General features: G+C 38.4%; 3 protein-coding genes across 5 annotated transcripts; 2 read left to right on the top strand and 1 right to left on the bottom strand.

The window, feature by feature from the left end:
* Positions 1-11696: 11696 nt before the first annotated feature.
* On the top strand, positions 11697-36646 carry RBPJ (recombination signal binding protein for immunoglobulin kappa J region). 2 transcript variants are annotated; one of them, XM_081999236.1, is made up of 9 exons: positions 11697-11792; positions 23895-24060; positions 25131-25305; positions 26794-26931; positions 27051-27163; positions 29420-29560; positions 34432-34587; positions 35314-35417; positions 36166-36646. In XM_081999236.1, exons 1-9 carry the CDS (start codon positions 11704-11706, stop codon positions 36479-36481), a joined length of 1398 nt encoding a protein of 465 aa, XP_081855362.1. In that variant the 5' UTR covers positions 11697-11703; the 3' UTR covers positions 36482-36646. The 2 variants fall into 2 exon arrangements, with proteins under 2 accessions (XP_081855362.1, XP_081855363.1); XM_081999237.1 differs by lacking the exon at positions 34432-34587.
* A 19318-nt stretch (positions 36647-55964) lies between these two features.
* On the bottom strand, positions 55965-62413 carry CCKAR (cholecystokinin A receptor; the record flags this gene model as incomplete). The annotated part of the gene is made up of 5 exons (XM_081999381.1): positions 55965-56491; positions 57115-57242; positions 58595-58856; positions 61282-61533; positions 62293-62413. The coding sequence occupies 5 exons, from the start codon at positions 62411-62413 to the stop codon at positions 55965-55967; spliced, it is 1290 nt and encodes a 429-aa protein (XP_081855507.1).
* A 22279-nt stretch (positions 62414-84692) lies between these two features.
* Positions 84693-143550, top strand: TBC1D19 (TBC1 domain family member 19; the record flags this gene model as incomplete). Of its 2 annotated transcripts, XM_081998970.1 has the most annotated exons (21): positions 84693-84851; positions 95581-95653; positions 96447-96492; positions 98296-98371; positions 104535-104609; positions 105543-105606; positions 106301-106347; positions 108368-108478; positions 109818-109890; positions 110680-110718; positions 113219-113331; positions 121598-121672; positions 122153-122215; positions 132993-133077; positions 135429-135473; positions 136690-136722; positions 139114-139223; positions 140469-140560; positions 141303-141418; positions 142419-142489; positions 143476-143550. In XM_081998970.1, exons 1-21 carry the CDS (start codon positions 84753-84755, stop codon positions 143548-143550), a joined length of 1581 nt encoding a protein of 526 aa, XP_081855096.1. In that variant the 5' UTR covers positions 84693-84752. The 2 variants fall into 2 exon arrangements, with proteins under 2 accessions (XP_081855096.1, XP_081855097.1); XM_081998971.1 differs by lacking the exons at positions 95581-95653; positions 96447-96492; positions 98296-98371.
* Between the last annotated feature and the right edge of the window lie 629 nt (positions 143551-144179).

Below are 144179 nucleotides of genomic sequence, written 5' to 3'. Positions count from 1 at the left end.
TCGCGTACTGGTGAGCTTGTAGTACACCTTGTTTAATATGTTTGTTGTAACTGATCCCATAGCAACTTGAAATGAATTCTTTGAAAAGTATTTTTGTTTCTTATGGTAGAAGCAGTTGGCCCTGATATGATGAGGGTTGTCTTGTGCTAAAGGCTGAATGTACATTTGGAAGACTTTGTAGCTTTCCAGATAGGTAGTTTTAAAGTTGAGGGAGAATGATAAAAAAATACCTGTAAATGACTTGTCTTATTTTAATATTTTTCTTTAAAAGGCTTGTGTCCAACCCCAAACTCTTCACATTCTTTCACGAGTTTCATGACTGCATAAGAGGTCTAGGAGAAGGTTGCATCTGACAGTTGACTGTGGTTTTAGAACTAGGATTAAGCAAAGTACAGAGATTGCTTTTGCTACACTCCTAACTACAATATACCTATAGTATTGAAATGGCAGTATTTCTTCCTCCCCAATCCTGTCACACTTAATGGTTTTTGGGATACCAGCTATTTGGTAGAAATTAGAAATGTTGGAACTTAACTTCAACCTCTCAGCAAACTTCATTGTCACTTCATATTGTTAGAGAGCAGAGGCTGGAATTTCTGATGTTCTTTCTGAATTGCACAGTGTATTCTGCAACTTCTCTAGAGATTATATAAAAATATGAAGTTCTTTTCATTGGACTCCTCCCGTTTCAAGCATTTTTTTCCTTCAGGCCTCCTCTGAGGAAGTAAAAGCTTTCTTTAGCCACTCTATTCTGTATTAGTATTCTTAATCATCTCTATCCCTTAGTAAGCCTATGTGAAGCACACTGTATTTGTCTCAAAACCCATTTATTTGACAGCTTTATTTAAGGCAAGTGGGACTTGCCACTTAATCAGTCTCTGGGTCTTATACTACCCTGGATTACTGATTACCATATCTTATTTCTGACAATGTTGAGAGGTTTGTGCTTCAGCAGAAGGAGCTGGAACAATTGCACTAACCATTTACAGATAACTTCCTTCCAGGGAAGTTTCCTTCGGAGCACTTGTCTGGGGATTGTTTCCAGAATCCATACTGAGGTACTACAGTCATCTCTTGTAGCTTATTAAAGAGTTCCTCCAATGTGTTCTACAGCAAGTACTGTAATGCATGCCATCATGTAACTCAACTAATAAAGAACTGATTTCACTATTCAGGAAAAATGTTAGGCCCTAGCTAGATCAGTCAAAAGGGCTGTTTCGGTCCAGTTGGAAATGATTTGACAGTTGGACGTTTGGGAGTGAAACTGTTCCAATGAACAGGCACTCTGTGCCTTTTCAAAATCTGGCACTTGTTTCCCATGTGGAAAGCATGCATTTTTCTTCAGTTTTCTCATCGTACTGGGTCTGGCTGGGATGGAGTTAATTTTCTTCATAGCAGCTGGTATGGTGCTGTGTTCTTTGTGACCAAAACAGTGTTGATAACACACTAATGTTTTAGCTCTTGCTGAACACTGTTTGCACAGCGTCAAGGCCTTCTCTGTTTTTCACTTTGTCCTGTGTCTGTCCCCCCACAGTGACTGGGGTGTGCACAAGGTTCTGGGAGAAGACACAACCAGACAGGTGACACAAACTAACCACAGAGCTATTCCATGCCATATAATGTCATGCTCAGCAATAAAATGGAGAGGGGGGGGCTTTGGAGAGGTTATCCAGTTTTTGCTTGGGAGCTGGCTGGGCATCAGTCTACCCACGGGAGGTGGTGAGTGATTGGCTTGTGTTGTTTTGTTTCTCTTTTCCACTTCTCCTTTGTTTGTTTAATTTTATCTCAACCTACAAGTTTCTTTGCTTTCTGCTCTTGCTTTTCTCTTCACCTATCCCATGGCAGGGGGCACTAAGTGGCTGTGTGGTGCTTAGCTGCCTACTGGGCTTAGCCCCCAACACCCATGATGATCTCTTCATGCTTGTGTAAGGCAAAAAGAAAATAGAGAGATCTCAACACATGGATATCTGCTATAATATGTTTTTGGTTTCTTCGGGGTAAGGCAAGTATTTTGCTTTTATTTTCAGTGTTGAAATTTTTAAGATATCATGAAAACTTTTGTCACAAAAGATGTCAACAGAGAAGACAGTAACTGTGGTGTATTTTTACTAGTCTTTGTATACGCTGGAGTTAAATCTGAATGTTTTGCCTTGCCACAGGCTTTTCTGGTGCCTCATCTCCCATAAAGTTCTCGGGCCCATTCTTCTCACTTAGAAAGTCTTAGTTTGCCACTCATGTCTTCCCATTCTCAGTCATCACTCTTCTTGCTATTCCCCCCCATGTTGACCTCTCCAACATGCTTGCTTTCTGCTTAGCTGTTAATTCCTACTGTAGTAAAATTTGACAGCTACCTTTTGTTTTTTTTCCTCTTTGGAGAGCATTATTTACAGAAAGTTCCATGCTATTCCTACTAGATTCATAGATTGTGTCAGTCTGTAGGCCAAGTAGAATTCTTAAGGCAGACTGATAAAGTTTGCCTCTATTCGAATGTTGTGGAAATATTTTTTTTAAGGCTTCTGTGCTCGGCAAATAAAGGTGAATGGACTTTCTCAGGGACTGTAAAAAGGATGTTCTTGGCTGAAGGCCAGTACCGGAGCAATTTGAATTTCATATTCCAGGCAGGAGAATGCTAGAACGCATTAGTGACCACAGATTTTTCAGTCCAAGTTGAGGGTGGGACAGCATGTGTGGGTTTTTGGGGGTTTTTTTGTTTGATTTTTTTTTTTTTACTTTTTTTAAAAAATAATTTTGTTGTTGCAAATGGCAAAACTGTCTTGGTTAATTTTAATTTATTTATTTTTCCTTCCGAAGTTGACTTGATACATAGAACCATTGGAAAAAAATTCATTTACCTCCAGAAAGTAAGACTGTATAAAAGAGAAAAAGTTTGGTACTTTTTAATACCAAAATTCGTAGAGGCATATAAGAACTGTTAGGTTTTTCTTTTTTCTGTGTGCTCCTTTGTAGATGCTGGAAACAGTGCAAATTCATACACCTGCAGCCACAGGAAACTATAGTATAATACATATTCTACTTGAGCTAGGAATTCCAAATGGGATTTGACATTCCAATATTTTCTGAAAACATTTGAAACTTAACCTATATGTTGTGTCATGTTTTTACCTAACCTGAGAATATTAAAAGTTTGAGCAAAACTAGTTACTGTACTTCTAAGATTAGTGTTAGTGCACTTATTTATTTCCATAGTTACTTGAGGGGCAGTAAAGGGTAAAAAGAAAAAGAGTAAGTTCACTTCCCATTGTGACATTTCAGAGAAGTTTGAATGAAAGTTTGAATGGGAAACTGGGACTTGCTAAATGAAAAGGATGGACTTGAAATGAAGAATTATTTGGGACATGATATGGGAGAAAAGTTATTATAAGTGCAAAATGTGGAAGTGAAATTAATTTATGCAAAGCATCAGAAGACAAATAAAATACATGAAATAATAGAATACAAACTAGTGGTTGGAGAAAATATAGGACTGGGAAACGAATTATTGGAACAAGTATAACTTGCTGCAAAAGCAAGTGGTTCTGGTGTGACTAATGCTCGCATTCATGTTTGCTGTGCAGTATGTTAGGGAAATACTAATAAAATACAGTTTGCCCTGAATTAGTTTTGTGAATTGAAACAACAACTTGACTGTATGTCCAGAATTCCAGTACAGTACACCTAAAACAGCGCTTAGTCTTGGACAGTAAAATAAAAAAACAGGGAAGGCAAGGAACTTGGTGAGCATTCAGATATAATGATATATGTTATAATTAGGATTTCAAATTATATGTATTTAGCTTGTTTAATATCCAATATAGGAATAGAACTGAGACTCATTTTTGCTTTCCTCTCTTGTATATTTTTGTTATCCATCAATCTGCCTATTTTCAAGATGTAAACAAAGAGGAGGAATAGAAATACTGAATATAAAAAGAAATTCCAGAACAGTGAAATCCAGGGAAAACATACGCAAGAAAAATGTCACAGTCTCTCATAATCTCTGACGAGTAACCTTGAAATGTCTGAACTAGCTCATTTTTCAACATGCCAGTCAAATACAGAAGTTTGAAATAACAGCAATCGTGGCTTGTACAATGTACATTTAGTACAAAACCGTAGATAATGTGGGGTTTGCACTTTGAAATGGACTATCAAAATCAGAAAAATTAAAAAGCCTCTTTTCTTTTCTTCTATATGGTAGTTACTGATACTTTTTGTACTTTAGGTTGCGTTATCAATACAGGTATCCACATCAAGTTGCAAACAAATGGAAAGAGTAAACCAGATGAACCATTAAATAAAATACATGTAATACTTTTTTTTTTTAATTTTCATGTTTTGTTTGTATATCTTGAGTTTTGCAATGTGAATGAAAATCTGGCATCCTGGATGCAATTGCTGCTGTGGAATATATCTGGTTCATAGAAGTATACGTACTGGACTGTGCCTGCTAGTCATCAGTAATGGATGATTAAGGAAAGAATATGAAAGACAGGTTAAATGTAGGCTGTTTTTTTTTTTTCCCTCCTGGTAACTTCTTTGCTGCTGGTAGAACATGGCTTAGGTTTTCCTAAGAACAGGGTTGTAAAAAATCAGGTCATTATGCTTAATAGAAGCTAATGGTGTTCAGTACCAGAGTTCTGTTTAATCTTTTGAGCCCGTTTGTTCTTTCAACCTCTACAATATCCTCTAGCAATATGTTTCACAACTTAGTTATAACAGTGTTTGTAGAGCAAGGAAAATTTTTTTGTTGTAAAATTAAATTTTCAGATATTAGATATATTTACTAATGCCTGTATTTGTGAGATATCGAGAATAACCATCTCCTTTTCACATTTTGCATATCTTTCATTAGTCTCATAGGTCTTTGCCTCCATTTGTCACTTTTCATTCATGCTCTTACTCTCACTAAAGGCTAAAGAGTTTTAGCCAATGACATATGAAAACTATTGATCAACCGTATTGACTTTTGTGGTATCTTTTATTACTCTGAGGCAACTTTTTTCCACTACGTTTTCAGTGAACTTCAGTCAGTTTTCAGAATTGTGGGTGTGTAGCAGAATAAAGCTATGACATGGTAACGTTTCTGTTTCCTACTCCATTCTTAATCATTCTTAAATTCTAACTTCTTAGACTATTGTTATTGAGCTACGAAGGTTTTTTACTGGATGTCGGAGAACGCAATGTCAGTCAACCTTATTCATGTACATATTGGTCACTTATTTAAATAATTTGATCTACAGCATTCCTGTAAAAGTCACATTAATTTTTCCTAAAACATATTTATCCCTGTGAAAATATCTACTATTCTAAGTGTTTTGAGGGTCAAATCTTAGAGTTCTTAGTTCTGAAGAATATTAATGGGATGTTTGAAATGATTTTGAGATGGTACGGGAACGTGCTGTTCATTGGTACCAAGGCTAGGTGTGTCAATTTGTCCGTTAAGATGATGTTATTGAGGAAAAAGTATGTGAATTTGAGACAGTAAAAAATTGGACTTTAAGTATGAATATGTAATTTCTTCCTATTCTACCTCTCCCTCTAATGTACGTTGAAGGAATAATAAAAGATCTACCAAATGTAATTTGCATCGTCTCTCTGGAAGGTATGTGCTTGCTAAGGCTAGCATTTATATGTGCTTACAAGTTGATTACAGTGATGTCATTATTTTGGATGGAGGAGGCTAGGGAAAACTGGCATGTGATTTATAAAGGTACTGCACTGAGCATCAGAAGATCAGAGTTTACCCTGTGCATCTCTAGAATGACTCAGTACTTTAGCTCTGCCTCTGAAGAACAGGGATTTTGGCACTTTTTCCTGTGCTACATATTCAAGATTTGACTAAAGGAAAAAGATGGGGTTTATTTCTTTAATTGCAACTCTTTTGTGTAGACACAAATAAAGCTTGTTGATAAAGCTCTTTTTAGGCAGCAAACGTGCAAGGGGAACGTATCTGCTGTGCACAAGAGTTCTGCATGGGTAGATACTGCCTTAGGGAAGTGTAAAATTTTGTCTGGGAGGTTGTTTTGTGTTAATGCAGTTTCTGATGTACTCATGTCTTCATCTTGGATTGGATCTGTTGGCCACAGTACAAGCAAGTGTGGTGTGCGTAATACCTCCTTTGCTCCAAATTAGGCACATCTTAATTTTTTTCGCGGTGAATTAAAATGTGCAGAGGGATTGAAACAAAGACTGTAGTTTTACTGAAAATCAGGGAGCTAATCTGTAGGGATGTTATTTGTCTGTAGAGTATTGCTTAAAGGTAATCTCTTGTCTAGTCAGTGAGTCACAGACAGGTGAATCCTCTGCCAAGATACAATGATCCTACGTCTTCAGGGGAGAACAGTAACTACATAGATAGTGGGGGTGAGATGGGGTGTGTGTTGTGGGATATGCACACCTACTCACGCTGTTATCCAGGGAAAATCAGAAGCACAGGGTGTGCTCAGGTGATGAAGCTAGGCAGATTCTGAAAAGATAAGTGGTAGAAGCAGAAAGGCTTTGGGATATAACTTTCCTGCTGCCAAACTGCAAAGCTGTTTGGCTTTTCTAATTACCTTTCTGCATTACAAATACAACAATGCAGTGATACATACCACAGAGAAAAATTATAAATGCCATATGTGTCCAAAAGACTTTGAAATTTAAAATATATAAAAACAAATCTTGCAGCAAGAGTTTTAGCTTCATTGTTTCATTTAAAGTTAAAATAAAGCCAAACAAATGAATAGTATACTAACAACAACAAAGCAAAATGTGAAAGGAACTTCTGTTTGGTCAGAAAAATAAATTTTAATTTCTTTGTTTAAACCGAAAAAAAAGTACTTTGGCTTCATCTTGTTTATTCAGTTCCCCTATGTAGAGTGCTACCAGTGCTATATAAAACTAGTTTCTGAAGTCTTGAAAAATAACTTCAAAATTTGCTGAATGTTCTTGTCACTGACTTTTTAGGAGAGTGCTATTCTGCTCAACTGTATAAATGGCAATAGCTATGTATTTTTACTTTGTACATTTCTAGAATTACTCAAATGGAATGAGAATGTACCTAGTCATTTCACCACCAGTTGCTGTAGAGTTCAGGACAGATCCACTTGCACAAACAGGGGAATTTCTTGTCATATCATTTAATGATCAAGTTCTTGTTGTCCTAGGGAGCCTCCAATACTCTTGCAGGGCAGTATTAGAAGAGGGTTTTTTCACTGTCTGGGAGGCATAAAGGGAAAGATATGCCCACTTATCAAACTCTGGCAAGTCACAGAGGTATTTATGAACAGTGACAGCAGAAGCACAGTCTCTTAAGCCTCAGTTTTATTTTTAGATAGAAAGGTGTTAAGCCTACCTTTTTTTTTTTTTTTTTTGTCCTCATTTTAGCTTGTGGTTATACTTCATTACCAGGTTGAGCAGATGTACATTGCTGGGTACGGCCTTTCTTTTTTCAGGTCTTTTACCTGAGCATTTTGCTTTAATCTGAGAATGTTTTTATGACTGAAAATGTATCTGTCCTGTGTAAATTCAGTGTTTAACGTAAATAAAGACTTCTGTGGAAAGTCTTAACCTAGTTTAAAGAGTATACTCTCTCTCAAGAACAGTGTTAAAGCACTGAAAGAAATACAGCTGTCTCAATACATTTTATGGCTAAAAACCATTAAGCGTGTAGCAGGATATTTCTGGATCATGCTTGGCTTACATTCCACAAGTGAGATTTTTCTTAGAATTCTTCTACCAGCATGTATGAAATACGTTGTCATCCTTTTTGTGAGAAGTCATTAAGGAAAACAGATTTCTGAAAAATTGTCCTGATGGGAAGCGTTCACCGTGAGCTCTCAATTTGGAGAGAAGTCTGTTAATTTCTGTATGTTGAAAACTATTTTTTGTTGGTACATCTGGTCAATGATACGGCAAAGATCTCCTGGTTATTTACATACTTGTGATATCTGAACTTTTCAAAAGTGATTCAGAGAGAAAGTAAATGTGACTTTAGCACTGAAAGTTATCTAGTGTTCCAAATTAAAAAAGCCTCTGCTGTGGGAAAAACTGTTGGAAGGAGGTGGTTGATATTTTAATAGTAGGAAATTACAAAGACAAGACATCAAACTCCAGTGCATTTTCAAAAATAGTGAAATTGGGATAGTGTTTCACTGTAAAATGATGACTAAACACTTTTGTTTTAAATTAGCAACTTCTTCTTTTTTCAGGAAATTTGGAGAGCGACCTCAACCGAAACGGCTCACCAGGTAAGCATTAAAGAAATCCTGTTTTTCAACAGTTTTCTCAAGTTACCCATTTCATTCTCAGAGAGATTTCTAAATTTAAAAATTGTGGCTTGCTAATACTAGAATTTTAAATTTCAAAGCTTTTCAATTATTGTATGCTTATCAGCAGCCAGAAGTAAAATTTTGAACAGTGAGTGGCCTGTTCTTAATATGGTAACTTAAAATGCCTTTTTAAAAATGGTATTGACTTCACATATCAGTTATTGTAGATTATTCAGTAGGATGTGAATCTGCATAGTTTTAAATCACCGGGAAGGAGCCAGATTTCTTTTCTTGAGTAAAAGTGTCTTGTGAGGTCATGTAAAATAACACTTTATACTGCCAATATTCAGCTATTACATTACTGGTGTCATGCAGCAGGTAAGAGCAAAATGAACACTGTGTCAGGGAGTGTTCTTAACCAATTTTTGGTGAAACCTAAACAGTCAGAGATAGCATCAAATAGGACCATCAAGTCAGTCAATTCTTAAAAGTGTTTAGAGGGACTAGAGAACAGTGCCTGATGTGCTCCTGGTCTACCTGGGAAGTATTTATCCTAGAAGCTGTTAAGTAGTCACCATTTTTTCAAACTGTTGCAACACAGTCTATGCAGATATTTATTCTGTGCCACAAACTGTGCTGATCATAAGTAGCTACTGAGTTTAAAACCCACTGTTTGCTTGAAGTACAGAAGATGTGCAATTTTTTTATAGTTTTGTGTAGTAATAGTGCCGTATAAAGACATGGAAACCACTTGTCACTCTGGCCTACTTCTCTTTTAAATTAATTTATGATGCCTCATGTAAAGCATGGGATGGGGGAGAGCATTTACGTGTTGTGTTGGGGATATCTCATTGCATTTGTGGATAAGCTTCAGGGTATCTTGTGTCAATGTTAAACATCATTTCAATGCAGAATTGATCTATACTGATTTGTAAGTAATTGAACAAACATTTCTGTTTTTTCATAGCTTACCTATATTTTTCATAGCTTACCTATATTTTTTTTCATAGCTTACGTATTTTCTGGGATATTTAAAGTAATGAACTGTTTTCCATCTTGAGCGGTAACACCTGTTAGTATCACCAAGAAGCTACTGATAGAATTTATCTTCTATGATTTAAAAAGAACAACAAAAATAATGACTGTTCAGCGTAAGGTCTTTTAACTAAATTGTCTATTAACTATAGTGACTCTAAATTTAATGTGCAGGATTTTAGCTACTAGATGTGCCAGGTACTCTTTCCTGTGAGTACAGGGTAGGCATCTGGGAACTGCTAGCCATCTTTCAAAGCAGTAGCTTGTAAACCTTTTCTATACTGATAGAAGCTGGAAACAAGCAACCTAACTTTTTTCCTCTGAAGAGAAAAATGCTGAAACTGAAAAACAGGCACACATATTTTTAGAGGTTTGATTTGTTTATGTAATGTTAAAAAATGTATATGTAAACACTTAAAGGCATTTAGTTCAATTATTGGAAAATTATTCTGGTTTTTTTTGTAAAGGCACTCCTGTTTGTCTAATAATCTATTCAGCATTGTAAAAGCTCCAGCAGAACAACACTACTTTGTTCATACTGTGCTAGTTGCTTTTAGATGTAAACTACAATAGTACTACCTTTGTGGAGAGCTTTAAGATTTAATAATGAAAAATGTTGTGTGTAAGAATAGCAATGGTTATATGTTTTCTTTATCAGTGGGAGGGTTTGGAGGGGAACATTCCTAGTTCTGCTAGGAGCTTGGATTGTAGGAGCCCGTTGTAGCAACAGACTAGTAGTAGAAAAGGCAGAATTTCTTCCTCCTACAATGCTAAATAAACATTAGATAGCACCTAGCATTTTTGTGCATGGGTTCCTGGTTTTGAGTGTTTTTTTTAACAGTAGTCAAGTCAAAAGGTTTTTGTACAACAGATGTTCTTAATTTAGTATGACAGTACTCTTAATAGAGTATTTCAAATTGTCAGATAAAAAGTGTTTAAACCACGTAAATGCAGCTAATATATATCATAATGAAATGTACAATAATAATTTCGCAGTGAATTATGTTTGTGGTTTAAAATATATTCTTAAACAATGGTTGTAAATGAAGTAAGTCTGTATGCTTTGAGACAGTTCTTCCATCTGTGCTTTCATGGATAAACATCAGTTTTATCAATGACAAATGTAAACAGATCAAGTTAGTCCAGACTTAAAACAGTAATTCAAGTCTTTGCTCTCATATCCTGCTGTTCACACAGAAAATCCAGCACAGTGGTCACTGTCTTATGCAGACATGACAAATGCAAGAATTTACAAAACATCATTAGCAAAGCTGGAATGTTGTTGTCTAACACTACCTGCCGCTCCCCCCCTCCCCCCCAATCTACTTGGTTTCCTCTGTGAAGCTATATGTGGAGATTTCTTTTGGAAAAAGGTCATGTTAACAAAATACTGCTTTTCAGTGGAAGTATTTGGTTTTCTAGATCTGTCCAGAGAGAATTCAGCAGTTGGGTGCTGTTAAAAAAAACCAAAAAACAACCCAAAACAAATTCTCTTCTGTAGGGTTTCATCTCTTCATACAACTTCCTGTTAAACTCATAATTTGTTTCTCTGATTGATGACTTTGAAGATGAGTGCATTGGTGGGTATTCAACCTGTAAAAACTCCTCCAGGGACTTGAAAGTGTTCCTGTCAGCACTCTGACACAGCGAAACCCTAGGGTGTTGAATTTGGCATGCTGCTTAATGAACAGTTAGATTATTATATGGAAGAATGATAGGGTGTATTGTTCTCTTGCTTCTCTCAAGGAATTGCTGTTAGTGTGTTTGAGGTAATTATAGCTTTTATATGACGTCTGTCATTACAGTGATGAAGAACGATAGAAAATCTAATTTATTTTTTTACCTGATTGTATGCAGGAAGTAGAGGCTTTCTCTAGAAAACTAGATGAAGCAATAAGGTCAAGAATTTAACTTTTCCTTAGTATCTTCACAACCAAAAGAAAAATTTTATATAAACATTGCATTGATTTAGTTAATAGCTTAAACAAAATTTCAGAACAATTTGTCATTATCATGAGAGTCTAAATTGGTTAGGGAGACAATATTGAATTTATGAAGTGTGTTCTAATCAAATATTTCTGGCATGGTACTTGCTAAAACTGGGATTTGAACATGGTGTAGTGATTGGCATTGGTATGATTTTATATCACAAGCATCTTTTTTTCTGGAAAATGTAGTAATTGTCAATGACCACAGACGCCTACTGCTAGCTTCATGGGAGGTAGTTGCTACTTTGTGCTGTGTAATTGTCTTAAAAACCAAAACAAACTCATCTTGACACTGGTAATGGTTGCCTTTTTTGAATTTCAGGTGTTTGGGGTTTTGTGTCCTAAAGCTGTCTTTGGATTGTTATAATTACAAACAAAACCAGAAGGACTTTCAAAGCTTATTTTGTCTTTTAATTTTTAGGGAAGCAATGCGAAATTACCTTAAGGAGCGAGGTGATCAAACAGTCCTAATACTCCATGCGAAAGTTGCGCAGAAATCATACGGAAATGAAAAAAGGTAAACCTCTGTTCTTTCCTGGCTTCCCTCTACGGCTCCCAGCTAGGGAAACTATAGTGTGTAGTCTGGTGTGTAGCACATTAATTCCTCATTGTACTATAGTCTGAAGAAATGTAAAACAAAATGTGTCTTCGTAAGTGATTTAATTATGTAACAAATGATGCAAACCTGCGGCATTCAATATGGTGATGCCTATTTCTACCAACAGGTTCTCTATTCATCGGTGAAGTTTTTCTTCCATTGAACTAAAATGGCTCCAATTTTAAACCTTCTATTTTAAGTCTAGAGTAAACAAGGTTATGGACGGTGTCTATTTGTAGAGGAGGTTTTTTTCCTCAGTAATTTCAAATTAATATGAAAGGGAAATTGCTAGCCTCAGTAAGATACTTTTCTGAAGCAGATCTATAATAGCTTTAAAAAGAATGACAGGTCAATCTTAACTGTATTTATGATAAATGTTCTCTCGTAAAAAGCAATACAGTACAAGTTACAATAATAGGTAGTTTTTGAAGGGACAGAATCTACAGGAAGACATGACGATGAAAGGTCTTCAGGCAAAGGTGAATTTTCCACAGTCTTAGCTATGTGATTTTTTTTATTACGTGACTAGTAGAAGCAAATAGGATGGTCCTTCATATGCAGATTTCTAGTCCTGTCATGATGAAATAGAATTTTCTTTAATGATAGTTTTCTACCTTAAATTTCACTAAAATAGCGTAGTATTTGGTTAGTTTTCAGATACTTTGTATTATTAATATTTGTTTACCACAAAAGACCACATATGCAGCACATTAATGGTTTTGAAGTTCTAACCTTTCTTTTGCCACTGTTGTGTAAAGCCATAGAATCATGGAATAGTTTGGATTGGAAGGGACTTTCTAAGGTCATCTAGTCCAACGCCCCTGCAGTGAGCAGGGACAGCTTCAACTAGATCAGGTTGCTCAGAGCCCCGTCCAACCTGACATTGAATGTTGCCAGGGATGGGGCATCTACCACCTCTCTGGGCAACCTGTGCCAGTGGTTCACCACCCTCATCATACAAAATGTCTTCCTTATACCTAGTCTAAATCTACCTTCTTTTAGTTTAAAACCATTATTCCTTTCCTTGTCCTGTTGCTACAGGCCCTGCTAAAAAGTTTGTCCCCACCTTTCTTGCAGTAAGGTCTCCCTGGAGCCTCTCAGTCTGTACCCATAGGAGAGGTGTTCCATCCCTCTGATCAGTTCTGTGGCCCTCCTCTGGACCCGCTCCAACGGGTCCATGTCTTTCCTGTGCTGAGGGCTCCAGAGCTGGACGCAGGACTCCAGGTGGGGTCTCACCAGAGTGGAGCAGATGGGCAGAATCCCCTCCCTCGACCTGCTGGCCATGCTGCTTTGGATGCAGCCCAGGATACGGTTGGCCTTCTGGGCTGCGAGCTCACATTGCTGGCTCATGTCCAACTTTTCATCCACCAGTACCCCCAAGTCCTTCTCGGCACGTCTGCTTTCAATCCCTTCATTCCCCAGCCTATATGGATAGTGGGGGTGGCCCTGACCCAGGTGCAGGGTCTAGGGGTGCAAGGTCTAGGCCTACACTTGGACTTGTTGAACCTCGTGAGGTTCAACACACGGACCCATTCCTCAAGCTTGTCCAGGTCCCTCTGGATGGCATTCCGTCCCTTAGGCATGTCAACTGCACCACTCTGTTTGGTGTTGTCTGCAACCTTGCTGAGGGTGCACTTGCTCCCACTATGTTATTGATGAAGATACAGACCCCTGAGGGACACCAGTTACCACCGATCTTCATCTGGGCATTGAGCTGTTGACCACCACTACCCTCTGGATGTTACCATCCAACCAATTCCTCATCCACTGAACAGCCCACCCATCAAATCCATATCTCTCCAATTCAGAGTAGCTTGTTGTGAGGGACTGTGTCAAAGACCTTACAGAAGTCCGGATAGACGGCACCGGTAGCTCTTCCCTTGTCCACTGATGTGGTCACTCCATTGTAGAAGGCCACTAGGTTGGTCAGGCAAGACTGACCCTTGGTGAAGCCATGCTGGCTTTCTCAAATTGTCTCTCTGTCCTCCATGTGCCTTAGCAAAGCTTCTAGGAGGATTTCTTCCATGATCTTTCCAGGCACAGGGGTAAGGCTTACAAGTCTGTAGTTCCCAGGGTCCTCCTTGCTACCCTTTTTAAAGATGGGTTCAACTTTTCCCTTTTTGCAGTCTCCAGGGACAGCACCTGACTGCCAGGACTTTTAAATTCCATGGAGACTAGCTTGGCAACTACATCAGCCAACTCCCTCAGAACTCTGGGATGCATCTTGTCCAGCCCCATAGACCTGTGCATGTTCAGGTTCCTCAGGTGGTGTTGAAGCTGATCTTCTCTTACAGTGGGAGGGACTTTGCTTATCCAGTCCCCTGTCTTGCAGTCCATCCCCTCGAGAGGTGTGGGAAGAGACTCTGCCAGTGAAGACTGAGGCAAAGAAGTTGTTGAGTACCTCAGCCTTCTCCTCACCCATTGTTACCAGTTTGCCAGTCTTGCTCTTGGAGGGGGATACACTTTCTTTGACCTTCCTTTTCTGTCTGATGTACTTGTGGAAGCCCTTCTTGCTATTCTTTGCATCCCTTGCCAAGTTCAGCTCCAGCTGCACGTTGGCCTTCCTGACCCCATCCCTACACAGTGTCCCTGTACTCTTCCGAGGGTACTTCTCCCTGCTTTCACTGCCTGTACATTTTCTTCTTGCCCTTTAGTTTGACCAGTGGGTCTCGATTCAACCATGCTGGTCTCTTGCCTCCCTTTCCTGATTTCTTACACATGGGGATTGAGAGCTCTTGTGCTCTATGGAAAATGTCCTTGAAGATCTACCAGCTCTGTTCTGTTCCCTTGTCCCTGAGGGCAGTTTCCCAGGGCGTCCTATTGACCAACTCCCTGAAGAGCTGGAAGTTTGCTGTCCTAAAATTCATGGTCCTGACTTTACTCTTTGCCTGCCCCATATCCCTCAGGACTGCAAACTCTACTAGTGCATGATCACTGCAGCCCAGGCTGCCTGCAGTCTTGCCCCACCTTAATCGGGCAGCCTGTAATAGACACCAACTACAATGTTCCCTTTGTTGCCTCAGTCTCTGATTCTTACACATAAGCTTTCAACCTGCTCATGGCTGTTCTTCAGAGACAGTTCTTCACGCTCTATCAATTTCTTGACATAGAGGGCAACCCCTCTATCACTCCTTCCTCACCTGTCCCTTCTGAACAACCTGTAGCCTTCAGTAGCCACACTCCAGTCATGGGATTTGTCCCACCAAGTTTCAGTAATGGTGACCAGGTCATAGCTTTCTAGCAGCATGGTGGCTTTCTAGCTCCTCCTGTTTGTTGCCCATGCTGTCTGCATGTTACATCATTGTTTTTCACAGTTTTCTGAGATTTGAGATTTTAACATATTTAAGTATGAAAGTGTTGGAAAACAGGAATGTTAGAATTAAGCCTGCAAAGTTCTTGGTTCATTGCTGTCAATCTAAATCACACCCCATGATGTCTGTGAATTGCAGAGATGCAGACTATATTTTCAACTGTTCTTCAATATCCTGTGCCTGAGTACTTGTTTTTCAATATGTGTCGTCTTTTCTGTTAGCCAGTGTCTCAAGTCCTTTCCTTTGGGCAGTGTCAAGGTTCTGCGGCTCTGTGGAATGGTTTACTCAAAGTGCTTTTTAGATCTTTCTGAAATTCTTGGTGAGAATCAAATGGGAAGTCAGTGAGAGAGGAAGGAGGAAGGGCACCCAAGCAAACAAGTGTGCTGTGTATCTGCTATATAAATACACAGCTCTCTTAGTCACTGCCACGCTTAAATGCAAAAGGGTTGCAGTGCAAGGCCTTATTAGCAGTAAATGATGACTTTAACCCTTTGCAGCAAGCTCAGCAGCAGAAAAGATTTCTCATGACAATATAGGGACCTCTGTTATATTCTCAGATTTTTTTGTCATTCAAGAGTTACATCGTCATTGCAGATGAGTTAAGCCTATTACTCCCAAAAAATAAGGGGTGTGCCTGCAGATAAGAAAGTGACTTTCTAAACAGTGTATCTGTAACTTCAGTGAGTTTGTTCTCCTGGGGCCAGAGCAGTTCATGAGGGCAGGAACATTTTGCAAAGCTGTCCTGTGTATCATTATTTTGGAGAACAAATTGCATCAAAAGAAGGGAAAAAATAAAAAGATAATGTAATTTTGATTATTAAAATTTCCATTACTGTTTGGAAAACTTACATAATTGTTCTGAAGAATACAGGGCAAAGCTTCAAATTGTTTTTTGCTAACAGTTTCTGAAAGCTCCTGTGTGCATTTCATAGCATAGCCGTAAATTCCTGTTGCTTTGAATATATGTGTATACTTCACTTGATGCTGTAAAAGTCACTGTGGTACATACATTACCGAAGTACTGGTAAAGTTCGGTAAACTAGTCATTGGTTTCTCACTGCTTGAAATGATTGCTAACTGGAATTAGGCATTCCTTTACCACCTAGGATTTTGTGAGGTGCAGTTCAGTTGCCTATCTCAGCATGACCTCATTTGTTTACAAAAGGTATCTCAGATTCACCTCTTTAAAAATGGAAGCATGTCAAATGAGTGTAGAGAATTTCACAGCTTTGCAAAAGACAACTAGGAATGAAAATGGTTGGATGTTTGTTATAATACGATGGTGAAATGATTGCCATTCTGGTGTGGGTATGAAGTGAAAGTTTGGAGTACATACTAAGGTTTCATTTTTCAGTTTAAATATTTTAGTTTTTCTTGTGTTTTACCACACCATTTAGACTGTCTCTGGTACTGTTCTGCTGATTCACAGACTGTTAGCTTAGTAATGATGTCCTGTTGTTACAGTGTAAAGAAAAATGCCAGTTATTAAATCCTTGGATCCATGTGTGCCCTGAAGTACTTAGTGAAACAGAAAGACGCTAATTCATAATTCTTTTTTTATTTTGATTTATTTTAATTGCTTCTGTTTTATTCGTAGCAGAACGTGTTCTTTGGTTCTTCATATTGCTGGACTGAGCAAAATTAGTAAAGGTTTAAGGCTTCTTTATGTGACTGGTCAGTCAAGTTTTCACCATTTTTACATTAAATACCATTTCTGAAGTGAGTTGTCTTGCATAAATCTGCTTTATAGACAGAAAGCGATTTCAAATCTGTTTTTATGGAGAAATTCCATGTTTTCCATGGGACTTCATTATGGCATGGGTATAATCTGGTTAATTTTTGAACCATAAGGAATCAGTTAACTTGAATTCTTAGTTAGTAATATAGTGCAATTTATAAAATGAATTATTTCTTCAATTTGACATGTCTTTTAAGTAAATATAGAACTTAAGAAAACCCTAAACAAAATTCCACCTTCTGTTCAGTGTTTAAACCTTGTTTGTTGTGAAGTCATGGAAAATATTTATCATTGATAAACATTAATTATGCATGGCATAATTAAAAGGTTAGCACAATAACTACCTTTCAGTGTTGATGAGGCTTAGTAGATGGCGAAATACTCTTTAGAAAACTCACTGTAGACGGCACAGATCTCACGTAGTGCGGTCTGGTTTAAATATGCCTCACAGAAACACAATTCTGGGTTGTCGCCACATGGATGGAGACTTTTTGGGTTGTAAGTGTTCTTGATACCTGTCCCTAAATATCAGTAATGAAAGGAAGCTTCTTTCTTTTTTGAGTTGGCTCTTGTTATTAGCCTCACTCTTCCCAAACTTAAGGTTGTTCAGTTTAACAAAGAAGCCCAGGGATGGACTTTAGTTGAATTTAAAACTTTTTGCTTAATGCTTCCTATTAGATGGTTGTCATCTTTCAAAGGCATTCAGCTGATAGAGACTTGGGTGATGTTTAGTCCTGATGAATGTGGGTGTTTGGCTTGTGCTTCTTGTATTTTCTCAATATTTACGATTTGCTGAGACTTCTCTCTTCAGCGTCTGAACAGTGTGAACATTCAACAGTTTCAAGGACTGAAGTGTTTTGGATTCCAAGACATAGTTCCTCAAAGACTGTGAACCAGATTGGTGTTTGTGGATTACGTGCTGTTCTGAGTTTAAACATTATCACTACTGATTAGCCTGAGAATGGTCGAGCTGCATCTTGTTTTACAGCGTTAGTGAAGGAGCTCCTGTAATTTCTGCTTATATATTTCCCTTCACTGAACTGAGTGTGCCTCTGGTTAATGCTCTTGTTGAGAGCATAGCCTTTTCCAGGGCTTATCCATGGCTTCATCCTTAGGACTCTAGCACCTGATGATTTTTCATTTGTTGTGTTGAATTCTTTAGTGGATGTTGTTAGTTCTTTCAGCTCCTAAGAAGGAAAGGGAACTTCTGAGTAGTTTCATGCTCAGAACAATGTGGGTCACTGACAAACACACCTCTTTCCTCCACTCACTCGGAATTGTCCAGCAGGTACAAAGGAAAAACTTCCCTGCTAATGTCACCCTGAACCTAAAGAAAACCAGCTTGTAGACACCTCTCAATCCTCCTGAAGGCAAAGACTTTGGGAGGATGAACACAGGATGACTTGGATGATTTGGAAAAGCAAACCTTTGTGAACAGAAGCCTGTGTTTTGAAAAGAGCATTGAGTGCATCAGAACTAGGTAGCAATGACTTAAGATCTTATTTTACTTTCTACCCTTTACTTCTTGGCAAGTTCAGTTAAGGTGGCTTCTTTACTTGAAGTGCCATATTTTCTCTCTATTGATTGGCCGGAATTGACTGAAGGAATATTGTTTTCTCCTTTGGTGATTGTCTGATTTAAAACAATTTACCAGGTGGTGCCAAAGACTCAACCTATTCTACTTTCTATTGTTGCAGTTGAGACTCAGAAAACATTAGAAATTATCTTGTTCTTTCCTTCAAGTCATTTGGAATAAAGGCGAGCATCCTTAAACAAATCTCAGCTTGATTTTCTTGCCATGGAAAAATGTTCAGTTTCCAGTTGGTCTGGTGGAACAGATCTGTTGGAACAGATGAGTAACAGCTTGCTTCTGTTTGCTGTACTGAGTTACTGAGCCTGGGGATGTTGGTATCACAGAATCATTAAGGTTGGAAAAGACCTTCAAGATCATCAAGTCCAACCATCAACCCAACACCACCATGGCCGCTAAAACATGTCCTGAAGTGCCACGTCCACACTTTTTTTGAATACTTCCAGGGATGGTGACTCCACCACCTCCCTGGGCAGCCTGTTCCAATGTTTGACCACTGTAATACAAGTCTTTCCAAACTTGAATGGCCTGTGAAATACAGTGCAAGAAGGCACTATGGAGACACCGTTTACTTTTTGGAGATTGATCCTCCGACCTTTCATGGCTAATATCAGTCCCAATGTTAGCTTCATTTAAGATTAGCCATTGTTTTAATTACACTGATCACAAATTCTTGGAAGATGCATAGGAGGAGCATTGCAGAGAGCCTCTTCTGAGAAACTAGGGGTCTATGAAAAATGGTGTAAAGATATGACAAATACATTCAGTATTTGCAGAGACCTGGTATCCCAAAATGTTACACTGGTTCAGTCACTGTGCTTTATATCAACAAGTGGGAAGCACTGAATCTGCATCTCATCATGCAGCTCTAACAAGTGTGGAATAGGTTTTGTCCAGGAAAGACATTCCTGTTTGTTATACTTCCCATAATGAACGAGCTCAGAGTTGATCCCTAACAGATCTCACGTGTTTTTTAGATCAAGTTGTTAGGCATTTACTGCATAGGAGAATGTCCTCTGGTGTTTTACTGCTCATTCAGCAAGGAATTGCTGGTCTGGTCATGGTATAGGGAAGAGCTATTAAGAGAAAATGTTACAAATCCAGTGAGGAAATTACATCCTACATGATTTTCCACCATTACTTCTTGTACTGAAAATTCTGAACAAGCGCAGAAGAACCAGACGCATCTGCCTTTCCCTCCGACATAATGTTCTTTTCACTATAGGTCAGATTAATACTTCAGAACAATTTTTACCTCCTACTTAGTCTTACTTTAGTCTTGTGGTTAAAAAAAAGAGGTAGGCCCTGTAAATCAAAGGGTGAAGGAAGAGTATTTTCATTTGTTCCACCAAACATTGTCCTACCTTACTTTCCATCAGTAATACTGGAAATTACTTCACCTAAATTACTTCACTTATTTTGGGGAGGTGATTTTTTTTTTCTCTTTTCCTTTTTATAGTTATCTGAAAGCCAGCCTCTCACGTAAAAATTTACATTCCTATTTACATCAGAAATGTTTTATTAATGAGGGAACCTGTTCCCAGCAGTTATTTTATACATATCAAAGACATTTTCTTTTATCCCCTGTGGAAATTAGATATATGAGGATACTCATGTTTTACTTGCACTATATTGGATAGAAAATTTATAATTAATCTCTTCTATACATTAGTTTCTGCAATTGTAAATAAGAAGTAAGAAGCCCCCAGACTGTACTTGTCCATACTGAAGGGTGAGGAAGAGGCTGTAAGAAAACCCATTGAAATTGTGAATGTCCAGACTCTTTCTTCTTGCTTGGTAGTTTTAACCAAACTTACAATTTTCTCAGCTTCAAAAGTTTCTTTATTTGTTCAGTAAGTCATAGTTTTCCAAGGTTTTTCTCTGTGCTCTAATTTAAACAGGGCGCATTAATTGTTGTGGCTTGTTTTGTCTTGTCTATTGGTTAAAACTTGTTTCTTACAGGTCTTCATTGCCATCTAGTGGCCATAGTTATTCAGAGGACTTGGTTTAGAATAAAGCTGAAATGAAAAAGGATATGAAAAAACCGATTTTTTTTCAGTAAGACAAATACAAAAGAGTACATGAGGAAGAAAGGTAAATGTGTGATGTTTGCTTTATGGTGCTATACCTACTTGTAATACAAGGGGTTGGTTTCTTTTTTTGCAAAGCTTTGCTTCAGTAACAAAGGCTGATACTAATTTTTAGTCTGTTTATAATTTCTTTATTGGAAGGATCTTGTACTGTCACTCAAGTTAGAGAGTTCAGAAGCTGACTAGCTATGTGGTGTGCTTTTTCTGGCAATGTGAGTTTGTTTCCAAAAGATCAACTCTTGTATAAATGTATCTGTTACTTGAAGTTTCTTCCCCACCCCTCCCCCCAAATTGCATTTCCTAACTTTGGAATTAGTTCATAACCCCCATTTGAAAAGTATTGTTCATAAGCCACTGTCATGTTTCCTCTGTCTCGGATAGCAAAGTACTGTAGGCCTCCTGAATTGTACTGGGGCATGATCATTGCCCTTGCCTGACCCCTGGTCAGTCCTATAAAAACGTGACTCTTTCTTCTGCTCTTGCTTCTTTCCCACCCCATGTATATGTGTGTATATCTATTATATTTCTTTAAAATGTGATCACAGTTGTCTACAGTAGAAGTTTTCTTAGTGTAATGCTAAAGCTGTTATTTCTTGCTTTGTTTTGATTTTCTGTTTTCTTAAAACAAGCTGAAAGTTGCCATAACCAGTAGATGAGCCTCAGAATAGATTTTTAACAACAATTGTGGTATTTACTCCAGATGTGGGGTGATATAGGGTGTACAAATTAGATTGATCATGTAGAAAGGAAATATACACCTTGTACTTCAATAGGAATTTTATGATCTTGACCATTGTCATTGAACTGTCTCCCTCACAAACAAAAGTCCTTTTAAGATCATTTTTCCTTTAAGGTAGAGAAGCGTTTGAGGGAAATTAGGTCATGCTATCTGTGCTGTTTGAAATAAATGCAATTGAAAAGTAGGAAATGCATTCCTGGTTTTGAGGTAAAAAAAATGTAGTAGGAAGGTGAGGATTTAATTATCATGCAACAGAAACTCATGATGTTCTTAAACATACTCCTACTGCATCATTCAGCATCTTCATGAAGAAAGCTGGAACAGAGGTCAGGTAGCAGAAGGTAAGAAGTAAAAAGGGGATACACAGTGTTTGCTGTTTGATACATTTATTACTGCCTACTCTTTCTATTCATGGCGATTTTCAAATTTCAGAACTTCTATTCTTATAGCAATAAAGTTTCAATAACCCATTCTAATGTCAGACAACTATACATTTCAACTTTATGATTCATGGTTGGGCTAGTGGAAGTATTCTCTTGTGCTGCCACTGCAAAAGTGTTAAATTTTATTTTTGAGGTAGTTTATTGTGTAGTTTCTCAAGTTGACAGTTCCATCAGGAAACATCTGCCTCGTGAATTGACAAGTTTCTACTTGCTGCCTTGGTTCTCTGTGTTTTGCATTTTCAAATTGGAAGACAAAAAAAATCCAGAGCCTTCATATGACCCATAATTACCCCAAAGAATAAAATACAAATAGTTAAAACTGATGTAATAAGCACATGAAAAAATGTTAGTTGTGAAACTTTGAATAGGTTGCTTCTACAAGTGGCTTTCTGTTAATTCATAATTCCATCTTTATCAAAATTTCTATGCTGCAGAACAGTATGAAGGCAGTAAAAGGAGCAAATAATTGGTATAAGTCTTTGCTGAAACGGATTATCATAATGGAGAAAATACAGCATTTGTTTCTATTTGTTTAGAATTATTAAGTTTAAAAGCAATCTGTAGGAGCAGTTTCAGAAACTAATGGGATTCTCGAACATGCAGATCTTTTGATGTCACATAGCAAGGTGCTTTCTACAAATTCTCTTTTGTAGGCCGTCTTTTTTCAAACCACAGCATGATACTTTTGAAAGATGTTCATGGATATTTGAGCTGTATGCATACTGGTATATAATCAGTTTTGTTGTGTGTTAAAAAGAGAAAAATTAAGTGAAAAATTTTCTCGGTGGATTTATTGGCAAGATAGAAAGGTTGTGGGTTGTTGGGGTTTTTTTCACCTGCAGGGGGTAATTTTTGCTCGTTATCATAACCACCGAGACATTTTGTATTGCAGTAAAAATTAAAATTTTATTGTTTGTTTCTCTAACAAAGAATGTGCATTAACTGAAATGGTTACAAATCTTTGCATTTATTTATATGGATTCTTAGTATTTGCATTTTATTATTATGTGATTAACTCATGACTTTGTTTTCATCTGTTAAGAATTCTGTTACTTAGAAAAGCATTTTATATCTGTTAAAGATATTTTTGCTGAATAGGTGTGATAAAGAAGTGTATTAGACTTGATTTTTGTACTAAAGCTGACTTCCACTAGTCAGGGTTTATATAGTGCTTAATAGAAATAATCCATGAATTCAGTTGTCCCAAGCCAAATTAAAAAAAAAAAACCCTACCTACCTCTATATTTCAGAAGTGCCAAGTTAAGCATTACTCTGACAAATGGAAATAAATGCAGTAATTAAAAGCTCTTTCAGTTATGCTCTCCCTTCATGCCTCTTTAGCTACCTGACAACTGGAGGTACTCATTCTGCTTTAACTTTGATCTTAACTAGAAACACTGCAGCTGTTGGCTAAACTAAAACCAAAAGTGATTACAATTTGCATTTTAACAATTTGCAGATACTTCAACCAATACATTGTGTGCTAATGCTGCATTTAACTTTGAACATGTTGCTGTTAGTAGCATGTAGACTGATTTCAGTCAGTGCTGCTAAAGACTAAATCGTATCTTTTGCAGTTACTGATGAAGATGTGAAATCATCTATTCCTTTTCAAAACTGAAAAGAGGTTGAACAGAACAGACTCCCTCCTTACTAATGATGAAACACTACATGTTTAGGAACTGTAGTCAGCAATTGTCTGTTAAATTAGTTTGTGGAACTGTTCTGTGTGTATTAATCGCTGCATCATGTTTGGCACCTACAAAGCAAAATGCTCGTTACTTTCCAGGCTTCTTTACTTTCTTTGAGAATCTCTTCTTTGTAAGTGTAGAGAGCGTTTTCATTTTACAGAGATGCAGACTGTTACCTGTCGTATATTGAACTGGAAAGATACTCAGTGACAGTGCATCTAATGCTGATTTTTTTTTTGCTTTTTCTCTTTTTTTGATTTGCATTTTAGAAAATCTTCAAGGCAAATGAAAGGCGTGGATGTATAAAATCGAATGCAAAGTGTGAACGGGCTGAGAAATTTTTGGGTACACAACAGTTTCAGTCTCAGGATTTTCTTGAAAGCAGTGTGTAATCTCATAATGCGTTTTTCATTTTCAGGTTCTTTTGTCCTCCTCCATGTGTGTATCTTATGGGCAGTGGGTGGAAGAAAAAAAAAGAGCAAATGGAACGGGATGGTTGCACTGAGCAAGAGTCGCAGCCTTGCGCCTTCATTGGAATAGGAAACAGCGACCAAGAAATGCAGCAGCTGAACTTGGAAGGAAAGGTAGTAGAATTGTAATAAACCACTCAGATTACTGCAAAGGATATTATAGCTACATGGTGCATATTTCAAGGAATACCTTTGCTTATTTTGCTAACTTTTGTTACACTGTAACAGATATTACGTAAGTGGTTTTAAAAAATCCCTCAGAAATATCTAGGACAATTTAACAGGTAGATTTGGTTCATGGGATCATAGCAGGGTACTAACCTTTTGTTTGTAAGTTGTTGATTCAGAGTCAGTAAACTGTTAGTTTATTTGGTAAGCATCAATCATTAACTGAAGTAAGGTTTCTGGCTTGAACTCCATGTCCCTCTTCCTGCCTTGAGTGAATGGATAATCCCATCAAGGAAGTATCTGAACAACATCTGCTGCTGGAAGTGGTCTTTATGTCCTTCTGCATAAAAATACAGTTAAAATAACATCTTAATAAATATAGTGGAATAGAACTGGCAGCACGTGAGTGCTCATTTTAGCTGGTTGTTTTATTAAGCAATATTTTATAGCTACCTAGTATTTCCAGTACAGTCTACTTAGAAATGCTTCATATATTGCTGAATAGGAAAATAATAATAAAAGTTATCTTTGAGATTCTTTTTTTTAAGCTCCTGTTGTCACCTACTGTAAACACTTAGCAGAAAGTAACTTTCTGATGTTTCAAAACCCAATCATCTCCTGTCCTTTCAGGAAAACTTTGGCTCAATGTGTTTTCTGCACAGGCAGTGTCTTGTGCATGCCCAACTTACTGCCTGTATAGCTCTACTAAACTGTAATTTTTAGTAGTGCTAACTACTCAGAGATGGCTTTGACACAGCTGTAGTCTTAATCATCTGTTTTCCAGTACTGGTAAGGGTCTTTAAGAAAGACGCTAAGGCACAGAAGTTGGGTGCTAAACTTCACAAAGCTAAACAGTAGTCATAAAAGATCCATATGGAAGAGATGGAAAAAGCAGTTTCTGATCTGTTTTAGAAACTATTGCATCAGTTTTCCTATTTTGTTCATGATTAAATATACATCATTTCTTGAACTGGGTTGACTTGAAAGAAGAAACAACAGCATGTTTTCACCTACAGAATTATTGCACTGCCAAAACATTATACATATCAGACTCAGACAAGAGAAAGCACTTCATGTTATCGGTAAAAATGTTCTATGGCAATAGTGACGACATCGGTGTGTTCCTCAGTAAACGGATCAAAGTCATCTCCAAACCTTCTAAAAAGAAACAGTCACTGAAAAATGCAGACTGTAAGTATTTTACAGTTCTTTATGTAGCAATTCATTTTGCCTCCTATGAATTTTATCTTATTTATTCTAAGGTCTGACTACAAACTAAATGCAATGAAATTTTCAATTTCTGTTTTTTCTAATGTATTTCAGAACTGTACACGTCAGTGTATTTTAAGGTATTCCAATATAGATGGGTTACACTGAATTTTATGCACAGTTAATTATTCAGTAAATATAAAAGGTCCACCAAAAAACCTTTATTCTGAGGAATGAATCTTTGTAGACAAATGCATAAAGAATGCTCTACCTCAGCTTTCTAGGCTGTTGGATCTCTTAAGCTGCCATGATCTGATCAGTATTAAAGAGAAAGCTTTCAGATTGTGATAAATGAGTAGCATCATGTTATCCAAACTGCACTTTGTCACATCACAGCCACCTTCTTACTGTCTCATGCCATTTTCATGTTGTTTTTATTTTTAATATCTTTTGCATGGTTACTTTTAAGTAATTGGTTAAGAAATCTGTATGGTGATATTTCACCCAGATTTATTTGCTTACCGTGTTTTTCAACTAAAGATATCTCTGGTGCTGATGTATAATTGGGAGCATTTTTGCTTTTCCTCCAAACTTTTTTGCCTGTGTACCACTGGAGCACCTCAAGAGATACCCTTTTTTGTTTGTTTGTTTTTCTCTCTCTCTTCACTAGTGCTTTAAAAGGCTCTTCCATCTGTGTTGGGCTGGAACCCATTCACCTATGGAATGTGGATCTCGGGGCCGCTAGCTTGCCACATGACTAAAGGCAATCTGTTGCTGTGCAGTTCACGCCCGTGGGCTCAGAGTATGCACTGTTGACTTTGTATTCAGACAGATAGTTTTGATGGACAGTGAATATGAACCAAGCATTCTTTGATAGTAAATATGAACCGAGTACAAGAAACATGCCTGTTTTGATGGCAAAACGCTAGTTGCTGATTTATTTTTTTTAGGGGAGCAGACTTAACATTTCTCTCTCGTGAATGATAAGTAAGTTCAGATCTGAGAAAATTTCAAGTTTGCATGGTTACAGTTTTACATAGTTGTGTCTGTCTTCCTTTCAGCTGATCATGATTTGTAAGAATAATTTTTCTTTATATTTCAAATATACTCCAAATGACCACTGAAAGTTGTCTAAGTACTTCACAAGGGCAAGCTAAAGATCAGTTGTTGGAGAACTATGAACAGAAGGAATTTTCAGCTGGCATGCACTGGCCCATTTGGCTAAGTGGCAAAATTCTGTGAACTAGCATGCCTTTGGAGAACAGACACTGTATGTTATCCCACTTGTAATTTTGTGATTTTGTGGTCTGTCACAAATATAAATATTTTCTGAATTAACCAATAGTTGAGAAATATGTCTTGATTTCCAGTATTCATCAGTTTATTTTACTGTATTTGTGACTTTTTGCTACTTTTCTATGTAATAATGAGGTAGTTTTATAATCTTAAGTCTGTATGTGTTCCTTGCAGTATGTATTGCGTCAGGGACAAAAGTGGCACTATTTAATAGACTTCGATCCCAAACAGTTAGCACCAGATATTTGCACGTAGAAGGTGGTAATTTCCATGCCAGTTCACAACAGTGGGGAGCATTTTACATTCACCTCTGTAAGTAAAAATGAAGCAGTATATTTTGTTTCTCTCCATCCCCACAAAAAAGTCCTGCATTTTTTCAGGATTTAAAACAAATTTTTTCCATGATTAAAACAAATTCCTGTTTTATGCAGTGGATGATGATGAATCAGAAGGAGAAGAATTCACAGTGAGAGATGGCTACATTCATTATGGGCAGACTGTCAAACTTGTATGCTCAGTTACTGGCATGGCACTCCCAAGACTGGTACAGTTTAATTTCTCCAATGCTGTAATTAATTTGTAGATGGCTACTTAATGTGATTGCATAATTGGGTATGCATTGTTTACAATTTTTGGCTTTGTATGTTTCCTTTTGGTAATACTTGTTTTATATGGAAAATGGCATTCATTTTAATAAAAGTGTATTTTTATATCTGCAGATTAATTCTGTAAGCAAAGAACAGCTTGTAAAATAAGCATAGGGAAATTTTCAGCATTCAAACCTGCCAAAGTAGGTTAATCTGCAAGCTGTCCTTAAGAAAATGTCTATTTTTAAAACAGTAATGTAGGTCCCAGTGTAGCAAAATACTTTGAATATTGATTCTGAATAGTTGAGTAAAGTCTTCGCAGCCAGTAGGACTATTCCATTTGTTGACTTAAGCACATCTTTAAAAATGCTCTGCTGATTTGAATCTAAAAGCACTTCTGTGTACTTCTAAGGATACATAATTATACCGATATCAGCTTGCAAAAGCATTTTGGACACTTACTAATACTGTCCATTTATAATACGGAACATTGGAAATGCCTTTAGAATAACTTTTTTTTTATAAAGAGACAATTTCAGCCTTTGTCTTTGTCAAAGATACAAAATTGATTATAACCAGTTAAGGTTTGTGAACCAAGCAAACTATTGCTGGATACACAGTAATGGTTTTTATAAATAAGTTTAAGTATGATTCTAAATTTTTCTTTTTCCTCCTGTTTTATGCACTTAATGCCAGCCTAAGTAGAATTTTATGTGACTGATAATAAACAATGCTTCATATGAGATCTTCTGTGAAATTGTGGTTTGTCAGCCCATTATGAATTTCATACAAGGCTTTGCTAATTCCACTTTTAACCAGAAGCAATTTTTAAAATGCATCAATGTAAAACCAACCTTCCCTGCAGGCAGGTTTTCATTCCCCTTCCCAGACTTATTTTACTAGGATTTAAATGAGAAATTCCCTCCCAATATCAAATTTATCTAAGGAAGAAGATAGCCTGCTCAGAGTAAATGGTATAAAACGATAATTTCAGTAGGTTTTTTGTGGTTTTTTTTTTAAAATCATGGTATTTGACAGAAAAATCCAGACCTGATTACTACTGATCTGGTTCAGTGCACATGGAGTTCAGTAAGAGGATCTCAATTTATTTGTGGGCTTCATGTTAATATTTTCTGATTGCCGAAAGGAGATGCCATAAGTTATGATTCCAGAAACCTTATTTGTAGGTAGAAATAGATGAAAACAAATTAGGCTAAAGGTTCCTGTTTTGTTTGTTATTGGGAACATTTGTCATGCTGCCTTACAAGATTGATTGAAGGTGATGCTATTAAAAGGTAACTTGCAGACATTTTATAAGTTAATGCAAAGAACTTTAAAGAAACAAGTTAACCTTGAAACTTATATTGCTAATAACGCCATTTATTATCATTAGAAATGATCTTTTATCATTTTATTATTAGAAATGATTTATTATCGTTAGAATTGCTTTCTGATTGTCGGCTTAGAAATCTTCAAGCGCTTTGGCTGCTGCTTCTGCTGATGTTGCATAAAATGAAGTATTAAACTTTTTTCTAGAAGTTGAGTTAAAATTCCAAGCTACAGGTTTCCACTGTCTGTAAGGGAATTAATTTTTTAATTTTTAAAAATAAATTAGTATAACAGATCTGAATTAAATCAGCAGATATTTTTTCACTGAACTGCCAGACATAAGGAACAATTGTTATTTGCAGTTGTCTTTAAGTAATATTTAATGACCAAGTATTGTTAAGATACACTATGATTGTTGTGCTTGCAAAACTGTACTTAAGGACATCTCAATACCTTTAAAGTAAATCCTTATTTTTAACTGTTCTCGTTCATCAACCAGTCTGCCACAGAATGTTGTTGATGCTGTCAACAGTGGAAGCTTCTGTAGAAGTTTATTAATGCTTGATTTACTGCTCTTTTGTACAAGGAAATGGAACAAGAGTAGATTTTGCTGAAGCTTAAAGTTTTTTTTCCCCCACTTTTATAGCAAAGAAGATAGAATATACATATGCATGCAGCACATTGAAGCTGTAGTGCTGAGTGTCACTTCAGTGTTGTGTTCTTGTTTCAAAACCATTGAGAATTATGAACCTAATGTTGGTATTAAAACAGGAGGCATGGAAAAAAAGACCTTTCACTTCCTTTACTAACAGTACATATGTAATCTCCAATGTAATGAAGTACAGAAATTGTCCTAAATATATATGTACAATTTTCATTCACAGATAATTCGAAAAGTAGATAAACAAACAGCGTTATTGGATGCAGATGATCCAGTATCGCAGCTCCATAAATGTGCATTTTACCTTAAAGACACTGAGAGAATGTATTTGTGCCTTTCCCAGGAGAGAATTATCCAATTTCAAGTGAGTTGTTTAAAACTATTTCAAGAGATGACTAGCGTGGTTGCAAAGTTTTCCCAAATATTCCCAAAATATGTATGAATGCCAGTTTTGCATTTGGTTTTGAATGTGAGTCTAAGATTTTGTCTTGGAAAAAAACCAGAGGATGGAAAGCAACAAACTTTGTCTCCCTTTCCAAATCTGTTTTTTCTTTCCTCATACCCTTCGTCCATGTCTCTCTAGACAATGAACTGTATTTTCTTCAATGGAAGAAATGGAAACACATTACGAACTTGTGCATGCAATCATGATACTGTGGCTTAACATGTTGACATATGCCAGTGGAGTTGCACCACTTATTTGTGTCCATTTCTAGATTACAGCAAATAGGAAATGATAGAGTTCATGATAGTCTTATTTCATGGTGAACTTTAGCAGAGTTGCGCTGTCTTGCTCTTGGCTAAGAGCATAAACTGCTATGGCAGTTGACCACAGTAATTTGTAAAGCCACAGAAATTTGATTTGTCTGTAAAGAATGTAACTGTCTCTGTCTTCAAGTATTTGTTTCTACAGCAGGTGGAGGAAAATGTCCCTAGCAAGTTACTGTAACAGGAATGAACCCCTAGGGAGAGCTGTAAAAAAAAAAAACCAAAAACAAACAAAAAAAAAACCCCACCACAAACCACACAGTGTACAATTTTTCTGACAACTGGTACAATATGCTAACAAATTGTGGGTTTAGTCTCATATATGTTAGCGTGCTTTTAGCAGACTTTCAGCTTGTTAACTCTCATCAGAGTAACAAGGCTGTGGCCAAGTTCAGACCTACCTACGTATTGCAGCTTTCTTTAAGCATCCAGGGCAGCTCAAATAGCAAAGAGTATTGAGAGAGAATGGTGTGCTCCAGGAAGACGACCACACTCGGGAAAGACTTGGGACTTCCTTAGGAGAACAATTGTGGCTTCCTGGGTAAGAAAGGTAGAGGTAGGAAAGGGGGAAGCTAACTTTCTGAAAATTTCCCTTTGAAGGGTCAAGATGGATTGGTAAAGGCTCGATTGACTTCTATCTTGAATTGAGACAATGGAAAGACAATATGAGAAGCTTTGTTCATACTTCAGAAAACACTTTCATGACTTGTGGCTCAGAAGGGACTAGATTATTGGTTCTATCTGCAGCACATAGCAGAAATATATCTATCAATATATTTTCTTGTGAAGGAGAATGGACCTTTGTCAAGAAGAGGAGAAAGCTATGAAATGGGGATTGCAATAACTCAGGATCAGCCTTACTATTTTATCTTTCTCAAACTACTTTATGAGAACAACTGAATGAAGAAGCAACTGCTGCTTTTCTGACAGCTGCCTTAGTTCAACATCCTGGAATTGCCTGTGGGACTACCAGGACATCCTACCACTCTTTGTTTCTGCAGCACTCATGGAGCCTAATCTGATAAGAGCTCTGAACTTTCCACATGGGTAGGGTTTAGATAAAAGGACAACCCACTATTCTGAATTCCTTTAGTGGAATAGGTACCTGCTGCTTCCACTTGTTGAATGAAATCTGTTAACTTGCACATCGGATGGTTATCACTCTTTGGTAGGTGAAATCACTATGGAAGATAAACTGTTTCTGCCAGTGGCAGGAGAGAAGTCCCTCTTCATGTGTGTTTTCCTTTGGACCAGAAGACCAAGACCAGAGAAACAGGCATGTTGGCATCATTCACCTGCCTGCTTTTAAGCATTTACTGTTGAATACAGTTCCTATAGTAGGAGTCTAGACAAACTGTGGTCACTGTAAAAAAAAAAAAAAAGAACAAAACCAAAAACAAAAACAAAAAAACACACACACCAAAAAAACCCCAAAGTTCACTTTAGGTTGACAAGTCTCTCCTGCGTGAATGGAAGTAGCCCAGTATAGAGACCTTAGAGGCTTAAAGCAGAAAGGCTGTAAAAAGTCAGCAGATCAGCATGAGCCTACAAAACTCCTGAAATTCTGTTGCTGAGGTACCAGCCAGATCTTTTTAAAGATGTCCCTGTATTCTGGAGAATACAGAAGGAACAGAAGTAATGCCTTACTGGATCAGAGCATAGTGCCTATCTATATCTAACAGCAGCAACTGGAGGTGGTGCTTACAGGAAGCAGATCTGGCTGCTTTATGTGGTCCAATGCACTTATACTCTGCCAGCATCCACACTTTTTGTATTGAGGGCTGTTAAAGGCTGTATCCCTGACCCTGTCTTTTAGTGTCATTTTTGTAGATGTGTAGTCCACCAGTTTGATTCCTTTTGAATGTGCTGATGCTCTCTTTTTCTGCAGTGTTCTGTGGCAGAAATTTCAAGAGGTTTCCTGTCTTCTGTGTAGTAAACTTTTGCTATATTTGTTTTGAATGATCTAATAGTTTCTTTGAGTGATTCCTACTTCCAGTTTTGTAAATTTAGTGAGCAACAGTTCTGCATTCACTTTACCCATCAACAACTTAATTTCTTCTCTCCAGTTGGAGAGTCACAGTCTTTTCAGTTTCTTCTCATAAGGTCAGCAGCTGCTTGGTGATTTTTAGTTGCCTCTTTTGTACCTTCTCTTTTTTCACTGCACACAGTATTCTAGAATTAGGTGAACAGAGTATTTACACTGGCAAAATAATACCTGATACGTTGTTACCAATTTCTTTTTCTGATGGTGTCCAACACTGTGTTGCCTCTTGCAGCTGCCACTGCATGTTGGGCTGGTGATTTCAGAAGACTTTCAGTGGTGACTCCAGGGTCCTGCCTTGTAACTATCAGTTCTCAGTTCAGTATTTTATGGGCACCATTTATAGAATTTTTCTTTAGAAATATCACTTTTATCTAAATTGAAGCTCATTACCACCTTTTTTGCCCTCTATGTTAATTTTGATGTCCTTCTGGACATAAAATCCTTGCAATTGTAACAGCATTTAACTACCTGAAAAACTTAGGATCATGCAGAAGTTTGAAGATTTGACTTTACCAGCACACTGGGGAGGACATGGAATAAAACTGACTGCAACAGCAGTCTCAGGGAGGGGACTGCACTGTTGACTGTTGTGCATTTTGAAAGGAGAATGACTGTTAAGTTCTACCTTTTGCTTTCCTTTAATTAGCATTCTATTAAAAAAAACCAAAACAAAACAAAAAACCACCCACAACAAAACAAACCAAAACAAAACTTTTTCTAATCCATTCTAATTTAATTTCTTTAATATCCTTTAATACAGAGCTTTCTTGAGGGTTGGGGGGGAGGTGTTATTGGTGTTTGGGGTTTTTTAATCCAAATATATTATATTCCTTGGATTCCTTTTGTCTGTGTTCGTGTTGTGTTTACCAGTTCTTGGGGAATTCTGTCCTTTGTCCGTTAGTGTTATGCAATTGTTTGTTTCCTATCCTGTCTCCATGTGAAGCCAGTCAATACATGAGATACTAACCATGGTGTTAAGGCATTTCAATCTTCCAGTGCCTCCTGCTGAGAAAGTGTAATTATAAAAGGAAAGAGAGGGGGGGAAAAGTGCCTAAAGGTAAACTGCTATATTGAGAAGTGACAAGGAAGAATGCTGCTCTAGAAGAAGAGGAATCATAATCTTTCAAGGTTTTCTATGACAGAAGGAGTAATGTGTTCCTGAAATGATTTTTGACATAGCAGAACTTTCAGAACAAATTCTGTGGCATTTGCCTTCGACTTTGTGGCAGGGGTTTAGCAGATCTGAAGAAGCCAGTCAAGGATCTTGTACAGGGTCATTAATTTTTGATATCCCTGGTTTTATTTGTCATGAGTTAAGTATGTCAGTCTATGGCAACAGGAATTGCAGTCAACCTGTAGGACAAATGTCATGCATCGAAATAGTATGTAACAGTTCCTCTTTTGAAGTTGGACTAGTAATTTAGAAGCTCCATATGTTTCTAAGAAAAATATTAGTTGGGTCTTAAGCTTGGAAAGATCTATAGTTACTGTCCTTGTTGCACACTTACCTTGCAAGCTGTTTTCAGTGGTTTCTTACATGATCATATCAGAATGAAGAGTCCACATGAGAATGCAGCTTTGATCTTAGCTTCCTTTCATCTGAACTGGTAAATTCGCGCTAACTGAAGTTTATCTAACAGTTTTGAAGAGTGAAGGTTATGGTTACGTACATAGATATCCTTAAAGCTTAATGGAACAAGGCAGAATTTAGGTATTAGAAGTAGAATTTTTGAGTCCACTTTTTTCTGTGTATGTGTTTAACTTATACACAATTTCCTTACTGGTTGCTAGATGATGGTATTGTTCAGAGAAGCTTTTGTTGCCATGAAAAATAGTTGTCAGTGTATTTTCTGTCTATATATATATGTATGTATACTAATTTAGTAATATTTACAAGGAGACTGAAAGTTTCTGACCAATGTGTGAGGTTGTCATTTCAGCTTCTCTCCCATATCTTTGCACAAACACTGCAATACAAGCTTGCATTTTCCATCATTTTGTGGATGGTGAAGAACTCTCTAAAAAGAAAAAAAATCTAGCCAGATGTAAATCATAACTAATGAAAAGTATTCCATTTCAGTCTATAGATCTATTTTAAAGTAGCTACTTCCAGTTGCTCTAGTTTGTTTGTTAATGGCTGTCAAATAATGTTAAAACTTTGAAAGCTGAACTAAAACAAAACCCAATAATAAACAGAAGCTTGGAGAGGTGACAGTATCATAGGTAAGAGTTACAGTGTTCTCACAAGTTTTAGTTTTCTGCTAGTTCTGCTGAAATGTATGTGATTTTCTCTAGGTCATTTTGTTAGAGGAAAAACATATTTTTGAAATAATAGACATTGTTACTGGCTGAGTTGTTTTTTAGCTCTGTGACTTGGCAAATGAGTCTACAGGTCAGGTTTAAAGCTTTTCTTTCTTTCTAAGGCCACTCCATGCCCAAAAGAACCAAATAAAGAAATGATTAATGATGGAGCTTCTTGGACAATCATTAGCACAGATAAAGCAGAATACACATTTTATGAGGGGATGGGACCGGTCCATGCTCCAGTGACACCTGTGCCTGTTGTAGAAAGTCTTCAGGTAAGTTTGTTTGTTTTTTTTTTAATAAACTCTTGTGTGTGAGATTATTTTTGTAATACTGATTTAACCTTCATGGTACCTTTGTGGAATACTGTAGGAAAACATTCTTACTAGCTTTATAAATATGAAAATTACTTTATGTTGCAATAATTTTTCTTACCTACATTTCAGAATACATGAGCCTGTCCATCACAGGAGTAATATTAATATTGTTCTATACAAATTAAGAATTTTATTTCTTAAAATACTATGGTAGTGATATCCTTAGGATTTTTACTTCTATTTGATGATTTAGAAATTGATTTTGGCTCTTAAAACAGCCAATTAAAGATCAAAGAGAGCCACTGAAACCTTATTAAGAAAATCAGCATTCTGCTGTGGAAAAACTTGAAGCTGTCCTAACACATTCCCTGAAAGATTCTTTGTTCTTTGTTTTCAAAGCCTTGTTGACTTCTGTTCTAAGTGGCCACTATCAAAACTTAGAAGTTCTGTCAGGATATTGAATTAATTGGCAATATCTTTTACATGTGTTACTTCTTTACAGTTCAGTCGTGTAGGTGTGTTTCAGTTTGATCCAACTGATAGAAACAGCACTGTTTACCATTCTTGTATGCATGTGAAGAATTTTTTTCTTTTTTTTTTTTTTTTCCTGAGGGGGGTGTTTGTTTTTATTAATACATGTGTTTTTGTAGATTTGCTTCTTATTTCTATTCACTCCCTTTCCAGTTGAATGGTGGCGGGGATGTAGCAATGTTGGAACTTACAGGACAGAACTTCACTCCAAATTTACGTGTCTGGTTTGGGGATGTGGAAGCTGAAACCATGTACAGGTACAGTATTTCCTACTACTTCTATGGCAATTAAGTTTTAGTGGATGCTTTGAAGAGTGTATGCTCATGTGTATACACTCAAGTGTATGCTTTCTGCCCTGCAGAAAGGGATCCAGGAGTGCTGGTTGACAGCAGGCTCAGTATGAGTCAGCAGTGTGCCCTGGCAGCCAAGAGGGCAAACCACATCCAGCTGGTCAAAAGAGGTGATTGTCCCACCGTATGTAGCATTAGTGTGGCCTCACCTTGAACACTGTGTGCAGTTCTGGGCCCCACAATTTAAGAAGGGTGTGAAGGGACTCAAATGTGTCCAGAGCAGGGCAAAAAAGCTGGTGAAAGGGCTGGAAGTAATGTCCTATGAAGGGCGAACTCTCTGCTCCTAAGGTTTCCTGAGAAGTGGCAGTGGGGAGGGAGGTGCTGATCTCTTTTCCCTGGTTCATGTGCCATGACACATGGGAATGGTTCAAAGCCTCATCTGGGTAGGCTCAAACTTGACATTGGGAAACGTTTCTTTACCAAGAGGGTGGTCAAACACTGGAACAGGCTTCCTGTAGAGGTGGTTGATGCCCCAAGCCTGTTGCTGTTTAAGAGGCATTTGCATGATGCCCTTAATAATTTTCTTTAACTTTTGATCAGCCCTGAAGTGGTCAGGCAGTTGGACTACATAATCATTGTAGGTCCCTTCCAATTGTTCTGTTCTATTCTTTAGGCTTAAATTTTATTATGCTGAGTTGACTCTCCTGTTTTTCAGATGCGCAGAGAGCATGCTATGTGTTGTTCCAGACATTTCTGCATTTCGAGAGGGTTGGAGGTGGGTCCGTCAGCCAGTCCAGGTTCCAGTAACTTTGGTCCGTAATGATGGCATAATTTACTCCACCAGCCTTACCTTTACATACACACCGGAACCAGGGCCACGACCACACTGCAGTGCTGCTGGAGCAATCCTCAGAGCCAACTCAAGCCTCATGGCTTCCAGTGAAACAAATACAAACAGCGAGGGAAGTTACACAAACGTCAGCACAAATCCAACCAATGTCACATCATCTACAGCAACTGTAGTTTCCTAACTACTGTTGTTTGTCTAGACTTTAACTGACTTTTAAGTGCTACATTCAAGAGAACTGAACAATTTTTGTGGTTTCATGGGAAAACACCTTTCCATTTTAGGTGATATTATTTGAACCTTGTTACCTGCAAGTGCTGATCTTAAATATAGAAGCCACAATAAAAAAAAAAAACATCCGAATCATAAGAACTTTATTGAAAATCTATTTTTCAGCTGTTTTTTTAATGGGCAAGAAACAAAAAATGTGGCTGGGATACATGTTGAGCAAACTAGAAAACATGAACACAACATAGTTTTTATGGACCAAGGAACTTGTATAAGCTTTAGTATAAAAGGTACATTTTCACCATACCTTTTTTGTATCACAACATATAGTACACTTTTGTTACCAAATAGTTTATATTTTTTTTTCCTCTGAGCTTTTGCTCTGAAGTATATTCAGGTTCCAAGCCTGACCATGCTTGTATAATCTAATTACCATACTCTTCCAGTTTTAAAAAAATATATATATTTTTGGTCTGTGGCTGGAACTGTTCCTTTTTTTAAACTGAAGTCTTGTGACTTTTTATGAACTGAAATTGTTTTTATTTCAGCAAGTAGAACCTTGTAAAGGCCAGCATATTTTTTTTAAGATTATATGAAGTCTGTGCAAAAGCTTTAAAAAATGCCTCTGCCTTGCCTGCAATACATGCAATGTATGTTAACTTTAGTGCTCTGTTTTCAGTCATTGTTAATAGTTATTTCTATTTTCCTTTTTAAAATATGTATTTATAGTGATAATTCATGAGGTTCTAACATTACATGAGTTTTTTTTTAAAGTGGCATCTCAAGCAGTCATATTAATGATTGTTCATGTCACAGGCATACGTTGGTGTTTTTGAAGGGTTGCTACTGGGTTACTCCCCCTCTTCCTTGCTCAGTCATATTGCATCTGAAAATGTTTCAGGATCTGTTCAGGTTTTCCTAATCTTGTACATAATTTGTATTAAGTGTAAGTTAAATGTTTTTATTTCGAAAGTGGAATGTTCCAAATAACTTCATTTGGCAGCATGTCTTCTGTCTTGTTGGCATGTAACTAAAATACCATGAGAAGTATGTGCTACAAATGGGATTGGTAGGTGATGCCCTTCATCACTCGAGAATCACAACAAGCATGTTTTTCTTCATACTGTTCAGTAAATTAGGCCAAACTTTGGTGTAACACTTGTATTGAGAACGTGCTTTCATTGTGAAGTGATCATACTGTAATAACTAGAAGTAAATTTTATTACTTAGAAATGGGCAAATAGAAAATCATAAAAGCACTATGAAGATGTCAACTCTTCCCATCCTTATTTCCTGTGGGTTTCTCTTTCCCTGCCAACAGCTTGTGCAACATTCAAGTCTTCTCTCCATCATAAATTCAAGGCTCATTTGCACTTTGACTTTGTTGGTTGTTGCATTTGTTTTTCATTTTGACTTTGCCTCCTTATAGACCTGCCTGCTTCATTTGTATTTGAAAGTATACCCCAGTAGTTCGTTTGTAGTCACAGAACTAGGCATAGACTCATAGGACAAGTTCTGATAGTGTGATCTTCCTCTTTAAAAGCCAAAATACAAATTTTGTGGTGTGTTCAGCCTTTTCTATACCCTAAAGTAAGAGCCACAACTGCTGTGTAAATGTGAACCTGTGGCTTCCTGCAGTGCATTGCTTACAAGCTTTATCTGTTGATCATTTTCATAGGGTTTTTATTTCTGACCACTTATTCCAATTTCAACACCCACCACCATTTTACAGCATTGTCTCTGCACCATATTTGTGTACTCTGACGCTCCATTCTACTTGTTTGCTTTAGTGCTCCGTTGTATGTGTGAAAACAATGTGGTTAAAGGAAGAAATCAGTTATAAAGCATATTTAGCTAATAGTAAAATCAGTGCCACTGTCCTTTTAAAATGTGCTTGTATTCTACCACAGGCCTTCATATTTGCTATTCTGTATTATGAAACTTATTCCCATGACATAGTCACAATGCTGGTTCTTAGCACTAGTGAATACTGCCTCACCTCATCTCCGTTTCAGTGACCAAGGGCAGAATTCATTGTGGCCTTATCTCTGGTTTAAACTGTTTACTGGCATTTACTTGCAAATCTGTTTACCTTTGTATGTGGTATAAAATTTTGTTTTGATTGTGTTGTGGCAGGAATCATTTCACAGTGTTTTTGTTAGGAGCATGTAAGTATCTTACAGTACGGCTTAATTCAAGAGCCACAGATTTTCATTACTAATTAGACTGAGAATTTACATAAGTGACATATATATCAGATTTAGAGGGTATTAAAGAACAAACCATGATAGACATACAGTAGGCAAACCATAACAAGCCTTGTAACCTTCAAAGACTATTTAAAATAGCTTTTCAGAACTTGACACCTGCTTTTATACTCATTATTTTAAAATTTTTACATATAAATGCAATACTTTTTATATTCAGTTTCTTTACTTGCAATAATTTTGCCCAATAGATACAATATTCCTTGACTTGTAAAGAACCTAATGACTTAGCCTAATTTCTGCTGTTCTACACACTACAGCCAAGTGGGTGAAAAAAAGAGACGATTAAGTTCTGCTTACAAGACTATGTTAAACCCCATTTTTCCCTTGGGCTTGTGGCTCCATTGTTGCCAGTAGTTATTCTGTAGTACAGAAATGGTCTTCCAGGTCCTTACTGTTGTTAAGTTGTCCAGTTGTTCAGATATATTCCTGAACGTTTTCCTGTGGGGTGATACTGTTACATTTATTGGCCTTGTGAGCTGTTAATTAATTTTCATGATATTAACAATTTCTCAAGATTTTGATAAAACTACTTTTAGAATGTTTCAGTATGAAACTATTATAACTGTTCAAGTCTAGCTGTTAAGTCTACTGTTAATTCTATATACATAGAAATTGAGTCTCTGTTCAGAATGTTGTTATAGTTCCAACTATAGGGAGAAAAAGCAAATTAAGTGCTCAAATTTAGCTATGCATTGTTTTCTTTTATTTGGAACTGCATTTCAGAATTCAACACTAGTGTGGTCTTTAATAATCTGCTGCTGATGTTTTTCCTAATTATTTGCCTTGAGGGCATCCCACAACTGTGTTAATAATGGTATTCTGTACTACTTTTAATTGCACAGACTTATAAGATCAGAATGGTTACCTGAAAAGACATGAACTCGAGACATAAATCAGTGAATTCCCCTTATACAAAATATTACTGCCAAGTGAAACAAATTATCTGTCGGAAGTAAGCTACCCACTTGTAGATTATATGATTCCATAGACATGTCCCTCTTGAAACTAAGATGCTCTTCAATAATTAACCATATTATTTACTTTCTTTCAAAAGCAGCTGTGTTTATGAGTACTGAACAAATGTGTATACTTTCCTGTGCCAGACTTTTGACTTTGTTTTCAAGCACTGTACTGTGGGATTGAGTGGCAGCTTTGTTAGAAAAAGAAGTATATTAGGGTTTCTACTTAACCCTTTTAGGACTGAACAATTTATTCCCTTTAAAAGCTGTAAAATAAATGAGCGGTTCTAACTCTGTAAACATTCTGTGTTCAGCACTGCAGTTGCCCCATCTGGAGGTGCTATGCTAATATAATTTTTTAAAAATTCTGTAGCATGTGTATACATTCAGTCTTAAAAGGGTTATTTTTACAAACTGTGCACCTGTAAAGTTTCTTAGCAATAAGGTAGAAAAATGAGCAAGTTTTTACCATAATTTTGTAGAATTAATTGCTCAGTTCCATATTTCATCAAAAAAACCCTGCAATATGGGCAGTTTTGAGGATTAAATAAAAGTGAAATGTAAACCACATAAAAGTGTTTTTGTCAAGTGTACTCTGTGTGTGTATGTGCATATACTATTGGGTTTCACTTTTTTCCTACAAGGCTAAAGATAAAATGCCATGTTACTGTTGATGTGACAAACATAATTGAACATCTGTATGATGATATCGTACAAGTAGTTATGATTTGATCAGGTGTTGAAACTTGCCACGTTTTTGTGGATTTTTTTCAATGCTAACCAAGGAATATGATTTTTTTTTTTTTCCCCTGCGAATGAACAGTGAGGTCATCTATGGAACCAGAACAACACAAAAGACAACCAACCCCAGGAGTGGAAAAGTCATCAGTAGTTATGAGGCTATGCACACTGGACTCCACTTAAACGGGATCTGGAATGCCCACCCAAAAATCTAAATCGGTTTCATTATTGCTTGTATTATTGCTGGAGTTAGATAAGAAACTGTTTTTTCCAATAATGTAAAAAAAAAAAAAGGTTCACTTTTTTATATTATTTATTAAATAAGAAAAAATGAACTGTGTTTAATTGTTTAACTTTAGCAGCTTTATTATTGCAACTAGTATACCTGACTTGTTTTCATCGTTTTTTTAGTTGCAGACTGTCTAATATTTCTTTCAGTTGGCTAATAATTAGAACTAGAAATTTAGCAAGTTAGCTTATTTCTTGCTTTGACAGAATATTCTAGTAGGGCCATAAGGACCAACTAGAAATTACACATATTTGCAAGCACAAGTGACACAATCACTTGAAAAAATTTTCCGAGATGGGAAGTGGACGCAGCAGAGAGAGAGTTTGGAACGGCAGAAACCTACCAGTACTAGTTTTGATTAAACTAACAGAAGAACTACTGGTTTATCCGTAAGACTGCGAAGGGGGCAGAAGTGGCTGTTAAGAAGGTGCGGCAAGAGAGAGAGAAGCATTACAGATTTTTATTGAAACAGCTGCAAAGGTGAATGCTGTTGTTACTAAGGCACATAAAATAGCCGGATACTTCAACACTGGTGGAGCTTCTGCTGTTTGAAACAGAGACAGCATGGGCAGACTGCATTTCAACATTATTTTAAAGACTCCTGGAGTCTGTTTCTGGAATGATAAATTGATTCTTCAATAGCAAAATAGAAATTGTCTTTGAGGTTTTGGCAAAGAGAGTGGTCACTTGCTAAACTTCAGTGTTGGTATAGTTGGAAGAAACTGCATGGGATGGTGCTGGTCTTAGATGCAGAACTACAGATATAAAAAAATCTCTTAATCTAAACCTTGGCAATTAGCTATATAGGTAGTCTCAATAATAAATCCTGTTAAAATCCAGATTAGAAGATTAAAAGGAGAATGGTGTGAAATTATTTGGCTAAAGGAAAGGGTTCACTTGGAGGATTATACGCAATATATGCCACTTAAGAACATTCAGAATTACAGAACTGGGACAGGTAGTTTACCTTTCACAGTGCCCTATTTGGATTGGAGTTGCATGCTTCTGAGAAGGGTAGAAAAAAACTTGTAAGCGCTCAATTAGCGTGTCTGTAAAGGGTATTTATTTCTGATACCCAGTAGCACATCCTTAGTGTGAGGCCAAAAGCATGAAGAGTTACAGCCCATATTTATTTTGTATTTAATTTTGTATTTAATATCAACAATAATTATGTATGCTAAAGGGAAACAAGTCGAAGTATTGATTCTCTGTAGAAGCAAACTTGCAAGCTAACTGCTGTCTGGAAAAGATCTGATAAAGCCTTCTGAATTTGACATCTTTCAGGTTCTGCATCTCCCTCAACTATGGAGAGGGATAGTTAAAAGTTTGCTGTCAGCTTTTCCATGTGCTATTGCCTTTGTATTCTAGTCTCAGTTCCCTTCCTTTTCATGTGTACTTTTCCAGATCCTCAATTAGTTTGCAGTTTTTCTCAGAACGTGTAAATTTTGCTGCATAATTTAGGGGAGGGGAGCCAGTGCTAAGTAAGGTGAACTATAACTTTTGAAACTATGTGCTATCATCTCTGTGCTGTTTCTACTGTTCTGCTGTGGCATGGGGGAGAAAGAAATATTAGTTGTTTGGTTTTTAAGCTGCTTGTAGGTACATTGAATACAAGTTTCTGCAGACCTGGCCTTTCTGCAGACCTGCAGGCCTTTATCTACAGGTGACACACATAATTTGGAACCATATAAAGGTGCCTGTGAATCTTTACCAGAATTTAGAAATTCTTTGTTTATTATTCATCTTTTCATTATATTTCCTGTAATGTTGCCCCCTTATCTATGTTCATTAAAACCTCAGATCATCTCTGCTTTTAACTAAAATACCTTTGTTCTATTTGCCGATTTGTTCACTGGGAAATTTGTCCATTGCCACCTCTGCGAAACCCCACGGATGTGTTTCACAGGCAAGATGGGACCTTGTGCCATTCGAGCACCTTCTGTGCTCTACCTCCATCTCTTACTTTCTACTGCAGCTTCTCCCGAGTGACTTGACTTCGAGGCCTTTGACGTATGATTAATTTGTTCATTGCTATACCATACATTAAGACACAATAAATTACTATCCGTTGGCCATCCTTTACAGAAGGAAAGATTTTGTTGCAGAAACCGCAGCCTTACAGACCATATAATCAGAATCTTTTTAAGAACTTCATAGTTCTGCTTGAAGAATAACTTCAACAACTGTATAAAAGATAGACGTAAATATCTATCTGTACTATGTTTTCTGTCTTGAAACGGTCTGGTTTAATAGCCAACTGGTCACGAACATATAATGAGTTCTTAAAATCTCTGAGTGCGTTTAGTTCAGTTTCAACCCCAGTGACTATTTTTTTTGAGTGAGACAGTTTTTTCTACTGTTTCTTCTTGATTTTGACAATTCTGATAGAATTGTACATGATCTGTTCAGAGCTAATCCAGCCAAAGTATGTGTGCTGTGAAATGGGTTGTGATCCAGAGGTCACACATTGGTGTGTTCATTACACATGGCAAACGTGACAGCAGTGACTTCAAACTTGGTTTTTTGGTCTCTATGCAAGACCACTTTGCATGGTACTGCTGTATGTGCATGTAGTTGCTGAGTTTAGTTCAGTGTGAACTCTAAATGTTTAATTTCTTCACCTGCATAAACATGTCTCATGCAGCACTGTATAGATACAGAGACACACGGAAAAACCCCAAAATCAAAGACACCAATGGTTGGTTTGTATCTTGTTGGCTTCCATTGTTCCCTTTCATCCCCAGTAATCTATTACTAGAATGTCTTAAATTATGTCTTTTTCCTATTCTTGTACTTTTTTCTGTTTGTTCTCAGTTAGGTGTGCTTCAAATTCCATTTCAGTTCTCTCACTGCCAACATTTTTACATTGCGGAAATTGGGAAAGAGCAGATAGAGGGTTCATGGTGATTGAATTCACTGCCTTAAAAAACATAACAGAATTCCCAAAAAATGCGTGAGAGAGATTCAGCAACATTATTAGATTTTAACATGAAAGAAATAATTAGGATAGGAAATGGTATATCTGATTTTTTTTAATGTATTCTCATGGTGGTCTTAATGAAATATATTTCTATGCTTTGCCTTTGAAAGCAAGAATTTTCAATTTCTCACACTCTTTAACATAGTTCTGTGGAATTCTTTATTTGCAAGATTGAGAAAACAAGCACCTCAACATACAGACAAGGCAAGTGCAGATTTGCCTCTTGATGTCAATGCGGTTTCTAATACAGCATCTACTGCCTTCTCTTCAGGGAAGAAAGCAAGCCGTCCCGTAGTTCCTTTGTCCTGCTCAGATTTTAGAGGTGTTGCAGGCTGATTTGTATAAGTCATTTCAAGCACTGTAATTAAGTACAGTTGCTAAGGTGGCACAGTCTGGCAATCAGCAATTAACACAAAGCAGAATGCCATATAAAACCATTTAAAAAAAAAAAAGTGTTAAATCTTGTATTGACGAAGCAGGCAACTAACACAAAATTCTCGGTGAAGTAGGAGTTTGGTTTATTTTTTTCAAATGAAAATGTCTTGGGGCAGCGCGGTGCAGATTGCTGATTAGTTACTACAAATTTCAGAATAGAGTTCCAAGCAAATTAAATTATTTCTGAAGGGCCTGATGTGGATTAACCTTTGTGCGGGCATATGCATCTGTTTTGACGATCCTTTTGCCGCTCCATACTGCTTTTTACAGCATGCCTGGGTTTGAGGAGCCGTCTGGGTTTTGGACTCCGCTTGATGTGATGACCCCATGCTCATGTCATCTTCAGGGTTTCACACATTCAGGTTTTGAACTTCTAAATCAATTTTTGGTAAACAGTTTTACCTTGGTGATTTAATAGACATACAAACCAAATAATGGTCTGAAAAATTTGTTTATTCTTTACTTAATTTACAAGTAATGTTGATAAGGAAAATTCTTTTCCTTATTTTGTGAGGATAAATGCAGTCGGTGAGTGTTTAAGCTTTCAAATACATCTGCACTTTCAACCAGGTGGCTCATTTTTCAAGTTAATAATTGTATGCTATTCATTCAAAGAAAAAAGGTGATGTGATTTTTATTGTTGTTTTGTATTTCTGCCTTCAGATACCTTGTTCTTTGTCTGAGCTGTCATGAGCCAAGTGTGTTTCATTCTAAAAGTTATGATCTGGCTGTCTTCATATCCTGGACTTCTTCAAAATTCAGAGCTTGAAATGATAAATTTTGATAAAATTCTACTTTTGCACAACTTTTTACTGTCAGATTACAGAAAAACTTAGAGAAAACAGATAGCAGCTACCAATGTAAATGTGTTAAATTAGAAAGCAACAAAAAAAATCCATTTCCTCTCGCTGGACATTAGGATGGTGAAACAATAAATTGGGCTTACTACCTGCATGAGACGATCTTCACAGCAAGGAGAAAATTTAAATATGTCATGCAGTCATAGGTATTAAAAATTATATGTGAATCTCTTGTTTGCAGCTTGTTCCTCCAACTACCTTGAAGAATACAGCTATGAAATATGGGTAGAGTTTTGCCATTCATCTGCCGGGATCTGAGAAAAGTTTATTAACCAATTTCACATTATATTACAATCTAACTTCTCTTTCGCTCGCCTGTACTTTCATCCTGTTTTAACAAGTAAATTCTTTGCAGCTGGCCATATTACAGTGAACACTAACAATATTGATGTTTTATCTTGTTTTTCAGTTCATTCAGTATTTACGTGCCTATGAAAATGTTCCTTTCTTTTAAAAAGCATGTCTAAATGCTCGTCAGCTTGTGAAGTGTTCTCTGCAAAAGCACTACGGTGTGCAAACTGAACCGTTTTCATTACTCCGGTGCCGGAAATTCACTGTCCCAATAGAGTAATGTCCTGATGCAAAGGGCGTTTGTCCCGGTCTCAGGTGGGGGTGGAAACAATGAGTTTAGACCTTAAGTTAAACGTAAGTGCCGCCAAATTGTTACCTAAGATGGAGGGGGAGAGGCAATGGCAAAGCTGAATGCTAGTTTTTAAGCCGGACTGCTGGAAGTTTCAGGGCTGGTGGGCGTTACGAATCGTGGAATGGGTGCAGTCATTAAAGTCTGAGTGGTGCTTGTCATGGAGGCCAAGAAGATACGCTGCTGTTTGGGGCTTTTTTCCCACTGGCCAGCAGTGATGTTGGCTCAGGAGGAGGAATGATCACACGTGAAGCCCCTCTGTCGAGTGCTGGTTAAGGTGTCCCCTTGATGGCCAGAACTTATGAATCATTTTATTGTAAAACCTAACAATGTAAAATGGGAAAAACCAAATAACAGGTGAATAATAACAATTTGATAAGCTGTTGTGGTCTAGCAGAACTGAGTCGCAATCTGCTGTTCTCTAGTATTTCATTAATTTTCGTGGAGGAACAGTCAAGAAGCTCAGCTATAAAATATAAAATCATATCCAAGATATCTACTAGGAAAACTCAGGCATGTGTGTCATCCAAGTTGAAGTCATCTTGAATTTACCTAATCTTAACCGATTTGATGTATTTTACAGGGCCACATAGAGCAAGTTAAAAAAAAAAGTCACCTAGTTAAGATGCTTACTTTGGATGCGAAGTTGGGACATGAGTAGCTCTGTTGCATCCCACTGAAGTACAGTAATTGTTTCTCTAGGGATTTATAATCTATTTTCCCGGTTTCTCCTATTAAGAATAATTTATAGGCATTGATAAAACCCCAGACCGGAGAGGCTGTAAAGCCTGTCTTCCAGGTAACCGTTTAGTGGGTCCATTGGACCCACTGGAATGAGCAAACTGAGGTTTAAATCCTTATTCTGAAACACGAAGAACTAAAACCTGATTCTCTCTCATCCGAAATCAGAAATTTGTCTTGGACCAGAGGAGCTTTCTCCCTGCCAAAAGGGGTTCACTCTGGCTCACCTCCATCAAAAAGGTTCTGATTAGACAGTTTAATAGGAAAGCTCCTGACGAACTCTCACTTCACCTAACTTCCCAGTTGAAGCTGAACTGTAAAGTTCTTCATGGAGTGAATTAGATCCCTGAGATGGAGAAATACGGATGGTTTGGTGCGCACCAATGAAAAGCCAAGTCACGTTAAGCGAGGATGCTGAAGAACCGTCGCCTTCAGCGCTTTTGGGTCCTTGATGAGGATCTGGGCACAGCAGACCACAGGCAAAAATGCAAGGGATAAGTATGGGTTTGTGTGTAAGTGAAACTGGGGGCTACTGGACTTCAAACTGTAGCCACCACCCAGAAACCCCCCGCTGGTGGCTGTTGGATCAGGAATACGCCAATAATGTGCTGGCTTTCTACTTGCTAAGTCACCCTGGAAATCGGCTGAGCTTTTGAGTGGAGAGATGCCGGAATCTCAGCTTAGAGGCAGAGCTAAAATTTCAATTCATTAGGAAGGTGGAAGAAGAATTGTTTTCCTGTAAATGATTCAAACCCTCCAGCACCTTACTACAACACGAAACCTATTCTAAATGCTCTAAATAACCTGGGGGCGGGGGGGAAAGCCTGCACTTCAGTGGCCCCATAGAGCCCCTCTGCTTCAGTGGCCTCCCAAGCCCCAGCCCCACACCGCGCTCTATATGTGGGTGTTGCAGCAGCTGCTGTTTGGGAACAAACAGGGTTAGCTGGGACTGACCCCAGGCTGGGTTTGAAGCAGAAGTAGCTAATGAAGCACACGATGTTTCCAAGTCCTCAGCAGCACCTCAGGTATTCTGCTCCTTCATTTAGACCATTTCTTGCAAGGTTTATCCCTTTCTGAAGATTTCGGTTGTGGGTGTAAACGACCTCATCCACTCACCCAGGCCAAAAGACATTTAAACGTCTATGTTTTAAATGAACTTCTTATTTCAACAGTCACAATCTACATACTCATTCAGCGGCCCAAAAATGCTGCTCCTTCTTCACCACGTACCAAAAATTCTGATCTACTCTCACCCTGCTGCCCAAACCTCCACCTCCCTTAACAGTACGTATATATGTGCTGTCAGTCCTTAAAATGTATTGCAATGAGTTAGATCTAGAAAGCCCATCTGTGTCTCCCCTTGTTGGTAGGCCACGCCGTACGAGGTAGATTAGTCGTCACACCTCGCTTCACGCCGTGGAAAGAGCTGAAGGGCCCAAATGCAAGAAACCAAATTGTTCAAAACGGTCCATCATTTTTGAAAAGCAATTTGTCATCGGAATCCTGAAATATTAGTAGAAGTAACCTTGGGGTTTGATGAAGCTAACCAAAATGCATCAGGAGGAACAATGAAAAATTGCTTTTATTTTCCGGATACAAAGCAACGATGGTTTTCTTGGTGGCCTGTGTGTGAGAGCGTTAGATCTGACATACTCCACGTGGAAAAGGGGAGTCGCCAGAATTGGAGATCAAGTCATAGGAGTTGAAAGGGAAAGATTCGTATTAAAGCTATGAAACAAAGTAAAGGGAACTGAAGGCAGATACAAAATTTTGCTGTGGAGGGGGAAAAAAATAAGTGGATGTAAAGTTGCTTGATCGTGTAACTAAAAAGCAGGTGTTCCCGAGTGTCGCTTCTTCAAAAGCCCTTCCAGCCGCTATCTACGATAACTGATCACACAGGTGGAGAGAGTCTCACAGACACAGGGAGGTACTCAAAAGCACTTGCACAAATATGTTCCTCCAGGGAGGACCAAGGACAAATGTAAGTAAATAACAATTCTTGGCTCAGCAGCAGAGCCTGAGGTTGCACAGATGGCTACGTTGGAGCCCAGAGGCGCATGGAAATAATATCAAAGTTCTTCAGTTTGTTTTATGTAGTAGTAGATTAGAAAACATTATTCAAACTAAATTTGGAGGGAGTGCAGATGCAACATGAATCAGTTATAAAATAGCATTTTGCTAAGTTTATATTAATTTGGAAACATGTTGCTCTTGGAGTTAGGAGCATAATTGAATGTACAAGGCATTGTAGTCCAAGCAGACACGCAGATTTGGAAATTGCTAACTAGCGAAGCCAACTGGTAGCACCGAGACGCGTAGCAGACTGCTGCTGTCGGTCGTCAGAACGACGACACGGAAGCCCCGCGGTGAAAAAGAGCGTTAGCAAACGTGAGCCGGAGGTGGGGCAGGAGAGGCAAGATGTGTTTCCTCCTAGCAGAGAGTACCACTCTCTTAAAAGTTCCTTCACAGGATGCTAGCGAAGAGCAGACTGTTTCAATTAAGTGTCAAGGCAAGCCCGGCATGTTGGGGTTAGAGGAGGGCGTTGGTTGCGGGGGGGGGGGGGGGGTTTCTTTTTGAGATAATCCCTTGATCTGTCGGGTTTTTTTTCTCCTTACATGGCTGCAACTGGTTTTTATGGTTTCTGAAACCGCTGTCACTTCTAGCTCTGTCTGATGGAGCTTAGGGTCCCCGGCCGCCTCCTGCCACGCCGGCGGCAGCAGAGACGAGGTCTGTGTTGGCTGGTGGACGAGACCTGGGGGTGCAGCTCTCAACAGGTCCCATGGATGTGCAGTGTTCTGGGGGTCTGGGGTGTTGGGCTTTGAAGACAGAGGAACGTAGTGTTAATATTCTCTTAACCCGTCTAGAACGTAATAATATTGTGGCATTGCAGCGAGGGATGCCTGACTCTTACAGAGGGCACAGCTGCCTTTTCTCTTGCTCTCAAGGGGGTCTTGACAATCCAAAACCAAAAGGTGTTTGCGACGATTTTCCCTCTCCACAGATCAGATCACATTCTCCTTTCCGCCTTATTACAATGTTTTTCCCCACTCTACAAAGCTGAAATGTTTCCCGCTCACCTTCCCCTCCATTCCTCCCCCAGCCCTATCTTTGGGCTCTGCAGAACGACGTTTCCAGCTGCAAGTGCATCAGATTCAGCTTTGTCTTCAGCCCCTGTCTTTCTAAATATTCCCTCTTCTACCAGTCTCATTAATCTCTTACAAGTCTCACACAAGAAATGTAGGACAAAGCTGTACCTCTGCAGCTTGCTTTCTCTCCTCTGTCTCTTCTTCTCCCTCTCTACGCAGCCTCTGTAGTTGGAGGCTCCTCAGTCCTGGCTTCCACGTGCCACAAAGAAAGTCTATCCTGCTTTTAACAAATATTTGATGAATTAGTGCAGCGGAGGAGTCACGTCAGGTGTTAATAAACATTTGATGTCTTGCGGAAAACCCTGCCTCTCAATAAACGTTCTTTGAATTTCCACCAGCTTTTACTTTTGGCTGCTTGAAAAAAGGAAGGCAATAAATGCATAAGGAAAAAAATGCTTGAAAAATACCAGGGAACACACAGCTATGCCTGACAGTCTCTCCTGCACTGTATTGTTTTGCTTCAGTCAGTTGACACTATTTAAACAGGTTTCCTATTTAATAAACACAAGGGCGCTGAGATATGTTTTCTGGATCCTCTTCCTAGATCCGCAAATCCAGTGAAGCGAAGACTTTGAAATCAGCAGAACTTTCTTCTGGTTAAAAAACCACTGTAAGAACCTGTCTTATAGCCGAAAATTCGCTTTAGTCGCTACTGATTTTCTTGTAACTCAGTTGAAGGCTGACCACGTCCGGGCTGCAAATAAACAGCCCTTTGTCTTCAAGACAGCGCGGCCACCTCGTCCTGCCATGACCTCTGTCCTGCCCCGTCAGACGATCGGAGGCGCGTTCAATCGGTCCTAGCTCCCTGGGAAGCTAGAAGGGACGTGAGGTTGGGTTTTCAGCAGAAGCAGCAGCTGCCCCCCCTCTGATACAACGCACTGAAACACCATTTTAGTGTTATTTTTCCTGCTTGCATGTGGGCTGTGGCAGGACCATCTTTTGGGAAGCCACCAGAAGAAGTCACTCCAAAGACAGGGTGCCTTGGATGACATTACTGTCCTTATATTCCTTTACAGTAATAGCAAGCTGGTCACAGCAACGCTGACAGATGCCACCACAGGGATGTGGACTGAGTTTTGAGCCAGTTTCAGAGCAAGGAAGCAGTTCTGGTCACTCTGCATCTACCATCAGTTGAGGTATGAAATCCTGAAGATCTCGGGTGTTGAAAGGCCCCGGGGCAGGTTCGTAAGAGTCAGTGCGGCATTCCCAGCTGGCTGCCCAGTTCGCTCTTGGGTGTCGTCATCTGTTTATTAGTTATCCCTGAGGTTCCATGTCTGTGTGTCATTCTTCACTTGGTCATGAATGAGGCCTCATCAGTTGCTAAATATTCTCAGGACAAGGCCCTGAGCCACTGTCCATTTAATTAAAAAAAAACCCAAACAAACAGGCTCTAATGGCAAGGCGAGAGCATGAGCAGCCCCTCATCTTTCCTATGGATTTAGGTTCTGTACGTGTGACTGTTCTTCACCCTTGTTTTGTAACACCGGCGTTTGTGCAGCGTTCACAGGAGCGCTGCAGTGATTTGTCCACTGTTTTAAATCAAACTTGGCCTATAAGTTGCATTTCTTCATTCTATCAGGAGATATTTTTAAGAATTTTAATAACTGCCAAAATAGCAGGAAATCAGTTAAATGGTGTTTGCCCCGTAGGGGATGATTCGTACTTGACGTTTGCTACCTGCTGATGCTAATGAAGATGTTTTGTTGTTTTGTTCTCGTCTCACAGTGCAGTGGACAACTGACATCTCACTAGCTCCAGATTAGTGCTTTTTGGATGCAACTGGGAGCGGAAGCCAAAGAAGACTCTTGATGCCATAATTATCTGTGGAGATGCAGACAAATAACTCCCAGCAGGGGTGATTTGCCATCAGGCAAGCAAAGCAGGAGCTTTACAATTCATGAACATTTCCTTTGCATTTTTTTTTTCTTGGGTAGGTACCCACGGCAGCCTAACGAGCGTTGCAGGAGGGAAAAATAAAAAGGTAGTGCCAGAAATGGGTCTTTTTATAAAGCACTTAGAAATTCCGGCATCTTTAAGGCACGCTTTACTGTGATGTGGAGGTAACTGGTGAGGTGAGGGCCAAGGACGGATCGTACATAAAAAGGTGGAGCTGTTTAACAGAAATGAATAATGCGTACGGATAAATGGGTAGGACAGCTATGATCGGAGGGTGAGCGAACTGCTGGCCTACAAACACACCGGAGTGAAGTGTGATATGATTGGCCTGTGTCATATTTTAAATGGAAGAGCAGGACATTTTGTAAGAAAAAAACCCCAAAACATATACTCTTTACCACCTCGTCTCTGATGCTGTAATAAAAAGTTTACAGCCTCTCCCTTCATATAATCCTTACTCAAAGCTATTAAGTTTCATCTCATCCTTCTTCACTTTCCTTTTGAGAATAGGCATCTTTTGCCACTAGGGTCCCTAAGTTTCTCTCAACATCCGATCAACTTAGACCGAGGAAAAAAAAAAGAGCCGTGTTTACCAAAGTCCTGAGAAACAGAAGAGGAAGCAAGTACCATCCTTGAATTTGAAGAAACTCTTAGTTTGTGTATCTTGATTTATACAAAAAAGCATCACCTATGGAAAAATGGGTATATGAGAAAATAAAGGAGACTGGTAGCTATTAAAGTCCTCTCAGCACCTAAATGAATACTTCCAAGATTATTGCTTCGTGGGGGAAAAAAAAAAAATTTTAAAAATCGCCTTCATCATTGCCATCGTAAGATCACAAGATGGCCCGACTGCGGCCAGTAAGCGCCTGCCGCGTCCCGGTCCGTGTGCAGTGCAAGCGCATCTGGCCGTGGATTAGCTTGGGTTGAGCAGCAGGAGCCGTGTTACACCCTGCTCCGGGCTCGGCCGGATTTTCCTGGCAGCCTCCGTCTGTGCGGCCCCGGGGAGGGCAGCGGTCCTCGGCCCAGCACGCTGCCCCGGCACGGCCCTGCGCGTCCTCCGAGCAAGCGCCGGCTTTTAAGGAGAATCCCGCTAAAATGCTGTTGGGAACCGTGTGAGCGTGCGCTTGGTTGCTACGCCCTGGCTGCGATATTTCTGCGCTGTATGATTTCGGTATAGCCCCGTCCCGAAACCAGCTGTTCCGAGCCAGAAGAGCCTCGTGATGCCACGTGAGCCTGTCAAGCTGAAATGATGGGGGGAATGGAGAGGAGGCTGCTTTCTGGGAAAGTAAGTCAGGGAAGGAAAATAAACCTGACAAAGGGGGAAAAAAAAAAGAAAAACCTAGCAGTTGTTGGTGGGGGGAAAGTAACCTGGAGGCTGGGAAGGGTACAGAAGGAAAAAAGATGGTGACATGCAGCCGAAAGAGGTAAGAGAAAGGCAAAGAGAGAAAAAACACCCGGGAGTCGGGGGAGAAAGGGGAAGAAGAGAGAGACTTCAGAGATTTATGGGCATTATACAACAGAAATTTATTGTTTTGCCATTTGTCTGCTACATCTGGGAAACAGTTTCCCTTTAATCACTGCCCATTGCAGAAGCAGACTTTTAGGATAGGATTTCTCCCCCCAAGCCCTATAAACCAATGTTAAAATCAGGAGACCTCCTGAGCTCTTCTATTTTGGTAGGTCCCACCCGCGTTTATTGCCGAAGGTTCATTGCCGCTAGTGGCAGCAGCTGAATTACGGGTGCTGGGAGGGCTCCATGGCTCCCGCGCAAAGAAAGGGCAACCTCTGGAGCCAGGAGCAACTCCACAGCGCACCGCGCGGGGCCAACGGCGGCAAGATGCGCGCGAGCTGCGGCGGGGCCGGAGCATCCTCTGCTAGGAGACCAGGGCGGGAGGCGACGAAACGACGGCATTGCAATGTCGCGCCTTAAAAACGTACTTCCTACCCCTTGCTGGAATTTGGCTTAAGGCTCTGGCTTCGGGGGCTTGGTCAAAGAGCTGATGTCTTGGTTTTAAAGGGAAAAAGGTGCGTAGGGGGGCAATGGAGGGGAAGAACGGCACCTGCACAGAAGGAGCCCCGGGCAAACAGAATCGTGTCCGTTCGGGCACATTTCTAACCCTTCCCTGGTTGTCAGCTGACCGCCACTCCATCGGGATCTTCTTCTCCTGCCTCCCTCACGTCATCACCTCCAAATTGTGCTCCCTGGTAGTTACGAGCGGGGAATCAATCAGGGGCTCCGCTCTTGTCAGCCACAGGTACCGGGGGCCGCGGGGGCTGTGATCCGACTAAGGCGTTGTTGAAAATAGCTGTTGCCTTTCATCTGAAACCACCGTCCTCGGGCTGAATCGGTGGGAGCAGGCGAGTGGCGCGGGTACCGCTACGCGGGCTCTACGGGTACCAGCGCATCGACACCTACACAAAGGGGATTTGCCTTCGACGGTGCACGCAGAGCTGTGAAGCAGGCAGTCTCAGCAATATTCACATCAGGTTTACTATTAAAATGCATTTTTTTTTTTCACTTAAACAACAATTTTTAAACTACGTCCTATAATAAAGCCAGGCTTTCAAATGGTATCAAATACTTCAGCCTATTTTTTCTGCTCTCACTGTTGCACATAAATCCAAAAGCAGCTAAGTTTGTTCCTTCAGTTTCAACACACAGGACAGGTTTGCAGAGGGTCTCATCCTGCAGCCTTAACTGAAGTAAAATTTTCATTTCATTGTTATCAATTAAATCCCATAATTTAATTTGGTGGGTATTTGCAAAAGGTCAGATCGATGTCAGCAGTTGCAGCACCCTTACAGGAACACTGCCACCTTATTAACGTGGCCGGCAAAACATTGTTTCTAGGGGTTGTGCATAAACAGAGTTCAGAGGGGTTTTTTTAATTTCCTGTCTGTAGACAAGCTGGATGCCAAAAAAAAAAAAAATAAATAGACAAAGTTGTGTGCTAAATTGTATGGGTAAACTGTTTCAGGCAATAACTGAGTGCAGAACACGGATCTGAGTGCCTGGAACTCAAGCTATATTTCCAATTTAAAATCATTTTGTAAAGAGATCAGATTTTCCTGATTAAAACCCTTGAGAGGGGTTATATTTAATATCCACATCTACATTCCGCGCTGTGCTCAAATTTAATCTCTGTCTAATAACAAGTTTTTAAAATTATATTGACTCAGCTAGGAGATAGAAGCATCTCCAACGGGGTATTTTCACAAAACAAAATAAATGATATAACTTCTCCGGCCGAGCCCCACAGAGCGAAGGGCATGACCTGAACACCCACACTCACCTGTGTGCTGCACAGGAAAGAGCCCGGATTCCTTGCTCAATAAAACACCAGTAACTACGTAATTCAAAGATTTTTTTTTTCTATGTTGAGTCTGTTTACAAATACATGTAGCTGGAGAAAATAGTTATTCCAAAGTTTAGAAAAATTAGGAGGAGGACTTCCAGCCTTTGCTCGTTGTGTGTCCTCTTTCTGCCTTTCTACACCCAGTGGCTTCTCCCTTCATGTCGGCAGTACCACGCCAGGAGGGACTGTGAATATATTTGTGAAACGTTACTACGACCGTAGGCATCGTCCTACGTCTTCAGTCCTGTGTCATTTGTAAAATCACCTCATTGCCTGTATCCCAAGCTTTTATCCCTGTGCTTCCCACTGCGACAATTTCCACGCGAGCCTTCGGGGCTCACCTAAGACCCTGCCACTTGCACATGTGGGTGCTTGCAGCTGAGTGGAAGAAAGCCATTTCTCTGTGCTTGTTCCACGGGTTTTATTTAGACCAAAAATACATGAAATGATGTTAACTTAGGTTATTGCCTAAATGAAGAATGCATTCCATCAACAAAGTCACCAATATTTATTTTCACTTTATTTTAAAAAAGGAATTATTTTACTTAAAAGTGTTATTTTCACGTGGACAAACCCATTAATGCCACCCCAAAATTTTTCTTTTAATTGACTGTGACACCAAAATGATCTCAACATGTATTAGCTCAGCAAAAATAATGTGAAAAAATACTACAAATGTAACTGAAACGTTTTGATTACGAGGAATAGATATTGAAGTGAAGACTGCAATACATGTATTGATGTTTGAGGAGAGTCTATCGGCATCTTGGAAATTTTAAGAGATACTGAGAACTGCAGCGGAAAACTGAGCTAAACTGTTGAGGTAAAGGACACCAATTTTTACAGGAGAATTTTTGACAACTAGAGCGTCTTCTAAGGCTCTTTCTAAAGTCCCTTATCTTCAAAGAGCCCTCTTTCTTTGTACTTTTGAAGGGAAAGTGATACAAAGCTCAGACAGTGATAGCATCCATTTCCCATAAAATTCTCACTGCATTCACTGCCAGCTGAAGTGTTTCATTACCTCAGAACTAAATCATGTTCAGCTGATGCCACAGTCGCTTTCCAACACCGGGTGATAAACACTTCAATCTCTGTAGGCCCCTGTGGCCACTCCTGACGCGGCTCAGGGGGGTGCAGGTGCGTTCATGTGTGTGTAAGAACATTTGGAGAGTGAAGCCCCTGTGGTCTTCCCGTCCTCGTCATCGCCAACCTCCCCCCGTATTGCAGGGGCCCTTTGCTTAGTGCAGCAGGCGAAAGTGGCCAGAAAACCCATGCGGAAGCGCTTGTTCATAAAGCAGTATATGATAGGGTTCACACAGGCCGAGGTGTAGGATAACAAGTGGATGAAGGAGATGGGAGCTCCTGAGAGCCGCCGGTCAGCCGAAGTGGTGTCAAATGCGCGCCAGGCATTGACACTGAAGATGGGAGTCCAGCAAAGGAAAAACAAAATCACTATCACCATCAGCATGCGGATGACGAGTTTCTTGGCCATTAAGTTGGCAGAAGAGCTGCTGCTTCTCACCCTGTCTATTTTGCTATGGCCAGTAGCAGAGAGCTGTTGCAATGGCATTTTCCTTTTTCTTTTGGTTTTGTTGAGGTAGCATCCATCTCCATCCTCGTATTTGGCACTGCAGGTGCTTACTTTTCTTTCTGTACATATGAATTTGTGCTTAAATAGTTGGCAAAATATCTCCGAACAGTGATTCAAAATAACAAATTAAGAACGGAGTCTAGGTCTAAATACATAACATAACTCATGGCTGAACAACTGCTGCAAAGAAAGCACTGGACTACTTCTGAGGCAGTCGTATATCAGCCGCTCTGCATCCGCTATCCCAATATTCTCACGTCTAAACTCTATACAAATTGACGCAAAAGGTGTAAGAACACTGTTTGCTCAAGTATTCACTGAAGATAGTTTTCAAAATTATATGCTGCTATCTTAATTTGACAATTTTTATCATGAAGTTTATTGACAGAAATGGTCCTTATCCATGGCCAGAAAAGAAATTTTGGTATTTCTATAACAAGCAAATTAGAAATTTAATGTGTCCTGCCCAGAGTCTTTGCAAACAAGCCATAGGTAAGGAATTATTTGCTAGTGAATAATGGAATAACTTCAATCAACAAATGCATCTGGCAGGTTTACGACCGTAACTGGCCATAATGATCATTTTTGCAAATAGAACATTTTGCTTTTAGTAGCCTCAAGATAACTGCTCATATCTTCAACTCTAACTTAAAAAAAACCCCAAACCTAAATGTAGTGTTACCTCGTGAAGATTTTCTCTGGCTGGCGTCAAATCTTATTCCTCTGTAGAGTTCCAAAGAAATGAGGCCATATGCAACCATCATTATAATCCCAGGTACAAGAAAGAGTATGAGTAGCAGGAAAGTGTACCTAAAGAATCAAAAGACAAACTGTGACCAGGCAACAGCACAAAACCAGAAAAACTCCTTTTTCTCCAGGTGAGAATTCCGGGGGGCAGGATTTCAAGATTTTTCTAAAATTTTTTCATGCTAATACGAAGCATCATTTCGACAGCTCTGGAAACTAGAAGCTTCCCAGCTCTTCTCCTCCTTCTTCCCGCAGAAAAGTATAGCAGGAACAAGGCTGTTGTGGCTGCAAAACATCCGTCACCCAAACCCCTGCGGGCCCAGAGGAGATGGGCACTCCCGTAGAGGTTAGAGGGGGAGGAAGGTCTCCCTGGGGCTCCCTGCGGTAACCGGGTGAGCGCCGGGTGCCCCGCGGTTTTGAGTGATGTAAAAAGTGTCCCGCAGCAGCCAGACGAGCAGCTGCTGATTCTCAAAGGAGCCGCTGGTACCGGCAGCCGCCACTTCAGGGAGGTCTGACTCGGCGAGGGTCGCGGCGCTCGCGGGCAGGGACAGAGCCCCGGGGCCTCGCAGAGCCCCCGGGAGGGGTCCCAGGGCTGGCAACCCCTCCGCGAAAGGAAGCGGCTCCTACTTGGCTGCACACCTGTGACTCTCCGGGGCAGCTTCTCTAACGCCGTCAGCAGCTGGGGACACCGCTGCCTTTAGGTGCGCGGACGAGCCTCTGCCTCTCCCGCTCCCCGGCACTTCGCTGCGAACTCACTGAGGCGCCCGGGAACCTGCCGCCACGCCGCAGGGAATTTCGCCCCGCAGCCTCCCTCCTCCTCTGTACCGACTGCCGAATACCTGCGACGACCCCCCCCTTAGTGCCGACCTTCTCTGCTCCTGGATACACCCTCCCGAAGTGGTGCGTACGTTACGCGTGCTCCGGCTGGCCTTCAGCACCCGAAAAGCCTTACGGCTTCCCCGTGTTTAGCCGTCGTGCAAGGACACGGCGCCCGAATGACACTGCTGCTTGTCAGTGCTGCACGCAGGCGGACGCTTGCACGTGTCCGGGTTTTTCAAAGATTAATGGGGGATTTCTCTGAAGTTATTTAGGTATAAATGAGTGAAAGCCGCGTTCCTACTCAAAGAGTAACAGACGCTTTCTTTACAGCGACAGCAGGGGCTTAGCAGACCACAGCGTGAGAGTCATTGCCATGCTGGGTATCATTCCTATGACAAGGGAAAAGCCACGCAAGTGTCAAAATGTAAGCAGCTTAAAAATATGGTGGTTTTTTTTTTTACTTCTCAGATAAGCATGATGGGAGTGTAAATGTTTGCTGAAGGTTAATGCTTGATTTTCAATAGGCTTAATGCTAGCATGAAATCCTGTTTTCCACCAGATAATTATGCATTTGCTAACAGTCAGCTATGTCTTACCAAGACTGCTGAATGACATCACTTGGCCACAGGAGCCGACACATATTTGCTGTGGTGTTGTTATACTTGGTAAAAGGTACCAGTTTGCTGTAAATTGGGTATGGTGACATGATAGTAAAGGAAACACACCAGGTAGCAGCAATCACTTTCAGGGCATGAGATTTTGTCTGCCAGACCCTGGACTGCAGAGGTTTGCAAATGGCACTGTATCTCTCCAGAGAGATGGCAACCAGGTTGAATGTGGATACACTTACAGAGACACCTGTATGCACAAAATAAAGAAAAAGGTTATTCTCTTCTTTTAAATGTTATCATTTTCAAATAGTCTCGCTAACTTTCTGTATGCATATATAAAATTAAAAATACAGCAAACTATTTATAAGCTAAAATATTTATAAATCTCAGACTGATTAAGGCAGCGAAGAGTGTGTGAGCAATGGATCTAAGTCTCTAGACTGATGTTCCTGCTCTGTGCTTCTCTAACTCCAGAAGTCCAAGAGAAAAGATTCATTCTGTCAAGCCACAAAATTCTGATAACACAGAAAGACGACACTTTTCCTCCTAATTCTTCTCTTTGCTGCTGTGGTTTATACACTCCAGTAATTGCACTGAAATTCAAAGCAGCATTTTAAATCCGTGGGATTTCACTGTTAATTACAGTTTTAACATATAAATTTGTAGTCACTCTTCCACTGTTTTAATTTTTGTAAGTGTCCTGCTTGACTGGTGATCTGATTTTCTCATTCAAGAGAATTAAATGTGTTAACAATTTTTTAATTAGTTGCTAATGGAGTTACAAAGCAGGAGAAATTCAGTCATGAAGCAGAATTTTTGTTCTTCAAGTGCCCTTAATTTCTCCTGTTCATATGTTATAAAATATAAGGCAGTGGTCTGTATTTCTGTCACTGAGTTACCCCATTTTATCGCTGCAAATTTATAAATATTTCTTCTTACCTTTACCACAAACGTTTCTTTCAGCTTTCATTTAACAGTCTTTGTGAATGTTCTAATGTGGGTCAAAATATAAACTGCCAATATCTTTACAGCTCGCTTTACAAATATTATCCATAATTTAAAATCAGCCTGCCTACATCTTAAAATGAGAGATTAAGAGCATAGGTGATACAATGGATGTCAGCACCTGTCTGTCAATAGAAGCCTCTGTTATCCTGAATTGCTAATGGAAAATATCCACGTTCTGGTTCTTAAAATAAACCACCTTCATAATGAAAAATTTCAGGTTTGAAAGTATTTCACTGGATTTTTTTAATAAAGTAAGTTACACAGCGTGAAATAAGAGAAAGATGACAACGCTTCAGTAATTTTTATGGCAGCAATTCATTATAATTGTTTAAACATGGCCTTTAGTTGTATTGGTTTTATCTACAAAAAGATGTTGATTTCCCACTCGCGCACTTGAAGTGTGTACTTTCGCATTACATCAGAGTTCTCAAGGACACGAGCTGAAAGGGGACCTAAGGTTTCTGTCATTAACCGAGGGTCTCCCAAGGTAGCAAAAACTTTACATAATGTTCTCTTTTTTTTTTTTTTTTTTTTTTTAAGAAAGAAGCAAACGCACAGGAAGTGCTGGAAGTGAGACAAAATTGCTTACACAGCTATACATAATCCAGGCATTTTGAAACTCCTGGCTCCTGGCTCCACAGCCAAATGGGGTACAGCAAGGCATATAAAAGTGGTGCTTCTTAAAGTCAGCCTCTAAAACCTGTGTCTGTATTTTGTGGTCTCCTAGTGCGCTCTGATCACACTTGGTCTGGTCTCAAAAAGTGCTTGCTCTAACTTCCAACTCTGCAAAGGACACCTACTTGGGCCTATTTTTTTTTTCATGTATCGCTGCTACCAAAAATCTGTGGGCAAAAACTGCCCTTAGTGAGGACTGCACAACCCCGTCATTTGTGATGGGTGATCCGAACACTGCTAATGACTCAGTCAGTGACGGGTAAGCAAACGCATGTGCTGGGTCTCTCATTAAAGCTTGATCGTGTGACTTCTCACTTAACCTGACCCAGCAAAGCTCTGCTGCGTGTCTACTTAAAATTAAGTGGTGCCTCTGTGTTTTGCTGGTTCAGACTGAGGAAACCAGAACTGTGAAGATTTGCACTACAAAGTTGGTTTTTCATGGTTTTGGTAATTGTTCAATGGCAGATGGAAACAATCAGCTTTTTACTTTAATCACCTTCTCCCTTATCTCTACATGCACCTCTCTTATGAGGACAGGCTGAGAGAGTTGGGGTTGTTCAGCCTGGAGAAGAGAAGGCTCTGGGGACACCTTACCGCAGCCTTCCAGTACCTGAAGGGGGCTTACAAGAAAGCTGGAGAGGGACTTCTTACAAGGGCGTGTGGTCATAGGACAAGGAGTAATGGCTTTAAACTAAAAGAGGGTAGATTTAGCTTAGATATAAGGAAGAAATTCTTCACTATGAGGGTGGTGAGGCGCTGGAACAGGTTGCCCAGAGCAGCTGTGGATGCCCCATCCCTGGAAGTGTTCAAGGCCAGGTTGGATGGGGCTTTGAGCAACCTGGTCGAGTGGAAGGTGTCCCTGCCCCTGGCAGGTGCATGGGAACTCGATGATCTTTAAGGTCCCTTCCAACCCAAACCATTCCATGACTCTATGATTCTATGATCTCAGTAGTCAGTCTTCAAAATAAGTATAAACTTCCAAGACTTACCCATGAAATAAGTGGCAGTTTTGCAAACAGTGCTACCAAAAATAAAATCTTTCAGCAGGTTGGGAATGAGGGTGAATGGCATGCAGAAAAGGCAGAGCATCAGGTCGCTGACTGCTAGTGACAGCAGAAAGGTATTGGTGACTGTTCTCATCCGTTTGTTTCTTATCAGCACTGTAATTACCAGAATGTTCCCCAAAATGCTGAGCAGAAATATCAAACAATACAGCAGAATCCGAATTATCTGATGCAAATCTGAAAATTGTCACAGGGAAAAATCAGTTATGCAGTATACAGCTCATAGACTAGTATTATATGTTTCATCCTTTAATCAAAAGGCAAAAGCCTTTCTGTATTCAGTTTTACTAAGGTTTATGTCTTTACACCAATGCAAAATCACCGGAAATTCTGAAATTCGTAAACTTATATATTCTGGTCTACCTGAATTGCATAACATTAAAATACAATACATGCAATACAATGTACATTGGAGAGCCAAATACAACTTCTTAAAAGCACCTTCTGCTCACACTACTTGGTGTGCACCACTCAGTCACCGTGGGAGTTCCTCCTTTATGCAGAATTAAGAAATGATACAGCAATCAAAAGTATTTTAACACATGGATGATTTTTCTCAGCCTCAGAGTGCTATAATTTCATATTTAACCACTTTCATAGATGGTATCAGATTAGATAACTCCACTGTTATTCAGTTGCTCAAAGAAAAAAAACATGCTTCTCCAAGTCCTTAGCAGAGCTGTTTACATTTTGTGCCCAATAATGCAACTGTTTTTGTTTTCCATTACATGCAAATTTTGTTCTAGTTGAATTTTTAACTTGGAAAACCAGCACATACTAAATTCTTGCCTGCCTGTTTCTCATCCTAACTTATCAGCAAGCAGTTGATTTTGCACTCCCCCTCAGAAAAAGCCTTGTGTAGCTGTTTCTTTCCATAGTATCTCTACTTCTAGCTAGCAATAAAGCTGCCTGAAAAAATCTGGGTTTTATACATACCTTTAGAAGGATAAGGTGGATCCTCCACACAGAAAAAAGTATCATTTTCCAAGATGATATCGCACAGGAAAGCAGTAATATTGGTCCCGTTCCCGAGGAAGCTAGCATCAGCTATTTCCATTCTTCAGTATCCACAGGTTAGCTCCGATGAAGAAGAGGGTGGGTTTGTAACTATCTGCCCATTCCTTCAGTAAACAAGTACATTTCTGAATGAAATCTTCGGGAGAAATACGAGAGAGGCAGTTGTGCAAGGGAGCTCTTCTAACTCTCCGTCAGGAACACCCGGCACGCAGAGTCCTGTTCACGCTGAGCGAGATTTATTCCCAGGGCACACAAGGCAGTTCAGAAAAGCACAGCGTGTGTGCACACACCCGCTCACACGCACGCACCCGCATCCCCACGCACACACATCCCCTCCGGTACTTTTTCAGACCCACCCTCCTCTGTTACTGGCCTACTGCTGGGATTACAAACAGGCGAGAAACAGGTTCCAGCATTAACCCCTTGCAAGGTTGCTTCACCTCTGCGATATTTCTCAAAAGGAGTCTGTGTTGCCACGGCCAGTAAATCACAACCAGTGCGTGATGAGAGTGATAAATCAGTCTCTCAGCTGACGACATTTAAAATGGTTAAGAGTAGATGAATAAAAGGGCGCAGAAGGGAAAAACATAGTCAAGGTTTTGCATGCCTTACGTGAAAACGATTCTTATCTCCACATTTTTTGGAGCAAACTGAAGACCGGGTATGCTGCGAAGAACAAGAGCTGTTACATTTCTCTCATTCGGTGAGCTGCTAACTTCATACGAAAGTGCTGTGTGTGCCTGAGCCAAAGCCCAGCAAGTCAATAGAAAGACTCATTAATTTCAACGTTCTCGGATCAAACCTTACGAAAGCCTGATATGAGAACTGACGGTTAGTATAAGCAAAAGCCCACACATTTTCTCAGTGCAAGGACTTGTATATGACTTGAATACAAACCTGATGAACTGATAAACTGTGGCACATTAGTTATGCATTAGTGTAACACGCAACAATCTCGATTGTTTAAAAGAAACCCTTTCTCCTGAGTTCTGCTCTTTGAATGCATAAACATCATCCTCTCTAGTGTTGCCACGAAGACATGGGCTTTTAACCCCCAGGACACAGCTTGTTTATGGCGAAAAATGTAAATTAATATTATAAATGAATCCTTGCTAAAACTCAGTTGAAAACAATTTCACTATTACACTATTAAAATCTCTTATTGATAAATAGGCAGAGCAATAACAGGTTCCTAAGAACAGGTTCGGACCCCTTAAAGTTGATATACACAGACTGGAAGGCCTGGATTTCTTTTCCAGTCTCCCTAGCCTTGCTTTATAGTGCCATTAACGGGAATGGGCATGTAGGAGAGTACACTGAAAAGTTACATCTAAAGTTCTAATTTCTAAATTATCTTTTTCTTTAACAGATTAATTGCATTGTTTCAATTTCTTTTACAGATTCTTGAAGTTCTTAAAAATCTGAGCTAAAACGACTGAAGCTGGCAATCAGCCTGTACAACCTGTAGCTGTCTCAGCTGAAAGAAACATTCAATCTAGCAGGACTCAATTCCAGTTTCAAAGGTGTAACATAGTGGTAGGAAATTAATCCAGAATTACATGTTCTGGTTTATTTTCCCACTGGTGAATCTCAAAATGGGAGAAAATCATATTGAAGAAAGAAAAGTTAAAATACGTTTCCATTTTTGCGTTGATTGAACATTAGGCACCAATGTCTCTGAAAACCCAATTTTCTCTTAGCTGTCTACTTCAGCTTTAATTTTCTTATATGTTTTCTATGATTAAATTGATGGGTTACTAATAAACCTCTATTAAATGACAAACGTTGCCCATTCAACTAAACGTAGATTTTTTTGTTGTTGTTATTTTAATTTGGAATTTTATTTGTAATTATTCCAGTATTTCCTGAACATTTTCTCTGACAGTTTCAAACTACTATAGTACCCCAAACAGCTGAAATGGCAGCCAAGACAGGTTCTGCTTTAGTAGTGGTAATGCACCAGAAAAGTAACAGATGCTTTTCGGAAAGGACTGCTGAACTCGGGTTGCTTTTTTGCCCTTCTTCATAGACAACAGCAAGACGCAGACTAGGCTAAGCTGCCAAAACTTCTGGTTAACAACTTCTCTTTTCTTGGAAAATTACCTTCTACCAAAGAAGAATCGGCAACAAACCAATGCAGACAAAATTTTGTAGCCTTTGTCTGCCTTTCTGAGGTGTCCTTTATACTTGAGATACTGATCCTGCTTTCCATATTCGTATGCGACTCACTCACTTCAATGAAGTCTTTAAATCTTAGAACATTTTTTTCTGTCATAAAGTACCATTCAATCTGGATGATTTTGAGCTTTAAAAGACCTTTCTGTATCAAAAGAAGCTATCATGATTATTTATAATTATTATAATGGTCTGACCTGCTGCAAAACACAGGCTGGGTAATTGTGTTTAGCAATTCCTTTACTGAATTAAATAGCCTGTAATGGAGTTTGAGTCCTTCTGTAAGCAAGATGTCAAATTGTTGTTCTGGGCTTATTCTTGATGTGGAAAAGATCTTCCTGGATTCCTGGCACCTTCTATTAGATCTGCATTATAGAAATCATTTTCAGTTGTGTTGAATGGCTGATATTAGCAGTATTTCCTCTATTACGTCTTACCATAGATGTGCTGCTATTTGGGGTTGGATTCTCTCTCAATTCATTCTTCATCTACCATTTTTATACTGGTTATTCCACTGTACTTTTGGGGTGAGGGGAAAATTGCTGGTGTTCTGATGAGTTCTAGCTTGGTTATTCCTGTACCATAAAGAAGCAACCGTGCTACACTGTGCTATGCTATGCTGTGCTATGCTATGCTATGCTACACTAAACTATACTCATAGTATATTTATGTGTGTGTATATATAACTATACTTTAGTTACAGGGAGAGATTAATTTTTATTTATGTTGCCAGATACCGACTGAGACTATGCACTTATCATCTGCTGGGCTTCCAGACTTGCTAAATTGGATTACGTAGTCTTCCATGAGGTCTCCAGTACTTGGTTAAAAAAAAGAGAAGAAACAGAATGAATGAAGGTCTTGGGGAGACACAGTTAGTGATCAGGAGGGAAGAGAGGATTAGGGGGACCATTGCAATCAAAGAGATTACACTGGTCCTATTGTACTGTATCCTGTATCATGACAGAGAGCAGATTATCACTCTGAAGTCAACTTCTCTGTACCTGCCATGAATTTGTCATATCTAGAGAAGATCAGGTTGGTTATTCATTCCTTGTAAACAAGCGGTTTCATACCTTCCACGAGCATTGTGGCCCCAAACTAAAATCTTTTCTAGTTATTCTACAGTCTTTCACAGATGCTAACACATAAAGATGAAGCAAGGATTTAAATAATGGCATATAGAATTTTTGTGTTGTTTTTTCCTCTGTTCCTTTCCTAATAATTCCTATAACCCTATTTGCCTTTTTTATGACTACTATGAGAATTGAACTGATGTTTTCATGGGGTAAGTTCAGTAGTCTCTTTCCTGCATAGTAATATCTGGTACAGAACCCTACATGGTTCATGAAAAATTACAATTGTTTTCTACTTTACAGTGATTTTTATTCTTCCATTTGTTCAGAAAAAGCTTTCTGCAATTCTTCAAAGTCAGTTTTTTCCTCCTCCTCTCCTTGAATGACTTAGCATCAGCACAAAACTCTTTTACCTTACCCCTCTTCCAATTTTCTGGAGCATTTAGGAAAGTGATGAACAGCTCAAGCAAAGCTTCCTGTGGGGCTCCATTCATAACTGCCTTTCACTCCTACTTTTCATTCTTACTTTTTACTTCAAATTTTTTAATCGTGCTGTTCCCTATTTCACTCCAGACCAATGGTCTCCTACTTGTCCATGATTTTAAATTGATCCTGAACTCCTGCTTCCATGATCCTCCTAGTTCTTTCTGGCACGCAGATCCATGCCAGCTTCTCTCCCTCAGCCCAGGTAAGTTTTCCAGGACTGTTTGTGAACGTTGATTGCCATGCGTTGAATCATGCCAGGCCTTGGGAAGCTCCTCCTTAGAGAAGCAATGAAGCAACAAACCAAGACGTGTACAGCAGCTGCATGATGTGGGCTGTGCCCATAGCACGAGTGAATAATGTTTTAAGTTACAGAAGCAAAACACGAAGCCTGAAGCACACACGTAAGTCATTGAAAAACTCAGCATGTATTCCACTGAGTTATTAACATCTTTAGCAGCAAGGCCACCACTGAATTACCAGTTACTCGTGGCCCACTGGCTCTGTGTCCACATGATGTTCATGAATGCCAGAAACTTGGCTTCCAATTAATTGCCTCTGATTGCCAGCCTAAAGAGAAAATGCCTTTTTGACTTTTTTTTTTTTTTCCTGGGGGAGAAGGAAATCAGACCTTTCCATTCCAATTTTGCAAAGGTAGCTCAGACACATGTTTGCATTGCAGCCCACTTTTTCTGGATGTACAAATTCAGCTTACATTTGTCAGGCTTATTGTCCTGTGTGTGAGCAGGTGGCTTCATCCCTCACCATTCATGCCTTCCTAATGCAAGCCCACTGGTGATGGCAGTGGCAGTGCCAGGCTGTGCATGAAAAAGCCTGCCATGACCATGCCACAGAAAAGGCTGGACTGTCAGAGAGCAGTGGGCTCTTGTGGAGGACTTGGCGTAATGTTCTTCACCTCTGGAAGCCCTGGACACAGCTGGTCATCAGTGGTACATACCACTGCATGGTCCCACTAACCCCTTGCTCTAAGGGGCTGAGAGGCTGGCCAGGGCTTCGGGTAAGTACAACACAGTATAAAGCCATTGCATGTCTCTCACATTGGTCTCAACTGTATGTGGGAAGGTCTGTGAAGGACCAGCTTCCCCAGGACAGTGGGAGGCCCTCACCTAGCCCCATCCCAAGGGATGGGCCCGCTACAGTGTCAGGACATGCTTCCTAAGCACATGTAGAAGGACTGAAGCCAATGAGGCCAGCAGCCATGGCCAGAGGCTTCATGTAGTCACCAGAAATGAAAAATGGACTGAAGTGCCTCGGACGCAGTCTGCTTTGTGAAGCCTCTCGGCGTAGTCGCATGCTGTGCAGACAGCAAGTGAGAGGAGAGCACAGTGGTGGGAGGCAGCATGTAGAACAGCAAAGGGTTGAGGGGTGAGTACCGAGCCATGATTGACTCCAGGAGGTACTAATTTCAACCAAAAGCAAGCGCGGAACAACTGAGGGAATGCTATCTCATGCAAATCCCAACAACTGTGTAGCTACTGTTCAAAACAAACTGGATCATCTTGTTCACATGCTCAGATCTCTAAATCTGCAAGGTATGACTTTCCTCTACAAAATTTGTGCAGATCCTGTGTCCAGAGATTTTTATCTGTTATTACCATCCCCACCAGTTTTCCTTCTGTGGGTGCCAGGCTTACAGACTGGCTCGTAATGCCAAGGGCTTAGTTCCCCTGGAGCCCCTGTTAAACATTGGCATCATATTTGCACAATTCTTTTTCTCTGGCAGCAACGTAGTTCTAAATAAGAGGTTACACATCATGTTTCATAATTCTACTATTTCCTTTAGAAGTTCTGGATGAATACCATCTGGTCCTGGTCTGAGCTGGATTCAGTGTCTGCTGGTTAAATTGCCAGACTAAATGAGTAAGAATTTGCTATGAACTCTTGACTCCCCTTTTGGAGTGGATTTCTGCATGAAATGTATGAAGATCAAAGAGTTTTGTTTTTCTAGGCATTTTTTTCATAGATTTACTCAAATGTACAGCCAATAATCTTAATGTTTGGACAGTTCTGAGTTGCCTTTTTAACATCATTTCTCCTTCCACTACATTTAGCTAATTGCATGATAGATCACCCTCCTCTCCATGCAGATCAGTATTATCTCATCATCTCCCTGCAAGCTTTAAGAGAGAGAAAAAAAAGGAAGCTGTTTTAATTAAATGCTTGCTAATCACAGATGTAATTTTATTATTTAGGAGAAACAAAAACCTGAATATCTGTCCCACTTGAACTTAATCATGCATTATTTGGGACGTTGGAAGTTTTAGGCAAGAACTTCCTTTGATTTGGCCACTTTATTAGCAACCAAATTTATTAATAAAATTGGCTTTGTTAATTAAGAAATAGTTTAGTTACCATAGAGTACCTGTGTAGATAGTTGAGAGACAAGTATACAAAAATATTTTTTCTCTGTATTCAAACAGGGAGAGGGCTGCTAATCCACGATAACAAAAGAATCTGCCTTTTTTTTTTTTTAATTTTAGTCTTAATCTTTTTTTTTCCTCCCGTAATATCAAATACTGAATACACTGGCTTTGCAGCCAAAACAGTTGCTGTGTTCTGTCATTTTGTGCTATGAGTACAATGCTTTTCTCATCCAAAACCAAACCACATCAATTTACAGTTGCCTTAGTCTTTTTCCTGAAGAATAAGCATCTGTTCTGCTTTTGCATTAATTTGACAAAGATCTTTACTTAAATTTAAATAGAAACTCCACTTGTAAAATGATGAATTTGGAAAAGCTTATCTTTATCTTGTGTCGAACCTACAAATAATTTCGGGTTTGTTGCCACATCTTTTTTGTCCTGAATGTAAATGAATTTGTCCTAAATGAATTAGTAGAAAGTTATATGGAAAGTCATGGTCTACTTCTGTTCTTGCTTGCCAGGGCTATGCTGGCATAAGGCCACTGACTCAGTGGAGTTACTCACACAAATAACAAACTACAGGGAGAGCTGAATTAGGCCATGCTTTTGGAGAACACACAAAATTCTCAGGAACACTTCTATTTTAAGCTTCATCAAGGTGATCTGAGCTATCAGTGCCTCACAGTAACTGCAATTAAGACCAGTTTATATCATACTCATCTGAACTCAATAACATAGGGATGAAATTTACTCCAGAGCACCGTGTTGTACCATCGATGATTTCTGAAATAGCGTTCGCCAGCTGCAGAGGGGATCGAGGACAAACAAGCTGCTCCTGCGGCCCCTGCAGTGCATCTCCAGTGGCCGTGTAGGACAGTGCCATGGCATGTAAGCTTAATAAATGCCTGGAAGACTCCGGAGGTCTTGCTAGGTGATACTCTACCTGGACACGTTTCCAGGTATCCTTTAAACGATTTTGGGGGTGACCACTTTCCTTTCTTTTGAAATGCCAATTCATAGTATTTGAACTTCTTCGATGTTTACAGTATCATCCACCTGACGTACCCGTGAGGCACACTACAGCTGGCCTTGATGGGCATCCAGTCTGCCTGTCATACTGTCTTCCTCAGAAGAGAGGAAATGAGGCCTCCCAAGTGATGGCTGTGAACGTGTACAACATTCAAGTCTCACTGATGAACAGGAGCATATTGTCTCTGTAGATCTTCGGGTCCAATTACATAATCATGTTAAAGCTTCTGTAGGCCTTCTGGGTGAAAGAACATCCAGAAGTTTCGTTTCTCTCCAGAGATTGCTATGCAAGTGTTGTAGCAAGTTTAGAGAAAACTGCTTCAAAGAGAGATGTGTAAATGGCCTGTCCAGCGTAACATAAGATCACATAACAATCCCTCTGACACCCCGTGACAGCCAATGAGACAGATACCGTTGGCGAGGTCTGGGCTGAATTGTCATCCACTCACTCCTCCTGCATGGTTTAAGGTGCACGTTGTGACTCACGTTGGCACTTCTCAGCCAACGCTTTTTATTATCTTAACACCATCAGGTGTTGGTACCATTAATGGACTCCTTTGCGCATATTTTTGCATACTAGCCCAGCATCAGTCAAAGTAAAAATCCATCACATTTTCTAAGGTACCACCTGAGACCTTTTTCCGAGGTACAGTCACGAAGCAGTTTGTAACAAAGAGATAAAAGATCAGGGGCTGCCACCAGAAACAGCCCCTATAGGCTATAATGTCAGCAACAAAATGGTATAACTGTTCTTGACAGTACTCAACTCCTTAATAAATGTTCAAACTGGAACAGACTGCTAAATAAACCCCCACCTGTAACGATCGAGAACTGTAGTCTTTTTGAGATTCCAGTTAAGCACACAACAAAGGGTCACTACGATTTTACCACTAGAGATTTTGGTAGATCTCACAGAAGTATATGAAAGAAGCTTGTTAACGTTAACGGCAGTTGCTATGAGTTTTAATTTAAAGATGAAAAAAATTAAGCATGGGAAAGTGAAATATTTGGCACAGGCCACTCAATAAGCTGTGGAAGAGTCAGGAAAAGGAAAGCAGTCTCTTCAGGCTTGGTCCGGTGCTATATTTGTCAGACAGCTCTGCTCTCAAAAGAAGCCATGACGTTAAGATCAAATAGATTTCCACATTTCCGCAAAATTAGATAAAGAGATGTTAGTTTCATAACGCCAACTAAGTCATTAAGGGACTGACTGTAAAGTTAGTAGGGAGAAAATGGAGAAAATCAGCTGATGTATTATTGAGTGAATTGGTACCAGCATGTCTGAAGCCAGCGCTTTAATTTAATATTCCAAAGTTTATGTGTCTTACTACGTACGGCGGGAAGTTACTTTGTGTTTCATGACATCTCATCTGGCATCTACATTTTTGGAGGAGTATCAGTTTCTTTAACAGATGTTAAATACCTGTAAGGTAATGCTATTGAAATTTGTTTGTTGACATCTGTGTTCCCAAGAATCATATAATCCCTGGCTTAAAGGTACCTAAGCTATGGGGTAGCAAGAGAAGTATTGTCTCTATCAGAAAGATACTGAAAATTACACTTACATAAGAAGAATACATTTAATCAACAACAGTATTTCTTGAAAGCTTCAGTTTTTATAGGAATCATAAACATTCTATGAACAGCAGTCCTCTGATTTGACATAAATTTGCACAAGTCTGCACAAGAAATCGAACACACAATTTGCTTATATTTTGATGAATTCACTATTACTCAGTAGCTAAAGAGGGGCACATAGCTTCACTTTTTTCAAAGTAACTAAATGGCTAAGTCTCTTATCAACAACTGGATTCTGGGTATGAATTTTAGTTGAGAAAATTCAGACCATGTAGTGAGGGTAAAGAATAAGAAAAAGAGAACAGGAAATAAAGTATTTGCAGTAAGGGTATCTGGGTATGAAAGAGCTATCCAGAGGTACTTCTAAATCCAGAGCTGCATCTAAAAATTTTAGGAGATATTGCAAAATGTCTCTGCTTTAGAAGACTTTTCTACCGTTACTACTGGTTACAACACAGGCAGCTACGATTGTCTATAAATGCCTACCAGCAATTCGCACAAAGAAACAATACCCTCTCCTTGAAAGTACTTAACCCAGGTAGGATTTTGATCTAATAAAAAACAGAGCAAATGATTTTGCTGGTTTTCCGTGATCCTGATTTTGCGTGGAAGGGTTCTCAGACAGTGAGATGCTGGGCTGTCCCCTTCAAGTTCAGGGACTCCTAGAACGAAAGTAAGATTTTAAACTAGGGTCACGGCTATGCACTTTGTTGTACACAATTAAGTATTTTATTGTTTGACTCTTGTTCTTTTACCGTGACAATGTCCAGGCTAGTGTGGGGTTTTTTTGTTTTGTTAACTGGAACTCTGCTAGCTGACAGTTTGGACTAATTACTGAACTGAGTAAGATGAGATACAGGAAGATCTTCAGGATTTACCCCAGCTGAAGTTCTGCTCTAGGTCTTCATTTCTGGAATGTTTATCTTTATTTGTAAATTAGCCAAATTATCTCTGCTTTTTGGACATCTTTGATAGGTATCATACTGTCCAATAACTGGATGTCAGTTATAATTTTGTGAGAAACTGAGAGAGGCAGGCCAAGTCCATAGTGATAACAAATAACCTGATTTATTTCAACTATTGTGCTAAGCTGTCTTGGGAGTATTTGACAGTATTTCCATGCAGAGTCATATCAAAACATTATTCAAACACTGAAACACTGAATGTATTAATTTCCAGAGTTTGATCACAGATGGGCTGTTAAAAAATAGTATTATTGGCCTAACTTGCCATGCTTTTGTCTACATAATTCTTAAGAAAACACACTCTGAGGAACAATTGCCTGAGTTAGTTTGGTCTATTTGCCCACGTTTATATAATATTACATTGTGCAGGGAGTTAATGTGACTGAAAACATGTAAGTTTTAAATGCATTTTCATTGTTTAGTCTTTGCTTACATTACAAAACTGTTTTAAAGCTGGCAAGGAGAACACTCAACTCTGAGAAGAAGGGAGAAAGAAAAGTCCAAGGACAAATTCTGCTCTGAATTCTCTACACTCACTTTTTGTTACAGCCAGCTGCAGTTAGGATGCTATGGCATCCCCAAATACCCAGGGGCTTATAAATCAAACATATCAGGAGTTGGATCTTTGGGATGTAATCCTTGTCCACGGAAAAGTTATATGATGCACCATCATTTTCGCTTCAACAAACATTTGAAAATTTGCAGCTAACGTGGATGATTTCTTTTAATAATTTTTTGTGTGCCTGAAGTCATTACCTTAATATTTGCAATTTCATACTGGTTTGGTCCTTCGTCTAATCAACTGCACTGGTGCTAAGTGCAAAACAGTCACAGATGATATGAATTACAGCCACTGTGTCACTTCTTGGATACCATGTTTCTTCCCAGTGTTTCCCTTTTATTGTAATGCATTCATTTTGCAACTCTGCAACACGGGGAAAATTAATAAATGAAATGGGAAAAGTATTTCTGATGAGACCATGATAAAAGATCAGTGACAATGAGTATTTTATTTTCACAAGCTTTACTTATTGAAGTTGCTGGAAGCAAGTAAAGTTTTTTTAAATATTCTAAGTGACATGCTAGTGAAATGCTCCCAGATTCTACTTTCACTCACTCTGGTTTTAAACACAGCAGTACCAGAAGTATAATCTTGCTCAAACCATAAGCTTACAGTGACCTTATCTCTTTAAATTTCATTTCCATTTCAGTTAAGAAAGCCAGAAGTGTCAGCTGCAATTTTATACTTCGTAAAGACAGACCTCCCCAAAGTCTTCACTTAATTCTTAATGACTGCTCATTAAAGTTGTTATTAGAAGTCAAATGGGAATGCTCTGGCAAAATAAAGAGGAAAGCATTATTTATTTCATTAGCTGTTAAACTGAGTCATTTCATATGGGAGTATCTTGCTCACAAGACCTTATATAGAGAATGCTGGCAAGTTAAAATTTGATTCTGTGAGAAATATTCAAATAAATTCTAAACAATCAGATCGTGAGATAAATTGCTAAATTAATTTTGATTTTCTCTTTTAAGTAGGAGTAGGTGGTAGGTCATACACAATATTATCCAAATTAAAATGCTTAGAAACTTTTGTTCTTCTGGTCTGAAGTGTTACTAAATATCCAAAGCCTTCCAGACTTAATGCTGTTTGAGAAGAAACTAGCAGTACAAATTGATATTCCTTTGATGAAGTACAGCTTACTTATCAAGAAGGCAGCAAATTTCACGTCCCTGAATTGTATGGGGGAATGAGAAACAAATCAGGATTTTTCCTCGCTTCCACTTTTCCTGTCGCCCTGTCCATTACATGGTGGCTCGTTCAGTTGGTCTCAGGATAACAACTTCTTTTCCTCTGTTCCTTCTTTGATGCATCCTCATGAGTGTTTCTTTAGCTCTTGCCCTTCCTATCTCTGTGCATTTCCTCCTGCTTTAACCCAACTTGACCAAAACTGTGAATTTGCCAGCAGCACCTTAAGTCCGGAGTGTTTGTCCTTTAGGCCACGCAACTGAGCCGTGTTCGGTGTCTTCAACAGGGAATTATTTCCAGTTCTGAGGAGTAAATGAATGGTTAGGCCTCAGAGACTTATGCCCCCCGGATAAAAGGATGAAAGCTAGTAGTACCTTACAGCGTAAGGATATTTTTAAAAAATAAAAGCATATCAACTCATGTCACAGTTAAAATCACTGAAAACCATTAAACCATTAACTCACTTAAAACCATTCCATGGCTAGGGATATTTGGGGGTTTTGGTATCCTAAACAACTGTATAATGATGCCAAAGCAAAGTGGTTTTCAAAGTGAATATTTGATTATGAAATCACTATACGCACATACATACATTTTCTCCTCCAAATCCCTTACCAAACCTGCTCTACAGGCCATTTTAAGTCTTTTCTCCATTCATATTCTTGTTGCAAACCTTCAGAGGTATATTTGGGGAAAATAAATTATCTACGTTTTCAAAGTAGCTGCCTTCAAAGAGTCAGCGTCATCTCCTGCTATTACTTCCCTGTATGTCAGAAGATGGCGGGGACAGGGAGGGAGACGAGGCATACGTGTCACCTCCTTGATCTATATCTTTATTATGCTGCCTTTGCTATTAATCTAATTTTACTCAAATGAAAAGCCTCAAAGGTGAGAGCGGGTCCTTCCTCTGTCGAAAAACTCCAATGAGGTATTTTAAAAGTGCGACATTTTAGGTTGATGCCACACACTCTATCCAGCAGAAATTCATCTCGCTGCTGCTCTTGGCAGGTGCAAGCCTGAATGCAGTTTCAGGCAAAGACCAGAAAACTTTTGTTCCCGATGGCCACTAGCATGTATCCAGATATTTATTTAAGCTGGGGAGTACTTTTTATCCCATCTGTCCTGGAAAATATGCCCTTTGGTAAAGAGCGGGTAGGAATGTTGGCTGCAGGGGTCCTTCCTATGAAGAGCAAAAGTGATGAATGACAAAGTCACTAGGGAGGGTAGGGAGGCACCCCACGGGGCGGGTGGGCTATGGCAAGCTCTTGATGGTCTTCAGCTCAGGGATGTGGACTCCTGGAGCTGGATCGGGGAAAATCTGGCTTTAAAATATTCCGCACCTTAGCTGTCTAATGTCTCACAGTTATCCTTCTGACATTACATATGCCTCCAGTTACATTGCTCTATGACTGCTTACTCGTATTTATGACTGACAGCCTCAGCTAGGGCAAATCTGTACAGTTTTGCTAAATTGTTTTACCAGCTTCATAACTTGTCTCTTCACTTTCTTTTTTGCAATGAATACAAAGAATTCCAGCCATTCTTCAGCCCTTTAGCACTTTTGTGAAAGTTTCCTAGTTTTCCTTCCTGCTCTTTCTGGGAACATACTGCAATATAGATTGTAAAATTCAATCCTGTATCGTGTTAATTAAGGAAATAATAAAATGTTTTACGTAGTACCTCTGTCTCTTTTTTGATTTAGCAAATTTGTTGCGCACTGGAAAGATTTCTTTAAAGAGCTCTAAACAGTGATGCAAAACAGAAAACCTAACTGCATTTGTATATTTTTTTTTTTTTCCTTTCAATTCATCTGCAATCAGGTTATCTGGGTTGGTTTGTGCCCCCTGAGCTGAGTACAATATTTCGGTGCCATTTTTCCTTTAAGCAGATGTGTATACTAATTTATATTTTTTGTTAGTGGGATCAGGGCAGCCTGCTATTCAATGGCCCTAAATCCAGTCTTCAGAGCTATGCTTTACATATGTTTTCTCTTCCACTGTTCCACTCTTTTCAGGTGGTTGTTTTGAATTCTTGTGCATGTTCTCATTATGAACCTATTTCCACAGTAAAAACTGATGATTTAGTTGCGTTTCATATACGCACAATAATTCTTGTAACAGGCAGCATTAGTACTCAACCTTTTCAGATCATTTTCTGTGATAATATATTCCTGTATACAAACAGAAACTGTTTAGAAATTAGAGCTCAGTTTTACATTTTGACTTAATCTCTTTTGAACTAATACAGGACAATTGCAAGTATTTCCATACAGAATTCTTTAGGCCCCTGCCATGGCCTGAAATCTATCAGAGGAGACTCTGTTCCATAGTTGGTGAAGATATTTATTCAGTGCCCGGTGCTCCCTTTCGATGGTACGAAGCATTTGTCCGTACAAGGAAAGAAAAGCACCATCAGTGGAGACAAAACTATGAGAAACTTAGGAAAGTTCTGCTTGCTCTCCTCAGTTTATTCAGCATTTCCATTTTGTAGATGATCTTACAAGCACTTCTAGCTGCCTTTTATCAGGGCACACATAAAGTTAAGGATGCAGAAGTCAAGGTAAAGGATATCTGAAAAACCCTAGTAATGGAAGCGAGGATCCCTGCAACTCGAACTAGAGTGCTCCTTTTCCCAGTTCGAGTGTCTGGTTACCTCACAACTACATAACCACCAGGAAGGAATTACAAAAACCCTACAAGAGCGTCTAGATCCATTTTTTTATTCTTCGCTTTGGAATCTTGTGTTTGAAAATGTAACAAACAAGGAAACTAAACCTTCATATTAAAAACAAGTAGAAAAACGATAAATCCATTTTAATTGTTACCAAATCTTAATCAGAAGAGTAGAAAGTGCCTAGAACTGGCACCTAAGGAGAGATTCTTGTTCTGCCACTGAAGTTTATAGTTCTACTTCATAATGATTAAGAAGAGAATGGATATGATTTAGACACTGAATAATGTATCCAAGGCGGCCTACTGGTTGTTGAAGACTTGCAACACACACTGACATGACTCTGTAATAAACTGTATATATTCCAGGCAGTGAACAAAAGTACAACAGACTACCTTAAAGCATTTACCGCATTTTCCACAGAAGACAAATTCCCGTCCTGCAATAAGTAGGATATGGTATCAAGAAGCTATTTCAGTGGAGTAATGCTCAATACTGTATAATAAATACATAGAAAATCAGATGTTTTTATATAGCATATATAAAAATTCACCATATATATTATTTTTAGGTATTTTGGAAAAGGGAATACTTCCTGCCACAGACAAAACCAAAGTTCTGCTTGTATTTACTTCACATAGCCTCACTGAAATCAATAGGTTTGAAAAGAACACAGAATCTCACCCGAGCATACCTATATACTAATAAACTCTAACCTGAAGATATTAATCTCCTGAAAGAACTCTTTTTAGTGCACTTCTTGTTTACAGACCAATTGGTTAACGTTTGTAAAAGAACCTTAAAAGAAGTGGCTAAAGTAAGCTGTTACCTGTGTCCTAGGAAAATATGTGCTTTTAATGATGAAGTATGTCTTTTAAATGGTTTGGATACGTACAATAATTGTGTATATTTCCTGACGGGTGAATATGCAATTTAAAATTAAAATATAAAATATATATCATGTATGAAGCGCATATACTACTCAGTATATACACCGTATTTGTGATTCAGCATGTGTTTTTCTTCAAAATGGATCTAGACTGATAGACTCCATTTCTTTTTTAAGCCCAAGAAATCCTACATCTGCATAATTATATCTTAATACACGGCAAATGTGCACATGGGGTTTTACGAACCAGAAGATGTTGAACCACAAGAATGTTATTGCAAAAGCCCATGTCACCTGGTTGATAATAAAACCCATGAAAAATGGTCTAAAACTGATACTACTAGAAAAATTAGGGACTTGGTGCATGTTATTTGTTTCATATGCCTGATAACTCACAGTTGCTCCTATGACACAGCAATGCTATTAAAAAAGTACCAGTAACAGATACGATGACCTGAAATCCTCTCTAAGGAGGCTTATACCTATCTAAAGCCAAGGCCTGGTAGGAAATTACCTAAAATCAAAAACTGAAGCAATGTGAAACTCTTCAAACTAGACTGATAATCTTTGACGTCCTTGGTAGTCAAGTCTAGTTCTCAAGTTCAGCCACATATTAGATAAAATATATTACTTCTCACGAACAATAGTCTGCAATAAGAGATGTTTTCTGCCCTGATAGTAAAGATACATCACTTAAACTTCCTACATTCTTCAGATTGCATCAGTGGTATTTGGGAAAAAAATCTCATTACTCCACAGGAGCTGATTATTTTAAATACAGTATTGAAACTTATCAAAACATACACTGTCAGCTTTTGGGCAGTAATTTAAACAAAGCTTAAAATTGATGAGGGTGACTCACTGACAGAAATTTCCTTTTCTTGCATTTCTAGTTTTTGCTACATCTCTCTGTTATCAGCCACAACCAATATATTGGGGTTCTGATTGCACAGATGTTATAAAGGTAAGCTTGCAGGATTGGCCCATAAGTGAGATTAAAGTTTAATATACATTAGTCTAATATAAAGAGTAAGCACACTGAACAAAGGACTAAATGTGTTCTTCTCTGAAAGAATCTGCTTGGACGAGAAATCCAGAGAGCAGCTGTTTGAACCTGATGCTTTAGTTCACAGGTGAAGTTCTGTTAACAGCTTGAGATGGAGAACCTGAGTTATGGATTTTAAACCCTCACAACTTAAAATGGTTCCACGTGGAGAAAGAAGAAATGAAGGTCAGGACAAGAGTAGCTTTCTAGATGGAAAAATAACTCCCCCCCCCCATCCAATTTACCTAAGAAGAGATGAAAATGCCATGCTCTCCTGTCTGAAGGAAGGCAAATTTCACAGAATCACAGAATCACAGAATCACTAGGTTGGAAAGGACCTTCAAGATCATCAAGTCCAACCATTAACTCAATGCCACCATGTCCCCTAAACCATGTCCTGAAGCGCCACATCCACACGTTTTTTGAACACTTCCAGGGATGGCGACTCCACCACTTCCCTGGGCAGCCTGTTCCAATGCTTGACCACCCTCTCAGTGAAGACATTTTGCCTAATATCCAATCTAAACCTCCCCTGGTGCAACTTGAGGCCATTTCCTCTCGTCCTATCACTAGTTACCTGGGAGAAGAGACCAACACCCACCTCACCACAACCCCCTTTGAGGTAGTTGTAGAGAGTGATAAGGTCTCCCCTCAGCCTCCTCTTCTCCAGACTGAACAACCCCAGTTCCCTCAGCCGCTCCTCATGTGCTCCAGACCCCTCACCAGCTTTGCTGCCCTTCTCTGGACACGCTCCAGCACCTCAGCATCCTTCTTGTAGTGAGGGACCCAAAACTGAACACAGGATTCGAGCTGCAGCCTCACCAGTGCCGAGTACAGGGGCACGATCACTTCCCTACTCCTGCTGGCCACACTATTTCTGATACAGGCTAGGACGCTGTTGGCCTTCTTGGCCACCTGGGCACACTGCCAGCTCATGGTCAGCCGGCTGTCAACCAGCACCCCCAGGTCCTTTTCCACCGGGCAGGTCTCCAGCCACTCCTCCCCAAGCCTGTAGCGTTGCATGGGGTTGTTGTGACCCAAGTGCAGGACCCGGCACTTGGCCTTATTAAACCTCATACAGTTGGCCTCTGCCCATCACTCCAGCCTGTCCAGATCTCTCTGCAGAGCCCTCCTACCCTCCAGCAGATCAACACTCCCACCCAACTTGGTGTCAGCTGCCAACTGACTGAGGGAGCACTCAATCCCTTCATCCAGGTCATCAATAAAGATATTGAACAAGATCGGCCCCAGAACCGAGCCTTGGGAACACCGCTTGTGACCGGCCGCCAGCCGGATTTAACGCCGTTCACCACAACTCTCTGGGCTCGGCCATCCAGCCAGTTCTTTACCCAGTTAAGAGTACACCTGTCTAAGCCATGAGCCGCCAGTTTCTCCAGGAGAATGCTGTGGGAGATGCTGTCAAAGGCTTTACTGAAGTCCAGGTAGACAACATCCACAGCCTTTCCCTCATCCACTAGGCGGGTCACCTGGTCATAGAAGATCAGGTTGGTCAAGCATTTGGAGTGTTTGTGGGGGGAATAAGGGTATATGTGGTTTGGGGGTTTGTCTTTTTTTTTTCTTTAATGTCTTATTCTTTTGTTTTGGCAGGAAAAAAGTCTTGTTGCTTTACTTTTTATTTTTTAAACCTGGGTTTCTGTGGCACTTGTTGGCTGGGACACAGTCATCCTTGCATGTGACCCAGTCTGCCATTAGGGATGGCACATGCTGTCATTCTCTTGGCAGTGCCTCATGTAGCACAAAAAAGGGAACAACTTGGAGATCTACACAACATTTGTGGTACGTTATCAGGGTGCATGCAGTGCATAGCTCCCCCTCAGAAACATTAACCCCTATTACTCAGGCTGTCAAGGAAAGGTGAGTGGCTTATGTACAGTAATAAGTGACAATGATTGCACGCTTAGCCTTATTCTGCAGCATACCTCACGCCCTTACCCTGCCAGTACTGACTGCATGAATGCACCCACCCTCAGCACAGGTGAAGGGGCAGTGTTCCCCCTCCAGTCCCTCCCCATCCCAGCAGATAATGCAGCCCAAAGAGGAGACTGGATGACTTGGCATTTCTAGCAGCAGGAGAATGAAAGATGAAGGCGGGATCAGGGCAGCATGAATGTTGTGAATTGTTTAGGGGAAGAGTGTTTTGGGAGCAGCTGACTGAAAGTGCTGGGATTTTGTTGACTGCTGGGATTTTGGGATGGGGACTGCTGGGATTTTATTGACACTGCTGGGATTTTGTTGACTTCCTCACTCATCGCTCTGTCATACAAGGCAACTGCCTCCTTTGGTGATACCTCCAGGCAGCCCTGGTTTTTACTAAGTCAACTAACATCGTTCTATGGAAAAAGCCAAGCTTCCAGACACTCAGTGCATCCTTTGGATGTTTTTTCTTTTTACAGACTACATTTACACTCCAGGAAATAAACTGGTCTTCGGAATCATTTGGAAGCATTAAAATATATTTTGTCTCATGTGGCCTTAAATATGACAGTATGATGTATCTACCGCTTCATATCCTGTCCTCTTCTCATTCGAAAACCCAGCAGGGGAAAGAGGGAGACAATATGGGTGAAATATTTCAGATACTGACTATGTAATTTTTACTTTCCCTTGCCAGATTCTTGATGCTTTCCAGACCTGTAGTGGCAGATAAATAGAAGACACGTGGGATACCAGTATCAGTTGTAACCAACCAACTAAATGAAGAAACTTGACACAAAACACGGTAAGGATAGGTATAACATTGTAGAGCACTGCAGCTGTAAATGGAGGTGGGACATGATGGGGAAAAGAGTTGGTGTTCAAGGGCACAGGGCAGAGACGAAGAGAGGGAAAGACCACAAAAAAAAACCCCAACCCAGAAAAACAATGACACCTACACCAGACCTTCTGATAAAACCAGCAAGCTACCTTTGGTATGTGGTACTGGACATCATAAAACCACTCTACACTGTCTGTACTGCAGTTGTTTATTTGCAATTTAAAAGTAAATCACAATGGAAAAGCAGTAGTTGTCAAACACTTATCACATGAACCAAGTTAAACCAGTCATGTGACAACAAGGGGACAGGCTAAAGAGTTGGTTGGGGTTTCTGCCAACGCCTGTTATTTAGTCGATGTTTTTTAACAATGAGCCTGTATTTCTCAAGCTGCTATGCAGTAAGCTCCTTGCAAGGAAACAAAAGAGAAGCACGCACTTAAGCATGAGATTTCTTAACTGGATATGGTAAGGACACACAAGAAGCAGTTAACAGCCTGGGTGAGATGCTGTGAAGATTATCTCTTTATATTGCCTTGCTTTTTAGCTTTGATCGGCACTTACAAGAAGTAAGTTTTCCTGCCCATATTGGAGACATAACTGACTGGAGAGAAACCCAGTCCATAGGAGGAAGGAAACCAGACTGGAAATAGCATGGAAAAACAGGGAATGAAGAGTGACAGATGTACATGGGCAGAGGGTAACAAACAAAAGCAGATTTGGAGTGGAGGTAGTTAGCTGCAGGAAATTACTCATCTGCAGCTGACATTAGCTTTTTCTCCTGTTTTCTTGACCTATAGAGGTAAGGATGGCTTTTGCAGACCTGCAAAGTCTTATGCACTGCACATGACACTCACCTGTTGTTTCCCCAACGTTCCCCAGTAGTAGGGGAACTCACACTTCTAACCAGCAAGGTGCAGTGGCTTCTGTCCCGCTCCATGACCTGCCATCTGACCTGCCATGACCCAGATCACAGCCTGGAATACAGCCAGACACAATGTTGTGCTACCAGTAGGAACATATTCAACCTTGGAGTCCCCGTATATCAAGCAGTCCTGATAAATAACACATTCACCAAAAGCAATGTAAGATTGCCATCCCTGTGGCAGTCCCTAAGTTCTCCCCAAAACTGGAAAAGAAAATGCTGCTGAGGACTGTACCAGGCAAGAGGGAAGGGCTTCTTCTCACACCTGCACCTTCAGTGTAAGCACCTGGACTTACAGGCACTGACCTGTGGAACTTTGTGGCACGCCATGGTTTTCTGCCTATTCCTGTCTTAGCAGGTGAAGTTCCTACAGAAACAAATGATCCTCCTCAACAACAACAACAAAACCCAAGGAGATGTACTGCCTCCATGTGAACTCTTTGCAGAACTTTAATATGAATTAGCACACAAAGCTATTACACTTTGTATGCTTGTTCAGCTGGGAACGTAGGCAACTATTTGGTTAACTCCCAATACACAGGGGAAAGAAAATGTTCTCACTGTTGCCCCGACTTCATATATGCATGTAAGTGCAGAACTGACAGACAACTTTACGTAAATAGAATAGATATTCAAGGCATTGGTAGACAACTACGCAATTGATTTCCCCATGCTCTCCGTGAACTGAGGAGCAAGCTCTCCTCAGTGTTTTGATCTAGCGTAAGTGACTTTTTCAGGTTTCTCTACAGTTGGTTAAAGAACTTTTCTGTCTGATCTTCTGTTACTATTCTCCTTTGAACTTAAATCTATGTAGGAATGCTCACAGATAAGTCAAAAGAGGCTGCAGAGATATGAGCTCAAGTGCATTTTTGTACCTATATATATACCTAGTTGTTTTATAGATAGATCTAGCTGTTTTTAAGATATATTTAGTTGTTTTTTCTAGGTAAGGTAACTGATGATATCTATGTTCATTTCCTCCCATCTGTGTCACCCACCCACAGAGCTTACAGAAGTGAAAAAGTTACAACCTCATGTTTCAGAGTCTTGAAACATTCTTCTATTTACAGAGGTATGGCCATCCTCAGAGCTGAAGATGGGCATTAATGCTTGGTTTTGCAGGTCAATGATCAGCTTTTCCATGTTACCACCTTGAACTCTCGAAGCTTACTTATTAATTATTCTGGGATTTTAAAAATTAGTATTTTTGCTTAGTAAATTAGTTCATTAAGCAAGAATTTGATTACATGGTCCTGTTACTGATGCACATAGGAATAGATTTTCCCAGAACTAAGTGGATTGAAGCTCCTTGCATTTACATCACCCAACGAGATGTACATAGTGCCACACAGATGCTCTGCTTAAATGAAGGCTGTGTCAGCTCCCGGTACTGAGCCTGAATTAATGCCTCACCGTGCTGAGCAGACAGGGGTAAAAAATTTAAGATAAATAAAACTTCACCAAAGTACAGGTCAACTAGTATTCCTCAGGAAGCGAACAGAAAGGAGCCTTGGGGATGAATTTGCTGTTGACACCATCTGGACGTGATATCCCAGGCCTTAAAAATCAGCTTTTTTTTAACTGTCTCTCAAGCTTTAATGATATGAATCCTGCTACCTCATACTAGTGCAAATCCACTTACACCGCAGTTAAACACGTTTTTAGGCTAATCTTTCTGACTGCACTGAAATGGGTTTGAAGCCCTTTTGGTGTCGGCTCCAGCTGAGCAGCAAGTCAAGAAGATGCTGCCTTGTAGCTATTGTTTGCAGCAGCTCAGCCAAGGTGCAACAGCTGAGTGTGAGAGAAAGCTTAGTCCTTTCCAAGGGCCAGACAGGTTACTTGAGACAGAAGTAACGATGATACATTACTTAACTCGTTATCGAGGCAGCCCTGGCATGCCCATAGCCAGCTACAGTACACCCAGCCTAGTGACTAGCAAGTGACAGCCGCTACTACCGCCTCAGTGGGCTGCTGTCACGACCCTGCCCCCGCGAGGTGAGCGGCTGGAGGCACACGTAAGGCTGACGCAGTCACGCAGATGGCGCGGACGAGGACACGTTTCCCTGCACGCTCTGCAGAAGCGAAGGGCAGAGCCAGCAGACCGGGCACATCTGGGTGTCTCCAACACCAGCGTGGCCCAAAGCCCAAAACCCACACGCAGGCGTTCCTTACACTTATTTCTGACTTCCTTTCTAGCAATGATACATTATAAACGTTTATTTAGGAAACAGAAGCAGCACGTGAGATTTTCACCAGAGCTTTAGGCAACCATTATCCAGCCCAAAGTGCGTGTGGCCCGCGGGCTGGAGGAAGCCTGCCAGGTGCCTGGGGAGAGGCGGCAGCTGAAGGCACCACTGGCGGAAGGTCCGTCCGGCTCTGGGGACAGCGCGGGGCCTCCTGGGCTGAGCCGCGAGGGGGCTGCGGGGGTCGGCGCCACACCGGGCAGCGGAGGGCACACTCAGGTCAGGATGGGCGGCGGGGAACTCTTCTGGGAGGCGTCGCTTTCCACCCGGACGCCGGCGTGGAGGACCGCCCCCGCTCCCGCAGTTGCCTGGTAACGCCGGTTAATGAGACGGGGTGCCGCGGCGAAAGCGGTCCGGTGCAGCAGCGCGCCGGCGGGCGGGGTGCCGCGCCGCAATGCTGGATCCGGACAGCGGGCTCTCTCTCACCATAGCGCGGATCGTGCAGCGGCTGAAGGGCTCCAGCCTCCACTCCCAGCTGGAGCGACAGGCCCGGGTGAGCCCCGACCTGGCGCTGTGCCCCCAGGCCCGCCTCCCTTTCCCGCTCCCCCTCCCCGGCGCTTTGTTCCTGGCCGGCGGCCCCGGCCCAGCCCGGCCCGTGCGGCCTCCGCCGGGGGCAGGGGACCCCGGGGCCTCCCCTCGACGGGGCCGGAGAGCGGTCTGGTTGGTGTCTAGAGCTGTATTTATAGTTTCTCCCCATGGGACTGAAGGATTTCCCAGTGAATACGAAGGCTATCCGCTTGAAATCTCACTGCTTCAAATAGTTCCTAAAATTAATCACTTTGTCTTTTAATTTCTAATTTGGAAAGCTTTAAATACCACCACCTGCACCCCCACTTGCTCCAGAGTTCTCCCGAGAAAATTTGGTGAAAGGAAGTGAAAATAGATGAAAAACGTGCATGAAAGTACATTTTTGTAGCTGGGAAAACAGTTGGTTTTTTATATTTAGTAACTTAACTGCACTTGATATAACATTTTCATATTTCAGCTGAACTTCATTTAGGAAGTTTCAGATTAAAATTGCGTCAATTTTCATGACCATAATAACACAGTAGTGGTGCTATAAAGATTATTGTGCATTACTGAAATATTTTGGGTTGGGTTTTATAAAATCTTGGGTTGTTTGGGGTTTTTTTCCAAACAGTGCTTAAAAATGTACAGATTTTTTTTTTTCAGGATAGAATGAATGTCTATTATCTGCCTTAGTTTTGTTGTGTTTTTAAATGAAACATGATTTTCCTCTCTGAAAGTCCCTAAAGCTTTCCATAGCAAGTGACATCACTGTGTGCCTTCTCTGTTTTTTTGTTTTGTTTTGGTTTGGTTTTAAATTTGCTGATTTGGTCTCAATGCTTTTTAAAATGTATCTCTGCTTTCCTCCTGTTGACTGACTGCTCTCTAAGTATGTGAGTAAGCAGATGTGCATAACTTGAAGGGGGCTGGAATTATAAAAGAGTATAGACATGGGGTTCTGCTAAGTGTTGGGGAATTCAGCATCCCAAATAGATAGCCTGACATGAGGTGTGGCGAGTCAAGTTCTTGTCCTCAAAAAGGCAGTGAACAGGACTCTCTTTTAACAACTCTGTTACTGATTATAATAAAACCTGTATGTACTCGCTTCTGCATTCATTCTTTTGTCTCTGTCTCTCGTGAGGCCTGATTTCACAGTCATTTGATACTTTTCGTGTTGACAGGGTCTTTAAAGGCTGCTGGTGGATGTCTGTTTTGTACAGCCATTTTGTACACATGGACACTCTGAGGATCTTAGCAGTACCATTCCACGGTGATGTTTGATGTCTGAAAGGGCAGTTAAATGCCTAAATCCCTCCCTGACTCTATAGCATATCAATTTACTCGATATGAGCAGAAACTCTGCATAATCAAAACGTAAAGGTAACCTATAAAATAAATAAAACATAGTGTAATGACCATAGCCGAATCTGTCATGATATCTTTGCAGAATACTGTTTCACAAATTTCTTGGAGGAAAAAAAAAAAAAAGTCATATGTATATATAGGTCAGAAGATTATTCTAGTCATATGAAGTGCTAAGGGAAAAGAAATTAAACAGGGCAACAAATGGTCAGGTTGATTCTTATAGTAGATGTTTGAAAAGTTTGTAATAGAAAATTAAATCAGAGCTATAGTTCAGTGTAGTGACCTGAAAGACTGGAAAGTTTTTAGATACATCAACTAAAAGATTTCCTAATGTAAAGTATCATCTATTGGAGCTTGCAGTTTAAATTAATAGGGCCAAATATACACCCTCTTTGTCAGGAATCTGTATGTTCTCCTTCATCTTGAATTTTTTTAATTGATCTTGCATGCATTTATGTTCTGTCATGTTAAGTATAGACATGTTTTATTTGTAATGCTTGTATAGTCGTATTATTGCTATACTTTGCAGTTGCAAAGGCCCTATCACTGAGTTGCTTATCTTTGTCCATCCCTTAGTTGCTGTACAGAATTCCCAAGGTTTCTGAATTTTGCTGCTCTCCATATTAAATTAATGCTTGATTTCTCTCCCGTTGCATGGTGTATTTCTGAAGTTGCATTATCAAATATGAAATCTTTGCTATTGCGATGCATGATAGCTGAACTCCAGTTTATTGATAGGACACGGTGGGTTTTTTGTCTGCTGGTTAACAGTCTGTTTCTGGACAATGCTTAGCCTGCACTGGTTGCAATAATGATCTGTAAGTGGTCCCTTTTTATGCGATTTTTAAGCTATTTTTGGGAAGCATTCTGTATTTTGAGAAATTCATTGAGGCAATGCATCAGAGTAAAACTTATTTTTTTTATATTTATACTGCAGTTATATTTTACCTTTTCAAAGATTGCTGTTTATCTGTCAGTGTAGAAATTGACATTGCTGATAATCCTTCCTCAAAAATATTTACAGTCTCTGAAAACATGAGGGTCAGAATCAATCTTAAGGTCTATTATAATACTGCTTGAAGTTTTTGAGAGGTCATGTAGTCTCACACACAGTATTGTAACAACTGTTTTGTAAGTTTATCTCTTCTTTTAATGTCTATGAAGGAGAGCTCAAAATTAACAGTTTCTTTCACCAGTTAATAGAATATTGGGGAAAACACAATATCCTGACATTATTTGTGAGAGTTGATAGAGTAGCCCTGTGGTTGTGAACTGATCACACCAGTGCTATGCTTGGCTGTCACTAACAGCCTGAGCTAGTGTCAAGGACTGTGATACACAATCTTTTTGAAATAAGTTTGGAGTGGGCACCAAATGATTTGCTGTCACAGCTTTAGCTCTTTGTGGATACCAAGATAATGACATTTTTGGCCATAGGGCTGAAGTAGACATAGGGTCATGTACTTATTAATGACAATTTGGAAAATAAATGTTAGGTTGATTTTGTAGGTTGAGTTTTGGTATTATGGCAATGTGCCTGGAGTTAATACAAAGAGATTAATGCAAGAAAGAGTGTAAATGTGCCTGTCATTTGCTTTGGAATTTCTTCTGAACATATTTTGTAGTGTGTTTGAAAGGAAAGTGTAACAGTTAACAAGAGCCAAAATATTACATAGTAGCTTTTCAACAGGTAAAATTGCTGCTAGGGTTATTGGTGTGTGGAGGAGAAATACCATCTCAGTTTCTCAGGCACAAATTCCACTGTGTGAGTTTGTAACCAAATTTGTTTGCTTTTGTCTTAATTTTTTTCTCTTCCCTTTCTGAAATGTAAATGTTTCTAAAGTAAGAATTAGAGATGGTTAGAAAACCTGAGACACAGGCTTTGTGATCTTCAATCACAAAATGCAGTTTTAAAACTGTGGGGTTTTTTTTTGTGAAATCTTGCTAAAATTTTGTTTTAGGGAAAATCTTTGTCAGTGAACTGACAATAAAAATGGAACAGTTCAGAGACATGAAAAAACTCCTGCTTTTTTAACACATTTTCATCATGTTTGAAGGAAGCCAGGTTTTATTAATGATTTAAGATTAATCAATCTCAATTTTTGTCCTCTCAAAACCTCTAACAGAAATCAGTCTGAGTTGCCTGGAACCTCTAGTGGCTAGGGGAAAATAACAAGCAAGGTAACCCCCCCCCCCCAAACCAAACAAAAGCTTCAGTAGTTTATTCCTAAAGAACTTTTCTAAAACAGGACGTTGGGATATGTAACTATTTTAAATTGAACAAGAAAGACCCACAATATAAGGATCCCTGTGGGCATTTTCTGTGTAGATGTTCTCGGGTTTGTTTCTTGTAGGTATGTCTCTAGATGTTCTCAGATTTGTTTCTCGTAGGTACAGCTGTAGCGGGACAACTTGAAGGAGAACTTGTAGGAAAACAGGGTAACGGATGTCGAAGTAGGCTAAAAATGGTAACTTGAGAGTAAGAATCAACCCTGACTCCCTCCCACCCAACTAACTATTAAGTTTGGGAGCTAGAAAAAAATTTAGGAGACACTTGAAGGTATGAACAGGGTGTGGAGAGGGGATATGCTAGGATATGTCATGGTCAGAATGATTGTCCAGAGGAGAGGACTCTGACATCACTCTTTGAACTGACCTATGACTAGTACCAGAAAGGTTTAAAGAAAATGTTAGTCAAAGTGAGAGTAAGGTCTTCACAGACTTCACACAGGGCAAAGAAGGAGAGGAGTTTGCTTTGGGAGCACTAAGGGCATTGCAGCTGGGGTATTGCCCGATTGTGTGCTTCTGAAGGGAGTACGGGTAAACATCTTGGAATAATTTATGTGAGGTGAATGGCTTGCAAGATATCTGAGGATATTGTTTTAATGACATTTTTCCCCAACAGTTAAAAAAAGAAATTGATACTGATCCCTACTTAAGTAAAAGATCAAATTAAGAAGGAGAATGTTTCTGTGAAATGTAGCATTTATTTAATAAAACTTAGCAAATAAGCGTAGGCTCGTGAGTCATCATAGATAATTAATGATTCCTTTTCATGCATTATATTTAACAAAGGGCTTACTATCCCCTCCTGATAGAGCTTGTACTTTGGTTTAAATGGTTCAGCAGTAACATTTGCAGTACAATGAATTTTAAATTGAATGCAGTTGTGAATATGTTGAACAGATTATGGAGTTCAGAAGCAATGCAAGCTTGATTCACAGATTATTTTTTTTTAGTAATGTGGATTATATGTTTTACCTTGTGTGTGTGTATTTTATTTGCAGCACTAATTTGATATTCAAATAAAACCCAGAAAACTTATTGAAACATCAAAATTATTTTATTACAAATGTTCTTCCACAAGATATGCAGGATACATAACATTTTTGTTATGTATGATACATAACAAAGCTGTTTATTCCTGTATGAGGCTAATTGAAGCTCTCTGTTTCAACTACTAGATTATTTTTACTTGTGTAAGAAAGTTCACAGTACTTTTTCCCTGAGTGTAATTAGTGTAGAAATGTAGAAGTGTTGAAAAATTGCCAGTGTAATCAGGGTTTTATACTTACTTAAATTTGTTTAGTTATACTTGGAATGATTCCTCTTTCTGTTACAGAAACATGTAGACCAAAACAAAAATCACTTCCTTAAATTTGTAGGATTTTAAGTGTTTAGAGACTGTTCATGTTGAAATTCTTGTGGTTGTACTTGAAGTGGTTTTTAACAGGTCTGCTTGATCCTGATAAAATCTAGTTATGGCAGAATGCAACATGTGAGAAAAGGTAAGTATTTATTAGTTTTCATTGAATTTACTATGCTAAAGTTGGACTATATTTGGGGTAGTGTGCTTTATTATAATTTGGGAAATAATAAAAATAAAAGCTAAAAACATTGTGCTCTTGTAGAAAATCATAATGAACTTTAATAAATGCTCTGAGAGTGTACATACTTGTCTAGAGCAAAAAGGCTTTGAAGAGAAATTATGGTTGATAACCCTGTAAAAATATTTAGATTGTGTAAAGTTATTTGCAGAACTGTTTGCAGCAGGATAAACATATGTGTTCACCTGATGCAGTTCCACATTTCAGTATAGTTGGATCACTTCTCCGCAGTGTTTATTCTTGTTGAGAAAAGAAATAGTTTAACACTGGAGTTATGCTGGAACACTTTGTTCTGTCAAGCCTCCTCTTCGTAGTGTGTTGCTGGTCCTCTAGCTATTTTCCTATTCTTGAGTGCTGTGCCCTGATGGCTCGCTCCTCTGTCCGTGATCAGTGCTGCTCCAGTCACGATGACTGAATGCCATTTCCAAATTTAGATCACAGAATCACTAGGTTGGAAAGGACCTTCAAGATCATCAAGTCCAACCATTAACCCAACGCCACCGTGTCCCCTAAACCATGTCCTGAAGCACCACATCCACACGTTTTTTGAACACTTCCAGAGATGGCGACTCCACCACTTCCCTGGGCAGCCTGTTCCAATGCCTGACCACCCTCTCAGTGAAGCAATTTTTCCTAATATCCAATCTAAGCCTCCCCTGGTGCAACTTGAGGCCATTTCTTCTCATCCTATCGCTGGTTACTTGGGGGAAGAGGCCAACACCCTCGTCGCCACAACCCCCTTTGAGGTAGTTGTAGAGAGTGATAAGGTCTCCCCTCAGCCTCCTCTTCTCCAGACTGAACAACCCCAGTTCCCTCAGCCGCTCCTCGTAAGACTTGTGCTCCAGCCCCCTCACCAGCTTCGTTGCCCTTCTCTGGACACACTCCAGCACCTCAGCATCCTTCTTGTAGTGAGGGGCCCCAAACTGAACACAGTATTCAAGGTGCGGCCTCACCAGTGCCGAGTACAGGGGCACGATCACTTCCCTACTCCTGCTGGCCACACTATTTCTGATACAGGCCAGGACGCTGTTGGCCTTCTTGGCCACCCGGGCACACTGCTGGCTCATGTTCAGCCGGCTGTCAACCAGCACCCCCAGGTCCCTTTCTGCCGGGCAGCTCTCCAGCCACTCCTCCCCAAGCCTGTAGCGTTGCATGGGGTTGTTGTGGCTGAAGTGCAGGACCCTGCTAGATGCTAATTTGCAAATAGATTTGTTTCTCTGTGTTCACTTGCTCTACAAGTCAATTTACTGCACCCATCAACTTTTTCCAACTAGCTCTGTGCTATCCTTTTGCTTGCTTTCAGCCAGATTGGCGTTGAATGTCTCAATTTTCTTCCTTCTTGGCATCCAAGTACAGAAAGTGTAATCTGTTTAGAGTATCACTTTCGATGGTGACTGCCCAGATCTCAGTAGGATACTTTACCAAAGTCAAAGGCAAAGGAGATGTGCACAGAACATAAATACAAAGGATTGCCTTTCAGAAGGTTTGGCAAAATTTTGAAAGGCCCCAAACTATCCTTCTCTTCTGTACAGCTGAAGGACAAGAGGGTGCCAACAAATGCTGTAATGGTAGCTTGTTTATGAAGGAATGTCTAACAGCTGGTTGCTTCTTGATTTGTAAGAAGCTGACCAAGACTGTAGGCAAACGTGGACACCCAACACCTGAACCCCAGCAGTCTATCCATATGAATATGCATGCTGCCAGTTATACTGGAAGATAAACTGGTAGGCATTAATTTTTAATAAAAAGCATTTGTTATTGCTTGCTGAATTATGTTGCATTCATCCCAGTCTCCTTTCAGGACTCTGTCTTGGCCTGGCTGAGCCTCTGAATAGTGTGACTTCTTCCCTGGTCTGGCTGTCACTCTTTGCTTTCACGGGTTGTTCCCTTATATTGCTCTCCTTTACCCTGCTTGTGGTAGCCTCCTGACAGTACCAGATTTTTTTTAAAAAAAGGAAGATACTTATTCATCAAGATGTGTGTATTAAAAATGGAGAATCTATAGTTCTATCTGGGTATATGCAGCATTTTGGTCATGCAGGAAATTAATTCACTTCATCGGTTCAAAATTCATCAAGGTGTTTTTTCCCAGTAGACCTTAGCCAGGCATCTTTATTGGCGTAAATCATAGTAATTCTTTTTATATACGTAAAATATTGTCAACATGTTTTTCATTCTATCAAAAAAACATAGTGGATGAAAATGCAAATGGTACTTAGGCAGTACATTGTATCAAGCAGTTTACAACAAACAAACCCTACCAAAATACCAACATATTGCAACACAGAAATAAGTTAGACCAGGTAGTCCACAGGGAAAATAAAAGTACGTAGGAGACCCAGTCTAGTAATTTTGGAACATCAGCTCTGCTAAGTCTCCTTGACTCCTCAACTTAGTTCCCACAAACACCCATATAAATTCCAAAGAGGTACCATTCCGTTAAGTTTTGGCAAAGCAATTCTGAAGGGATTTCCTTTCACCTACCAAAATAAGTATTTTTGTCTTTGGTTGTGTTATGCAGAGCTAGAGTGTGTTCTTTTGTGTTAGAACTGGCTGCAGCTGCTCGCTGGAGTGTCTGCCAGATTCTTCCCTTTCAGGTATCTAATTTCTGATTTGAAAACTGATCAGCAATCCAGTATGCAATGAGTCTGTAACAGTTTCTGTAGCTCTGTGTAGCATTTTAGGAATCTATTGATCCTAATCCAGAAATAAATAAAAGGAAAAGTGGAAATGGGAGAAGGCTTTGGCAATTACATCCTGAAATTACAAGAGTGGGGATGGAAGTGCCCCCATAATTTGAGGGGGAATTTTCATGTTTCTTATATGAAAATTTATCTCAGTATGGCATTTTGCAGTCAAGAGAAGGAAAAAGACAGAGGAAACAGGCTAAAAATAATAGTTTTGATAAATTAAAGATTAGCATAGGAATATTTGCTGCAGCAGCACTAGAAATAATGAAATAGGACTTGACTAAATAAATGGGCAGGATAGAGTTGAAGATAACTGATGGAGATTAATGCACTAACGTAATCCTTGGAGAAAGTTTTACCCAAAGTGCTGTTCTGCTTCCTTTTTGGCTGCCACCTGCCACATGTGAACGAGTCACTGTTGTTTTGTTCTGCAGCTGGGGAACAAGCTCTGTTGGGAACAGCAGCTTACAAGTCCTCTGTTGCATCTTTTGGAGTGACAGGGAAAACGGGAAGTCAGCTGTGTGGACTGAACTCCTTTATCCCCTCTAATGCCATGTGCCGTATCAATCTCTAGAATTTCCAGGAAACCACAAAAAAAAGTGTTGTCAGTATGAGTGTCATACTGTCATTAATGAGCCAAAGGTTCCCAAATTTTACAGGTGTATGAACAGCAGAGAACTGAAATACTATTCTCCTGTTTACACTTTTGTCACTTTTTGCATTGCTTACAGTGTCGAGACAATGGACCCACTTTTTAGTAAGATGCGGTTTTGTTGTGATTCATCATTTGCCAATGAGTTGTATTTGTGAGGGTTTTTTGCATATCTAAAAGGATTACTGAAGTGTGTGTACCAAGCACCACAGGTAAATGCTCCATGGACCTTGGGATTAAAATTGGCTACAGTTAACCCAGGAGGACAAAGTTGAACATTTACAAAAGCGTGCGCAAAAACTTTTGAGGAACAGTAAGGCACAGTCTGCACAGTTTGACCCGTGTTACTTTATTTAAAATTCATACAGGAGAGGTACAAAATCACTGCCTTGCATCAGAAAAAAATTAAACTCAGCCTGACATATGTCGGTCCAAAACAGACACAGGACTTTCCATTAAAGTAGGTTCAGAAGGAATCCTTCATCAAATATTCCTTGAGGCTGTTGCTTAAAAGTGTATTTTGTGAGCTTCCCAAGAACTCCCATGAAAATCTTTCTTTGTTTCCCTGCCTTAGTGATGATCCTTTGACAGCTTTTACCATTGTGCTGAATGGAATATGTTTGTCATTTGACGCGAGTGTTAGGCCTTATGCTCACTATGCCTTACGGTTTGTGCTTATGATCACCTTTCTCAGAAAACATGCTTACAGTCTCTTTGCTGTTGCAGTCGATAAACCAAATATAAAACCTTCCTTACCTGTAATGGTAAGGTGACTTAAGAGCAGAGATGCTGATAGCAGAGTAGTAGAACTGCTGTCAGTCTCTGCATTATTGGCCATTCCTCCTTTCAACTAGGGAAAATGGAAAGATTTCGATAAAATTCTGCGTTGTGAATTCATCTAGACCAACTCTTCCAGTGTAGCACAGCAAATACCCTTTTCTGCATATAAACTGTAAGGCAAATGATCTGATTGTGGAGTTTGTGAGTTGGGTGTGATGGACCTTTAGGTAACATGCCATGCTGTCAACAGTGATGTTAGGACTGGCATACTGCGCACGCTGGTGGAAGTTTATTTTTAATAGCAGCATAACTTACTGCAATAGAATCAGCAGCTGTTATGCCTACAGCATATTGCTGAGTAGCTCTTGGTAAGAAATCTCTCACATTTCTAGGTAGATGATGTGGCCGTATGCTTCTAACGTATGCCTTGAGTTGTCATGGCAGTGGAGTAAGTTGCACGCAGATTTCCCAGTGTTATTTTCAGTTAGCAGCCAGAGTTGCTATTCTTTTCTAAACCTCTAGCTTTATACTCTGGTGTTAATCAGCTATTCCATGTTTAGGAAAATATGTCTCAGAAGTCACTTCACAGAAACTTGTGGAGTTTCTGGTTGTTGTGCTTTTAGACCTTTGCGGTCTATTTGTTTTCTTCTCTTGGTCTAGCTATAGAAGAAGAAGGAGATGCTATAGCAGCTGCTCCTGCTGTTGCTGAAAAATCTGCAGCAACATCCGCATGGTAGCGTCAATGGTATGGTTGTAAAGCTGGTTGGTGTCTAATTGCCTGTGTCAAGTGCATTTCATTACAAGAGGCTGTATGTACCTGGTAGTCACAGCTGCAGTGGGGAATGTTTGGCCCGCAGGTTTTATTTGAAGTTTGAAGATGGCATTTCTTACCTGAAAGAGGTGAACTGTGGGAGGTTAAGTCAGAAGTTATGGAATATTTTCAGTTTGATTCTTTCATGTAGAATACAATGAGTGGCTTCTAGTTATTTACTTGTGTACCTTATGGACCAGTCCTTTAATGTGTTAAGTCTAGCATTTGTGGTAAGTGAGTGGGGTACTTGCTCAGAATATTAACCATATATGCACTGGATACTCCCTCTCTCTTCTTCTCTCTCCTTCCCTACATACAGCTTTTAGCACTAATGTAAAAGCAAAGACATCAAGTGAGGAAAAAGTTGGCTGATTTTTTTTGGCTGCAGTTACCATTGCCAAGTTATTAGGAATCAGTTTGCTATGTCTGTAAATTTAAGTATGTATAGTTCTTATTTCATAACTTAAAATAAACAATTTTCTTTTTAGTGCTTGCTTGATGCTTATTTATTTATTTATCTTTCATATTAGGTTAGCCTACACAAACCAGAAATTAAACTGGAATCACTAAAAGAAGATATTAAGGATTTTCTGAAGACGTCAGGTTTGTAATACTTCATTTGTGGATAATATAGGTCTGTGTAAAACATATGTGACACACATGATGAAAGTAGTAGTTTGTGCAGCTTGGTATCTTGTTGCTGACAGTAGCCAGAAGTAGACATTCAGTGATTCTAGATTATTAAATGAGGGAGAAATTTAAAAGGGAAGAAGTTCTTGGACTGCAGCAGCATTTTGAAAAACGTACTATGCAAAGAAGTGATTTTGTTATTTTATAAAATATTTTTTTTTAAAGTTCTGAATGATACAGGAGTTTGTTCACGTCTGAAAATGGAAATTAACATTCATGGAGGTGCTCTTGAAGATTTTACCCTTAGTTAAATTTCCGATTTCCATTGGAAGTTCTAACCTATGTAACTCTATCATGTGAAAATTTGAGAAGAGATTTAAGATTTATAATCACTAAGAACACTGCATCTATCAATATTAATATCTATTATTAGATTAATATTAAGCTGTTTTAATAATATGATGGCTTTGGAAAAAATAGCATATAACATATAATTATTTAACCAAAATAATAACCAAAATAACTCTATTGTAATCATTTAAACAGTAAATGAAAATAAAGGGTATTCAACCTTTATACAGACCTCAGCTTGGAGTTTTTAATATCTTAATTAGGTTAAGGTTTTTTCATCCCTTCCTGTCTGTCTGGTGGGTAGACATGAAGAGACACGGCAGAAAACACCAGTAACTCTAAACCAACTTCTGATTCATGGTCTGTTAGTATTAATTCCTAAAGTTTTCTTCTGGATATTCTCTTATTTTAACAGGTTGGGAGAAGAAGCTTCAAAATGCTGTTTATAGTGAACTCAATGTGTAAGTTTATTTAGTATTTTTATTAAATAAGTTCTACTTGCATGATCTACTTTTGATTCCTTTGTATATATAGGTATGGGATGTGTTACTATTATCTGCAAAATCTGTCGTACCAAGGGTGCCTGCTTCATTTGTGTTTTTTAAGTGCCGTTATTTCTTTTTCATCCTAGTGAAAATACTGTACCCAAGTACATTTTAAAGAATGAGTGAAACAAATATCACCAAATTTGTAGTTATGTTTATAATTTCTTTGTTCTTTTAATTCCAAAGGTACCAACAGCCATAATATAATTCTTGTGTCATTGAGGTAGTTATTGTAAATTAAATTTAATAATTTCAGATGTTTGTGTCAACATTGCAGATATTTGTTGTATTAATTATTTAAAAAAAATCTGTAAGATGTTAGATCTCTAGACTTACCAGATATGTGCTCATCATGCTTGGGATATGGTCATAAACACGCTGAAATTTGTGAAATTCACTTTTTATTGTTCAGCTCACTTCAGATTAGACTTCTGGGAAGCATGAATTGCCTTTACATTCTGGCGAAGTGGAAAGGTGTGAATTTCATAACAGATACAGCCCTAAATGCAACTACCTAGTAAGAATTGTGTATGCAAATCTGTTTGTGCTAATTTAAATAAGCTTATTAGAGTTACCAGTTTTGAACAGTGTGTCTTAGTAGTATGAGGGACTTGATTCAGCAAAATACTTGTAAATGTATCTGTTATTAAGGATTCACCTTTATCATATCTTTCAAGGGAAAAATATTTACCTGCCTTTTGGACTAATGCTTATGCATTCTTTGAGTTCACGGAAATAAGCTGCAAATTATAATGAAGGTAGTCCTGGAAAATTGAAATTAACTAAGAATAACATGATTTTGTAAGCACTGTGGAAAAGCCAGGAAACAGCTGGCGCTTTTTTGCTGAAATCTGTTAGTATCGATTCCATTTTACACATAGGCAGAGAGTTGTCCAGAGCAACTTAGTGGCAAGTAATGACCGTAGCAATTAAAAATGGGAAGAAATTTGGGGAGGGCTTCCCAAAATGGTATGATAGGAACTGATGGAATACATTTAAACAAATTAAAATTCAGGCTAACTGTAAGAGAAGCGTTGTGTAAATTCTGTTTCCTGAAAGACATTTGAGACTTAAAATTAAGCTGGATAAAATGTTTGGCAATAACTCATTGAAAATAATCTGCGCTACTGGAAGGTAAACTAGTGTTTTGGTTTGTTTTTTTAATTTTGTTCCAGCTTTTATATTTTGGCTTAACTCAGTCTATGAATGGATATTCAACTTTGCTTACATCAATATCACAAAATTCTAATTGCTTTGGACATGTACTTGTTCACTATTGATTTTTTAAAAAGAAATCCTCAAAAAAAAAAAATTGTCTCTTGAAAAAAATATAATGTCCTAGATAGTAAAAGTTCTAGGGAGTCATAAGGATGACATGATGCGAAGAGGATACCCTTTTTAAATACCTTGATTTATTAATAGAATTATTTGATTTTATTTTACAAATATGTGAAATTATGAGGAAGTATTATTTTTAATATAAGAACTCCTCATGTTGAAATGTTATTAATACTTACATATCTTTATATCGTTTGTGTCCATAGGAAAGGATGAGGAAGAAATACTTCTAAAAATAATGTTTATTTTTAGTTTTGATCAACATACACAGTGGTTTTACTACTGCTGTCATGAAAGAAGTTATGTTTAGGTTTACAAATACAGGATTAATTAAGCAAAATAAAAATCTGAACATTTAAAATACACTATATTTTCTTTAAGGTTTCCTTCGCCCTGTCATCCTGCAGCACCACCTGAGCATATGAAAGAACCGTTAGCTTATATGAGGAAAGCACAGGTTGGTTATTATCAATTTTACTGTTCATATCAGATCTTAGATTAGACTGAGATTTACTCTGTATAATGTTATTGTACAACTTCTAGGTTTTACACCTTGGGAAAAACACAAATTTGTAATTGCATCGAAGTTAATAATAATGTTGTATATGTGACATTTTACATACATACAAAAAATGCTCAAGTAATTCTCCAACCATGAAAGTAGTAGGATAATGGTGGTAGGTAAGTAAATATTGTAGAATAGAGACAATGTGAAATATGTCAAGGAGGAGAACTTGATTTTGTTGTGAAGAAGAAAAAATGTAGCTAAAGGTCATTTCACTTAGGGTTACAAAGATATTGTTTTGAAGAGACACAGGCAGGCAGTTTCGCAATGAAAGACATTGAAAGACTGCAGAGAAAGTGAGATCTTCAGAAAGTAGAGATATATTTTAGTACTTAGAAATGTGAAAGTAGGATGAAAAGTATGGCACTAAGGAGCTTAAGGCATATTGAAGGAGAATAAGAGAAACTGGACTATAAAAGATTAAATGAGGATTTTTCATGTCAGGAAAAAATACTTTTGCTTTGTTTATTTTTCCACCAATATATGCCATTGGAAATAAAAATTCCACATGAACATGTAAAAAAAAAACCCAGACTTTCAAGAATATGATCTAACCAAAATATCTGAAGTAAAGATAAAATTGTATTTAATTCAGCCGTGCCTAGAAATATATTGCAGTATTCTTTTACAAGTTATTCAACAAATTGTGTTACTTTTTCAATCATATTGTTGCTTATTCCAGCAAGTCTTATCTTACTGTCCAGGGTTTCAGTCTTTAGCATTTGGGATGAAGATTGTATTAAACAATTTTTCTTCTATGGTGTGAAATGTAATGCCACAATTTACTGCCTGAAAATAATCACTCTTATCAGTTTACTAATCTGAAAACCACAGAAGTGTATCTATGTGTATGTTTGTCTAAACCAGTTTCATTGGTTATTATTTCATAGAAGTGTATATGATACTTACGTTAACCAATATTTGTCACAGTGAAAAAACTGTTTTTCTAATAGTTTAGGAATGAGTAGGAGAAGTCCTATCTCTACTAAGTTTCAAAATTTCATAGCCCTATTTCAAAGAGTATTATGCATACATATCCTCTGGGGTGGGCTGACCCTAGTAGGCAGCTCAGCAGTGGAATCGGGGAGAGAATCAAAAGAGTAAAATGAGAAAACTTGTGATAAAGACAGGTAAAGACAGTTTAGTAGGTAAAACAAAAGCTGCACACTCAAGCAGAGGAAAACAGGAATTCATTCAATACTTCCCATCGGCAGGCAGGTGTTTAGCCGTCTCCGGGAAAGCAGGGCTCCATCCCATGCAACAGTTACTTGGGCAAACACCGTAACTCCAAATGTGCCCCTTTCCTCCTTCTTTCTCACAGCTTTTTTATTCAGAACATGATGTCATATGGTCTGGAATATCCCTTTGCTCAGCTGGGGTCAGCTGTCCTAGCTCTGTCCCCTTCTAACTTCTTGTGCACCCCCAGCCTACTCACTGGTGGGGCAGCATGAGAAACAGAAAACACATTGACGCTATGTACACACTTTTCACCAATAGCCAAAACATTGATGTGTTATCAACATTGTTTTGGTCACAAGTCCAAAACACAGCGACATACCACTTCATACTACTGTGAAGAAAATTAACTCTATCCCAGCCAAAACCAGTAGGTCCTCTTTGAAATCCTTTCTTGAAATACAGCTCTTCGATAAAGACATATGAATCCCTTTCAAAAAGAAATATTGATAATTGGTGATAGTTGTGAAATAGTAATAAATACACAGTTAGGGAATTAACACTATATTTTTCTAAAATCACTGAGGTACATGTGAGCATTTGATTTTGAAGATGCACACACATTTATACCGTAGGTAATGGGTGTGTAAGGAAACAATCATGATCTGATCAGTTGAATCATAACTAGGTTTTATTGTATTACTCGTTTTGAAGAAATTTTACAAAGTTCACAACAAGCCAAACACCATGTATCTCAACTGGAATTCTTATCATGATAGTCCCATAGTATATAATTGATAAATGTGCATTGCTATGTTTTAATCCATACAGGTCCTTTCCTTTAGTTTTAGCTGTAAGCTAGGAACTTGTTACTCAGGGTTCTGAGAGAAATGCTAAACAAATAAACTTGAGGAGATAGCTGGAAAAATATGATGTCCCAGCATTCAGTTACAAAGCACAAAGGAGCAAGAAAACGGGAAAGGAGAAGCTAATTCTGGGTTGGAATAAGGTCTGTTTGGCTCCAGCAGCTGCTTTCCACAGTTGGAGTAGGAAAAGTTCCTGCTTTCTAGAGTTGAAGCAATATGAAGTAAAGTAGCAATCTTCAAAGAAAGCTGAGATACTCTACTGATTTTGGAGAACCCATGTTGTTTGAGTTAATACTTATTTTTGCTTGATCTATGAAGTTTTGTTCCATTACTTTGTCTCCAATGAAAAAATGATAGGTTTATCTGAAATTTGTGCAAACATAACTCTGGGTGATCTTTTGCAATACAGTAACCTTCCTGAAGGTAGGGTGGTTATTAAAACTAGGGTACTGGAGTGCATTCATGAAAATGAGAATTCTGATGCACTACTTCAGGAAATCTTAAGGGTAATTCAGTGTGTTCTGTCTGAGTACACATCAGCTGGTTATCTAAAAATGCAGGGACTTGAAAAGATAAATAGTTCTCTGGTGGACTGCACTTCAGACTTCCAGGAAGATAAAAGACCGTAATTGTCTGTGTTTTAAACTGTTTGTCTCTTGCTTCATTAGATTATTTACCTCCATGCTTTTAGCCAAAACTGTGAAGATCTTACTGAAGTGGAGCTTTGCTAAAGCAAATCCTTTCCTCCCAGTACTTAAATTTTCATATGTTCCTCTTTGCTCATTTTCAGATCTTGCATTTTGAAGAAAGTCAATACATAAACAACAGACTTAATTAGAAATTTACTTTGAAGTATATTGCTATACTTACTATCAATACTCTGGTAGGTTTTTTGCCTGGCTAAGACCAAATTCCCCATGTTGTACATGCTATACAGACACACAATCAAAAAAGCATTCTGACCTGTAAGTTTATAGTTACAAGCTAAAGCACTCCCCAGTCCTGTTTAAAATGTGAGTAACATTACAGCTGATTTCAATACGAGCATGGGTACTAGGAACTTTCTAAAGCATAGTAGACATGTTACTATTCATACCCTAATTTCTCCCAGAAGAGTTAAATAATCCCTAAAGGACAAACCCAGCTAAATTATTAATTTTCTTTCTTGAAACAGACTGGTGGATTCTGAAAAAATTAAAATGACAATACTGCACAGTCTAATGCTGTGACTGCTGAAGATCTGCTTCAGCCATCTTCCTTCAGTAGTCAGTTCACCCTTCCTAGTTTCTAAGTCTCTTTGAGAAGAGACTTGAGTGCTTGAATAGTTGATAAAGAAAGATGGTGTTTTCTTTGAAAAGTATTAACGTCCAAAGAAATTTAATAACATTATTATTATTCCTAAAATAATTTTTGTTCCTTCTTATAGAAGTTGGAGTAGGGAATATTCAGATCTCTTTTTGATCCTTTTGATCCTTTTGATTTGGTTTCTTGAGTCCTAACTTAAGTTATGCCTCTTATTGGAGGTCAAATGGAAAGTTCCTGAGCATCAGAATGAGAGCAGTACCAACATAGTTTCTAGATGTCTCTTCTTTTTTAAATTTACAGGTTTTGATTAGAGAAGATGTACCAAATTAAATCTCTGCCCAGACACTTTGAATTCTACCCACAGAGTAGGTCTTACTAGGTACACTCTGAAAGAATCACACTTCTGTCTAGTCTTCTAGAAGAAAGAATTTTAGGATTCATTATTGTGGAAAAAGCTGTAATTAATCCTGGCCAGTTTATGCAGTTGTGACATATTTCTGTTTAGTTTATTTGTTGTCCACCCAGTTTCATTTAACTGCAGTGACAGTTTATAAATGACTTTGCTACAGGATAAGATAAATCTGATTTGTAATAGATATGTTTGAAATTGTTTGCAAATTACAGTACTGCCTTCCTCACTCTCAATTATTTTACTGAAGATTATAATTGTAACCAGAGCAATCCCAGCAATGTGTTTTCTTAGTGTTAAATTTCTCATAAAATTAGAGGTATCATCTTGGAAAATTTATTGTTCCCATCAATGAAATGACTTTATGAACTCTGCCTCTGGCTTTTATTTCAGTCAAGGACACTGCATGCTGTTTCTGATCACTGCATGTAACTCTGCTGCCCTGGGGAGGGGAGAGGGTTTCTTGCTAGAAGAGGCTGTTGTAACCCTCACTTTCGTTTTGACTTGGTTGTTTTTATTTGAATATTTTTTACTCGTCAGAGTCTTGATGACTGAATTATGGCACAGTTTATGAGTATCCAGAAGTGATTTATTACTAACATGTTGCATCCCCAACACAGTAAGTGGGTTAATGTCTGGTCTGGTAGCTGTCAGTCACGCCAAGAGTATCAACCTCCATCATTCCTTGGAACAAGTTGGTTCATGGTCTTGCCAAGCTGCCATCTGCCTCCTCTGCGCTTCTTCTGTAGCTTTTATATCTTGGAGCGTCTCTGTGCTTTCTCCCACCCCCGCCTTAATTTTGATCTTGATGATTTCACTTTGTTTTTTAAACTGCTGCTAACATCTCTATATTACCTCTCTGTTTCCACTTTCTTATCTTACATTGTTTAGTAGTCTTTGTGCTCTCTCCTCGTTTCTTCCAGCAATAAACCCACACTTCTCAGCAAAATAGGGTGCTGTAAATGCTGTACACCACTCCTCCATGAGAGAATAACCCATTTGTGGCATGATGTTGTATAACTGCAGCACTCGTAAGGCATTTGAATATGATAATACAGTTAAATAAAAATATTATACAGAATATTATAAAAAATACTGAAATTTGGAAAGCATTCCTTACAGTCAAAACTCAGATGTGTTTTGTTTATACAAGAGAAGATGAAGGGATGACTTGGTTGTGAGAATAAATTTTTGGTGAGAGATAGCTGTTTTGTTTGATGGAAGAAGTTATAAGAAGATCTTGTAAATGAAAGCTAAAATGAAACAATTATAGACAAGATGATTTTTTTTTTAAACAGAACATTTGAACAACTGCCCTTCCCTTCATTTGCTTCTTGTGTAATAAACTGCAGTTTCTTTCAGAAATTTCTTACAGAAAGAATTTCTTACAGAAATTTATGTTTGAGGAACATGTGGTTAGACAGTAACTAACTGTTGTACAATTTGTGTCTAGAGGAAATTACAAATAATAAATAGAGCTAAATGACATTAAAAGGAGTTTTTGCATTCATTTGATTGAGGCCTGACTCATCATCCGCAGAAAACTAAATTAAATATAAAACCCACCAGTGCCGCTGTAATCACGGAAGCAAAATCCTAAGTCAGTTGACAAGGAAGTAAATACTAGTTGGCATTAAGTTCAGAGGAATTATCCATGGATTAGGCACCATGTGGTAAGTTTGAAGTCTAATGCAATAGTCAGAAGAATCTCATTGCTCTTTAAGCTGTCCACTTGCTACTGAGGTATTGTCTACTTCTGGTTTTCTGTTTGATTAGAAAATTATTTCCTGAACATTATTTTAGAAGAACTATTTTTTTGAGTGTTACAGAATACCAAATTTTTAACGTTTTTAACTTCTGAGAACATGAAAGATATCTTTTGTGGAGAAAGACTTGCACTCTCTTCAGGTCACAAAGAGAAGGCATTCTCTGTACACAATTGATTGCCCTGCTTATAATAATTTGAAAAATTTGTTAAATGTTGATATGTAAGGAAGCTTGATCATTAGGCATATGTCAAAAATCAGTAATTGTGAAATACGTGCTTTTTTGAAGATCTGAAATGTGAACAACTCATTTTTCTGGTTCTTTATTGTGATGTAAATGATGAAATCTCTTTGCTCTATTCTTTCCATTTAAACAGGCATGTATGTGTTCCCTTAACATTTTTGCAGGTGTCAGTCGGTGACACTTGCTATCCTTTCTTATATATGTCTGTAAAAAGCTGCTTGTTATTGCATGATAAATGTAATTGGAGGAAAGAGAAGTTCCATATAATTCAATTTTTTGTGTGTTTTAGGGAAGCTGGGAGAAGCGAATTCTAAAAAGTCTAAACAGCATGTGCACAGAACTCGGTATTCCACTAGCGCAGAAGGTAACGTATTATTAACTTTCTGTTGCCAAACTGACATTTTTTGGAAATTGAGCCTTGTCTTGCACACCTGTAATGTAATGTTCATTTTACACATGGTTATCAAGAGCTGGAAGGCTGGTATCCAAATAATTTTAATACAGAATGATTTTCAGGTATAGTGGCAGTGTATGCATCAGCTCAACTTGGGAGAAGATGAAGTCCGTAGGTAGATCTTCCTCTTTGCTGTTGCAGTAATGATCCTCTTGAGGGACCAGCATGTTTGAAAGCTAATTGCTATGTTCATCACTCTTAATAGAGCGTTTTTGTGCACTATTCTAGCTGCATAGCCGGTACAGAATATAGATACACTTTGTGTGCTGGAGAAAGCTGTAGTTGAACTGGTACTTTAAGAGAGAGATATACCCGTACATTGCTAATTTTGCTTGTCATTCATTCTGGTCTGTTTTGTTTTCACTTTTTTATTAATTTAGAGGCTTTAATTTTAAAGATCATGGAATTGGAGAATAATGTTAGAGTGGTTTGTTCTTTATCTTTCTCCTGTTGTATATCTGCTAGGTAGCAGAAACTCTATGGTTCATTATATGAGATAAAGGATGCAGCTGTGTTTTGCCAGGGACAGGAGTTTGATGACAAAGTCCAACAGCTCTATGGAATGAGCAGTAAATCTTCAGTAATGTGAAACTGGCTACTAAATAGCCTAAAATTCATTAGTAAACACATGAAACTACTTAATGGGCTCCTTTTTCCTTGAACTGGAACTTGGACTTTCTACAGGAGAATATACCTTCAGGCTGGGAATAATTTGTAAGCAAAACAAGTTTGTGTTGCTAGTGCAATCTGTTTTTTTAAAGTGTTACATGAATTTATGTATTTGAAATAGGCATGGTTTTACTCATTCTGTTAAAAAAAGAGTTACTTTCTTGTGCCTTTCAGAGGCCTATAAGTGAACAGAAAGAACTGCTTAATAAATGGAATGAAATGGGAACTGATGAGCCAGGTAAAGTCAATTAAATTTATATGCACTAAATTTTTGTACATAGAAAAATAGCATATACATCTTATTTACCAGTCAAATAAGCTCAGGCTCATAGAAAGAAAATGTTCAGAACTATGGATAATTAAGCTCAAATGTTATATTAACAGAAGTTTAAAAATAACACTTGCACAGAATAGTCAGTCATATATCCTTTGGGAGAGCAAGGCTAACTGCCTTGTTAGTTCATAGCTAAGTTCCTTAAAAGAAATGATTTTGCAAAGGTACTAGTTTGTATTGCAGTACCACCTCTGTGATGGCAAATACTTTTCATGGATTGTTTATGACTAGTCCCTATTTTTTATTTGACAGCAGTATGTTTAATTCAACAATCTATGCTGTTAACCCCCCCCTCCCCTTTTGAATATCATACCTCTCCCATGTCTAATAATGGTTCAATCTAAAGACTTATGTGGAATAAGTAAAAACTACCTGTGACTACTGTTCACTTACTTGGGGTTTGCAAAACTGAGGCACTAACAGTTGCATGATCTTGGAGAATATGTGGTGGTTGTAGCCATGATATTTGTGATAATATTATTTTAATCTTTGCTCTAGTATGTTATCGAAATTTCTAGATTGTGTTACAGGTATGGGAAAATTGCATGTTTTTTTAATCTCTTGCTTTTAACATAGCATCATTGAAATCTTATTTCAGATCTAAGTCTCTTCCGTCCTGTTTACGCACCTAAAGATTTTCTTGAGGTAAGCATTTATGAAACATTATCCATTGACTTGGATCCATTATAATCTTTTTCTGTGAAGTGGGAAAAATAATAGTTAAGTGTATTTCAATTTGTCCTTTATAGCAAGTGAAAATTGGCATGTTTTTTACAACTCCATATTTTGTTTACAAAACAAAATGTTATTGTCTCTTTTTTTAACTGCAGTTTTAAATGGTACTTGTGATAAACTTCCCTTTCTCCAAAGAACAGTTTGGAGCTAGCTTTTTTTCCTCTGAAAGCAATTCTCCAGCTCATTTCATAATCATTTTACATTTCAAGTTGCATCGCGTTAAGCTGATAAATTGCAGTATGCAAAGCTGATAGACTGTTTGGTGGTAGATAGTAGACCTGTATGCAGTTGAAATTGTAAGTCATCTATGAAGACTATGAAAAATCAAAAATGAAACAGAACTATGTGGAATTTGGAGGCTTTTGTCTATAATCAAACCAAACTCTTAAAAATGGTGACTGCTGAATCTTTAAAGTCAGGAATGACAGTATTACTTCTCATTTTGTATGGTTCAAGCACAGAACATCTTAGTAAAACAGAACTTGCTTTACCAGCTATGCCTAGAATAGGCATGGACAACGGACAATAAACATTGTTGATGATAGTGAACTTAATGGTGACACAGTAGGAGATTTTGGATTAAAATATAATTGAAAATAAAATTTAAAAAATCAGTATCTGTATATCCTATGAGTTATCCAGGAAACAAATCATCCAGAGCATGACAACAGTGTAGAATTATAGAGTTAAGGTGGCCTCCTAATTTACAGAATAAAACTTAGAAGTCTCATACTGAATTATCAGTCAGAATTAATGCATTAATATTTTGGTTTGCAAGTTTAGTGGAATGTCTTTTGTAGCAATAGAGGAGATTTATAGTGTTTCTGACTTAAGTGTAAATTGGTTTATGGTCAAAAATTGTCAATGCATTTCTGAATCCAACAATAAACTTCCTATCCATTTTATTACAGTTTTAAAGAGCTCTTCTTATTCAGTTAGTGATAATAATAATGGAAGTTTTTAATTTATTCTGTTTTCCATCACTATACTAACAGCCAAGTTGTGTATTTAATTTTGAATGTGTAAACAAATCCATCTTCACTTTAGCCTTATCCAGTGATCCTCATGGTCACTCTCTTTTTCTTTTATACTGTTTTCTTTCCAGAGTTTGCAGTTTCTTGCATTAATCTTTTAATTTACAAGTCTGAGAGTGAGGTTATATGGTATTAGAATACTTACACAACTGAAAAATGTAGAGGTAGGATGTTGTGGAATAATTTCATAAGAGCTGAAAACTCTTCTTAGAAAGAATCCTTGCCAGCTCAGCATTATAATATCAAAATCTATATCTATGGAATAACAGTATGTAAGAGACTGTAAATTCCTATATAGATCACAATTACTTATCTTGCATTATGATTCATTGTCCCTTAAATTTTATCCTTACTTAGGGTTTTAAATTCTGTAATTTTATATTTTCTTAAGCAAAAGAAAATATTTTTGTGTATTGTTATTTTGTAAGAAGTTATTTTAGTAGCAAATTATGTAGAACTTGAAAGATTGAAAGCTACATAAAATTGCCAGTATAAGAATATGGATAAAAATTCTTCCATAAAAAAGTAATACTGAAGAATATCCTGAGTATTGTACCCATCAGAAATATACTCTTGGCATTCAAATAGCTTTGAGGAAGTCAAATTTAGTCAAGACATTACAATGTAGTCAGCACTTAATCAAAAATTATTTCTGCTTTATTTCATAACTTGAGTTTACTTTTCAAAGTAGAATATGTTTGCTTACTTAAAAATTTGGCACCTTTTTACTTTGAAAATGTTGAGATATAATTTGATAATGTTGGCTTATATATGTGATAGTTGCAGGAAATGGTTTTATGCTGAATGTATTGTTTGTAATACTGATGATGTTAAGAAGAATTCTGAATGTAAATTTCTGAATATACACAAGGAGTTACAGAGCTACCATTTTTAAGGTACTGATGAATCTTCGAAACCCAAATTATGAAAATGGAGAACAGCCTAGTTTCAGAAATCATTTGGGACTGATTCAGGTTCCTCTAAAAGTTAAGGATATTCCAGAATTGGTAAGTATATTTTTTTCTTATGAAAGATTTCTGTAAGAATTATTTTGCCTTGCTAATGAATAAGATTCTAAACAATAAGGAAGAATATTAGTGTCTTGAAATGAAAAGTTTCTCATTTCGAGAGTGAAAATCAATCTAAATATGTAGTTAAAACACTGAGCATAAAAAAGTTTTATGAAAAGACAGTTTTAATGAAAAGTAAAACATAAACAGGAATTTATCTGCCAGTAGGAAAGTTTTAATTTTATGTCTCACAGGTTTGATTTGTGCTAAAAATATACTTCTCTACATGTTACTCTCTTTTTTTTCTGTACAAGAAACTTTAAATATGTAGTTTATCTTAATTCTACAGTTTTATCTGACACTGTACAAGATCAGTAACCTGACAATCAGCTTCTGATTTTCTTCTCAAAGTAATTTTAAATCCCTTTATTGTCAGATTGCAAATGAGAGGAAATGCTTGGATACTAGTGTTGTCCCAAATATGGGTTCTTCCACCTGGTGTGTAGAGAGCCGAGATATTTGCTTTTATTCCAAATCTGTGCAGAGTTGGGTGCTAGGTGGTAGGTCCACAAAGCTAGCACGCCTCAGTTAACAGAGAATATTTATACACTTAGAGCAACAGTTATCAGTATTTTTTAAAAGTTGGCTCCGTTACCGTTGTTCCCGTTGGTTCTCACAAGCCTCATCTCCACGTAAAGTCACAGCATCCTCCTTTCCTAGGCATGCTCTGTGAGGAAGAGGCTTTTGTGAGGAGGGGGCTTTCCCCGCCCAGGGGGAGGTTTCTATTATGCCAATTATATGTTAATTAGATGTTGATTAGGATAGTTCACTCAAGGTTCTGTAGTTGTGTTCCTTTTGTGATTTTCTTGTTCCTTCCCTCAAGGTTGCACCTTGTTAACCGCTCACAGAGACTAAACAGTACCCCCAGCTTAATTCCTTGCATACCTTCAACACTAGTATTATAACTGGAAAATATGAGAGCTCCTCTTAATGCTTCACCGATAAGGCTCTTGAAGATTTTATGCTAGTAGAAAAACTTGCACCTGGGTTGAAAAAGAGCTGGGAATTAGAGGTCCTTAACCTGATCTTTCTTTCACCTTATTACAATTCAGGTGTAGCTGATAGATGACATGAAAACTGGGGCCTATAAGTAAAACTAGAGTAAGAATTGATGTGAGATTCTTCTCTTTAAAAACCTGTATTTCATATGCATGCATTTAAAAGAACTACATTTGGTTTAGAAAATAGTCACATTAAGCCTTTCAGAAGAAATCTCTAGTGATTTAGAGAATTAAACAGCGTTAATTACTGCTTTATGGTTTTGTTTCTTTTTCAGAAAGAAGACTTCAGTGAACTAGGCTTAAATATAGGACAGCTGGGTATTGATGATTCAGCACAAGTGCCTCCTGGTTAGCTACTGCTGTTTTTCAGTCATTTAAAATAGAACTCTAATGAGTAGAATATTTCGCAATTATCAAGTAATTTGTATATTTTTTCCACAGTGAACCATAAATATTTGATTATAGTGTTTTTTCTTAGTAAAATATAGCTAATAACATAGAAAACATTGCAAGGCGTCATGAAGGTCAAATTTGGAGAATATTTAAAATCATCACCTTAAGTTGAAAATATGTCAATTTCTGTGTGTTTGAACACTTCAGGATCTGGAGAACAAAATTACCTGTCTTATTATCAATAAATGTTAAGCCAGCTAACAGATAGGCATATATACAAACATCTTTTAAGTAACTGTCTTTAAGAAAAATTACATAAAATATCCATACATTAATATTCAGTATCTTAAATAGTGCTTAATTTCTGTTGGTTTTCCATGTATGCATTTATTGATGTAGAAACAGGTTTTAAAATGGTCTTTCCATATAAAAGTGGAAAACACTATAGTATCAAGTGATTTTTGTTTTTAAATCAAAACTTACCTAATTGAAAGTCTAGGTTCATGTAGTGTAGTGCTGCTTTGGTATTTGTGTCCTTCAGACAAGAAAAAATTCTGTAGTATTATTTTTTTCTTAGTTTTTTAAAAAGAACATTGATGCTGATGCAGGTTAATTTTTAGTGAAATTAGCAGTAAGAATTAGCTGAATGTAATGGTGTGTAGTAAAAATATAAAATACATTACTAGCTGGAGTATCTTTTTTTATTTATTTTTTGCCATTCTTTTCTATTTCTTTATTTTCTAGAGTTCTTTGAAAATGAACATATACGTGTTGGACAGAAAGGTATGGATCTGTTTTCATCTGTAATAAACTGTGAGTAGTTAGGAATGCATTTAGTAAATTTCTATCTATCTCAATTAAATGTACGTCTTAGAATTTTAAGAATTTAGACAGACTAACACAAAGCATTGTCAGTAATACCACTGTAATTTAGACAGAGACAGTAATACCATTGTAATTCAGACAGAGACAGAAAAACAAGCATTTGCAGTCTACCAGATAAATAGCTCTGCCAATATTTTATTAAAAATGAAATAGGAAGCATAGAGACATAACTTTTTGGTGATAACTTAACTTATGCCACTACTGAATTTCATTTCAAAATCAAAAGACTCTGGACTCCCTTCTCTGCACACACAGTTCTCATTAGTGTAACGGGATTTATGTCTGTGCGTCAGAACAGTCTTTTTAATGGTTATTTGCAGTTGCAGAACTCGCTAAATATTGCAATACTTAGCCACTATGGAAAATGCACTCATTTATCTCTGTGCACTGCTTTTTCTGAAGAAGTTTGGGGTGGGGGTTGTAGCTTAAGAAACAACCTACAAAAGAAAGGGAAAGATAAAGGAAATAATTTATTAGCTGAAGTTTGCTTATAGAAGAAACGTACAAGGAATGTTTGAAATCCATCAATATCTGCTCCTTACTCTCTTGTGATTCCTGCTAAACATTATCACCATCAAAGAAAAAAACAGAGTGGTTACCATCCCAAAAGTCTTCCATCCTTTTTTTTTTTTGGTTGTAGTAACAAAACAGTGACCTTTTCTTCTTATGTCTCCTTTTGCAGTCCTCTTTCTATCCCTCATCATCTGTTTTCTGGTCCAAGAGCAACTCATTAGGGTACAGTCCATCTCTCTGTTCTTTTCCTGTTCTTCCAAATAAATTCCCCATTCAGACTTCCTGAGCAGTCATTCAACTCTACAATGTCATTCTTACTCCTCATCTCTTCTCTGTTTGGAGCAGCCTCTATTACATGGATTGTCTTAGCTTTTCCTATATGCAAAGCCACAAAATTTTGTAAAAATGTAAGAATCTTGACCGTAAACTGAAATCTCAGTTCATTCAGTGGAAATCCTACTGCATGCTCTGTTGGGTGTTGATTTTGACTTTTGTTGCCACTGATGTATTGATTTTGCTTTTATATTAGATGTATTGCCAAGTCTGAGGAATTTTATGTCTAGTATTTAGTAAAACCCATCTTGCATATAGCAAAACTACATTTTAATACTTTATGTCTTAGTAAAAAAAAATAGGAAAACACTCATGGACACTGAGATGAATCACAGTCTTTTCTAAAGTTTTGTGGGCAATGTAGGAATGTTTTGGGTTTTTTTCTTTTTGCCCTCTTTGTTTAGGAAAAAAGGATCACACACCACCTGTGTTAGAGCTCTGCAGGTTAAACAGAAAAATGGCAGACTGGTCTATTCAGTATTTAAGAAGAGAGGAAGGAGAGAGGAATCAATTAAATAGATATATAATCCCAAACCTCATCCTTCTAAGTCATGTCAGGGCAGATATTGTGAGTATGGAATTTAGTGAAATTTAGAAAAGCAAGTTGTTTCTGAGAGACTTCAGAAAAATCAGAGGGTACGGATTTGGAAACTTCTGACTACCAGTACAACACCTATCTAATGTCTAGATAATCTCACAGAAATATTCTCTCAACTTTCTCTCTGTTGTGAAAGACATTTCAGGTATGAGCATACAGTTAATCACATAACCTTGATGGGAAACAACACTTCTACCAGATTAGGATAGTTAAAGATGCATGTGTCTCAAGTTTATAGATTTAAGTAAGGAATGAGATAATCTGCTCTAAGGTAGGTACAGTACTGTATTCAGGATGAGGCCCTTGGGACAGAGTAGCATAAATCTTCACCACAATGACCTATCTAAGCAAACCTGTCAACAGTAGAGTATTTGTTTTATGTCAATCCGAAGCAAAACCAAAATCTTTTGAGAAAGAAAGTATCCTCCAGAGTACATATACCAATAATGAGAGAACATGACAGTACACACTGAAATGGAAGATTTTTGCCCCACAGTTATCTGTGAAGATATTTATATAGTTAACATAAAAATAGGGGAGACTCAAAAAAACCAGAATGAGTGGCAATCTCCTATTTGAACTGAGATACTGCTCATAGCTAAACAGGAGTATTTTTGTGGCTATATACGGCTGCTTGTTCTGCTTGACGCCAGCATAATAGCTACAACTAGCCTTGATATAGTCATAGATGCATACTAAGAGGATACATACTAAGTGTTATTTTATGACAGAAGGTAGTACAGCCTTGCTTATTAATACCAATTGCCTTATTTCACATGGAACTACTTCAAAATTGCATTGTGGAAACCAGACCTTTTAGATATTTTCCCATTAGCTAATGCTTACAGCATGGTAAACCAGTTTGTAAAGTTAAAAATTAAAGTATTTGATAATTTGATAAACTTTGGAAGTCTTAAAACTACATCGATTCATTACCTGCTTTGTTTCTTGCAGTTTTAGCAGAGCAAGATAGTGCTGCAGCTCAACAATATGTTCGTCAAGGATGTCCAACAGCACTCCGAGCTGACCTGTGGGCCCTCATTCTCAATATTTCTAATCAGCCAGAGGTAAGGAGCAAAGTGAGAGTAAAAGATGAAGATGAGTTGAAAACACAAAAGTGCAAGCACGTATCTTCTAGCGATCTTTTTCCAAAATAGAAATGCTCTACTGAGTTGTCACAGAAACTGATAAACATTTTATGAGAAATATGTCAATGTCTGTAAAAAAACCTCCATGCTGTGGTGAAGTCTTTTAGGCTCTTCCCTAATTTTTTAACAGATACATGAGCAAACTACTGTAGAACAAACTATTCAATTCATCTGTCTAGCTCCTGAGTTTTTCCTATATGGTGCTGACTTTTTCAGAAGCGGACAAGAAAAAAGTCCTGGAAGGAAGACTGAACCTCTCTTATCTTTGCTAAGTTTTAGAAAGAGAAGATGCGCTATACCTTTTGCCTGGCTATTTGAACCTGTTGTCATATGCATGCACATATCTTGTAAATTGCATATACTCTACAAATGTACAATCAAAAAGACATAAAAAGGAACTAGTAAGATGTGAATTGTTTTCATACTCCCTTGTACAGCAGCAGTTTTTCATAGCACTTTATATTTGACGCAAGTCCTCAACAATGAAATCTTTTGCAGTATCCGGAGCCATACTATAGTCTAAATAACTAATATATCGTAAACATTTAAGTCCCTATTTAAATCTTTGCAGAATTGTGAATGCTTCAATGCAAGGCTTTTATTGCAATGAAAAATAGCATGCATACTTGTAAATTTGCTCACAAATGTAAGAATTTTACAATATTTCATATCCCTTGAGGATGTAGCCATTTTCTTGTAATACAGGGGCTCTGATTGGTAACTACATAGTACAATCATAAAATCTTGCCCTTAAAAACAAATGTAAATCCTGTTCATTGGCAGCTTACCTAACGAGTTGAAGTAATTTGGTCTGGTATTAGAATTACTTAGTTTATTCCTTTTTGAAAAGACAAAATAGGGTTTTGTTTCTAGTAAATAAAAGGTTGAATTTTCTGTAGAAGAAAGAGCTGTTGAAATAATAACGAAATATTATACATTTTACTTACCATGCTCAACACTAAATTTAAGTTATTTTAAGTTATCAGGATAGCTTGACTTTTAGAAGTCTTTTCTTTATGAGAGCAGGAATATTAGAGGTGTGGAATTAAGGTTGTTGGTTACATTGTGTCTGTTTATATTCTGTTAAATGCTGCATGCTCTAAAAGCATTTTTATCTTAATGTGGAAGATTAAATAATTGAATAAAAAAGACAGGTATTCTGTTTTGATTACTGAAAGTCAAAATAATAATCAGAAAAATGATGAAATAATTCATTTTATGTTAATGTAAAGCATGAGTTGTTATGGAAATGGATCTATTAAAATCCATTTCCTGAAATTCACACGGACAATTTTCAACAGTTACCCTTTTTAAAGAGGAACAAGCTACATCTGTCTATTAATATATTTGTCAGTCACACTCTTAGGTCCTTTAAAAGTTAACTCTAGTTTATAGTTGTTTTTAATATGTGTTTATATTATGCACAAAGTGTGACTATTTTAGGCATTCTCTAGAGGTTAGTCTCTGCTGTGCGGTTATTAACTCAATGTACTGTTAAGTTAGCTAGAGAACAGTACTTTAGCTATTTGATCACAAGTGCTTATGTATGTGCCTTTAATGTGTAACATGATAATTCAACTAGGGCAGCTTGTTGACATAACATTTTACCTTGAGATAACTTTCTACACGCTTAGCAAACGATACTCATCAACTATAGATGAAGAAGAAAAGTAAACTATGTATGCATACGGTATTCTGAGATTCAGCGCAGTAGACATTCTCCTTTAGGAGACATTCTACAGGGTCCAGAGCCTTGAGACTGAACTGAATAGACTGTGTGCCGGGAATTATTGGTGAGACAATATTTTGTGATGATGCTGAAAGAACTCTAGAAAGATGAGGATAAGTGGCTAGAAAATGGTAACGATTACACCAAGAAAAAGTGTTAAGTAAGGATGGATGAAGTGATGCAGAGTGCGAATTTGTCACTACTTTGAAATAAAGGATTGGAAAATAGCAAAATAGAAAATCGCACTCTCTCCCCACAAAGAACAGAAATTATCAAGTCTGTGGACATGATATACTATGTTGGAGAAAATTATCTAAGCTAGTGATGTAAGTGCATATGAATATTTTTCTATCATGCTAAACTGAAACTGTATCTTCTAATGTAATAGCTATTGGAGCCTTTTATCTTATTTTCCAAGACTATTTTTGCATAGCGTAGTATAGTATTTGTTATCCTGGGCTCTAAGTTACAGTTGTTCTACAGACTGAGTACTAAAAATATAAATGCACTAAAAGGACAGGCTTTCTGACTGAGACCTAGCAGACTGCTCGTAGATCAGGCAGGATAACACATGGGTGACTATAGCTATGTTATAAGCTGAATGTCCATAGTTCATTTTAAGCATTGCCTTTACTAGTGTTCCACAGAAGTAAGGCTGTAACTACTGCCAAAATGTTAACACTCTTGAGACATTCTTCTTGTAAATACTGAATACACTGCTTTATTTTTCGTAAAGTATAGCAAAGCAGTTTACATATACATGTAGCTTTTTATGATCTGCTGTATTTCATATAGACTTCATTGATTTATCTAACACTTCTTTTCTCTACCTCTTGTGTACTGTTTCTCTACTGGAGTTGAATTGTGTGGTTGCAGAGATTTCTTGCTGTAATATTTCTGATTTGCAGTTTAGGCTATATTAGATTTATAGCTATATGAATCTGTAACTCACAAGGACCATGAATTTCCTTTCTTTAATGTAAAACATTATGAGGGTTTGGTGTGGGCAGCCTTGTGTGCATTAGCATCCAATATGGTTGTTTGGAAAATTTTATGCAGTAAAGCTCAGCCTCTGTATAAAGCTAATATACAAACAAGCAAGGGATGATACTAGCAATCTAACGTCGCAATTGTAAAAATGATAAACTGTAAGCTCTATATGCAGGGTTGTTTAGAAATGTGTAAACACATTGCCTGGCAATGAATTGTTTATTAGTTTTCATTTGTAATGGTACACTTTAGAGAAACTGTGTTAAAAGAGCATTTTTAAGGCAGCAAAGTCAAACATCTAAGAGCTGAACAGTGTCGCAGTTAATATTGTCTGTGCAAACAGCCCAATTTGCTGTATATATATATTTTATCGTATGATCTTAAATCACACAATGACAGTTTTTTCCTGTGGGTTGTCTGCCTCATTGGTTGCACAAAATGGATGGCACACACTTACTGAGAATCTGTTTAATATTTGTTTTTCCTTCTGCTCGGTCTGTTACCCTATTGTTTATTCACTGCATGCTATTCAAGCAGTGTTTAGAAATAAAAATTGTTCATTACCTTGTAGGTGCTTTTTTTCCTCTCTAATTTTGTTGAGTTAATGGGTTGAAAATAAATCTTCATTCTGAAAATTCCAGCATGCAGAAATTAGTAATGCTTTGCTTTACGACAGCTTTTACTGAATGTAATTTCCTAGGTTTAAAAACTTAATAAATAGGCAAGGTGGTAAGTTAATAATGGAGCATTATGTAACTCTCTGCCTTACCAGAAGGATTTTTTTAGGTTAGGATCAGTAGCGTAGGGCACCCACAGTACAATTCAAACAGCAGAGAAGCCAGTAGCAGTAACGGGCTGCCATCATCTTTAACTGGGGAAGGATCTGCTTTACAAGTAGATTTCACAGGTGTCTGGTAAAAGGTGAATAAGCTTTGGATCCTCTTCAAGGATTTGCCAGGAGGAACTTTCTTTAAATCTTTTGTCCATTATATTATTATGTAATCTGATTAGTTTTTTGTTCTATACTTGTTTCTGGTACTTCTGTTCCAAAATCTCCAGTTCACCTACTTAATGCTGACTGCCATTCTTTAGGCTTCATCCATTTCCCACAAATCTTAGTGTTTCCTTTCTAGACTTCCCAGTGTCATTCTTTCTTCATATTCCTAGTTCTGTGCTTCACCCACCCATTTCTTGTATTTGATTTGAGAGGCAAGTATAGATTGTGCAATCACATAATGAGCGTACCCTAAAAATGGATCATGAGCTGCCGACAGGTCAGCAGTGAGAGTGCAGCTCCAGTGTCAGCGGCTTCCTGACAGGCCACAGGTGGACTGTGCCTGTGCAGAGGCTGCTGAGTAAACCAAACCTTAATTTCAAGGAAGATGAATCACCAGATTCTGGTTAAATTAGCTTTGCTGGGCACTGCTGAAAGATACTGTTCTCTCTTGCCTATGAGCTACTTTCAGAGCTCCCTTTTCTTTATGCCCTCAAGTGAATACAATATGAGTTTTTGGGTGGAAATTTTGGTATGTGGCTTCGTAAGGTCAAGAGGGCTGGGCACTGCAATCCTGAAATGTACTTTGTGTCAACTTGGTAAGATGAGTATGTTTGGAGCTCCAGTATAAAAAAAATATATAATTTTGAAAAAAGCTACAGTCTATATAAAAATGCAACACATTTTTAAAAAGGAAGTTTACAAATCAAGGTTACATCAGGACTTGGCAGACAGAGAAGAAGGTTGAATCAGATTAAAATGGTAAGATTTTGGCTTTATAACTGAAAACATTTTAGGCTAAGAAACGTACCACATTTTGGATGCTCCTGAAACTTGGTGGTAGTCAGTTGTGTCATCTCGAGGAAGAAATGCAGCCAATAAAATAGTAAAATGAGACTTGAATCTTTTTTGAAGCCCGAGTGAAGCTCTTAAAAACATTCCTCACTGTGTGAGGAAAAACTGATCACCAAGCAAGAGAGTCATGTGGCTTGAAAGTAAATCTGTGACCAGTTTTGTTTATGATTCAGATATAAGGAATAAATTTATCAATACAGCATGAATCACAAACCTCTTGTCTCACAAAGAGGCATGGGCAAGATCCTCTTGTAGTCAAGTTGTGGCTGAAAAAATGGCGTGATTCCCAAGCTCAGACTTCATTTTGCATCACAACAATCACAATTTAAGAGAAAATGAATGACAAGTAATGAGTTAACGTCTTTATTCCTGGATTCGTTATGATTGTTTTTGCCTTACAGGTCCCTTTTCAATAATTTCTGGTTTGTTTCCTAAACTTTTTCTTATGAGTTCTAGTTCAGATGGACCGCTTGTACTTCTCGTCTTTTTACTAAATTATCGAACTGTTAAAATATTTAAGTATTGTTTTACTCTGCAAATATTTGCAATGTAAATTTGCTATTCATTTTTTTCAGGGTAGACTTTTGAATTGTGTTTGAAATTTTAGTTCATGCTGATATTACAATAGCAACAGCAAATGGTCTTTCATTTTCTGAGAAATGACCAAGCTGGCCTAGTGGGTTTTTTTAAGAGCAAAGGAGAAACTATGATTTCTGAAAAAAGAAAAGGTGATGAACTGTGACTGTTTTCATTTACAAATCATATTGAGGAAAGTATTGAACTGAATTATAAAGAACTTGCATTCAGTTTCTGCAAGTTGCTGAAGAATCTGAGCCCGGTTGTTCTTGCTTTTAAGACAGTGCCCTAAATATCAGGTTGCTTATTCTTACCACCTTTTAAATTGCTTTAATTGCTTGCAACAAATTAAGGAGGAAAATTTGGAAGGATATATATTTCATAAATTGTACATCCTATTGGTTAAGGCTAAGTAATTCATATCTCTGTTCTAACTCAGACAGTACTTGCCCTGTGTTCTAATAAGTAGATTGTTTTCTGAAATCAGTACACAAATCTGAAGGGTGGGCAATGGAAAGTTTCTACACTTTTGCTTTGCTAAAACAAAAAGAAATGTTATAAAATGGTTAAAATACATGTGTCATTCTGGATTAACAAATATCAAATCCTCTGTTCTGGTTAAACCTATTTAAATTTCTTTCAGCAGTTTTCTGTTTTTCTTCTGCGGAGAATACTGTTCACTGGCTATTGGCCTAAACTGTAATTTATGCATAATTACAATTAACATGATTCTTTACATTTCAATTAATAATGCAGTTGAATGAAGTCATAGGAGGCTGATTAAAAAATTAAGACATTAATAACATAACCATAATTCAGTATGATGCCATAAAAAAACCTGCACTGAAACTAGCACTCCAAACTCATTATGTCAGTACAGTTGAGCATCATTTATGAATCTTTTTTTTTCTTGTACAGAAATCTGTTCTTCATACATTCAAGTAATTCCTTCCATACCATGTCACTAAGTCTATTTTAAGTGTGAATAAATCAGCAGTAATTAAACTTAACACCAAGTTATTCTGACTGCTAAGACGAATGGACCATGTACTTAAGTGATTACTTTTTAGCTGTGGTTTTACAATAATTTTAATAATAACAGGAAAAACTATGGACTCTCTTAAGCAAATGTAAAACATAATTGTATGGCTTTCTAATTCAGGAAGGAGAAGGTTAGCACAAAACCCTGGGCTAGAGATAATGTTAACTTGTGGCTTGGAGCTATTGTGTGACCTCAGGTGAAACTATTTTAAGAAGAAAACTTGTTTCTGCATATAAATTTAAAGTGTGCTTTATATATGTGTAGCAAAAGATTACTCCCTTCATACAGCTTTCATCTCCCGCTTTCAAACAGCCTTTTGCAATTGTTCAAGGCAGTTCTAGAGAACTAAATACTAGGAAGTGATAACAGGCAACCATGAGGTTATTAGAATCCCTTTCTCAAGTTACAGGAGATTAGTAGTTGCATTATCTAGTACCCTTGTAGCCATGGCTTTCATTGTACTATTTCTTAAGCAGAAATACGTGTACAACAGAAACAGTTAATCATGCAGTCTGCTTAGCATGAAAAAGAAATTTGTTTGTTTTTTTGTATTAGCTCCTTCTGTTCTAATATATGCAGTCATTTTAGATGGCAAAAAAACCTTTAGACATTATTCATTTGGCAGTGTTATGCTTAATTAGACTACAGTATTTATGCTCAAAATTGTGACTTGAATATTAGAGTAGTTCTCTGTAGCTTTTAGGAACAGAATGCTACATTCATACTGCAAATAATTTACATTTAGTAAGTATTTATGACTGATCCTTTGTAAAGAAATAGTGTAGTATTTATACCTCCTTTTTTATTTCTCAGAAAGAAAAATGTAAATATTTCCCCTGTGGTAGTTATCAGTACTTAATAAATACAGCTTTTGTCCTCATTTCAACTTAACAGTTTAATAATATATTAATTCTAATAGTTTCTAAGTGTATACTCTTCACTGCTTCTTGGTTTTGGATTAATACAAAGAACAGTTACAATGTTCCCTAGCCTTATCTTAATTTTTTTTTTCCATTCTCTCCCTCTCAAAATTTCATCTTATTTCCTATTTGTTCTTTAAATACTTACTCCAGACTTACCCTTTTTACGAAGAGTAAATCATCAGAGTAAACTGCAAATCAGCAGTAAATTTTATGTAAATCTTGGAATATACAAGTATTTTTGTGTGGTGTCCATAGAGACACATTGAAATCAAAATAGTTTTCTGAAGTGGGAAGGAGCTTTGGGACTGCTGATTTAGTTTATGAATTGTTTCAAAATCCATCTGAAACTGTTACTCAATTATAGGCATAATGGCAGAGAAGTATTTAGGGAAGGGATTTAGGAATTACATGATGATAGTGAGATATTTAATTCTTTTTTTCCTTTGCAAGCTCTTTCTAAGAAGAAAGGGATAGAATAAGCAAAAGCAGAGAAGTGGTTGTTCTAATTCTTCCCCACTGTTTCACCCTTCTGTAGACATTCAGGAAGTAACTGGAGTTTAAAAAAAGGTCTGAGTTCTTTGTATTCTTCACAGGTTTTTTTATATATTTATCACTTAATATTTTCACAAATTTAAACTATTTAGAGATTCATATTACATTAACATCAAATATTTACAGCAACTCACTAATGCTAGAAGATATGACAGAACCTGTTGGTGGAGAAGTGTATGAAAATAGAGGGTAACAAAAAAGCTTAATGATTTTAAGCACTGCAAAGGTTTTAGGTGTAGAGAGAACTAAGGTTGGAAGATAGGGATCTTTAGTTTGAACTAGTTCCTTCATTCTCATTTTATTAATTATCTAAAGGGGAGGTCATTTTATAATGTCTCAAATTTCTGCCTAATTTCTTAGGGTTAAACTAGAATAAACAGTGATAGAAAACTTCATAAATTTTGCAGTGGGCTTTTCAGCTGAATACGTGCTTTTTTTAAAAATTTGTTAAAATTGGCTTTGCTAGTTTAAATATAAGTTAAAGTTGTGTCTCAGACTGATGGTGATAATATTTTTAATTTTAGGATATCTTGTATTATGAACAGCTTAAGTCAAATGTGATTCAGCACGACCTTTTGGTTGACAGCCTGATTTACAAAGTAAGTAGTTCACTAAACAGTGATTAAGTGATTTATATATTCGTCACACTAATATCTTGTGTTTTTTAACAAAGAAAATGTGAGATGGTTTGGTTTTAAGGAGTGTAAGTATAATTAGTGTGAATTTATTACTGTAAACTCTCTCCTTTGTGCCTGTGTTGACTCCTGTGTAAGACATTTGTTTGAGTTGAGCCATTGAGTCATTAAAAAACCAGTAACTTTATTTGAAGGAATAACTAGTTTTACAAGGAAGAAAGCATTGGGGTCCTATTGCTTCCATTTTAGGTTTCAATAGTGAATACTTTAATCACCAAGTTAATATAACATTTTTAAATTTTCAAATATGGAATATATGGTTAACTACAGCTCTTCACGATTCAATGGTGAGACAGTGTCTTCTACCACTGTGTTAAGTTTAGCTTCTATGGGAGTCAGAAGAGATGTTTTCTGTCTTCAAACTGCTGTATTTTTTGATTACAGGATGTAAAGCTGACAGCAAGCAACGATGACTACTATTTTGTATTTGAGGATTATTTATATCAGGTATGTAATTTTTTTTTTTTCTTAGAAAAGCTAGAAAGTATACTCCTGTGGGACTATATTGTCTTTTCAGTAAGAACTGCCTTTGTGTTTCATGCGTAGGCAGAGTACAGTGGGACCGTAGACAGATGCATCTGTTTGCTGGATTACATATACTTTCCCTTATGAATAACAGTCTTGTACACTTAAACAGATTACGCAGGACAGGCTTCTAAAACTCCTACTCTGAAGGACCCTACACAATGTCTTTCCAATGCAGTAAGCCAGAAAGTAGTCAGCCATATTCTTCCCTGTCCTGGTTTCAGCCAGGATAGAGCTGGTTTTCCTCACAGAAGCTAGTGTGAGACTGTGTTTTGGATTTGGGATGAGGAACTGTTGATAATGTGCTGATGTTTTGGGTTGTTGCTGAGCCGTCAAGGACAGTCCAGCTTCTTGTGCTGGCCTGCCAGCGAGCAGGCTGGGGGTGCACGGGGAGCTGGGAGGGGACACAGCCGGGACAGCTGACCCAGACTGGCCAAAGAGATATTCCCTACCATACGACGTCATGCCCAGTACATAAACTGGAGTTGGCCGGGGGGGCGGAAATCGCTGCTCGGGGACGGGCTGTCGATCACGGGGCGGTGAGCAATTGCTGTATTGGGCATCACTTGTTCTTATACATTCCTTTGTTGGTATTATCATTATTGTTCCCTTCTTTCTTTCTGTCCTATTAAACCGTGTTTATCTCAACCCACGAGGTTTTTCCTAATTCTCTCCCCCGTCCCGCTGTGGGAGGGAGAGTGAGCGAGCGGCTGCGTGGTGCTTAGTTGCCGGCTGGGGCTAAACCACGACAGTCCTTTTTGGCGCCCAACGTGGGGCCCGAGGCTTGAGATAACAACGGTTGCAGGTCACAATATCAGTTTGATTTGCATCATGCTCTCATCTTTGCTGTACATGTTAAGGATCGGTGTTGGTTTCTGCAGGCTGCTGTACTCTGCAATGATTAGTAATGTCTCGCCTGTGAATTTTGTTTTTAGAGCACTGACCTTGAGCTTAATGTGGTATCATCTGAGCTCTGTACTAAAGCCGTTACTGTATTTTGGCTACAGTCTTGTGGAGACGATTAGCAATTATACTTCTGCCTCTGAAAGGTTTTTTATGGAGGAAATGCAGAATGGTACCTTTGATACCCTCTATCATAACATTTCCTCCTTCATCACAATAATTTTTCAGTATTTTGAACACCCTTGGCTGGTTAAAATACCTCTATTGCTACTTCTGGGGAACATGGTTTCAGTTTTGTCTAAGGTTAGCAAGCAGTTTAAGAATATCACCCGGAGATCTGCCCCAAGGCTGGATAGTTATGAATGGCAGGGTGTGTGGAACAGCATGGGCAAATGCCTGGGGCGGTGGGCACCTCCGGTGTTTTGGAGCTTCACTCCCGAACAAGTGCAGAATCCTGATAAACTAGCAGAATATCTGGAAGAAGTATGCTGTCAGCCTGGCAGCTCCAAGGAGACACAAATCATTGCAATGTGCTGGGGCCTGGCCCATGCCTACCGAACCCTATTTAACACTATGCAAAGGGGAGAGGGGCTCTCTGGGTCTGATGGCAATGTGGCAGGCACTGTGACTACTCCAACCCCTGTGGCAGGCACTGCCACTACTCCAACTCCCACGGCAGGCACTGCCACTACTCCAACCCCCACGGCGGGCACTGTAGCTACTCAGACTGTTGCAGCTGAACCAGAGGACCAGCCCATCCCGGTATCAGTTGCCCCTGTACAAAAGAAGAAATCTTGGAAGCGGAAGTCAGCTCGTTTAGTAAGGGAGGAGGAAGATCCTGCTAAGAAGGAGCCAGAGGAAGAGAGTGAGGAGGCAGAGTGCTCTGAAGCAGGGCCATCACAAGCACGGAAGAGGGAAGAGAGCGAGTCATCGCTTGAAGAGGAGGAAGAGGAAGAACTTATAAAAGAGACGGTAACTACCCGATCTCTATCCCTGAGTGAATTGCGAGATATGCGAAAGGATTTCAGCCGTCGTCCAGGTGAGCACATTGTCACCTGGCTGCTCCGATGCTGGGATAATGGGGCCAGTAGCCTGGAATTAGAGGGTAGGGAAGCCAAGCAGCTGGGATCCCTTTCTAGGGAAGGGGGCATTGACAAAGCAATTGGAAAAGGTGCACAAGTCCTCAGCCTCTGGAGACGACTCCTGTCAGGTGTGAAGGAAAGGTATCCCTTCAAGGAAGATGTTCTATGTCACCCAGGCAAGTGGACCACCATGGAGAAAGGTATCCAGTACCTGAGGGAGCTAGCGGTGCTGGAAGTGATTTATGGTGACTTGGACAATGGACAATCATCCAAAGATCCAGATGAAGTCAATTGCACGCAACCTATGTGGCGGAAGTTTGTACGGAGTGCACCATCATCATATGCCAACTCATTAGCAGTAATGGCCTGGAAGGACGGAGAGAGACCAACGGTGGATGAATTGGCTGGCCAACTCCGGCAATACGAAGAAAGTCTCTCTTCCTCCCTACGGGCCTGCGTCTCTGCTATAGAGAAACTGTCCTGAGAGTTCCGGCAATTCAAAGAGGATATGCCCTACCCTCCACCCATACGGACCAGTGTCTCAGCCATTAGGAGTAAGCGCTCTTCTGTTCAAGAGAGAAGATATAGAGGATACACACCACGAGCCACCCTGTGGTTTCAATTGCGTGACTACGGAGAGGACATGAGGAGGTGGGATGGAAAACCTACCTCGACCCTAGAGGCACGAGTACGCGAGCTGCAAGGAAAAACAATTACAAAAGGGGGTTCAGGTTCCTCGAGGAAAATCGTCGCTCCACTTTCCAGCGGGCAGCTTCCCAGAAAGAATAGAAGAGCTGATCTCACCTCTGATCCTCTTGAAGGGACTTCTGATTCCTATTTACAAGAAGTGGGTAACGAGTACTATGAGCAGGATTAGAGGGGCCCTGCCTCCAGCCAGGCGGAGGAGAGGGACAACCGAGTTTATTGGACTGTGTGGATTAGATGGCCTGGCACATCAGACCCACAGGAATATAAGGCTTTAGTGGACACCGGTGCACAATGTACCCTGATGCCATCAAGCCATATAGGGGCAGAACCCATCTGTATTTCTGGAGTGACAGGGGGATCCCAACAGCTGACTGTACTGGAGGCTGAAGTGAGCCTAACTGGGAATGAGTGGCAGAAGCACCCCATTGTGACTGGCCCGGAGGCTCCGTGCATCCTGGGCATAGACTACCTCAGCAGAGGGTATTTCAAGGACCCAAAAGGGTACCGGTGGGCTTTTGGTATAGCTGCCTTGGAGACGGAAGAAATTAAACAGCTGTCCACCTTGCCTGGTCTCTCAGAGGACCCTTCTGTGGTGGGGTTGCTCAGGGTCAAAGAACAACAGGTGCCGATCGCTACCACAACAGTGCACCGGCGGCAATATCGCACCAACAGAGACTCCCTGATCCCCATCCATGAGCTGATTCGTCGGCTGGAGAGCCAAGGAGTGATCAGCAAGACTCACTCACCCTTCAACAGCCCCATATGGCCAGTGCGGAAGTCTAATGGAGAGTGGAGACTGACAGTAGACTATCGTGGCCTGAATGAAGTCACGCCGCCACTGAGCGCTGCTGTGCCGGACATGCTAGAACTTCAATATGAACTGGAGTCAAAGGCAGCCAAGTGGTACGCCACCATTGATATTGCTAATGTGTTTTTCTCGATCCCTTTGGCGGCAGAGTGCAGGCCACAGTTTGCTTTCACTTGGAGAGGTGTCCAATACACCTGGAATCGACTTCCCCAGGGGTGGAAACACAGCCCTACCATTTGCCATGGGCTGATACAAACTGCACTGGAACAGGGTGAAGCTCCAGAGCATCTGCAATACATTGATGACATCATCGTATGGGGCAACACAGCAGAAGAAGTTTTCGAGAAAGGGAAGAAAATAATTCAAGTCCTTCTGAAAGCTGGTTTTGCTATAAAGCAAAGTAAAGTCAAGGGACCTGCACAAGAGATCCAGTTTTTAGGAATAAAATGGAAAGATGGACGTCGACAGATCCCAACGGATGTGATCAACAAAATAACAGCTATGTCTCCACCAACTAGCAAAAAAGAAACACAAGCATTTCTGGGTGTTGTGGGTTTCTGGAGAATGCATATTCCAAATTACAGTCTGATTGTAAGCCCTCTTTATCAAGTGACCCGGAAGAAGAACGATTTTAAATGGGGCCCTGAGCAACGACAAGCCTTCGAACAAATCAAACAGGAGATAGTTCATGCCGTAGCCCTTGGGCCAGTCCGGGCAGGACAAGATGTTAAAAATGTGCTCTACACGGCAGCCGGGGAGAATGGCCCTACCTGGAGTCTCTGGCAGAAGGCACCAGGAGAGACTCGAAGTCGACCTCTAGGGTTTTGGAGTCGAGGATATAGGGGATCTGAGTCCCGCTATACTCCAACTGAAAAGGAGATATTGGCGGCATATGAAGGAGTTCGAGCTGCCTCAGAAGTGGTTGGTACTGAAGTACAGCTCCTCCTGGCACCCCGACTGCCGGTGCTGGGCTGGATGTTCAAAGGGAGGGTCCCCTCTACGCATCATGCGACTGATGCTACGTGGAGTAAGTGGGTCGCGCTTATTACACAGCGGGCTCGAATAGGAAATCTTAATCGCCCGGGAATCTTGGAAGTGATCATGGACTGGCCAGAAGGCAAAGATTTTGGAATATCACCGGAAGAGGAGGTGGCGCGTGCTGAAGAGGCTCCACCATATAATGAACTGCCAGAGAACGAAAGGCAATATGCCCTGTTTACTGATGGGTCCTGTCGTATTGTAGGCAAACATCGAAGGTGGAAAGCTGCTGTATGGAGCCCTATACGACGAGTTGCAGAAGTGGCTGAAGGACAAGGTGAATCAAGTCAGTTTGCGGAGGTGAAAGCCATCCAGCTGGCTTTAGATATTGCTGAACGAGAAAAATGGCCAGTACTCTATCTTTATACTGACTCATGGATGGTAGCAAATGCTCTATGGGGGTGGCTGCAGCAATGGAAGCAGAGCAACTGGCAACGCAGAGGCAAGCCCATCTGGGCTGCTGAATTGTGGCAAGATATTGCTGCCCGACTAGAGAATCTTGTCATAAAAGTACGTCACGTAGATGCTCACGTACCCAAGAGTCGGGCCACCGAAGAACATCAAAACAACCATCAGGTGGATCAGGCTGCTAAGATTGAAGTGGCTCAGGTGGATCTGGACTGGCAACATAAGGGTGAATTATTTATAGCTCGGTGGGCCCATGACACCTCAGGCCATCAGGGAAGAGATGCAACATATAGATGGGCTCGGGATCGAGGGGTGGACCTGACCATGGATGCTATTGCACAGGTTATCCATGAATGTGAAACGTGTGCTGCGATCAAACAAGCCAAGCGGTTAAAGCCTCTCTGGTATGAAGGACGATGGTTGAAATATAAATATGGGGAGGCCTGGCAGATTGACTATATCACACTTCCACAAACTCGCCAAGGCAAGCGCTATGTGCTTACCATGGTGGAAGCAACCACTGGATGGCTGGAAACATACCCTGTGCCCCATGCCACCGCCCGGAACACTATCCTGGGCCTTGAAAAGCAAGTCTTATGGCGACATGGCACCCCCGAAAGAATTGAGTCAGACAATGGGACTCATTTCCGAAACAACCTCATAGACACCTGGGCCAAAGAGCACGGCATTGAGTGGGTGTATCATATCCCCTATCATGCACCAGCTTCCGGAAAAATTGAACGATACAACGGACTGTTAAAGACTACACTGAGAGCAATGGGTGATGGGACATTCAAAAATTGGGATAAACATTTAGCCAAAGCCACCTGGTTAGTCAACACTAGGGGATCTACTAATAGAGCCGGCCCTGCCCAATCAAAACTTCTACGTACTGTAGAAGGGGATAAAGTCCCTGTGGTGCATGTGAGAAACATGCTGGGGAAGACAGTCTGGGTTACTCCTGCATTAGGAAAAGGCAAACCCATTCGTGGGATTGCCTTTGCCCAGGGACCTGGGTGCACTTGGTGGGTAATGCGGAAGGATGGGGAAGTCCGATGTGTACCTCAAGGAGACTTGATTTTGGGTGAAAACAGTCAATGATTTGAATTGTATTATGTTAATTGTTCAGAATGACATTACTACTATGGCTGCTATCTACCATATCAATGGTATTATAGTAAGAATCACCCAGACTGATGAAGAATGAGCTTCACTGAAACCAAGCAACGTGCAGCAGTGATGAAACCAGAACTGGCTTCAGCAGCTTGCGCCCAACAAATCCCTCGAGATCGACATCTTCGACCTGCAGATCATGGACATGGACCGTGCCAGATGACAATCCAACACCACATACCATCTCCCCTGCCCTGAGAGACTGCTATGATGGATGAAGCCCAGAGTCATGGACTGACTGAACTCCATAGACATTTTAAGTGATGGCCCATGGACTAAGAGAGTGATATCTGTGTGTATATATTAAAGGACAGGAAGAGTAATAATGAATAATTGGAATGTATTGAAAAGTATAGGACCTGGGCATGACGTAAATGGTATGGAATAAGGGGTGGATACTGTCCTGGTTTCAGCCAGGATAGAGCTGGTTTTCCTCACAGAAGCTAGTGTGAGACTGTGTTTTGGATTTGGGATGAGGAACTGTTGATAATGTGCTGATGTTTTGGGTTGTTGCTGAGCCGTCAAGGACAGTCCAGCTTCTTGTGCTGGCCTGCCAGCGAGCAGGCTGGGGGTGCACGGGGAGCTGGGAGGGGACACAGCCGGGACAGCTGACCCAGACTGGCCAAAGAGATATTCCCTACCATACGACGTCATGCCCAGTACATAAACTGGAGTTGGCCGGGGGGGCGGAAATCGCTGCTCGGGGACGGGCTGTCGATCACGGGGCGGTGAGCAATTGCTGTATTGGGCATCACTTGTTCTTATACATTCCTTTGTTGGTATTATCATTATTGTTCCCTTCTTTCTTTCTGTCCTATTAAACCGTGTTTATCTCAACCCACGAGGTTTTTCCTAATTCTCTCCCCCGTCCCGCTGTGGGAGGGAGAGTGAGCGAGCGGCTGCGTGGTGCTTAGTTGCCGGCTGGGGCTAAACCACGACATTCCCCTTTCCAGCTTTGCAATAATAAAATGATTAACAGCTGTGACATACAGAGAAATTTAGTCTTGAGAAGTATATTCAGGGTTCCAATTTAAAAAATAATAACAATACTGCTTTACAGTGACCTACTGTAATAAGCATAAAATATATTGTATTGACATATTTTTTTAATTGAAGACATTGATTCTGAATAAGGTAGTGGTATGGTTACTTTTAGGATTGCTCCCATTCCAAAGCTGCTTCTAGCAATGGGGAACCCAGCTAATTTACAAAGAATTATCTTCATTGCTGCCTGTCAAATGCCCTTAAATAGAAGGAGATTACATTTACGAATTTCCTAATGTGTAGTTGATTGCAGTGTCAACATAAATGTCATGCAGCAAACTTACCATTTCCACAATGCTTTCAGTTTCATTAGTCACATCTGTTAGGTTAGACTTGCTTAATTTTTTCTTTTAAAGCAATGTGAAACTAAATGATTTCTTCTTTGATGGCAATATGTAAAACTGCTAGTAATTTAACTAAGCAAGAAACTCTCCTTAATGTGACTTAGTGAATATAGATATAAAAATATGCGTATTTAAGCATACTGTTCAATCCCGTCTACATATAGTAGTTTAGCATAATAAGCATTTAAACATTAACACTTAAAATTAAAACCTCATGAAATTATAGCCTTTTTTTACTTAAAAATAGTTACAATATTAAGATCTGTATCTGAATTATTGCTGAATTAAAATTTGAAAAGTGACTACATAATGACAATTCAAACTTTTTTATTTATTCACTAAAATACTTATATGTAGAAGTCTTTCTTGATTTAAGGGTCAAGATGGTCGTCTTTATTATAACATTATCTTCATCATGGGATGTGAAAGCCTCATTCTTATTTCTGCTTCATTCATTATGTAGACTACTAAGGCATATTAATTAGTCATTAACTGACCGTTCCAGTAGACACAGGATTATAATCTATGAAGGAGTATGAACTAGTATACAGTATAATTTTTTGTTTTAAGACCATCAGAAAGAGATATTGTTCATCATTCTCAATATATAGCGCAGTTGAATATTTTAATTTTCCATCTATCTCTATTAACTAAAAGAATTATTACAGAATAAAAATCATAAAAAGGCTAAACTATACTTGGTAATTTGAAGGACAGTCATAAAAAATCTTTGAAAAATTAAGTTGCTAGTTCTACTGCAAGGCTTTGAGGCAAAGAATGTATCAAACTTCCAATTAATAGTTGCTCTAGTTTTGTTTGGTACTTTGTGGTATTTTTCAGACTCTTTTCTAAAAGAAAGTTATCCATTTTCCTTGATAATATTCTCTGGCAACCTAATTTGAAAATGCTGCCAAATGATTTTGCTCTATGGCCCCTGGAAAAATTCTACAGTCTGATACAGAATATTATTTATTGATTTCATATGATAACTGGAATTAAATATTGGCTAAGTAAAGTAGGTAATGAAAATGTTACTTTAAACCACAGAAATTATTTTTATGTTTTCACGGGGTTCATGGGGTTTTTTTTCATGACTGGTTACTGCCTCTAAGTTTTATGAGTCTGAGCAGAGTGGGGCATTTGTCTATGTATTACTTAACAGACAAAGCATTCATCAAAACCAGAAAATTTGGGCATAAAATAACAATGAGGATATTTGGCTGGATTATTGGTACTTCTTTCATAGCATGCAATCCTTTTTGGGAAGTACACTGTGAAACGATGTAATTTATTTCATTTAATATCTTTGCTTTCATTATCTCAAAGTTTACATGTTTTTATTACTTCTTTGTAACTATTGAAATAGAATACAATTACTTTTAATATAGTAATTTCTTTTTTACAATAGCTTTGGCTTTGTTTTTTTCTCAGTTCTTTCAATTCAGTAGCTTTCTTTTCCATTTTGATTATAAATATTCAATAGTTTGCCAAACACTTCTGTACTTAAAAAGTACAAAAAATTGTGTCGTCGTTTTCTTTAGCATTATCATTTGTGTGAACGAGAAAATACATGAATTAATAAATTTGTAAATTCATTATTTCAGGCCAGAGGTTCAATTTGAATACTGTAGTCTTACATCCTGTATGAATACATGCAAAGAACCTCACCCAGCAGCTCTTAGGTATAGTCATAATTTATGTTTGAGCTAGAGTCTATCTCTTATAAAGATGCATAGTCTTAATTTAAAGACTTCCAGATACTGGTACTGGACACCGTATTCCTAAAAAAGGGGACCTCAAATTAAGGTTACATTCTTTCCCTGATGAGAGAACATAACTTATGTCCTTTTTGGATTAGTTTCTTTTTCTTTCACCTCAGTTAACATATACAGAGAATTACATTTGCCTGTGTATCGTTATTGTCAGCTCTATTTTGGCAGCTATGAAAATGATTGTGTATTGTGCAAAAATAATATTTAGCTTAAATGGTTTGAGATAAAGAAACTCTATTTTTTTAAAAGATGTTTGTATCTGAGAAATAGTTTTGAGGTTCAAAAGAGGAAGAAGTCTCAAAATATGATCTGCTTTCCATAAAAAATAAAAAAAGCAATGATGTTTAGATGTCACAGTGTTTTGGGTTTGCATGTTTCCTTTTGACAAATGCTGATACCTGGAAAATGTTTGCAATAATTAGTTGAAGGAAAAGTCCATTCATTTGTATTCACAATAAATTATGTAATGAAAGACCATCTAAAACATTTCCATCTTTTATACTTTGGCTACATTTTAAACAAACAAATAAACAAACAAACAAACTCTTAAAACCTGCAAGAGCAGAGAGGGTTTAAGGTATACAAAAAAAGTCAGCACTAAGTTGAAGTCTGTCTTACTTCTGCCCTCTTGTGTACATGTTTGATAGTGCAGTCTTTCATGAAAGTTTTGTGTATATTTTTCATAAACATGAAAATTATAAAGTACGATACTAAATATTACATTTTTTACACCCGCTTACAGGATGAGATTCTTTATTGTTAATCTTTTTTTAGGAATGCCTTTACAATTTAATTTTATACTCAATCACTGTGAATACTGGAATCTTTTCATTTACCTAAACAAAAAACCCCCAAATATATTTTACAAAATACAGTGTGCATTTCAGAATTTATGGATATGAAATGAACATTATAATCAGTGTTTTTTGAAAGAACTGAATATTGTGCAAGCATTCTGTAAAGCTCCTCGGAACGAAAGCCAATGTAAGGATCAATCTTCAGGAACTGCACACATGTGAAGTTTCATTTGCTTATTTGCTTAAGAGGACTTCCCCAAGATCATAGTAACTGAATAGAAAAATAATCTAATAGACATCAAAGCAGCCAGCTGCACGCATAGTCACTAATGATGTGACAGAAGGGGATAAACCCATGATGAGAGGCAAAGAGGAGTGTTGGAGAATGTAGATGTTTTACTGACAACAAATAAATGTGAAGGTAAAATATTAGAAAGTTCAAAGCGAGCCTGGAACTTGGAACAGGAAAGTAAATTAAGTTGGTCAAGAGCTTTCAACCTTATTAGCTCTATTCAATAGCATCTAATAGATGCTAATTAAGGCAGATCCTTAAATATTTTGTTTGACATTGCTATGTTGATTCAGTAAGTCAGCTGATTTTTATGTGCTGTCTTTTCTACAGGTATTACTCTGTTTTTCCCGAGATACATCTGTATTGGAGCACTTTACTTATAGCAGTGCCACCCCACCCAAATCATACATACGAGGTAAAAGGAGTTGTTTTAAACAAGATTGTGTAGACTTTTGTTGACTGCTGCAGTAATACAGTATGTGAATTTGCTTTATGTTCATTACACCTAGTAGACTACATTTAAAGGAACATTAATAAAAACTTCATGTATCCAGTTGACATCTGCAGAGGTTCTATTAGGACAGTTTAGAAGCTGATCACATGAAGGCCAGATGCAATGTTGTTCTTTTACTGTAGTTTTCTGTATATAATTCTCCAGTGTTTCACCAAAATAAATTAAACACACAACTATGACAATATGGTAAAATATTGACAACATCTATCTTCATCAGAGCTAGAAATTTAAATACACAGTGCTGTCCTCTGCAAACTTCAATAAATTTAGCAACTGGAAGTGGTGGTAGGATGTTATCTTCCCAAAACAGTACGTTCTGCAGATATTTGTAGATGGGAGAAGAACACGTTGCTGAAGAATTGTGGGCTCTGTTCGAAGGGCTGGGATAGTAGAGCTCTACCAAGCAGACCTACACTGATTTCCTCCCCCCCCCCCCCAAAGCATGGCCTCTTCCAGAGTGTTAGCTTACTTTTGGATTTTCTTTGGGTTAAGTTCTCATGTGAGTCTTATTTTTCTTAACAATCTTAAATTCATTGATTCAGTCCACTTGCCTTCTCGGCCAACTTCTAATGCCATATCTCTGAACTAAATTTCCTTTCTTCTTAAATCCTCACCTGCCTTGGCTTTACCCAGAGGTTCCTCATTTTGTCTTCCTTCTTGAATCATTCAGCAACCGAATCACTTTTTTTTCCCATGTACCTTTACCTTCTGCATTCCCATTTTCTTCCTTAGTCTCTTGTGCCAGTGTATTTAGCCAAATGTGATCCTCATCCCAAGTACTTTTTTTGAACAGGACCTCTGCTGACAGTTTTCCTCTTGCTGCTTGTTATGTCACTGGAGGCAATGTTGGTTTTCTAATTTTTTTATTCCTCCTTTATTGCTTTGTAGGTCCTTTCTCTCTAACTGAATTAGGGCATTTTCTTTGCCTACTTCTTGAAATGAGGAAAGGGCTCACCTGAGAGCAGAACAGCAGTGGGATCCCAGGTGTTGCTTCAGGCACAGAGCCATGGCAGCCCAGAGACACAGCTATGGGGAACATCCTATTTATTCCTAGACAAATCTGGGCAATGAAGTTGCTGAAATCTAAATCTCTGCTGAACCTGTGCTGTGTAAATCCAAAAGGCTTGTAGGTCCTATTTTTGGCTAATTTTCCAAGAGATGTGCTTTATGCTAAAAATACTCTCCTTCCAGATTACAATTCCTGGCTGCACAGCAAACAAACTATTGGAAGGAAAAGTAAAAAATGTTTTTTAGTTTAATGAAACAACTGATTTATGTAGTTGGAAAATACTGGATTTTATTTTCATGGGGTAGTAGGCAAGAGCTTCAAAGGGTAATTTTGAATTTAGTTCAGTCAATTCATGCTACAGGAAAATATCTAAGTCCAGGTTCCATTGAACCTGACAAAAGTTCCCTGTGCTAAATTCTCCTGTATAGAGTGAACAAAACACAGATATCTAAAGGATCTCTGAATATTCTATGATTTTTTCATATAAGTAATTATGTTTTCTAGTTGAATTTTCCCTTTTTAAAACTAAATTAATTACAGTTTTTAATTAGTTGTAATTATGCTTAGAAACACTTTTATATTTCTAAATAAATTGTTAATAATTTTAATAGTGGATTTTAAATTATTAAGTTCTATAGTTAAAATAAGGATAAATAATATAACATGTTCATTTTGCAGGGAAGATAAAAAGTGATATAGGCAGTCTATACTATCAGTGGTTGTCTTAGGTAATCTTTTGTATCCAACAGATTACTTAAATATTTTTTTGTTATATCAAAACCATACCATCCATCTTCCTCTCTGTTGCAGGCTTAATGAAGCCTTGAATATTTTTTTATCTGTTCTTATACCTTTTTAAATGCCTTTCCTGTTCACAGGTCAGTCTGCCACAGCATGGCAGCCTTATCCCCCTAATCTTATCCCCTCATAGAGCTTCACTGTCTTCAAGGTCTGCAGCAAACATAAGACACACCCAAATAAAATCTCTATGGGATAGCATTGCTGAAATCTTCCTCCTCTTTGCTGTTAGTCATCCTCCCTTATTGGTGCTGCATTTTAGTTTTATGTCTGAAACCATACCTGTCCTAATGCATTGCTTGCCTGTTTTAGACAATATCAAACTGTCAATAATGTAATTAGTTATGATTTTTATAACTGTAACTTAGAATCTACCTTTTTAATTTAAATCTTTACACCTTTTAATAGTTTAATCACATTTTAATTGTGGTTTGATGATTCACAGGAAAACTCGGAATGGAAGAATATGCTGTTTTCTATCCTCCAAACGGTAAGAATTATACTATTGCCTCCTCTAGTGGTAGATTGGAAAGATACAGGATTTTTTTCCCTCAAATACACGATAACTTTTTTCTGTTACAAATTATGCTTCACTGTTATTCTGTGAAATTCATCAATTTAAAGGAATAAGCTGGACTGAAGCTACTCCAAAACCACATTCAGCCTGGTATTTGTAGTCACATACGGAGTTTGTCTACGTGTGTGGGAAGGAGCAGGAAAACAAGTTCTGGTGCAGCAGCTTGTATTCCAGTCTTGTATCACCACTTTAGAGGATCTGAACGGTACATGCTGAAACTGTCTGACCTCCAGCTTTTCAGTACGCAACAAACCACACCTTAAAGTCTTTTCCTTTCAAAGTTTGTGTTCATTTTAAAAATTCAGACATAACTAATCTATATAATTTTAAGTTAATATCATTGCTGTTGTTCTTATTTCAGTTATTAAAATTCTTTTTTTCAGCTCTTCTTTTGACCATTTCAATCCCTGTCTATTGAATCCTTTCTCTGGTTCAAGCTCTTTGCTCCTGCTTTTGAGGCCAATCTTAAATATGTGTCTCTGACCTTGTCTTTTATGTCTTCTGTATTCCAGTAGTGTCAATTGTAGCTCATACTTTTGTTCCCCCTTCTTCCATTTTTGCCTCTGCAATTCTTTGCAGCTTTGTAGCCATGAAGCGTTGTCCTTATGACCTTTTGCCAAAGCAGCTCCCTCTTACCAGTCCTATATGAAAATTAATGAATGGGAGCTAAGATCAGCTGGAATGGAGGAGAGGACTGTCATGATACAACTGCCAAGTCCTCTAAACGTTTTATTTGAGTACTACATGAATTACTGGAGGTCTTGGCCTCCTTTTTCCTGCTCCCTCCTTGTCAGTGCATGACACTTACGGGTTGTCATTCATCTGAAATTAGGTTCTGATTTCAGCAAAGCTTATATGTAATAAATTCATGGAACTGGAGCTTTATTTGGCATTGTAGGACCTATAGCATGTGTTTAAGCACGTAGTTGCTTGTACTGAAGTAAGCGATAAAATTCCTGTACTTAAATATTTACAAGATTGAGACCTAACACTGCAGGTGCCATAACAAGGAAATATTTTATTCCTACGGTAGGCAGAATACAATTTAGAAACTTGGGGGTAAATACATCTTTTTATATGGGTAAAAAGAAATGTAAAAGAATAAAAAAAAAAAATTTTTGTTTTGTAGGTGTAATTCCTTTTCACGGCTTTTCTATGTATGGTAAGTGTGACACTCATAAACTCTTAAAACCTCAGGATTGCTTTTTATTATATTGCAGCTTAAAGCTGTATGTACTTTTCTGCAACTTTTAAACTTGTGTATTCTGTTTCTTTGTGTATGGAGACTTCTATGTAATTTTTAAAATTCCAGGCTGTTTCTATTTAGTTATATTACAGCTCACTACTGTATGGAAGTTCCTTCCTTGAGACCTAGTAGCTGAGCTATACATCTTAATGTATATGAATAGAGGGATAAAGTTTGTTGACAGAGTGCTCTTTTCTTGTGTTTCTCTTCTGGGTAGACCAAGTTACTTGTGAAAAGTGTTCTTAAAAGCATGAATTATGTGAAAGGCCTGTTGCTGTATCCATTTGTCTAGAACAGGTGTTAAAGGAGCATTAAATAATAGAATGGTTGCTACTTTACTGCACAGCGGAAAGCTGAAATATCAACAAGATTTCTAGGAAAAGAGCAGAAAAATGTCCTGAGGTCTCAGACAAAAGCAAGCAGCTAGTGCAGAGGGACTCCAACAACGTGAGACTCTTTGTTACAGCTTTCCAGGTTTTTTTCTTTGATTTATCAAAGGTGTTGGTGACATCACAGGGCAAGCAGATATTAAGATTATACTTAAAATGCTACGTTTTGCTAATAATAAAGTTTAATGATCACATGATCATTAAAATCAGGCAATTTAAATACGAAATGTAAATTTGAACCTGAGTAGGGAATCTTAAGTCTTTGAAGTAATGAACAGCTTAGTTACAAACTCTTACTTAGGTACTCACTAGGAGGCTTTCATGTTTTCTGTGTGAAACTACTTTTCGAAATGTTTGGATTTGACTCTGCCCTTGAGAACAGCGTTTCTCAAACTGGATGTGAGCTTCTTCCCTTCCTCCTATCCTGTCCTCTGTCTTTGCAAGGGCTCAGAATATGCTGGTTGTGTGAAGGGAGGCTGAAAAGCAAGGCAGCAGAAACACAGTAGTGTAACTCCAGCTGTGGGTATGGTAGCTGGGACCAAGCAGAGCATCCTGTGTATTCCATGCTGCTATAGGAGGAAGTATCTGGAGCCTTACGTAAATCCTAAACACTTTTGCATGTTCGCATGCATACAATCATAGGGTGCCAGCTGTCAGGCACACTTCTGTTACCTTCTTGGCTTTTAAATATGCACGCTACTGAGTCTTCCACCTCCATCTTCAATCATTAAAAACATATACACTAGTGACACCCTCTGCTTTTCTTATCCCAACGTGAATACACATTTCTGTGAACATCTCACCCTAGTTTAGCAACCCCCCTCTCATATGCATACACCACTGTTTTTCTATTAAGCCACCTTCTCTGTTTTTTTATATATATATATGAAAATTAATTCACATATGCATACACCCGTGTATATATATAAATGTATATATATCTATATGCATGTGTATGCAGACAAATATATCCATATCCCTAGCTTTGAGTAAATAAAACTGGAAGGGAAGGTGAATATGGAGGTAGACACTATGAGTGTGTTGAAATGTAAACTGTCATCCATAATGAATTCACCTGTAAAATGAAGTAGTAGTTGTGATGAGTGGACAGACAAAAAGGCGGTTTACAGAAATGTGTATAGAACAACTATCTGTGAAACATGCATTGAATGAATGGAGTAGCAATTGGAGGGAACTGATTATGTTTATGCAGTATATACATACTATAGACTTAACTATATGCTAGACTTTTACAAAAAGAGAAGAGGGACTGATTGAAAAAAGTTTGAAAACTGCTGCTTTACAAATGTAGGCAACTCTTACTTTGAATCAGATATACTAAAAGACTTCTAAACTGTAGACTACCAAATGTCCATGGTTTTCTCTATCAGTCTGTCATACTTACGTGATGTTATTGTGGCAATCAAAAGCAATTTTTTTTAATATTTTCATTTTCACAACACCCATCTTCAAGCAGTAAATTTATTCCAGTCTTACAAATGGAGAACCAATTTTGAGATTGTCACTACCCCAAGGGCACTTTGGAAGTTACAGACAGTTGGATCAAAAACTTGCACTGTCCAGCGTACCATTGCCCTACACCCCAGAGAAGCTATCCTTAAAGCATATTTCTTATTCTTCAGAAGCCAGCACTGTAGTAAGCAGGTTCTAATTAGTTTAGGTTCTTGAAATAGATAGAACTATTACCTAGAATGTATTGTACTCCCTTTCTTAATTTTTTACATCAAATGATACTCTACTATAAATTATGTCTTTGTAAATAATTGGTTTAGTATTGTTTTGATAAACTGTGCTGCTATAAATTACTTGTTTTTTCCTCATACTTCATGCACTTAATCATTGAACTCTTTTAGCAGTTTACACTGTTGAGTCAATTATGATTCTTTTATCCTTTCAGTTGCTCCACTTTGTTTTCTGTACCATGAACCTTCCAAATTGTATCAGATATTCCGTGAGATGTATGTGCGTTTTTTCTTCAGACTCCATTCCATCTCTTCTCATCCCTCTGTAAGTTCATTAGGAATTAAAACCCACTCACTTTATATTCTGTATGCTATGGAACAATAATATATAGTGGCATGATTTCCTATGTGATTGAAATATATCCTTTTAAATATAATAAAATACTTCAGGTAAGCTTGGAAAAATTATTAGGTAACTCCAGTTTGGATATTTTTGTTTTCTATGTCAAAATCAGTCTTTGCTATAGAATATCCTGTACTTTAAAATAATGCAGTTCTCATTTTATGAGGGTGTGGGTTGTTTTTTGAGAGTCAAGTCTTTTATGTAATAGGTTTCTCGATTCAAGAAGTCACATAAATGCATACTCACTTTCATTATAATTAATGGCATGTAAGTGCACACTTAAGTATTTTCTGGGGTAGAGAGACTAAAATATAGTCATATACACAGGTATTACTTCAGTGGTATCAAGTTAATGTCTGTTTCTTTAACTCAAGTGTCTTTGTGTGACAGCACATGCTTTTTAGCACTACTAGATGAATTTAAATAATTTGGTTATGTTTATGACCAGGACCAGCTTTCTTGAATGTAAGACAATTGTAGAAATTGGCTTATTTTCTATTTTTGAAGACTAAAACATAGTAAATATATTTATTTTTTCTCCTTCACAAAGTGCTGAATAGTTATATTACTTTTTGAAAACATTTCCTGGTTTAAAAAAAAAAATCCTTTCTTTGATGTACCATTTCAAGGCTGTGCGTTGTGCTTTCAGTCACTAACAGCAGGGAAACGGGTCAGACAGGAATGTATTCATTTTCATGGTAATTTTTAAAAGAAATTTTACAATGTGTTTACATTTAACCTTTTTGTAGTTATCCGCATTGATGTTTGGTTTTAGTTATCAGAGAGATATACTATTTCTCACATCCTCTGTTTTTTAGTGCAGCTGAGGTCTATTTCATCCAAATGGAAATATTTCAAGTAGGTCATATTATAATAACACACTAAGTACTTAGACCCCAACATGCAAATAGCGTAAGTAACTTAGAGCTGAAAGGGACTATCACAACATATTATGTTGCTAATACATACATAGAATTGTAGAAGCAAGGCTTTAGTGACTGAAGGCATTAGAGCAGCTTGTGCCCTGCTTACCTGAGCTGTATATTATATCATTAATACTGTTTTATTGCTTGAATTAAAAATTCATGCATACTTACATGCTGATACTGTTTTCTCAGATTTGACAGGATGAGTGTTAGTATTCAGGATATGATCTTGTTTCATTAGGGCATTGTATCATTGTGTTTGCTGTTTGAGACTCTTCTACAAACCCATCTGCCCCAGCTCTTTTATCACCTTCGAGAAATTGGGGCTCAGCCGTAAGTACTTCTTTCTGACTTGTTACAAATGTCGCATATTCATTGTTCTGAAAATGCTGTTCTGTAGTATTTCAATTTAAAATATATGGGGAAATTATTCAAAAATGCAAACATCCATGTGCCATTTTTCCTTGAAGTTGGAGTCCTTTGTCTAGTCTGCGTATATGTGCTTTGGGCATTTCTTCTGCATGCTCTATGAAAAAGAGAGGAGACTTGTTCTGTGAGAAATGCTGCACTATTCAGCTAAGTTGCAGTTATTCGTGTCAGATCTGATGGAACTAAGTGATTTATTTCCTAGGGGACAGAAGACAGAGATATGTTAGTTAAAGCAGAAGCTACTGGAAGGGGAGAGAGAGCAAGAGGCTGTCATTCTATAGTGTACTCATGGCACCAAGTGCAACAGAACCTGAAAATCTTGCTGTTATAATTGGTGTCCATCATAATAGCACAATAGCAGAAGGGATGAAACATTGGGGGTGATAATAGCTGAGGATCCCTCCAATGTGATTGTTTGGTCAGCATATTTTAATGATGTTAGTACTTTGTCCAATGAGATGCTAAGTAGTTTTCTGATGGCTGTTGCAAAGGAAAATATTGATTATTAATGCAGCAAGAGAAAATGGCTATTCTTCCTGGAAAAGAAATGCAGAAGAATAATTAAATACTTTCAATTTATAGAGGATCTGTCTGATCATTATGGGAGACAGAAATATAGTAACTGTTGTTTATCATTTGTTTGCAGGCTACGAATTTCATTTAAATGGATGGTACGAGCATTTTCTGGTTATTTAGCTACAGATCAGCTCTTGCTTCTGTGGGACAGAATCCTGGGATACAACTCTCTAGAAATTCTTGCTGGTAATAGAATTATTTTTACAAAGCGTGTGAAGTCCAGGTGGATGTAAGGCAAATACGTGTTAGCTTCAATGTATTTTGTGGCAAGAAGAAAATAGTTGCTCTTTGAATGCTGAAAGCAGATTACATACAAGTCAAAGAGTATAACTTTTAGAAAACTAGAATTGCATAAATACTGCATCTCTATCAAAAATGTGTGAGGTAAATTTTTTATGATAGCACTCCAAAAATCCTACATGCTTTCTGAGCAGAACATAGGACGTTCTCCCAGCTTCAGTGGTAACAATAAATGAGTTCATCACCTTTCACAAAATGCAAGATTCATGTTACTCGTTTATGGCAAGTACTTCTTCAGTACTTACAGCAACTGAGTTCAGCTCCTCTGGTTCCTCTGATTTTGCTGGATTTCTTCTTTTGAATTCCCATCTTTTAAGAGACTTTGAAAGTTTTGTACTTATTTTTTTAATAAAGGAAATAATGTCCTAAGATTTATGCAAGGTTTAAGATGGGACTTCTAAAGACAACATGCATCTTCAGTTGGGTCAGTTTTCAAATTTGAATTAGGTGAATAGAAGAGAAAAGGTTTTGGTTCCATTTGTTCCATAAGACAGCTATGCAGAGAGATATAATTATATAAGATAGTACAAAATAAATGAACTTTTTTTTAATGCTATATAATAGTCACAACTGAAATATTGCTATTTAAATAAATTCAATTTACTGGCTTAGAAATTACCTAATTGTAAATCATCTTGTCCCTTTTAATTAAAAGCTAGTCATCTTAAACTGAAGCATTTTCACTCAGACTTTTCTGAAAGAATATTTTTTTCCTATCCATTTTAAAGAGTGGCCAAAGAAACTCAAACACAGCCATCCATTGTGTATTATTCTTCAGAATCTAAGTAGTTACTCTAAGGGAGTGAGAATTGGTATTTTACATCAAGATTAATTCTAACCACTAATTAACAGGTCAGCAACTTAAATATTGGGCATTTTCTTTCAGTCCTGGCAGCTGCTGTGTTTGCTTTCCGAGCAGTCAACCTGATGGAGGTGACATCACTGGCTGCAGCTGAAGTAAGGATAAGTTTCAGTTAGAGGAGATTGAAATAGTTTCTGATGCTTTGCCAACAAGAGTAACTTAAGCTTCGCGTGGCATGTGGTACATAGTGCAAATTCTTACCTTAGATAAAAAACTAAGGAAATTGTGAACATGCAGTACATAACACTGCTTTTCTGGAGTAAAAGGAAATAAAAGAGTATATTTGCTACAGAAATGCTGTGTTAACAAATTATTTTGTACAATTATGGTTTTTTTCTAATTTAATATATAATCTATGTTTGTGGGATATATGGCTTTTAAAATATTATAGAGGTTTGTACCTTTTTTCTCAGTACATTTAAAATGTAGTTGCTTCTGTGGTTTTTGATATTACAAAGATTTAACAAAATTACTTTTGTCGATATTGAATCTGAAATTTCACTGAGAGTACTGTCATGGGAAATGAAGAAAATGAAGTTATTCAGATGAAGGTTATTGTTTATATCTAATAATTTTTTAGAATTTTTTTTTCTTTTTCAAAAATCTGGTAATGTATTTTTTTTAAACTTTGAGAGCTTGTGATGTCTCTTTTTTTTTTTTTTTAACATACTTTCATGAGAAGACATTGACTATTTGAGTCATTACATTGGACTTACTTCACAAGTACTAGCCAAGCCACAGGATAAGGATTCTTAATTCCCAATTATTTTTAGAAGCAAGTTGAAATGTTAGACCCCTTATTCGCCCATGATGCCATGTATATTTGAAGTAAGGCTAAAGGCTAAAATAAAGTTACTTGGTTTATATACGTAAACATATGCTTTTCTTTGAAATGTTAGACTTAAAAATAATACCATAAGGCAATAATGTAAAACAGCATAATTTGTTTCTAGCCCCGTCTGAATCTAATTATTGTTAGAATTGTAGTTAGCGTTTGAATCTTTTTCTGACTTATTGACTTGCTTTAAAGAAATTTGATTCAAATGTCAAGTTTAACAAGCTTTTTTCTTTTTTATCTTAGGCTGTACTTGCTGACCTTTCAACCCTGAAAGTTATGCCTCTTCTTCAAATCTTCTTGTTTGCTACTGTCACTTGATCTGCTTCAACAATACTGGTACCACAAGTCCAGTCTTTCTTGAGAAGCTAATGATCAACTATGCAATGTCTGCATAAAACCAAAATTAAACTCTATGTATAATATTAATTTAGAAATCATGACCTTAAAATTTTCTAACTGAAAACAATAACTTTGCACAGAGTGTTTGCAGTGCATGCTACTGAATTCCACTGTAAGGGCAATGGTTATTACTTGTACATTGAGAATGACTACTTGTGCAAATAAACAATATGAATCAGTGTCTAAAATGCATGTAATATTAAATAAAGTAAATGTAATTCGTGATCTGAGTTTTGTGATGTTAATGTCAGAGTTGTAAAAGCTCTCTTTTAATATGAAATTACTTTTTCAAGCTCACAGCTTAGAGGATGTCAGCTCAAATACTGTCAATTGAGAAAATAAAGATACTGTAACTTGCGAGATTTTTTTTCTCACTTTCTAAGAAAAAGGATCATACACCAGTTCTGCGCTCTCTATCTTATTCATTCTCTTCACAGAAGTTTTCTCCATTTCTTTCTCATGTTAGCTACTTCGGTTTATTCTTTTCATATACAGAGATGTAGTCACGCATTCCTCATTCATCTTCAGTTAGGTATACAGCTATCTCA

The sequence above is a fragment of the Phaethon aethereus genome (genome assembly GCF_964289735.1).
Source record: "Phaethon aethereus genome assembly, chromosome: 4".
Taxonomy (NCBI): domain Eukaryota; kingdom Metazoa; phylum Chordata; class Aves; order Phaethontiformes; family Phaethontidae; genus Phaethon; species Phaethon aethereus.
This window is presented reverse-complemented; position numbering and strand designations above follow the sequence as displayed.

Excerpts from the sequence above, each read along its gene's own strand:
- RBPJ (XM_081999236.1), top strand. The coding sequence starts at position 11,704 with ATGCGAAATTACCTTAAGGAGCGAGGTGATCAAACAGTCCTAATACTC. Across the intron at positions 25,306-26,793 it reads GTCACTGAAAAATGCAGACT|TATGTATTGCGTCAGGGACA; the intron begins GTAAGTATTTTA and ends TGTTCCTTGCAG. Across the intron at positions 34,588-35,313 it reads CTGTTGTAGAAAGTCTTCAG|TTGAATGGTGGCGGGGATGT; the intron begins GTAAGTTTGTTT and ends CTCCCTTTCCAG.